The sequence below is a fragment of the Molossus molossus genome, unplaced genomic scaffold, assembly GCF_014108415.1.
Source record: "Molossus molossus isolate mMolMol1 unplaced genomic scaffold, mMolMol1.p scaffold_m16_p_3, whole genome shotgun sequence".
Taxonomy (NCBI): Eukaryota; Metazoa; Chordata; class Mammalia; order Chiroptera; family Molossidae; genus Molossus; species Molossus molossus.
The window spans coordinates 95465088-95609266 of NW_023425366.1; the positions used below are offsets into that span (position 1 = coordinate 95465088).

Sequence of the window (144179 nt, forward strand, 5' to 3'; positions counted from 1 at the left end):
GAAATGTTCATCAATAGGAAACATTTTAGATAAATTATGTTGACACAAGCTTAAAAAAATGAAAAAGGTCTTTATTATTGATGTGGAACATTTTCTAGGACATATTACGTGAGAAAAAGCAAGGTATCTAGTGTGCTTCCTTTTGTGTAAGAAAGAGGGAGAAGATAGGGAAAATATATGAATATTAATATTTGCAAATAAACACTTGAAGGCCATACAAAACAACAACAACAAACCTTTAGAAATGGGGTAGATTAGGGATGGGGCAGGTGGAGTGGGCAAAGGTAGGAGCAATAATTCTCTGTGTGTAACTTTTTGTGTGATTTTGACTCTTGAATCATGTAAATATACCTATTCAAAAATTCATATTAAATCTTAAAGGCTAAGTTGGGTAATATAAGTCCATAACTTATAAGTCCATAACTGTCCATATTAGTATTTTGAACACCTATAACCTTCATTTCTGTAGTTAATGCTAAAACAACTTTCACTTTGCCCTGCTCAAGATAGGCCAGATATAATTCTACCCATATTGTTAATAAAGAACCAGAGAGGTGAAGTATTTACTTCAACGCATAGCCTGACAGCCCAGGCAGGCAGATGTTTGGTAAAGTTTTAAAAATATTTTTAAGTAAACTCTGCTCTTTTCTATTTTCTCTCCATGGTAATGACAACCTCCCTTGCACTCTCAGCAGATGGCATCACTGAGAAAAGAGGACAAGAATGAACACCTTATACAACTCTCTAGAATAATTTAAAAATAATCTACTTCAGGAGTCAGCCAAAGGCAGCCCTTGTGTCAAAACCAGCCCAGGGATGAGAGACCATCGAGATGCCACGACCTCCGAGAGTCCTAGAGAGGAAACGGAAGGGGCCGGTTCCTTACGCACCTGTCTGACAGCGGCCGCGGCCCACTTCCTGTCCGCGGAGGGCACTGGGGAACCTGCCGCCGGTGCGGGGCTTTGGGTGAGAGCCGGGTTGGGGCCACGAGGCACGGGGGTGGTCAGGGCGCCGGGCCGGGCTGTGGGGCAGTTTTGGGCTTCGGCGGCAGCCGCGGCAGAGGGGCTGACGCTGCAGGAGGCGCGTCTCCTCGGAGCTGCCTGCCGCGGCTCTGAGGCCTGGCGGGCCTGGGGTGGGGGTGGGGATGGGGGCGGGGGTGGGGGCGCCCACTGCTGGCTCAGGTTGGAGCGATGCTGATCTTGCCCGGCCAGGGTTGGCCTAGCACAAGGTGGTTGTTCACGTATCCGAGACATTGACCAAAGCGAAACTATCGGAAACGTGAAAGTAGTTATTATAGAGCAACACGTAGGACACTCATTTAACGAATAGCTATGGGACGCCTTCTATATGTCAGGTGTCAGGAATAAAAGATGAGGGAGGACTTTTCTTGCCTTCAGGGAATCTGGTAGACAGAGACACATTGGTAAACATTTGCGCTACCGTGGGATAAATGGCAATAGCTACAAAGTCATGAGAGCAATCTCAATTGATGCAGGAAAAAAAAAATGAATAGACCAAAAATGTAAAATAGATTTAAGAAGAGTAGGTAAATATATAAACACCTAATAGAATATTAGGCAGAAACTTAGGATTTGGCCCCTGTCAGTTGCTCATTCTGTGCTCCATTCAGAGAGATCTTCCCTCCCCCTAAAAGCCAAGAGCCTTAACCTGCTTTAAGTCACCCCCTTTGCCGCCCCCCACCCCTCAGGGGAATTAAACAGTACTCATTCTCCAGTCTAGTACAAACTTCTTTTTTCTCATAAGTACTTGAACCTAAATTTACCTTTATCTTTTTGACTTCCCAGTGTTTCTATCCAAACCATATATTTTGGTATTGCTGACCTTGGCCGACCATCTCACCTCTTGCATCTTCAGTTTCTTCTTCTGAAAAGTAGGGGAAGTAGTACTTAGCATACAGAATTGTTGTAAGTATTAAATGAGTATGTGTTCACGTGCTTTCTAAATGGTAAAGCCTATACAAGTTAGCACTCTTTCAGTCAGTTATAATAATTATATATATGTTGCTCTGTTGTCTTTAGGTTGAGCACACACCCAAGCCACCAGTAAGTTTATTGGGTTTACCTCCCAAATATGTCTTGACTTTGCCTGCTTGTTTGCCACCATCCTGATCTGAGTCCTAGCATCTCCTGCTTGGACCACAGTAAGTGCTATTTCTCTCCTTTTCCCCTCTAATCTATTCTCAACATACTACAGGCAAAGTGACCTTTGTAAAACATGTAGCTCACTAATAAAACAAGAAAGAGTAAAGTCCATAATTCCTACTGTGGCCCAGGCCCTGGATAATTTGATTTCTGCCTACCTCTGCTTCTACTTCTTGTGTAGCTCTGTCCCTGACCCAGTCTGCTGAAGCCACACTACACTTTGGTTTGTGATCCAACATGTAGAGTAATTTCTAGCCTCAAAGCTTTTGCCTGGAATGCTCTTTGAATGACTGGCTCATGCTCATCCTTTAGGTCTCAGTCTTAGTGTCATCTCTTTTATTTATTTATTTATTTATTCATTCATTCATTCATTCATTCAATCCTCACCCGAGAACATTTTTGCATTTATCTTCAGATAGAGCTGGAGGGAGAGAGGGGGGAAGAGAGAGAGAGAGAAGCATCAATGTGAGAGAGACACATTGAGTGGCTGCCACCCACACAACCCCAACCAGGGCCAGGGACAAATTGCAACTGAGGAATGTGCCCTTAGCGGGAACTGAACCCAGGACTCTCTGGTCCACAGGCCGACTTCCTAATTGCTGAGCCAAACCAGCCAGGGCTCTTAGTGTCATCTCTTCAGAAAAACCCTCTTGAAGTTGTTTTTTCCCCATTAACAGACCCTACTTATTTCCTTTCTAGAACTTATCCTTACTTATAATTTTTTTTTCTTTTACAGTGATTCTTTTTTCTTTTATCTTTATTGTTGAATGTACTACAGATGTTCCTCATTTTTCCCCCATTGACTTCCTCCTCCCCACTCCTACCCCCCTCTTGCCTTTTCCCACATTGTTGTCTGTGTCCATTGGTTATGCATATATGCATGTAAATTCTTTGGTTTATTTCTTCCCACCCCCCAAACCGCCTTCCCTTTGAGGTTTGTCAGTCTAGCAACCCATTTATACTTCTTAATCCCTTCACCTTTTCACCCATTCCCCCAACCCCCTCCCATCTGGCAACCAACAAAATGTTCTCTGTATCTATGAGAATGTTTCTGTTCTGCCTGTTCATTTTGTTTGTAGATTTCATTGCCGATAGATGCCGATAGATACGTATTCATTGCCATTCTGTTTGTTCATATATTTTATCTTTTTCTTCAAAAAGACCCTTCAACATTTCATATAATAATGGTTTGGTGGTGATGAACTCCTTTAGCTTTTCCTTGTCTGGGAAACTCTTTCTATGGCTATTGATTCTAAATGACAGCTTTGCAGGATAGAGTAATCTTGGTTGTAGGTTCTTGCTTTTCATCACTCTGAATATTTCTTGCCACTCCCTTCTGGCCTGCAAAGTTTCTTTTGAGAAATCAGCTGACAGTAATGGGAACTCCCTTGTAGATAACTAACTGCTTTTCTCTTGCTGCTTTTAAGATTCTCTCTTTGTCTTGAACCTTTTGCATTTTGATGATGATGTGTCTCGGTGTGGGCCTCTTGGGGTTCATTTTGTTTGGGACTCTCTGTGCTTCCTGGACGTGTATGTCTCTTTCCTTCACCAAGTTAGGGAAGTTTCCTACCATTATTGTTTCAAATAGGTTTTCGATTTCTTGTTTTCTCTCTTCTCTTTCTGGCACCCCCAAGATGCGAATGTTGGCACGCTTGAAGTTGTCCCAGAGGCTCCTTACACTATCCTCATTTTTTTGAATTCTTTTTTCTTTTTCCTGTTCTGATTGGGTATTTTTTGCTTCCTTATATTCCAAATCGATGGTTTGCTTCTTGGCTTTACCTACTCTACTATTGAATCTGTGTAAATTATTCTTTATTTCAGTTAGTGCCTCCTTCATTTCTGACTGGCCCTTTTTTATGCTCTTGAGGCCCTCACCAAGTTCACTGAGGTTCTCACTAAGATCATTGAGCATCCTTATAAGCAGCATTTTGAACTCGGCATCTGTTAGGTTGCTTATCTCCATTTCACTTAGTTCTTTTCCTGGGGTTTTGTTCTGTTCTTTCATTTGGGACCTGTTTCTTTGTCTCCTCATTTTGGCTGCCTCCCTGTGTTTGTTTCTATGTATACTTAACGAGAAGTATGGGGCTAGCTGAGACCAGATGCTGCCTGTTTGAAAGAATTTACGAAAACCTGAAGCAAGATCCAAGACAGGCCAATCCTATGGTAAAGCAACTGGCAACAGCTTAAGTGGGCCTGAAAGTTGGGTGGGGCGGGGCCTCAGGGAATCACCAGGGCGGGGCTACCAGTGTGAGCCAGGTTGCTGGAGTCCCAGAAATGGAGGCTGTCTGCTGCCCCAGGGAAGGGCTCACCAAAGGAACAAAGGACCTCTGACAGTAGTCTGTCCTGGAGAAAGCCCCCTCTCCAGACCTCCCTCCAATGCCAAACAGCTCAGTTCTTCCCTGTATGTCTCTGGCACTCCTTGAGCTGCCTCCCCTCTGAGCTTAGAGGGAGTGTGTCCGAGTAAGTCCGTTCCGTGCGGGGGCCCTTTAAGAGGAGCTGCCTGGGGCTCCAGCTGCCTTAGCCTCCCTGAGCCTCAGTTCCCACTGGTTTTTCCAGCCAGAAGTTATGAGGACTTCTCTTCCTGGCACTGGAACCCTGAGCGGGCGCCTGGTGTGGGACAGGGACCCCTCACTCCTCAGGGAGGACCTTCCCAGCCGAGGTATCCTCCTGATTGTTATCTGCCACATGTGGGTGAGGTACCAGCCCGTCTGCTTCCGCCCCTCCTGCCAGTCTCGATGCTGCTTTAATTTCGTAGTTGTAGAACTTCCATTCAGCTTGATTTCAGGCGGTTTTGAATGATGATTGTTCTGTAGTTTAGTTGTAACTTTGATGTGGTTGTGGAAGGACGCTATACCACGTTTACCTACACTGCCATCTTGACCGGAAGTCCTTACTTATAATTTTAATTTATTTGCTTACAATTGTTTTTTTTTCTGTCTTCTGCACTAGTATATGAGTTTTAAAGGACAAGCACTTTGTCTTGTTCTCTACTGTATTTCTAGTTTCTGTGGGCGTGCCATATATATATTTATGTGTGTGTGTATGTATATATATAATGTTTATTTTATTTAGTTTTGGAAGAGTGGGCCCTCATTATTATCACCCTTCTTATATTATTCTCTGACTGTAGTGTTATCTTTCTAATGGCATCCTGAGATATTTGTGGGTATAAGCTAAACCTTATACATTTTATATTTACTCTCTGTTCATACTAGGTGGTTAGCAAATACTGAATTGAATTGACATGATTTTCAAGACATATGTTTAGTCTTTTGAAAATATCTCCTAGAAGGTAATTGCCATGTTCTCCAGCAGAATTCACTGATGTAGAGACAGTGGGGTGGACTAATCTGTTTCTCATTTATGATCATTGTCTGTTTGATCTTCCCAACAGACCCTGAGTTTCCTGGGTTGGAGTGTGAAAGATGCTTAAAGAGCGTCCAGGGATGGCAGAAGATCATCATCAGCAGATGGGTGTTCCTGTGGTAAAATTGGAGAAAGAGTTGCCATGGGGCAGGGGAAGGGAGGACCCTAGTCCTGAGACTTTTCGGCTACGGTTTCGGCAGTTCCGCTACCAGGAGGCAGCTGGTCCCCAGGAAGCCCTCAGGAAACTCCAGGAGCTCTGTCGCCAGTGGCTGAGGCCTGAGCTGCACACCAAGGAGCAGATCCTGGAGCTGCTGGTGCTGGAGCAGTTTCTGACCATCCTGCCCCGGGAGTTTTATGCTTGGATTCGGGAGCATGGCCCCGAGAGTGGCAAGGCTCTGGTAGCCATGGTGGAGGACTTCACAGAGAGAGCACTGGAGGCCAAGGCGGTGGGTGAGAAGGGGATCTCAGGTCTTATTTTGTTGGTGTGGTGAGGGGAGATTTGAAGAATTGAAAGATTAGAGGAAGTGTGGGAGTGGTTGAGGTGCAGAATCTTCCTCTGCTCCTATACTTCCAGAGGTACTTGGGGGTGGGGTGGGACAGTGGAATTTTCAGCAAGAAAAGCCATTCCCGGTGATTCTTTTCTGGTCATTAGGGCAGAAGTCTGACCATATGTCCTTATGAGCCTCAGGCTCAAAGAAGGCAGCTGTGGTGCATTTCAAGGTCCCTCCTAGATCCATTCCTCTTTGGGCAGAGTAGCGTGTGGAAATCCACTTGGTGAATATCCCACTGAGAAGAGTTGTCTGTAATGGTGCTGGTTCCACATCTGGGCTGTCAGCACAAATGGCTCACATAGCATTCTGTGGTGGTGTTCTGGTGACACCAAGTAATTGCACCACAGATGCTTCCTTGAGACTCTGGCAATATCTCTGTCACTCTTTGATACAGCCACCTGATTGTTGGTTGGGGAAGAACAAAGCGACGTTTTTTCACTAGCTAATTTATTGCAGAGTTTAGGTTCTGTGCTTTTTACTTTCATCATCTAAAACCGGGCAATTTTTTTTCTAGTAGCAAGACAATAGTTTGGCTCTCTGTGATGTTATTCATGGTAGAATTTGATCTCTATTGAGGCAGACAGAAGAGACCCTTGTAAAATGGCATGGATATTTAAAGTTGGTCAGAATTTGAGAAAGGGAGTTTAGCTTTCTTTTCACCTTCTCACTGATGTCCTGGTGAAGAGCTGAGCCAGCTTGTCCTTCCGTTCCCCTGCAGCTGGAATGATTCTTTTATTGGCTCTCTTTTAGGTTTTATTCAACTCCCTTCATAACCAGGCCTCATTCTAAATAGGTTTTGGGGCCTGTTCTTAGGTTCCATGCCACGTGCAGGGGGAGCAGGAGGAGACAGCAGTTTGCAGAGGCCCTTGGGAACCCGGCATCCACCTGGGACCAGTGGAGGTCAAGCCTGAGTGGGGGATGCCCCATGGGGAAGGCGTTCAAGGCCTAGACCAAGGCACTGAGGAGCAGCTCAATCAGGATTCTGGTGCTGGGACGCAGGCCTTCCAGGAGCAGGGTAAGATGCAAACAGTAAGGAAGTAAGGGAATAGGAAATAGTGGTTTGTGCCCTCTCCCTCCTCTTCCTTTACAAACCCAACAATTCATAAACTAAGTTACCTGCCAGGTGTAATTCTGATTTTTTCTGGCTACTTCCTTGACTCTGGTAGGAAACAGATGAAGTGAAATTGTTTCCTGTACCTTCACTCTGATTTTTGCAGGGGATATTTGGGATCATACTCTCTTGTCATTTGTCTCCTTTCCCTCACATCCCTTCTAAAAATTCTCAGGAAATAAGCAGCTGACATGTAGAGATATTTTTAAGTAGGCAGATCAACCATATCCCTAAAAGTAATGTGTGACTTTGTTGTGTCACTGAATCTCAAAGGCAGTTCTTTCCAGCATGCATAGTTCTGAAGGGACAGGGTGTATTGGGTTGGGACCATCTTTCCAACTGAGAACAGGGTGGGGTACACCCAGACCCCCATCTATCTGGAGTCTTCTTTTGGTTCCTGGGGTTCTTTATGTCAGTAGTGGACACCTTTGAACGAGCTAACTGTAAGATAGCACTAATCCTGCTTATGGTTTTTTCTCCCTGCTCAGCTCTGCCAGTTCTTCAGGCTGGTCCTGGCCTCCCCACAGTGAACACCAGAGACCAAGAGATGGCAGTTGGGTTCCTTATGGCTGGGTCCCAGGTGAGCTGAGTCTCTGCCCTTCCGGTGATCATGATGTTGCTTTGAGTGAGGTTCACTTTCCCCAGGAGTGAACCATGGAGCTCCACTCACAAAGTGGAATTAGTCTACCTTTCTTGTTCTGACAGGCATTGTTCTCTCCACTTCGCCATCCTCAATTGTTATTTTGAATTGAGTCTGTGCCTATGGTCCAGGCTCAATTCACTTGTTTGTACTACTTTTTGAGTTTTTTTTAGTTGACCTAGTATTACTCTTTTAATAGTGAGAGAGGAGGGCATTGTTGATAGAAACCTCATAGGCCTGATCTAGGATATTGGTGGTTGGCCAGGAGACAGTAAGCCTTTGTAGATAGCCTTTATGGATACTTATGCTGCCCTTCTTCCTCTGGACCTCCCCACCCTCCATGTGAGAGGAATGTAGCTGACTTAGGGTTGAGGGCTCTCAGGAGTGCTGAGCAGAGTGGTCTGTCTGGCCCCTACTCTGGCCACAACAGGAGTTTTGGTCTTGTTTGCATTTCTTAGCCTGCCATGAGTGGGGTAACTAGAGAAAAGATGGGGAACCTTGCCACAGTGTAAGTCTCTTCCATGACATTGCCAGGCAGGTTGGGGGATTTCTACTGTGGCACCTTTCTGAAAGGGACAAGTCTATTTTTTTTTTTTTAATCCTCACCGGAGGACATTTTTCCATTCAGATAGAGTGGGAGGGGTTGGGGGGGTGGCGGGAGAGAAACATTGACGTGAAAGGGACACATTGAGTGGTCGCCACCCGCACAACCCAGCCAGGGCCGGGGACAAACTGCAACCGAGGTACATGCCCTTAGTGGGAACCGAACCCGGGTCTCTCTGGACTACAGGACGCTCTAACTGCTGAGCCAGACCATCCAGGGTGAAAGGGACAAGTCTTAAAGTGAAGAGTTCGTTGTAGAAGGAAAAATGTCATTTGGCAGAAAAAAAGAAGTGAGTCAAGTCTCATGTAGCTAAAGCAGAATTGGGCAAAGTTTGATGCCTACATCATTTCCTATTCTTGTTTTCTATGGATGGGGTTTGGAGAAAATGCAGAACGACAACAACGTTTTAATTTGGTCAAACCCTCTTCATCTACCATAATAGTTCTTCATGGTATTGTGAATGACCTTGCATTAATTTTAACATGGCTTTGTTAAGACAGGGCTTGCCCAAATGTTTCCTTATCTCTGAGGGAAAATCAGTTTAAGACAAGGGGGTAAATAGGAGCTTTCAGGCTTGCTCAAGCTTAAGGATTGAGTGGAGGTGATTGGAAAGTGGAAATTGGATGCTGTATTTATTAGGTACAAGCTAAGCATCTGCAGTAGAGACTCAAAAGTAAAGTGGCTTAAACAAATCCATTATTCTTTGTCATTAAACTGTCAAGAGCCAGGCACTTCTGCTCCCAAGGCCAGCTAGGGACCTTAGTTCCTTCCATCTTCTTGCTCTGTTCTTCCCTAGAGTTTTGACCCCTGCGGTCTCTCTGGTTTTAGTTTGCTCCTACTTCGGGATTCTTTCTTTATCCATAGTAGTCTCCTGTTATTTCAGGGATTGGGACCATTTAAAGATATGGCTCTGGCCTTCCCAGAGGAAGAATGGAGGCATGTGACCCCAGCCCAGATAGACTGCTTTGGGGAATATGTGGAACCACAGGACTGTGGGGTCTCACCTCCAGGTAAGACTGTTTCCATCCCACAGGTAAGAAACTGAGGCATTTTGGAAGCCACAACCTTGCTCCAGATTTCAGAACTTGGTGCTACTGACAAAGGAAGGGGTTTTCATGGCTGATGAGTAAATGGGACTAGAGAAAGAACATGGATTAAGGGTGTGAGAACTGGCTAGGTGCATTTCTGTGTCAGGAGAGGAGCGGACAAGGGGCAAGAAAACATGAGGTAGTTATTCTGGCTATAACTAGACAGGTTGGTCATTGGGATTCCCCGAGCACCTAATCTTGTGTCCATGATTGAAGGGTACTAAGGGCTTGAGTGCAAGAGAAAAGCAGCAAAGGATGGATCCTCTGATCTTGGTCATTCAGGTTGTATTTACTGAGTGCCTCCTGTGGTCGGCCCCATATTAATAGCTTTGTGTTGAGGAGGACTATGTACATGAAACCTTCAGAGTGGGTCGAGTGTCTAGAGGAGAGTATGAGAATGCACACAGTAGGGTTTTAGAGACAGGAGGGGTCAGTGTGGGCCTGTGTCAGAGCTGGCAGAGCCTTAGTTTGGCCTCTCATTGGGTGGCTGGGTTTTACCTGAAGTGAGAGCTGGGAGGACTTAGCTGTCATGCACATGAAAAGAGTTCATAGGAGAAGGAGTAGCAGGAGAAAAGAGGAGGGAAGAGTTAGCAGGGTAAACGCCCTGTGGGGAAAGCCAGCAGAGGGCACTGCAGGGGCTTGGGGACTTCCAAGTGAAGAATAGTGTGGAAAATCTCTGGGCTCAGTGAGAAGCACAGTAGAGACAGGAAAAGAAATGTGGTTGATCCCTCCTTTGTTTTCTTTAATTGTCTTTTAATCCTTTTAATAACTTCTTTGTAAGTTGTAGACTGACTACTTACTTATATGTCCTGACCCCACCTGGCCATTTTTCATCTTGATATATGTTGAGGGATGAGCAAGAATATTACTGTACTTGCTTCAGGACATGAGAGAACCCATGCTGGCTCCACCACTTACTGTGACCATTGGCATCTCACTTGACCTTTTCACGTCTTAGTTTTCTTGGTTGTAAAATGGGGGTGTTCATAGAACACTGTCTCTTGGCATTAAGAGGAATTGAGATAATAAATCTAAACATTTGGCAAGCATGGTAGTGTTAGATATTTTTATTGGTTTTGTAAGTATTAGTAAGTGATTCCTTTGTGAGTCAGTCAGTATTTATTAATTTATTTGCCCAAAAATGTTTATTTGGCATTTACTATGTGGCTAACACTCAGGTAATCATGATAAAGTTAAAAATCAAAGTGCTTGCCTGGCCGGTGTGGCTCAGTGGATTGAGCATCGACCCATGGACTGAGAGGTCCCAGTTCAGTTCCTAGTCAGGGCACATGCTTGGATTGTGGGCTCGATCCCCAGTAGGGGGCATGTAGGAGGAAGCCGATCAATGTTTCTCTCTCACAATGTTTCTGTCTCTCTAAAAAATCAATAAAAACATTAAAAAAAATAAAAATAGAAGAAATAGAAGTAATTGTTCTGTCTGGTGTTTCCCAGTGGTTAGAGCATAGGCCCAAGCATTGAAGGGTAACGAGTTAGATTCCTGGACAAGGGCATGTAATTGGGTTGCACATTTGATCCTCGCCCCGGTTGGGGTTCATGTGGGAGGCAACCAATGGATGTGTCTCTCTCAACGATGATGTTGTTCTCCTCCTATCCCCCTCTCTAAAAAAAACAATCAATGGAAAAAATATCCTCAGATGAGTATTAACAACAACAGCAGAAAAGGTGCTTGCCTCTACGATCTTAACAGTCTGATGAAGACCCCAAGTACCTGTAATAATACTCATTTTGGAGTAGTGTAAGGGGCACTAGAGGAAGGGGCTCAGGAGACCTGGGTCAATACAAAGTTGTCACATTATGAGAAAGAGATGTAAGATTACTCAATGGCAGGGGATGTGTAAACCCTCAGAGATAACTACATAGTGCAGGGGCTCAGGCAGTGTGCCCAAATGGAGGTACCATCATTCTAGTGTCTTAATCCCTGTCAGGGATATAACTCTGCAAGCCATGTGACTGTGTAGAAGAATTTTTTAGAGAGAATGGAAGGGGGACAGAGAGAGGAGAGAGAGAAACTTCGATGTGGGAGAGACACATCAATTGGTTGCCTCCTCCATGCTCCCTAACCAGGACGGGATTGGACCTGCAACCCAGATGTATGCCCTTGACCGGGGATCGAACCTGTGACCCTTCAGTCTGTGCGCCAACACTCTTAATTGCTGAGCCAAACTGGCCAGGGCCCAAGAGGGTTTTTACAGGCCATTTCTAACTGTTCTAGAGACTGTGACTATGTTTGTTCTCTTATTCTCTCATTGTTTCAGAACAACCCAAACATTTTCCTAAGCATTTATGTTGAAGCTGGGTGAGGTGAAGTTCTGTTTCCCAGGCATACCCTCTGCTGGCTGTCTCAACCTTCAGATCTAGATTCATTCCCAAGTACTTACAGCTCTTGCATTGACAGCTGTGTAGGATTAAGCCTGTGAAAATAAATACAATGCCCTGTCTAGGTAGTTCAGTTCGTTAGTGTCTTCTCAATACACCAAGGTTGCAGATTCAATCCCTGCTCAGGGCATATAAACAATCAAACAGTGAATGCATAAATAAGTGGAACAACAAATACGATTTTTCTCTGTTTCAAAAAAAATAAATGAACATAACATAAATTTCATAATATGTAGCACATATTTACATTTCCTCAAGGTCTAGTTAAGGTTTATGTATTGCATTTAGTTTTAATTTTGCTATTTATGACACCTATAAACTGGAAACTACCCAAATGAACATCAGTGAAATTAATAAATAGGTTGGAATATGTTCTATATGTTCTTACACTGTGATACTATACACAAGTGAAAAAGAATGTAGTGTAACTACAGCTGCACACCTCGATATGGGTAAATCTCACAAGCATAATACTATTGAACAGAAGCCAGAAATAATGAGTGAATCAATTATGTAAAGTTCAAGAACAGGCAAAGGTACTTTATGGTGTTAAAAATCTGGATAGCATGTTAACCCTGAGGGCAGGATTTAATGGGGAGGAGGGGATGGGAGTGGAATTTCCGAGGGCTGGTAATGTTTCTTGAACTGGATGCTGTTTACAGGGTTGTGTTCATTATGAAAATTCCTTCATAATTCTGAGCTCTACATTTATGTTTTGTACACTTACTGTCATGAAAAGTTTATGAAACAAAAGAATACATCAGAAGTGATAGCTGTGTCTTTGATATTTTTATCAAATCAGGAAGCATGTAATTTCTGTATTTATCTTCTAATGATCTTGCCTGGACTTTTTTTTCCATTTAAGCACCACTTGCCATTTCTCTTTTGGCTTCTTTGCTTCCTATTACCTTTTCTCATCATTTTTCTCTCCCCTTTCCTCTTGTTCTTCTATAAACAATTGTTCTGTTAATTTAGGAAGAGTGTAAGAGGGGTCAGAGGAAGGACTTCTAGAAGGGGCAAGGCATTTCAGTAACATTCACAGACATTTTGGTCCTAATAAAATGCGATAGTAGAGACAGTCTGTCATAAGAATGTCAGTGACAAACTGGGTTTATTTGTTCATCCAACAGTCATTAAGCATCTTTCCTGAGTCAGTCCCTGTGCCAAGTTCCCAGGAGACCCAGACTAATAAACAAGGCTAGGCAGAGGGAGCAATGTGAGCAGGGAGGTGAGCTGAGCAGGTGAATGGAGGATATGGAGAACTGCAAGTAGCTCTCCATTGCTGGAGTAAGTTTATAATCACTGAGGGAGGCAAAATGTTTGGATGGATATAAAGTAGCATTTACAACAAGGTCATATATAAATAAGTGCAGAATATACAAAGTGCTAATTGAATACATATGTGCTGAAGAGACCCACAGTAAGAGAATAGTCAGGGTTTGTTTCTTAGAGCAAATCATTGAGTTAGATTTTGAAGGAAATAGAATAATCTGAATTAGAAAGTTAAATGGGAAGACATTAAAATTTGGTAGACTATCCTGTAAAAAGGCATGGAATTTGTCTTAGCTTGGGCTGCTACAACAGAATACTAAAGACTGGGTGATTTAAACAACAGACTATTTCTCACAGTTTTGGAGACTGGGAAGTCTAAGATCAAGGTGACAGCAGATTGGTGTCTGGTGAAGGCCCTCTTCTTGGTTTGCAGACTACCACCTTCTTGACTTGTCCTCATGGCAGAGATTGGGGTGGGGGGAAAATCTCTATCTCTTTCTCTTTTTTATAAGGACACTAATCCCATCATGAGGAATCTGGGCCACATGACCTCTTTGTTCAGAGAGAGCTCTGGTTTTTCTCTACCTCTTTAGAGCAACTTATTGGGGCTTAGGGCTTCAATCTATGAATTGGGCATGGGGGACACACAGACATTTAGTCCATGAGAGAGATGGAAAGAAGTAAAGAAAAGTCTGGCATTAGGGTCAAAGAAAGTAAAATGTATTGAGGTTGTTGGTCAAAGGAAAAAAGAAGGAATTAATTCTAACATATACTTTTAAAAAATGTTTTATTATTGACATTATTACAGATGTTCCCCATTTTCCCCGCTCTCCCTTTGTTCTCCTCCACTCACTAACCCTGTTGCCTTTACCACACTGTTGTCTGTGTCTGTAGGCTGTGCATATATGTTCTTTGGCCAATCTCTTCATCTTCTTTTATCCAGCCCCCCCCCCCCCACTACCCTCCCCTCTGACATTTGTCAGTCTGTTCCATGTATCTGTGTCTCTGATTCTGTCTTGTTTGTCAATTTATTTTGTTCATGTTAGTGAGATTCCACATATTAGTGAGATCATATGGTATTTTCTCTGACTGGCTTGTTTTGCTTAGCATAATAATCTCTGGGTCCATCCATGTTGTTGCAAAGGGTGAGAGTTCTTTCCTTTTTTTTTTATCCTCACCCGAGGACACTTTCCATTTTTTGTACAGATAGAGTGGGAGGGAGAGGAAGAGAGAGAGAGAAACATCGACGTGAAAGGGACACATTGAGTGGCTGCCACCCGCACGACCAACTAGGGCTGGGGACAAACTGCAACCGAGGTACGTGCCCTTAGCGGGAACCGAACCCGGGTCTCTCCGGACCGCAGGCCGATGCTCTAACCGCTGAGCCAAACTGGCCAGGGCTCCTTTTTTTTTTTTTTTACAGCTGTGTAGTATTTCACTGTGTAAATGTACCACAGCGTTTTTGTCCATTCATCTACCGATGGACATTTGGCTGTTTCCAGATCTTGGCTATTGTAAATCTCGCTGCTATGAACATAGGGGTGCATATATTCCTTCTGATTGGTGTTTTGGGATTCTTAGGATATATACCCAGAAGTGGGATTGCTGAGTCAAAAGGCAGTTTCATTTTTAATTTTTTGAGGAAACTTCATACTGTTTTTCCACAGTGGTTGCACCATTCTGTATGAACATAAATTTACTTTCATAGCTGTTACAGAATCAGTCTGTATCTCCTTTGTCCTATAGGCATTGGGAGCAAGGAAAAGGAGGCCAAAATCCAGCAGGCAGACCTCAAGGTGGCACTTGCTCAGGGGACGTCAGAGAGGTTTGGGGAAGCTGCTCTCCAGAGCCCTGAGCTTGGAAGAACCTGTGAGCAGGAGCCCGGTAACTCTGTGGGAAACATTCCAGGGCCGCCTCCTCCCCAGCATGGCATCCTACCTGTGCCTGATGACCTCAAGACCCACAGCTCCTTCTGGAAGCCTTTTCAGTGCCCTGAGTGTGGGAAAGGTTTCAGTCGAAGCTCAAATCTCGTCAGACACCAGCGAACACATGAAGAAGAAAAATCCTATGGCTGTGTTGAATGTGGGAAAGGGTTTACTCTTAGAGAGTACCTCATGAAGCACCAGCGAACCCACCTGGGAAAGAGACCCTATGTGTGCAGTGAGTGCTGGAAAACCTTCAGTCAGAGGCACCACCTTGAGGTCCACCAGCGGAGTCACACAGGGGAGAAGCCCTACAAGTGTGGGGACTGCTGGAAAAGCTTCAGCCGGAGACAGCATCTTCAGGTGCACCGGAGAACTCACACTGGGGAAAAGCCTTACACCTGTGAGTGCGGCAAGAGCTTCAGCAGGAACGCTAACCTGGCCGTGCACCGGCGAGCCCACACGGGGGAGAAGCCGTATGGGTGCCAGGTGTGTGGGAAACGGTTCAGTAAAGGGGAGCGTCTGGTCAGACACCAGAGGATCCACACTGGTGAGAAACCCTACCACTGCCCTGCCTGTGGGAGGAGCTTCAACCAGAGGTCCATTCTCAACCGGCACCAGAAAACTCAGCATCGTCAGGAGATCCCTGTGCAGTAAGGGTGCTCTGTGAAACTGCACCTTTTTTGCTAATGCAAGGTGCTGGTCAAGGTGCGACCTTCCAGGACCACCAAGTGGAGGGAGGCCTTACTGGAGGTTGTCATTCATCTTTACTCACTGAAGGGTTCTGGAAGGGGTGTTGAGGGGTTATTGGGTGCAAAAAGACACTTTGACCCATTTGCTTTCCATTTGTTCAGAAGGAAAAGGGCAAGGCCGGGTTCATTTTGAATTCCCAGAGAGCACAGCTTTTCCTGTCTCTTACCCAAGTGGTGCTGACACTTTTTCTTACCATCTTTGGGAAAATAATATCCTGAGTTTTAGTTCATGTTGAGCTTTTTCTCCTCCAGTGGATGTTTATATCCACCTCCTGAGCAAGTCTGGTAGTCAAGGCAAAATTTTGTCTGCTGTTGACAGCTTGAACCTCATTTTTCTGAGGTCTGTATCCTGCCTGCCAGGATACGGATTCTATGTACCATCCTTCCCCCGCTCTCTTTTCCATTTAACACATATTTATTGAACACCTACTATATGCCTGGCACTGGGAGTACAGTGGTGAAGGAGACAGATGAGACCTTGTTCTCCTGGAGCTTGTGATTTAGCACTGGAAGCACACACAAAACCATTGATTTTCATGTTCTAAGTCATGTTTGTGGTGAGTGCTGTGTGAGAAGATAGTCTTGTGCTCACTCATTTTGCCCTTCCTGCTTGGGTGCTGGAGCTTTCCCTCCGTTGGGATCACTCAGGCAGCGTCGTTTATTTACTTTATCTGTAGCTCCCTTTGTAATATTCTATCCTCATCTGTAAAGTTTCCCCATTCTATTCCTTGTATTATAACAACTGTCCACACATCTATTAGGAAATTAATATTTTGCTATTGATCACTGAATAAATATGAGAATATTTTTAAAAACATTCAGTTCTCTGTATAAAGATCTAATTAAATAAGCCTGAAAGGTGAACTAGTATTAATACTCTATATTTGATGGCACTCTACAGTATATAAAATGCTTCTCTCTGTGTTCTCACTTGATTAATTCCATACATATTTATTGAGGCCCAACTGTGTGCCGGGAACTTTTGTAGATGCTTGAGAGATATCAGTGAATAAAACAGGAAAATCCCTGACCTTGTAGAGTTTACATTTTAGTGAATGTATTTGATTTTCAGAGCCACCCAAGGTGGAACCTGTGGATGCTCCCATGAACCTTCTGGACCTGGGATCTGAGCCTGTGCCTTGGTCCTTTCAGCTTCTTGCCCTGAAATGCATTCACCACCTACCTCTTGTTAATGAATAATCTCTGTCCTCAGTGTATCTAGATCCTTGTCATCTGAGGTGCTTGGGGTCCTGAATGCCAACTGGAAATGATGAGATGGTAGCAGTCTATTTTGCATGAGTGCCAATTTAGGAAAAATAAAGATGTTGTAGGCATTTAACAGTGCATTTCTTTAAAAATGAGAGGATGCAGTATTGTATCTGTGTTTGAGCTTTCTTACGTTATTTTGCCATTACTAAAGGGTTTCCTTCTGTTTGAAATTCTGGCGACTGCATAATTTGCATGGACTGCACGGCTATGTTGTAATTCTGTGCCTCTGAATGCTGGCTGCTGAGTAAGTTAGTTTTTTGATTCTGTACTATAATTGCAAGATGTGATTTGTCTCATAATACCTCTTAATATTCTTTTACTGGGATTTTTTTTCCCATTTTCTACTGTAAATAAGATAAATGGTAATGACTTTAATAACAAAGAGTTGCATTCCTCAGTCCATTTTGAAACACATTACTTTATCCATGTATTGGCAGATAGTCATGGTGTTTAATTTTGATTTAGCAAACAACCTTCTGGCCCCTCAGTTGTCCCCACGAGGCTGCACTAACCAGACTGTATCTGAAACAACTACTATCTGAGACTGTAGGTTACTGCAACCTCTCAGCAACATTGAGGTTCAGATGCAGAATCAGCTTGTTTTTCCCCATTTCCCAGACAAGCCAGGCAGAGCTTACGGCCACCTGGCAGCCAAACCCAGTGGAAGGCTTTTCCTAAGCCTCTGCCTTCTGGTCTGTAGGACGTGAGGGTTGACCTGACCTGAGTTTGGTCTTTTCTAGGAGGTCCGTATTCCAAAGTTGGGTGGGAGCATGGGGCCACCTCGGGCAGGGAGTTGCTCACCAGTGGTCTTTCTGTTTACCTGAATTAAATTGTAGATTCTCTTTGATCATAAACTTAGCCAGACAGGTCTCTGGGTTTCAGCCAGTTGGAGTCTCTTGAGAGAAGCTTTGATAGAAGTCAGGCCTTGCTGTCTTTCCCATTTGGACTCCCCTGTCTGCTTAGAGACCAAAGCTTAAAGATGATGCCTCAAAAGAGAATTTTTACCATAGAATTATAGTAGCCTTATTTTTTATATCTATTCAAATGTTTTATTTTCTGTAATTTTCTATTTAGAGTTTTTTTAATGGAAAATTTCAAACATATATAAGTGAATCCTCATGTATTCATCATTCTGCTTTTAACTATTATAAACTCATAGCTAATTTTGCTTCATCTCTACCCCCTCCCCATCTTCCCGTCCACTGAAATACTTTGAAGCCAATCCCAAATATTGTGTTTTTTTTCCAATCCTGACCCGAGGACATTTTTTTTTTCTTTCTATTTATCTTCAGATAGAGTGGGAGGGAGGGGGAGAGAGAGAGAAACATCAATGTGAGAGGAACACATCTACTGGTTACCTCCTGCATGACCCTAACCGAGGCTGGGGACAAACCGCAACTGAGGTATGTGCCCTTGACAAGAATTGAACCAGCAACTTATTGGTGCCTGGGCTGACGCTCTAACCACTGAGCAAAACCGGCCAGGGCCCAAATATTGTTTATAAATATTTTAGTGTGTACCTCTAAAGGGTAAGGACTCTAAAATAATAACCACAATACTATCATACCTAAAAAATTAACAATTCCTTAATTTCTGATTAATGTTTTTAAAAACCCACATACTTTTTCTAGAATCTTTGCATTAAGATCCAAGATCCATAATTATATTTTCTTGCTTTGTCTTCTAAGTCTAATAATTTATAGCTCCTATTCTTTTTTTTCCCTTGAAATTTATTCCTGAAACAACTGGGTTCTTTATCCTGTAGAGTTTCTTACATTCTGAATTTTGTTGTTTGCATACCCATGGCATTTTATTTAATATAGTTCTCTACCCTCTGTATCAACTAAAAACATGTAGGTGTAGGGGTGTAACCAGATTCATATTTCACATTTTGTCAAGAACATCTAGATGGTGGACTCAGGGTGTTAAGGGCATTGATGGGGACACCACAGAAAGAACAGAGGAGAGTGTGGGAAAGAGCACAGCCTTTGCGACTAACTGAGAATCAGTCCCAGTCCCAAAGCCGGGTTCAGCAGAAGACTGGACTGGATTCTAGATAGTTTAAAATCTCTATTCAAGAAAAACTTCCCTTTTGTTCTCTTTTGAATGAGGTGTTTTTTCTCTTACTATACCGTAGCTTTTTAGTGAAATAGCTTAAGTTGTAATTCTTTTATGCTTGATAAAGAAAAGGAATGTCCTGATTTGTTGAAGGAAAGGGAAGGGTTTATGCTGCCAAGTCTGTAAGAGTGGCTGAGCTTCTGAACTTTTTACAGTTGCCCTATGTGCAGGATGAGGAAGAGAACATTTCTGTCCATTTGCTGGTCAGCAAGCAGCTTCTGGGCCAGGATCAGAGTCAGTCTGAAAGACGTTTGCCATAAGAGGATAATTTCTTTACCCTGTGCCCTTCCTTAGAAGAGGGTCTTTAGAGCCAGAAAGCCTCACAGCCCACCTATGAGCAAGGTCAGTTGAAGGTCTTTCATATTTATTTATTGCTGCTCCTCTTGTTCAATTTTTCTTTCTGACCCTGGAGCCCAACTATTGTATTATTCACCATTATAGCATATGCATATTAAAGTAAGATCTCTTCTCCATGTTTACGTCAACTTTTCTACACATCATTTTTACATGTTTGAGGTGAGATTTTGTTGCTTTTATTGTGGTTTTATTTCAGAGACACAGGGAAGCTGAAATTCTGCCCTGCCAATCATCCCAACTCCTGAGGGCTCCCAAGGAAACAATGTGCTTAAGGAACAAGAGCAAACTGTCAGAGTACCATTTTATTAGTATCTGAGTTATACCCAATATCCTCCATCATGGGATCACTGGTAACAAGTGAGCTGGAAAATAGTCTAGGCCTACCTTTCTTCCCTCTCTCAGCTCCAGATCTGAATTGAGGACCTGTGTGTGCAGGCATGGTGTGGAGAGGATGGTGTGACTGAACCCCAAGTGGGGACTCCAACCAGATATGAATAGAAGAGGACTAATCAGGGCCAGGCTGGAAGGACGGGAGTTTCTTTTCTGGATGCTGACCATTCAGGGCACAGTGCCTTTCATAATATATGAGCCAGTGGACTCCTGGGGCTTGGACTAACCAAATTGGTAACTCTTCTTCTGTGGAGGGGGATGGGGAGATATAAAACGTATTGGTTAAGGCACAGTCATGGGGAGAAAGGCCTTAAGTGTTCTTTCTCCAGTGTTTGCTATTAGTGTCATTGTTTTCATCATAACCTATAGCCACATACTCATTATTGAGTCATTATTTTAAAACAACCACTGTGATACATAGTCTTCTGAGGATGAGTTCATAAAGGTGAATAAGACCTTTTATAAAATTTAAAAAGGACTCAACAATCCTGTTTGGAGTGGAGTTGGGGTGCCCATGAATCATGCAAAGCAGAATATGAGAAGGGTTGTAATAGAATTTGAATTATATGGAATTCCAGAGGAGAGAGATTCTTTTGGCTAGGAAGACTCGAGGTGGCTTCATGAGGGGGCATCCTATTTTATCTGACCCAATTAGAATTTTGATAGAAATGGGCAAGATGGGGCTGCTGAACAGCATGAGAAGGAACTGAAAAACTATGGTATGTTTGGTAGACTGAATTTCAAATGGCCTGCAGTCAAATGGCTAGTAATTGGAGGGGCCAGGACTAGAAGCCAGTTGTATGTATCATGTTTTTTTCTAGCTCTACCACACTTCATGCAACTTGGATATTACTCTTGTACAGGAAGCCAAATATAACTTTTCTAGCCATAAACTCATTTTATGAGGTTTTTCCTCTTTGTCTCCTTCTCCAGGTCAGCTTGTGGAGAAACACATTCATAAGGATTATGATGGCCCATTCCCTTTATGTTCTTAATACCCAGAGAATCATCTCTAAGTCTAACTTCTTTTCTCTCATTACCACCATGTGGATGACAGAGCTTTCTTTCCTAAGAAAAAAAGAGAACACATAAGTGTGGCAGTTGTGGGGTCCACTTAGGTGCTCAGATGAAACAGTCACTACAGGCATTCCTGATAGAAAGTGTCTACAGCCATGGAACTCCATCTAGCAGGGTCCAAGGCCAAGAGTGGGAAAGATTTGGGGAAGATGATCAATCTGTGCCCAGAGCTTGGTTCAACCCAGAATGTGGGATGTTGGCTAAAGATGTAGAGGTGGAATGGAGGAGGTTGGAAATTGGGATGCCTAAAGACTAAGTATTTGAGGAATGTGGGGGCTTTCAGAGGGCATCCCTTTGGCAATGGCAACAGCACAGGCCACAGACTTCTGTGAGTTGACCTTTTCCATGTGGATGTATGGCCTTTTCAGCCCTCTCCAGAAGGTCTGTAGATAAAGCTGATTTATATCTGTTGATATAGCTCTGTCTTTAGGGAAGAATTTATCTCCCTCTTGGTAGTCTGGGCAATCTGTGCAGGTGACAAGAAATTTTGTTATTTAAATTAAAAAATTTTTTTTTCTTTATTAGTTTTAGAGAGAGAGGAAGGGAGAGGGAGAGAGAGATAGAAACATCGATGAGAGAGAACATTGACTGACCGCCTCCTGCATGTTCCCCACTGGGGATCAGGCCCACAGCGTGGGCATGTGCCCTGACTAGGAATTGAACCAGTGACCTTTTGGTGCACAGGTCTACGCTGAACCCGTGAGCCACACCGGCCGGGCTTTAATTAAATTTTTTTTTTTTATCCTCACCTGAGGACACTTTTGCATTCATCCTCAGATAGAGTGGGAAGGAGAGAGGGAGGAAGAGAGAGAAACATTGATGTGAGAGAGACACATCGAATGGTTGCCACCCATATGACCCTGACTGGGGCTGGGGACAAACTGCAACCATGGTATGTGCCCTTAGTGGAACAGAACCTGGGACTCTTCAGTCCCCAGGCTGACACTCTCACCACTCTAGCCAAATCAGCCAGGTCATTGTTATTTAAATTTTAAAAACATTTATTGATTTGAGAGAGAGGAGAGAAAGATAAATTCTTCTAGTTTTTAAAATTTTTTTAGAGAGGAAGAGAGAGAAACATTGATGTGAGAGTTAAACATCAATCAGCTGCCTCCTGCTTGCCCCATACCAGGGATTGAGCCTGCAACCCAGGCATGTGCCCTGACTAGGAATCAACTGGCAACATTTTGTTGTATGGGGCAATGCCTAACCAACTGAGCCATACCAGTTAGGGCTTGTTCTAGTTATTGGTGCACCCATTGGTTGATTATTCTATGTGCCCTGACTGAGGATCAAACCCACAACCTTGGTGTATCAGGATGACACTGAGCAACTGAGCTACCTGGCCAGGGCCCCAAGAAATTTTGTACTTGCAGATTACTTAGGGAGCCATAGCCATGTTGACCACCCAGGATAATGAGGTCTGTGTTCCTCCTGCCCTGTGTGTGTGTGACCTGTCCCTGGGGCTCATTCCCCTCTTCCTAGCACAAAGACCCTGAGGGGGAACTCTGCTGTCACAGCCTACAGGATAAAGCCTTCATACTGAACAGTTTCCTTAGAGCTCTCTTCATGTCCCTGTTTCTCAGGCAGTAGATGAAGGGGTTCAACATGGGGGTGACCACCATATACATCACTGAAGCCAGTGAATCCTTGTCAGCTGAATGGGAAGATGAGGGATTCAGGTAGACCCCGGTGATGGTCCCATAAAAGAGGATGACTACAGTGAGATGGGAACCACAGGTGGAAAAGGCCTTTTGTTTGCCCCTGGCAGATGGGATCTTGAGCACAGCAGACACAATGTGGATGTAGGAAACGAGAATGGCAAGGAAGGGGATGAGGACAATCAAGCCCCCCACCAGCAGAATCATGAGCTGGTTGAGTTGGGTGTTGGAACAGGAGAGCTGGAGCAGGGGAACGAGGTCACAAAAGAAGTAAGGGATGATGTTGCTGGCACAGAACTCCAGCCGAGCCATGAGAAGGGTGTGCAGCAGGGAGTGGAAGTTGGCGATGAGCCAGGAACTCCCCAGCATCAGGGCACAGATTTTCAGACTCATCATAGTGGAGTAGTGCAGGGGATGGCAGATGGCCACATAGCGGTCGTAAGCCATTGCTGTCAGGAGAAAGTTGTCCATGTTGGCAAGCAAAATGCAAAAGTAGATCTGGGCTAGGCAGCCACCATAGGAAATGAACTGAGTCTGCATTTGGATATTCATAAGCATCTTGGGGACTGTGGCAGAAATGAAGCAGAAATCCACCAGGGAGAGGTTACTAAGGAAGAAGTACATGGGTGTGTGGAGGTAGGAGTCTGAGCCAATGGCCAGGATGATGAGCAAGTTTCCTGCTGCCCCAATCAGGTACATGACTAGGAAGACCCCGAAAATCAGCTCTTGTCTCTCGGGCTGGCTGGAGAGCCCTAGGAGGATGAACTCAGAGGTGCTCGTGTGGTTTCCTTTCTCCATGGTCAACTAGTCCTGCTAGGAGATCCAGACCAGGCACAGGCTATAAAGAGAGTGGAGGTGCCCATGCCGCCCTCCTCCCCTCAAAGAGTCCCCCAACGCATAGCTGGCCACATCTCTGTGTTCATTTGGTACAAAGCCCAAAGAAGGCTCTCTAGCTATCAAAGGAATGTCCTATGGCTACAACAGACCCCAAAGTCAGAGTTTTAATTATTTCACCACCAACATGCTACTGATCCTGAACCCCACAAACCCCCATCTCTTATCCCTCCAAGTAGAATCCTTGTGACATGGCCAGGTACTCAGTGGTGGTGACAATGAGGAGGGTGCAGAGAGTGTTTTAGCCCCTTGAATTTCAATCATACTCATTCTTTGATGTGAGCAACTAATGTCTCATAAATAAAAAGATATGGAAATACAGTTTCTTCCTAATCTTGACAAGATGCTACTTACAGGCCATTTATCTATAGAGTTCTGGAACCACAGTGGCACATATATAGAGCCAGAGGGTATTTGTATATACCCTCCTTCCCCTCGAATATTTTGTCTTCCCACCTACAGAGAGCCCAGGGCTCAAGGTGCTCTGGCTGCCACTTGTTACTGACTCTGGGCCACCTTGGTCCTGGTGATGATGCTGTGGGATGGATGGAGAAGGTCAGGGCACACCTGGACAGAAGAACCTGCTGAGTGGGACAGCTCAGCCAGCCCTTCTGTCTGGGATTACTCTGGAGGGGTAACTCTCGAGGGTAAGAGTTGCCCCTGCAGACGACAAAGAAATCACAGCTATAACATTGCCTAAAGTAACAGTTGGCAGCAGGGCGACCTAGGGACCCCACTAAATTGGAGTTTAAAATAGTTCAGTGAAAGCTCAGGTAAAATTTTGTTAGAATTAATATAAATTATTTTTCACTGCTTCGCAAGACTTAGTTGGGATTTGGGTCCTATGAGAATATAAATCAGAAAGGAGGAAGGGAGAAGAACTGGAGTTAGCATGCTGACTGGGAATGGGGAACAGCTGATGGGGGAAATCAGCCTGGAAAAGCTATGGCAGTGGAGTGATGGCCTGTCTGGAAACTCTGCAGGGAGTAATAATGGGGGAACTGCCTTAGGAGGCTGACTTTGCCCACACTGCCATTTGGCTAAGGTAGAGTCTGCTTGGAGCAAAGGAACTTACCAGTGCAAATGGGGAGGATATTGGGGGAGATGGAGATTTCGGCTATGCAGCAGGTCCCAAGTGAGGTCTTCACCTGTGTTGAGAGCTATTCTTGAGCATGAAAGATAAACGGCTCATTTTGAATTAGTGCTTTACTGATTTGATTTTTTTTTTCTTTTTATCCCCCTCTTTTTAAAATTCTCACTCAAAGATACACTTTTGTTGATTTGAGAGAGAGAGATCATTTTGAGAAACATCAATTGCCACCTGTACATTCCCTGACCAGAGATTGAACTCGCAACCCAGGCATGTACCTTGACCAGGAATTGAACCCACAACCTTCTTGTGTATAGGACAACATCCAACCAACTGAGCCACTCAGATGGGGCAATTTAATTTTTTTAAAGGATTCAAGTATTTGGTGATACAGAGGCCAAACACTAGAAATGCAGGAGCCTAAGAGGAGGGAAATCTATTTGGTGAAAAGTAAAAATGAAGGGAAACATTTAATATGGTTGAGATCTTAATTTGACAGTTCTGTCTAAAAGAGTTCTTTATTGGGTGATATGAGAGAAAAGAAAACAATAAAGGGCATTGTTCTCATTCCTAAGAAGCTTCTATTCAAATGTAAAACTCACATAGGAAACATCCCTTGGACTAGGGAGCTGACATTTATTGAGCACCTACTGTGTGTCATAATATGGGGCTAGGCAAGTGCATGTAGTTTAATCCTAACAACAACCTGTATAAGATAGGCAGTATTATTCTCATTTTACAGATGAATAAACTGAGACTGGGAGGGTTTAAATAATTTCCCCAGAGACATCAGGATTTGATTCCAGGTCAGTCTGATTTCAAAACAGGGCTCCTTCTAACAGTGTGGTGATTGTGGGAGGTGGAGGGGGATGGGTAGAGTTGGAAGAGGGCATAGAGGGGATAAAAGGTGATGGAAAAAATGAAATAAAAAAATCACAGAAAAAAATGCTCCTTCAATTTCACTGCTTTGACCAAAGAAGTGAGACAGGGTAAACTTAAAATTGAAGTATCTGGGTAAACGGATCAGGGATTCCTAGAGCGGCCAATGTTGGGACAGAGAAAAGGAATGTAGAGCAGTGATGTGGTGGAAGAGGTCAACTGTCCTGAGGGGAGAGAACTTGCTTGTGTGGCTGCACGTAGATTCCGAGACTGACAAGAGCTTGTAACGGATCCGCAGTGTGTGGACTGCAAAAGCTCTGTCCCTTCCTTGATTATAGTCCTTTGAAACCAGGGTGACTCCACCTTCTCTTTTTTTCCCATCCTCCCACTTCCCCAGAGAAGAACATTTTCTTGTTATTATTTCCCACTTGTTAGGAAAATACTCTTCCCAAGTACTTCTATTTCAAGGAAACCAAACCCAAAAGACCCCCCACCGCCACCCCAGCTTCTGGATCATTCCTGTCAGCACGCATACATCTCCCGGTTTAAAATATCTTTCACCCACATTCCCCTCCAGCTGTTAGCTCATTTCTCTACACCTCCTTTCCACAAAAGTCCTCCAAATGTGGTCAGGACTCATTCTCCAGTTCCCCTCTTCCCATTTTCTCCTGAAGCCCACTTTTCAGGCTTCTCACCAAGCCATGAAGCTTCCCTTGTCAAGGCTGCCATTGCTAAGCCTGAGGTTAGTTCTCAGGCTCCATTTTACTGAAACCAACAAGCTAGAGTTGGTATATTAGGCACGTCCCCTGTCTCCCAACATGTTCTTCACTTGGTTTCAAAGCACAGTTTTGTATTGGCATCTCTCCTACCTTACTGGTTACTTGCTCTCGGTGTCCTTTGCTTATCCTCATTCTTCTGATCTCCAGCTGTTAAGATGCCCCATTGACTTCTTGATTTATACTCATTGCTTAAGTAATCTCATTACTTACAAAGTTTTAAATACCACTCAAATTTCTATCTCCAGTTTGGGATTTTCCCCTTGAATCTCAAACTTATGTATGTCTAACTGCCTACTCCCCTTAGCCACTTGGATGTCTAACAGGCACCTCAAACTTGTCCCAAACTGTCTCACTGATCTTCTTGTCTTCAAACCTGTTGCTTCCTCAGTAATCCCCATCTTATTCTAATTGCTCAGGCCAAAACCTTGGCACTATCCTTAACTCCTTTTTTAAAAAAACTGTCCTTATCCAGTATATTGGCAAATCCTGTCATCTCCACCTTTGAAATGTATCCAGAATAGGACCACTTTCTCTCTGTGTTGACTGCTACGTTCATTGCCCAATCATCATTTTGCCTCCAGATTATTGCAATAGTCTCTTAAGTGGGTTCCTTGTTTATATCTTCACCTTACCCCCAATAATATCTACTAGTATCTAAAGTGAACATTAAGAAATGTAAGTCAGACCACGTTAATTCTCTGTTCAAAACCCTCTAATGGCTTCTGATCTCAGAACAAAACTCAAATCCTTGCCAAATTCTACGGGGCAATGTGTGACTCAGACCTCTGCCCTCTTTCTGATCTCACATCCTTGTATTGTCTCCTCACTTTCTGTATATTGACCACAATGGCCTCCTCACTGTTTCTGGACACATCAAGCATGTTTCTACCACAGAGCTTTTTAAGTTGTTACCCATCTGCTTGGAATTATCTTCCCTTTACTTCATTCTGATTTCTGCTCAAATGTCATCTGTTAATGGTTTTCCTCTACCACCGATCTAAAATAGTTCTGTCTCTGCCCTCCTGCTTTATTTTGCTTTGTTTTTTATTCTAGTTATCTATCATCTATCTATCTATCTATCTATCTATCTATCTATCTATCTATCTATCTATCTACTATCATCTATCTATCTATCTATCTATCTATCTATCTATCTATCTATCTACTATCATCTATCATCTATCTATCTATCTATCTATCTATCTATCTATCTATCTACTATCATCTATCTATCTATCTATCATCTATCTATCTATCTATCTATCTACTATCATCTATCATCTATCTATCTATCTATCTATCTATCTATCTATCTATCTAATTTATCTATTATCTATCTATCTATCTATCTATCTATCTATCTATCTATCATCTATCTCATCTATCATCTATCTATATCTATCCTATCTATCATCTATCTATATCTAATCTATCATCTATCATCTATCTGTCTTCTATCTATCATCTATCTATCTAATCTATTCTTCTGTTTCTCTAGAATATAAGCTTGCCCGGCTGGTGTGGTTCAGTGGACCAAGTGTCATTCCCATGAACCAAAAAGTCACCAGTTCAATTCTCGGTCAGGGCTCATTGGAACAGAAACTTAATTTTTATGTATTACTATATTCCCAGTTTTTAGAACCATGCCCGGACTATAGGAAAAACTCACTGTTTTAATGCCATTGTTATTGAATGAACGGATAACTGTTCTTAATGTTCCCTTTTGTGACCTCATATTTTTGAGATTGGGAGAAACCTTTGGGGATATGTTATATATTTGTAAGTATCCAGAGGTGCAAAATGAATTAAAGAATGTGAATATAGTACTAAAAGTTAAAATAGTTTTAAAAGGGCATCTGACAACAATGAAATTCTTCTGACTTTCCAAGGACCAATATTAATTTAATAATAAAAAATTTAAAAATGAAGAAAATTATGACATATTGATAATCTATAAAATAGAGTAATAATATCTGTTTAACTGTATTGTTGTGAGGATTAAATGAGGAAATACCCATAATGTGCCTAGAACAGTGCATTGTACATAGTAAACACTCAGTTAACTTGGCTATTATTACTATTATTATTTTAAAATTCATTTTTAGAGGGAAATAGGATTTTAAACCCAAACTAAACAAAGACAATGAAAGGAATATTTTAAACCAATTTCATTTATAGACATAGATGCAAATGCCTCAAGTAAAATATCTGTAAACTAAAAAAATAACACATTAAAATAATTAGCTTTTAAACTCATTTAGTTTATCACAAACTAAATGTCTCTGTTATTCCTCCTTATTTAATATTTCACTAGAAATGCTGTTGATGGCTACCTGAAAAGAAAAACATAACAAAACATATCTTTATGCAAAGTGTCTTATAAGTAAGCTATTAAAAGAAATAAAGTCATTGCTAAAAATAAAGTTAGCTGAGCAAAGTTGCCGGCCATAATACCACATAAAAATCAGTAAATTGCTCACTGGCATATCAAAAATAAATAACCACCCCTCAAAAAAGGAATGAAAAAGGTGATTTCATTGCTCTTACTGGTGAAATTGAATATTTGGATTTTAAATAAACTTGGAAAATAAAAATATTTGTTAAAATATGTATAGATAAAGGAATATGTAAAATATAAATAGATTCTAATTGAAAGATTTAAATATGTTCAGATGATCATGTTTTCCAAGTAAGGGTATAGATATATTTTTATTAATAATAAATAAATAAATATACACTCTATAGCAGGCACTGTACTAAGTATTTAAGTATTAGCTTTTAAATTCTACCCCAAACTCTGTAGGTAGGAAGTATTATCTAATTTACAGAGCTTTACAGGGATTAAGTAAATGTAGATAAATGTAGGAATTTTACATTCAGAACCTTAGATCAGGAAACAAATCACATGGAAAAAGAAGGTAATTTGCCCTGGCCGGTTTGGCTCAGCGGTTAGAGCGTCGGCCTGCGGTCCTGAGAGACTGGGGTTCGGTTCCCGCTAAGGGCACGTACCTCGGTTGCAGTTTGTCCCCGGCCCTGGTCGGTTGTGCGGGTGGCAGCCACTCGATGTGTTCCTTTCGCATTGATGTTTCTCTCTCTCTGTTCCTCTCTCTCCCTCCCACTCTACCTGAACAAAAAATGGAAAAAATGTCCTCGGGTGAGGATAAAAAAAAAAGAAAAAGAAGGTAATTTGTTTCAAGATGTTTGTGGAAACATTGTTCCTAAATTTAAAAAAGGTGTAAAACAACCAAAGGTTCAAAATAATAGAAGAATAGCTTTGCAACTATGATGCATCAATGCAGTATAATACTATACAGGTATTAAAATTGAAAGGATGTATTAATTTCTGGATGTTTGTGACAGACTTTAAAAGCAGAATATAAGATAATGTGTACATACAGATGGCATCTATGCCAGAATGTTTGTACATTTGCCAACAAAAATGTTAATTTGGAAGGTAATGAGAACAATTTGAGGTTTAATTTTGCTAGTTATTTTTCCTGCTAAATTGCTTACATTCAACAAAAGGTAGGCCACTGTAGGCAGTCACCTGCTGTGCTTCTGAGCCTGTCTTACTGCCAGCAAACTTTTTCAGATTCTTTACCAAGCATTAGAAAAGGTTGGAATACTGGATAGGCCTCCATAGGTCAGGAAGGAGGGCAGGGGCTGAGAGAGGTTGTCCAGGAATCTAATCCTGTGTGATTTTAGTAGGTCTGTACTCGGTTTTCTTGTCTGTAAAGTGAAGGGGTTGGATCCCTGCATGATTTCCAAGGTTTCCTATAGTCTGTGTTTCTGCTTGTCTTTGAGAAGTGGGGGAGAAGGAGATGTTTTTAGGCTTACACATTTTGGGGCATTGAGAGAGGAGTGTGTCCTCCTGCAGCCACATTGGCACTGACCTGTCCAGTTGGTCTGATTTCTGCTGACTGTGCACAAGGAAACCTCCTCCTGAATTGCTTCTTCCAGCTAAAGAAAGGCAGACGGCTCACAACCATGGGCCCCATGGAGAGCAAGATGAGGAGCAAGAGTGTGGGTGGAAGACAGGGTGAACAAGGAGGCTAAGAGAGCAGGGCTCCATTCCCTGATTCCTGGGCCAAGAAGAGGTGTGTGGGCCTCACACTTAGATTATTTGCAGGGCTCTTCTGGGTCTGTGGGGGAGCAATACTTAAAGGACATTGTTAAAAATAAATGTGCAGTAATTGCCTTGGGTATGGCTGGGCCCAATTCTCCTGGGCTCCAGACACATCATCTCCTTAGGGTTTTTCTACTGGAAAGTTATTGCTTTCAGTGCGTGGTTTAATTTGTTACTTTTGTCTACAGGGAAAATCTTAATATTTTCTTACTTTTAATTTTCATTCCAGGGAATTTATCTTGTTTATTCAATCAGATCAGAACTTCAATGTTCATGTTGATGGACATTTTAAAAAATAGTGATAAAATGCACATAGCATCAAATTACCATATTAATCATTTTAAAGTATACAGTTTAGTAGTGTCAAGTACATTCATTCTAATCTCCAGAATGCTTTTCATCTTTTCAAATTGAAACCCTGTACCTATTAAATAACTCTTCATTCTTCACTCCCCAGCCCCTGACAACCACCATTCTATGTCTCTATGAATCTGACTACTCTAGGTATCTCATATAAGTAGAATTATACAGTATTTGTCTTTTGTAACTGGATTATTTTCTTAGCATAATATCTTCAAGGCCATCAATATTGCAGTATATTCCAGGATTTCCTTCCTTTTTAAGGCTGAATAATATTCCATTGTATAGATATAACAATTTTTGTTTATCTGTTCATTGGTTGATGGACATTTTGGTTGCTCCCACTGTTTGGCTACTATGAATAATGCTGCTATGAACATGGATGTACAAATACCCATTCAAGTTCCTGCTTTCAAGTCTTTTGGGTATAAACCCAGAAGTGAAATTTCTATAACATTTGGTGGTTCTATTTTTAATTTTTTGAGAACCTGCCATACTGTTTTCTGTAGCAGATGTACCATTTTGCATTCTCATCAACAGTGCCCAGGGTTCCAATTTCTTCACATACCAACACTTAATATTTTATGCTTTTTTTCTTGTTAAAGTTTATTAGGCACAAAGAAGTGAATTTGCAGAGGGAACATCAATAAATATAAAAACATGAGAAACATTGGGAGAGTCACAGATCATATTGTCAGAGAGAATATGTGAGGATGGTAGGGGCACTATGATTTGAATGCCTCTACATATGAATTTATGGTGAAAGAGCTAAACCTTTGTCCTACTAGAGGAAACAGTACACCAGCACAAGTTCAAAGGGTGTGAATTCAGTGGTAGGTCTCCAGGAAAGATGTGATGCCAAATTCCTGGAATTTCTCCTTATTTGTGATTTTTTTTTTTGGTTTCTGCACATTACTTCCCTCTGTGAATAATTTTATTTTTTATATCTATCACAGCGGTATAGAACATGAATGCTGAACACCTCATCAGAACAGGCAGTGTATTCTCAAGATAGAATTGCCTTTGTTTAAGGCCTTCTAAGTCATGATAATTAAAACTTTTGTAATTATTTGATGCAACTGGGAGGGAGATGGAGAGGACACACACACACACACACACACACACACACACACACACACATCATCCTAATGGATGGGAGGTAGTATCTCAAGGTGGTTTTGATTTGCATTTCCCTAATGATTAGTCCTATTGAGCATTTTTACATGTGCCTTTTGGCCATTTGTATATATCTATGGAGAAATGTCTATTTAAGTCCTTTGCCAGTTTTATTTTTCAATTACAGTTGACATTCAGTATTGTTTTAGTTTCAGTTGTACAGCATAGTGATTAGATGTTTATAAAACTTATGAAATAATTACCCCCAATAAGTCTAGTACCCACCTGGCACCATACATAGTTAAATATATTATTGACTATATTTTCTATGCTGCACTTTGCATCCCCATCACTATTTTGTAACTGCCAATTTGTACTTGTTAATCACTTCACCTTTTTCACCTAGCCACCTCCAACTTCCCTCCCATCTGGCAAGCATCAGTTTGTTCTCTGTATCTATGAATCTGTTTCTGTTTTGCTTGTTTCTATATTTTGTTTTTTTAAATTCCATATGTAAGTGAAATCATATGACATTTCTTTTTCTCTGTCTTATTTCACTTAGCATAATACCCTCTAGGTCCATCCATGTTGTTGCAAATGGGAAGATTTCATTCTTTTTTATGGCTGGGTGACATTCCATTGTATGTATGTATGTACCACTACTTTTTTTTTTATTCCTCACCCAAGGATACTTTTCCATTTATTATAAGATAAAGTGGGAGGGAGGGAGACAGAGAGAAACATAGATGTGATAGAGCCACATCGACTGGTTGCCTCCTGCATGACCCGACCAAAGCCAGGGACGAACTGCAAGTGAAGCACGTGCCCTTGACTGGAATCGAACCCACAACTCATTGGTCTGTGGGGTGATGTTCCAACTGCTGAGCCAAACTGGCCAGGGCCACTTTCTTTTTACTTAAATCCTCACCTGAGGATATTTTTCTATTTATCTTCAGATAGAGTAGGAGGGAGGGTGGGGGGGTGGGAGGGAGGGAAGAGAGAGAGAGAGAGAGAGAAACATTAATGTGAGAGAGACACATTGATTGACTGCTTCCCACATGACCCCAACCAGGACTGGGGACTGAACTGCAACGGAGGTTTGTGCCCTTGACCGAACCCACAACTCTCTGGTCCATGGGCTGATGCTCTAAGAGCTGAGCCAAACTGGCCAGTGCTACCACCACTTTCTTACTCACTCATCTACTAATGGGTACTTGGGTTGCTTTTATATCTTGACTATTGTAAATAATGCTGCAGTAAACATAGGGGTGCATATATCTTTCAAATGAATGTTTTGGATTTCTTAGGATGAATACCCAGATGTGGAATTGCTGGGTCATAATGTAATTCTTTTTTTTTCATCCTTACCCGAGGACATTTTTTCATTTTTTGTTCAGATAGAGTGGAAGGGAGAGAGGGAGAGAGAGAGAGAAACATCAGATGTGAAAGGGACACATCGAGTAGCTGCCATCCGCAGGACCCAACCAGGGCCGGGGACAAACTGCAACCGAGGTACATGCCCTTAGTGGGAACCAAACCCCGGTCTCTCCAGACTGCAGGCCAACGCTCTAACCGCTGAGCGAAACCAGCCAGGGCTGTAATTCTATTTTTAATTTTGAGAAACCTCCATGTTGTTTTCCGTTGTGGCTGCACCAATTTGCAATCCCACCAATGCATGAAGGTTACCTTTTCTTCTCACACTCACCAACACTTGTTTGTTGATTTACTGATGATAGCTATTCTGTCTTGTGTGAGGTGACATCTCATTGTGATTTTAATTGGCATTTTTCTGATGATGAGTGATGTTGAGCATCTTCTATATATGACCATCTGTATGTCCTCGTTGGAGAAATGTCTATTCAGGTCCTCTGCCTATTTTTCAATTTTTTTTTATTAATTTATTTTTGTTACAGATGTTTCTCCTTTTTTTCCCCATTGACACCCTCCCGGCCATCCCCCCCTCCCTGTCCCCAGCTTTGTTGTCTGTGTCCATTGGTTATGCGTACATACATATAGTTCTGTGCTTTATCTCTTCCCTCCCCTGCCCCCTCTTTTGAGGGTTGTCAGTCTGTTACCCTACTTCCACATATATGGGTCTACCCTGTTCCTCAGACTATTGTGTTCATTATATTCCACAAATAAGTGAGATCATGTGATATTTGTCTTTCTCTGCTTGGCTTGTTTTGCTTAGGATAATACTCTCCAGGTCCCTCCATGTTGTCTCAAAGGATAAGAGATCTTTCTTTCTTACAGCTGCATAGTACTCCATTGTGTATGTGTACCACAGCTTTTTTATCCATTTGTCTACTGATGGACACTTGGGCTGTTTCCAGATCTTAGTGATTGTAAATAGTGTTGCTATGAACATAGGACTTTCTTTCTGATTGGGTTTCAGGCTTCTTCTCATCTCTACCTATTCTTAAATGTCATTCTTATTGCCATTCTGACAGGTGTGAAGTGAGACCTCGTTGTTTTAATTTGTATCTCTCTGATGGTTAGTGATGTTGAGCATAACTTCATATGTGCCTTGGCCATTTGTATGTCCTGTTTGGAGCGGTGTCTATTTAGCTCCTCTGTCCATTTTGTAATTGGGTTCTTTGTCTTCCTTTTGTTGAGTTGTATGAGTACTCTATATATTTTGGAAATTAACTCCTTATCTGATGTATCATTGGCAATGATGATCTCCCATACAGTAAAATGCCTTTCCATTTTGATGGTTGTTTCTTTTTCTGTGCAGAAGCTTTTTAGTTTGATGTAGTCCCATTTATTAATTTTTTCCTTTGTTTCTCTTGCCTTCAGTGTTGTATCAGTGAAAATTCTGTTGCGTGTGATGTCCAAAATTTTGTTGCCTACATTTTCCTCTAGGATTTTTATGGATTCATGAGTCTCATTTAAGTCTTTTATCCATTTTGAGTTTATTCTTATGTATGGTGTAAGTTGGTGGTCTAGTTTTCATGTAGCTGTCCAGTTTTCCCAATACCATTTATTACAGAGGCTGTCTTTACTCAATTGTATGCTCTTGCCACCTTTGTCAAATATTAATTGAGCATAATATCTTGGGTCACTTTCTGGGTTCTCTGTTCTGTTCCATTGATCTATATGCCTTTTTCCAGTGCCAGTACCAGGCTGTTTTGATTACACTGGCTTTGTAGTATAACCTGATATCTGGTATTGTGATCCCTCCTACTTTGTTCTTCTTTTTCAAGATTGCCGGGGTAATCAGGTCTTTTTTGGTTCCATATAAACTTTTGGAGTGTCTGTTCTAGTTCTGTGAAATATGTCATTGGTATTTTGATGGAGATTGCATTAAGATTGCTTTGGGTAGTATGGACATTTTAATGATGTTAATTCTTCCAATCCATGAACAAGATATGTGCTTCCACTTTTTTATATCTTCCTCTGTTTTTTTTTTTTTTTTCAATGATCTGTAGTTTTCTGTGAATAGGTTCTTTATTTCTTTGGTTAAGTTTATTCCTTGGTATCTTCATTTATTTGCTGTGATGGTAAATGGGATTTTTTTTTTAGTTTCTCTTTCTGTGATTTCATCATTGGTGTATAAGAATGCCGTCGATTTCTTGATGTTAATTTTGTATCCTGCTACATTCCCAAATTCATTTATGAAGTCTAGTAAATTTTTGATGGAGTGTTTGGGGTTTTTTTTATCTATAGTATCATGTCATCTGCAAATAATGACAGTTTCACTTCCTCCTTTCCAATTTGGATCCCTTTTATTTTTTCTTCCTGTCTGATTGCTGTGGCTAAGACTTATAGTACTATGTTAAATAACAGTGGCAAAAGTGGGCATCCTTGTCTTGTTCTTCTTCTTAAGGGAAATGCATTCAGTTTTTGCCCACTGAGCATGATGTTGGCTGTAGGTCTTTCATATATGGCTTTTATTATGTTGAGATATGATCCCTCTATTCCCGGATTGCTGAGTGTTTTTATCAGAAATGGGTGCTGGATTTTGTCGAATGCTTTTTCAGCATCTATTGATATGATCATATGATTTTAATCTTTCACTTTGTTTATGTGGTATATCACATTTATTGATTTGCAAATATTGTACCATCCTTGCATCTGTAGGATGAATCCCACGTGGTCATGGTGAATAATTTTTTTGATGTATTGCTGGATTCCATTTGCTAGTATTATATTCAGGATTTTGCCATCTATGTTCATCAGGGATATTGCCATGTAGTTTTCTTTCTTTGTAGTATCTTTTCCTGGTTTTGGAATTAGAATTATGCTGGCCTCATAAAACGAGTTTGGATGTTGTCCTTCTTCTTGAATTTTTGGAAATAGTTTGAGGAGAATAGGTATTAGTTCTTTTTTGAATGTTTGGTTAAATTTTCCCGTGAAGCTGTCCGGGCCTGGGCTCTTGTTTGCTGGGAGAGCCTTGATTACATCTTCAATTTTTTTGTTGTTATTGGTCTGTTCAAATTTTCTATCTCTTCCCAGTTCAGTTGTGGGAGACTATGTGTTTCTAGAAATTTGTCCCTTTCGCTTAGATTGTCGAATTTGTTGCCGTATAATTGTTCATAATATTTGTTAATGATCCTTTGTATTTCTGTGTTGTCAGTTATTATTTCTCCTCTTTCATTTCTGATTTTGTGTATTTGGGTTCTGTCTCTTTGTTTCTTGGTGAGTCTAGCTAAGAGTCCATCAATCTTGGTTATATTTCCAAAGAACCAGCTCTTTGTTTCATTGATTCTTTGAATTTTTTTTTTTGTCTCCATGTCATTTATTTCTGCTCTGATTTTTACTATTTCCATCCTTCTACTTGCTCTGGGTTTTTCTTTTTGTTTGCTTTCTAGTTCTTTAAGTTGTGAGGTTAGATAGTCTATTAAAACTTTTTCTTGTTTCTTGAGGTAGTCCTATAGTGCTATGAACTTCCCTCTCAGAACAGCTTTCGCTGCGTCCCATAGATTTTGTGTTGTTGTGTGTTCATTTTCATTGGTTTCCAGGAAGTTTTTAATTTCTTCTTTGATCACCATGGTAACCCATTCAATGTTTAAAACATTTTATGTAGCTTCCATGTTTTCAAATGTCTTTACATGTTCTTGTTGCAATTGATTTCTAATTTTATGCCATTGTGATTGGAGAAGATGCTTGATATAATTTCAGTCTTTTTGAATTTATAGACTTTGTATTCTAAATGTCGGTGCTCCTATATTGGGTGCATATATGTTTATCAAGGTTATATCTTCCTGTTGGATAGATCCTTTCAATATTATGTAGTGGCCTTCTTTGTCTCTAGTTATGGTCTTCATTTTGAAATCTACTTTATCAGATATGAGTATTGATACCCCAGCTTTTTTTCCTCTTTTTGTTTGCTTGAAAGATTTATTTATTTATTTATTTTATCCTCACCCGAGGACATTTTTCCATTTTTTGTTCAGGTAGAGTGGGAGGGAGAGAGAGGAACAGAGAGAGAGAGAGAGAAACATCGATGTGAAAGGAACATATCGAGTGGCTGCCACCCACACAACCAACCAGGGCCGGGGACAAACTGCAACTGAGGTATGCGCCCTTAGCGGGAACCGAACCCGGGTCTCTCAGGACTGCAGGCTGACGCTCTAACCGCTGAACCAAACCGGCCAGGGCAAAAGATTTTTTTTTCATTTCTTCACTTTCAACATATGTAAGTCTTTTGTTGTGAGATGGGTCTCCTGTAAACAACATATATGTGAGTCATGCTTTCTTATCCAGTCAGCTACTCTGTGTTTTTTTTATCAGAGCATTCAAACCATTCACATTTAAGGTGATAATTGATATGAACTTATTTATTGCCATTTTTGTTTAGTTTGGTTATATTTTTCTTTCTGTTCCTTCTACTAGTTACAGCAGTCCTTTTAACATTTCTTGTAGTGCTGGTTTTGTGGTAATGTATTCCCTTAGCCTTTTTTTTTTTTGGGAAGCTCTTTATTTGACCTTCTATTTTGAATGATAGCCTTGCTGGATAGAGTAGTCTTGGATTCAGACCATTGTTTTTCATGACCTTGATTACTTCATGCCACTCCCTTCTGGCCTGTAGTGTTTCTGTTGAGAAGTCAGCTGAGAGCCTTATGGGATTTCCTTTGTAGGTAACCAGCTGCTTATCTCTTGCTGCCTTTAGGATTCTCTCTTTGTCTTTAATTTGTGGCATTTTAATTACTATGTGTCTTGGTGTGGGCCTGTTTCGGTTCTTCTTACTTGGGGCTCTCTGTGCTTCTTGAACTTGAATGCCTTCTTCCTTTACCAAGTTAGGAAAGTTTTCTCTCACTATTTCTTCAAATATATTCTCAAAACCTTGCCCATTTTCTTCTTCTTTGGGGACTCCTATGATGAGGATGTTATTACGTTTCCAGTTGTTCCACAGTTCTCTTAAGCTATCATCCTGTTTTTAAATTGTTTTTTTCCTTTTGGTATTCTGATTGGTTGATTTTTTCTACCCTGTCTTCTAATTCACTGATCCAGTCCTCAGCTTCCTCTACTCTGCTGGTTAGTCCTTCCAATGTGTTCTTTATTTCTGCTTTGTCATTCTTCATTTCAACTTGGTTGGTTTTCAGTGTTTCTATATCTTACTCATGGTTCTGATGTCCTTAGTCATGCTGTTGAGCTTCCTCAAGATCATGGCTCTGAACTCTACCTCTGATCATTTACTTTATCTCATCTTTGATAGACTTCTCTTGTTCTTTTATTTGAGATTTGTTTTTTTGTTTCACCATTTTGGCTATCTCAGTGGGTTTTAGAGCCTGTCAAATTTTCCCTGTGGGTGTTGGTGTTCTGCTGTTTGTGGCTCCCTATACTGGGTTTGGATGGGCCTGGGTGGGCCCATGTTAAACATCACTGTCAAATCTTACTTTCCTGGGTAGATTTGCAAGCCCAGGCAAGGTTCAGCTATCCTTTAGCTTTTTCCTGGAGGCTAGTAGTCTCAGTTACTCAGTGCCTTTGAATGTAGCCCTGGTGTTTTGCATAAGAGGATTTCCAGAGGGTGGGATAGATGCTGGTTGTTAATGAGCCTCCATTTGCATTACTTCACCTAACCTGGGAGAGGCTGAATCTCTGAGGTGGGGGCTGCTGTTTTTCCCCACAGCTCTGGGAAGGAGCACACTGTCCACCATCCTTTGTGTCCACAACTCAGCAAAAATTCTCAGTGCCCTCCCAATCCCAGGGTCCCCACAGAGTTCTAGCCCAGTCTGCCCTCCCTCTGCCATAGCCCGCAGGTGAGTGGCTGTGGCTATTTTAGCATTCTGTCCAGGCTCTCTGCGCTGTGGAGTGCGCTTGGTCTTTATTCCTTAAGAGCACTGCTCACAGCTAAGACTGCTGCTGTGCCTGGGCTTCCAGCCCGCCACCCTCTCATACCTCTGCAGATCCTACCAGTGTTCCTGGTTATGTCCTGTCCTGCTGCTCTTCTGTTGCTTTTTTCCAAGGATTTGTCTTTATTTTAGTTGTAATTCCCATTTGGTCCTGGGAGATCGTCTGTGTAGCTTCTATTTACTCTGCCTCCATTTTCACATTCTCGATGCCTATCTTGTGCGCAGCTGGGTCCCACAGGCCTCTCTTGTGCCCCTACACTCTGCAGGTCCTGTGGGTAACTGGATCACACAGTTCCTTTGGGGACCCGGCTCTATGCCTATGTTATAGGCTGCTGGGTCCCACAGGCCTCTCCGGTGGTTCAGTACCCCACAAGTCCTGGGAGTAATTAGATCGTGCAGTCCCTGCTGGGTTGCATAGGCCTCTCTGGTATTTCAGCACCCAGCAGGTCCCGTGAGTAACCGTATCGCACATTCTCTGCTGGGTCGCACAGGCCTCTCAGTACCCCACAGTTCCTGTGAGTAACTGGATGGCACAGTCCTCTCTGGTGCCCCTGAACCTTGCAGGTCCCGTGGATGGGCAGGTGGATTGCACCAGTCTCTCTTGGCCTCTGGCTTCCCACTGCACTTGTGAGCTGCTGGACCACACAGACCTCTGTGGAGCCCCAGGTCCGGCTGCTGGCTGCTGGGAGTGCTGCTACCCCGTTGGGCTCAACTGCTGCTCAGCTTTTGCTGTAGTTTTTGGGGATGGGTCTCAGCTGCTGGTCTGTGCTTCTATTGCCTGGGGATGGATGTCTGCTCCCCAGCCTCTGTTGCTGGGGGTATATCTCAACTCTGATCAGGCTGCTGCTATGGGGGATGGTGCTAGGCTCCCTCCTGTTCGTGGCTTCTGTGACTGGCACATTGGGAGCTCCACTACTGTGCACCCATCTGTGTCGACACAGAGTGTCCACTGGTTTGATGGTGCCAGGTGCACTGGTGGGCTCAGGTTGCTGGGTCCTAGCTGTTTCCACTGCCTCCTCCCAGGGAAGACCCGGGATCTTCCAAAATGGTGGGACCTCCCCGTGGCCCAAGGAGAGGGGTACCCCGAAGAGCTGCTTACCTCAGAAGCTGGCTGCTCCTGGGCACAGCGCAGGAACCTTCTGCTCCACGTCTCTGCACTGCACGAGTTTGGTCATCCACCTTCACGTCCACTCACACTCTCTCACACACTAGCTCACACTCTCACACACTCACCCTTCCTCAGGTCCTGCCTGCTGCCATTTTCGATTTCCCGCTTCCCTTCTTTTTATCTTCCTCTATTTGTTTTTTCAGTGACCTGTAGTTTTCTGTGAACAGGTCCTTTACTCCTTTGGTTAAGTTCATTCTTAGGTATCTTAGTTTTTTTGTCAGGATGATAAATGGGACTTTTTTTTAGTTTCTCTTTCTCTGTGCTCATTATAAAATGTCAGTGATTTTGGATATTGATTTTGTATCCTGCTACTTTGCTGAATTCATTTATTAAATCTAGAAGTTTTTAGATGGAGTCTTTAGGGTTTTCCATGTACGATATCATGTCATCTGCGAAAAATGACAGTTTCACTTCTTCCTTTTCAATTTGGATTTCTTTTATTTTTTTCTTCTTGTTTGATTGCTGTGGCTAAGTCTTCTAGTACTGGTGAAAGTGGACATCCCTGTCTTGTTCCTGTTCTTAAGGGAAATGCTTTTAGTTTTTGCTCATTGATTATGATGTCATAAATGGCCTTTATTACATTGAGATATGAGCCTTCTATTCCCACTTTGCTGAGAGATTTTATCAAAAATGGATGCTGGATTTTGTCAAATGCATTTTCAGTGTCTATTGATAAGATCACATGGTTTTAATCTTTTATTTTGTTTATGTGGTATATCACATTTATTGATTTATGAATATTGTACCAGCCTTGCATCCCTGGGATAAATCCCATTTGGTTATGGTGTATAATTTTTTTTGTTGTTGTTATGTGCCCTCAGTGGGAACTGAACCCGGAACTCCCTGGTCTGCAGGCTGACACTCTAACCACTGAGACAAACCGGCCAGGGCTAGTGTATACTTTTAAAAAATATATTGCTGGATTTGATTTGCTAAGATTTTGTTCAGTATTTTGGCATCTATGTTCATCAGGGATGTTGACCTATAATTTCTTTCTTTGTGGTGACTTTATCTGGTTTTGGGATTAGTATTATTCTGGTCTTGTAAAAAGAGCTTGGAAGTTTTCCTTCCTCTTGAATTTTTGGAATAGTTTGAGGAGAATAGGTGATAGTTCTTCTCTGAATGTTTTGTAAAACTCCCCTTGTAGCCGTCTGAACCAGGGCTTTTATTTGATGAGATTATATTTCTTACTTCTTCTGTTTCCTTAATTGTTATTTGTCTATTTAGCTTTTCTGACTCTTCCCAGTTGAGTTTTGGAGTAGTATATGATTCTAAGAATTTGTCCATTTCACCGAGGTTGTCTAATTTATTGGTATATGACTGTTCATAATATGTTCTTACAATCCTTTGTATTTCTGTGGTGTCTGTTGTTACTTCCCCTCTTTCACTTCTGATTTTATTAATTTGGGTTCTCTCTCTCTCTCTCTCTCTCTCTCTCTCTCTTTTGTGAGTCTGGCTAAAGGTTGATAAATTTTGTTTATTATTTCAAAGAACCAGATCTTAGTTTCATTGATCTTTTGTATTGTTTTTTTTTTTAGCCTCTATATAATTTTTTTTATTGATTAATTTTTGTTACAGATGTTTCTCCTTTTTTTCCCCACTGATTCCCCCCTCCCCCTCCCTCCCTGCCCCTTCCCCAGATTGTTGTCCATGTCCACTATTCATGCATACATGCATATAAGTTCTGTGGTTCATCCCTCCCCCACCTCCCCCCTCTTTAGGGGATTGTCAGTCTGTACCCCACTTCCGCGTCTCTAGGACTACCTCATTCCTCAAACTGTTATGTTCATTATATTCCACAAATAAGTGAGATCATATGAAACTTGTCTTTCTCTGTTTGGCTTGTTTCACTTAGGATGATACTTTCAAGGTCCCTCCATGTAGTCTCAAAGGATAAGAGATCTTTCTTTCTTACCGCTGTGTAGTACTCCATTGTGTATATGTACCACAGCTTTTTGATCCATTTGTCTACTGATGGACACTTGGGCTGTTTCCAGATCTTAGTGATTGTAAATAGTGCTGCTACAAACATGGGGGTACATATATTCTTTCTGATTGGTGTTTTATGCTTCTTAGGGTATATTACTAGAAGTGGGATCACTGGGTCAAATGGAAGATTAATTTTTAGTTTTTTGAGGTGACACCATATTGTTTTCCATAGTGGCTGCACCAGTCTGCATTCCCACCAGCAGTGCACTAGAGTCCCCTTTTCTCCACACCCTTGCCAACACTTGTTGTTTGATGATTTGTTGATGGCGGCCATTCTGACAGGTGTGAGGTGATACCTCATTGTTGTTTTGATTTGCATCTCTCTGATGATTAGTGATGATGAGCATTTCTTCACATGTTTCTTAGCCATTTGTATGTCCTGTTTGGAGAGGTGTCTATTTAGTTCCTCTGCCCATTTTTTAATTGGATTCTTTGTCTTCCTTTTGTGGAGTTGTATGAGCACTCTATATGTATTGGAAATTAACCCCTTATCTGATATATCATTGGCAATTATGCTCTTCCATACAGTGGGTAGCCTTTCCGTTTTGATGATTGTATCTTTCGCTGTGCAGAAGCTTTTGAATTTGATGTAGTCCCATGTGTTCATTTTCTCCTTTGTTTCTATTGCCTTAGGTGATGTGTCAGTAAAAATTCTGCTGCGTATGATGTCTGAAATTTTGTTGCCCACAGTCTCTTCTAGGATTTTTATAGATTCATGAGTTACATTTAAGTCTTTTATCCATTTTGAGTTTATTCTGGTGTAGGGTGTAAGTTGATGGTCTAGTTTCATTTTTCTGCAAGTAGCTGTCCAATTTCCCCAGCACCATTTATTAAAGATAGTCTCTATATAATTTATTCTGCTCTGATTTTATAATCTTTTTCCTTCTACTAACTCTGAGTTTTTCTTTTTGTTCTCTTTCTAAATCTTTAAGTTGTTGAGTTAGATAATTTATTAGAAATGTTTCTTCTTTCTTGAGATAGGCCTGTATTGCTATGAAATTCCCTCTCAGGGCTGCTTTTGCTGTGTCCCATTGATTTTGTATTGTTGTGTGTTCATTTTCATTAGTTTCCAGGAAGTTTTTAATTTCTTTCTTAATCTCATTTGTAACCCATTTATTGTTTAATAACATGCTATTTAGCCTCCATGTGTTTGAATGCTTTTGAGTGTTTTTATTGTAATTGATTTCTAGCTTCATGCTATTGTGATCTGAGAAAATACTTGATGTAATTTCAATCTTGAATTTGTAGAGTTACTTTGTATCCTAACATGTGGTCTTTCTTCCAGAATGTCCGGTGTGCACTTGAGAAGAATATATATTCTGCAGCTTTGGGGTGAAATGTTTTGTAAATATCAATTATGTCCAATTGATCTAGTTTGTCACTTAAGGACTCTGTTTCCCTGTTAATTTTTTGTCTAGAAGATCTATCCAGTGGTGTCAGTGGGGAATTAAAGTCACCCAGTATGATTGTATTGCTATTGATCTCTCCATTGAAGTCCTCCATATATTTATTAATACATTTTGGTGCTCCTATATTTGGTGCATATATGTTTACCGGGGTTATATCCTCTTGTTGGATTGATCATTTTAATATTGTATAGTGACCTTCTTTATCTCTTATTATGGTCCTCACATATGAGTATTTCTACACCAGCTTTTTCTTTTTTTAATTTCTATTTGCCTGGAAAAATTTTTTCCATCCCTTGACTTTTATCCTGTGTGAGTCTTTTGTTGTGAGGTGGGTCTCTTGTAGACAGCATATATATGGGTCTTGTTTTCTTATCCAGTCAGCTACCCTGTGTCTTTTGATTGGAGCATTTAAGCCATTTACATTTAAAATTCTTGCCCTGGCCGGTTTGGCTCAGCGGGTGAAGCATCCGCCTGCGGTCCAGAGAGACCCGGGTTCGGTTCCCGCTAAGGGCATGTACCTTGGTTGCAATTTGTCCCCGGCCCTGGTTGGTCGTGTGGGTGGCAGCCACTCGATGTGTCCCTTTCACATCGATGTTTCCCTCTCTCTCTCTCCCTCCCACTCTATCTGTGCAAAAAATGGAAAAATGTCCTCGGGTGAGGATTAAAAAAAAAAAAAAAAAAAAAAATTCTTATTGATAGATATGTATTAGTTGCCATTTTTATTTTATTCCTGTGTTCTTGTTCTCTCTCTCTCTCTCTCTCTCTCTCTCTCTCTCTCTCTCTCTTTCTCTCTCTCTCTCTCTCTCTCTCATATTTCTTCTTCATCTTACAATGGTCCCTTTAGCATTTCTTGCAGTGCTGGTTTGGTGGTAGTAAATTCCTTTAGCTTTTTTTTGGTCTGTGAAGCTCTTTATTTCACCTTCAATTTTGAATGATAGCCTTGCTTAATAGAGGAGTTTTGGATTCATCCCCTCACCTTTCATTACTTTGTATACTTCATGCCACTCAGAATCATTGATTCGGTCTTTGGCTTCTTCTAGCCTGCTATTGAATCCTTCTAAGGTATTTTTCATATTAGCTATGTCATTCTTTATTTCCACTTGATTTTTATTCATAGCTTCTACCTCTTTTTTTTTATGCTGGTGTAGTTCCCACTAAGCTCTTTATAATTCTCATTAAGTTGCTTGAAGTTGTCACTATATTTTTTGAGCACCTTAAAATCATTGCTTTGAATTTTTTATCTGACAAACTGCTTGCTTCCATTTTATGTAATTCCTTTTTGGGTGATTCCTCCTTTTCTTTCATTTGGGTATTGTTTCTTTGTCTCACCATTTTAGCAGACTGGTAGTTCCAGGCTCGGTGAGGGATTTTGGGATGTGTAGGCAGCTCAATGTGTATCAAATAAGGTGCTGTGCCTCCAAGAATGTTTTGGTGCATGATGCCTCTTGCCTGCTGTGGGTCCTGGAGGATTGACAACTGGGGGTTAGTACTGGTCTGTCGTGGTAGGCACTGCTGGTGTGTGCAGGTCCAGCTGGTCCAGCTGCCTGGTAGGGCTCAGCTCCTGATCAGTAGCTGCTGATGCTGCTGGGGGTGAGTGACCGCTCCTGGTTTGTGCTGCTACTTCTGCTGCTATTGCCAGGGAGGGCTCTCAGCTCCCAATCCTCTGCTGCTGTTGGGGGCTTGGGATGCTCAGCTTCCCAGACTTTGCTGCTGCTGGGGGAGGGGCTCACTCCAAATCCACTGCTGCAGTTGTCAGGGGTGGGTTTTGGCTGCCTAAGCCTTGTTGCTGCTATGGATGGGGCACAGCTCCTGATCAGCCTCTGTTGATGCTGCTGGTGATGGGTCTCAGCTGCTGATCTGCACTGCTGCTGCCTGGGGACGGATGTCTGCTCCTGAGCCTCTGCTGCTGGTGTTGTGTCTTGGCTCCTGATCGTCAGATGCTTTTGGGGCTGGGGCTCCACTCTCATCCAGTCACTGCTGCTGTGGGGGATGGTGTTCAGCTCCTGGCTGATTCCTGCTTCCTCGAGCAGGCACTCTCACAGCACTGCTACTGTGCGCTGGTCCACATTAACACAGCAGGGTCTACTGGTTCGATGGTGCGAGGCCCACTGGTGGAATCAGGTGGCTCGACTCTAACCACTCCCCACTGCCTCCTCCCAGAGAAGACCAGCAGATCTTCCAAAACAGCAGAGCCTTCTGGCCACACAGGGAGAAGCACTCTGACAAGCCTCTTACTGTGGTAGCTAGCTGCTTCCCCATCCACAGCACAGGAACCCTCTGCACAACATTTCTGCACTCCTCCGAGGTTGCTCGTCCACCCTCATGTCCACTCACACTCTTTCACACTTGCTCACATTCTTACACACTCACCTTCACTCTTGTCCTGCCTGCCACCATCTTTTTTCTCTCATCTCTGTTTCTTAATTGTATTATGGTATCAATTGTAAAAATAAGAGATATAGCACTTTTGAAAATGCACACAGATGCTCAAAGCAAATGTAGCTTTTTAACTTTTCATAAATGAGAACATCATCCCCATGAAGCCCTACCTGGAGTAAAATTGGTGTGGAAGAATTTTTTTTCCTTAAAAAAAACCTTTTGGTTTCATTTGGGTAATGGATTTCTCTAAGTTTGGCCTTGCTGACCCCCTTTTTCCCTGCTCTTCCCAGGATGAGATTGGGATCTTTGGGAATATGATCTATGGAAATGGTACAGTGGGCGTCAGACCATCAGCCCACCCTGCACCTTGTAGGTGATGTCTTCTTCCTGCTCTGGCTCTGCAGAGGGTCTTCAAAGACTCACTGTTGCATTCATGGTTCTATCAAGCCTGAGTCTCCCTTGCTAAACTGGAGCCTTCTAACTGGTATTAAGGGCCCAGCTCTGCCCTCCAGGCAGCCTTGATGAGAGTGCATGTTCACTGCTCTCTGTGTGGGAGTTTCCCTTCTTCCTCCTGTGACATCCGTGTGCAGGCCCCAGGCTCCCCTCTGGTCCTGTTATAGGCTGCATTTTGTTCCCCACACCCAAAATTCACATGTGGAAATCCTAATCTCCAGTACCTCAAAATGTGACAGTAGTTGGAGACAGGGCTTTCAATGTGCTAATTAACTTTAAATGAGAACATATGGGTGGGTCCCAATTTAATATGACTGGTATCCTTATGAGAAAAGGAGATTCAGACACATATAGATACAGAGGAAGACCATGTGCAAACACAGAGAGAAAATAGCCATCGAGGAGAGAGGCCTCAGAAAGAACTAGCCGTTTGATCTTGGACTTCCAGCCTCCATAACTGTGAGAAAATTTCTGCTGTTTAAGCCACCAGTATATTGTACTTCACTATGGGAGGCCTAGCAGACTAATAGGATCTAGTCTCCTTTCCTAATGGGCCATAAAAAGGATGTCTGTGGGCTCAATGACTGTACAATAATTATGTTTCTGTCTCTCCAATTAAATTATGAAATCCCTCTGGGTAGGAACCATGATTTATTTACTTCTATATTCCTGGGGCCTAAGAGTTCTATACCTAGCATGAAGGTTTTGAGTGAATATATGAATGAAGGCATCATCTCCACTTTGCACAACCACCCTGAAATTTAATAAGATGGAGAGTGCAGAGGTCACATCACTCTGTAAATAGTCCAATTAATAAATCATTAGTACCAGTTCTTATGGCATACCATGAAGGGTCATGGGCACAATGATGTAAGCCACTTGCAAGTCACTGAAATAGGGAAGGCCGAGTTGTCAGTAAATGTGGCCAGGGTTGAGGGACCATTGAAACCTGGAGCAGCTGGCTGGAAACCCAGTGCCTGCTTCAGGCACATCACCTAAAGTCAATTCAAGATAAGTCAATTCACCAAAACCATGAGACATTAAGTCTAGAATATTTTGTCACTGCCATAAGTCCATGAAAATAGAGAAAATAGTAAAAATTTGTTTCAGGAATAGTTCACCAATACAACAATGTGCCCATAGAATGGGGGCAGCAGGGCAGGCCAAAGAAAGGGACAATGCAGGTAATAGGGCAGAGGTCAGGAAGGCCATAAATCCAGAAAAAAAAAAAATTGTAAAATGTATTTACAGAAAACCCACTTCTTTACATCATAGGGCAGCTGAGGTGGGGAAGAAACTAAACATCAGAAAGTATCTTCTGGAGTCCAGTGACTGAGTCATTCAACAAATTGGCTCTTCCACAACTTGATCTGTGGCAAATTGGGCTGCTTCTGTGACCTCTGCAGCTCAGAGAAAACTGTTCTAAAAAGTATGAATCTAAACAACAGTGGCCAGCACATGGTTCACCATGTGCTTGGAATGATTCTCAGAGTCTCATCTGTATTAACTTCCATAGTCCTCGTAATTACCCCATGAGGAAGGTACTATTATCATCCCTGCTTCATGGATGAGGAATCTGAGATTTTTCAAGATTAAAAAACTAGGTCACCCAGCTTGTGAGTGACAGATCTAGTTACTGAATTCAGGAAGAGCCTTCCATCTCAACCACCATATGCTATTGATAGTGGAAATCTTTTCTTTTTTCTTTTTAATCCTTAGCCGAGGACATTTTTACATTTATCTTCAGAAAGAGTGGGAGGGAGGGAGGGGAGGAGAGAGAGAGAGAGAAGGAGAGAAACATCAATGTGAGAGAGACACATTGATTGGTTGCCAACTGCAAGACCCCAACCGGGGCCAGGGATGAACCGCAACCGAGGTACATACCCTTGACTGGAATCGAACCTATGACTCTTTGGTACTCAGGCTGACACTCTAACCACTGAACCAAACCAGCCAGGGCAATAGTGAAATCTTTACCCTCCAATCAGAACAGCTGTTGGGACCCTACCCTTTAACATGGATACATGTATGTACACACAGTCATACACACACACACACACCTAGCTATCATTTACTTATATAGAAGAGCATGAACTTACACAATACATTCAGTTCCAATCTCTGAGCCCACATGGTTCATTCTGGTTTTCTCTCTTTCTGAATCTGTGACATCTTTCTCAGATAGTGAGAAGCCGGGATTTCATTACCCATAATAAATTTACTTATTTGATCAATCCTCCTTTTTGTAGCCAAACCTTGGGTCATCCTTTTCATTCACTTATCTTAATATATCAAATTGGAGTTCTGAAAAAGGACCCACCCAACCAGCAACTGTGATGGTTAAAAACATTTAGTCACTGCTCCCATTGATTTGGTTCTATAAATTCCCCCAACTGCGCATGAAAGCATTAGATAATACTATTGTGAAGAGATGTTTATTGAGTTGCTCAATATAATATACAATTTAGAATATTCAAAATAAAATGTGAGCCCTGGCCGGTTTGGCTCAGCGGTTAGAGCGTCGGCCTGCGGTACAGAGAGACACGGGTTCGGTTCCCGCTAAGGGCATGTACCTCGGTTACAGTTTGTCCCCGGCCCTGGTTGGTCGTGCGGGTGGCAGCCACTCGATGTGTCCCTTCACATCGATGTTTCTCTCTCTCTCTCTTCCTCTCTCTCCCTCCCGCTCTATCTGAACAAAAAATGGAAAAATGTCCTCGGGTGAGGATATATATATGTATATATATATATATATATATATATATATATATAGTGATATAAATGTCACTATGGCTATTACCACAATAATTCTTGCATCCGTTAAAATTTGTTGACAAAATCATAGAGGAATTTGTATTCTTGACTATTGTTTTTTTTTTTTTTTTATTTTTTTATTTATTTATTTTTTTTTTGTACAGATAGAGTGGGAGGGAGAGAGAGGAAGGGAGAGAGAGTGAGAAACATCGACGTGAAGGGACACATCGAGTGGCTGCCACCCGCACGACCAACCAGGGCCGGGGACAAACTGCAACCGAAGTACGTGCCCTTAGCGGGAACCGAACCCGCGTCTCTCCAGACCGCAGGCCGACGCTCTAACCGCTGAGCCAAACCGGCCAGGGCTATTCTTGACTATTGTTAAAGAACAGTGGACAGTACCAGGTGGGGATGGATGGAGATAGTATTATAAGGACCCAATAAGCTGGGTCTACATATCTGGCACTTATCTAGTCACTTCCCTTATATTACACAAGATAGAATATACTGTATAGACATTGAGAAAGCTAAAAGAATGTACAGACTCCATAGTCATTCATCAAGTGCAATAGGTTAAGTTCATCTTTATTTCAGGGACTTATTCACAAAGCACATTGAGATCTCTGGTGTTGGAGGATGCAGCTTCCTTGAAGAACAAAGTAAATTCTTAGGGAAAGTCAGGCTCTAGTTACAGTCCCATCTCTCAACTCAGCCATTAGAACAATGGGTTTTTCTGGTTCAATAAATCCTTGAGACATTAATTTCACAGGGATCTGCAAAGGTTAAACAGCATATGAGAACCAATTAATGAAGCACTGGCAACAAAAGAAGCAAAGTAGATGAGATACATTGAGGACAATAATGCTTTTAAAACATATAAAAATTAATTTTAGCATAATGTATTTTTGTTTCTTTATGCCTATTTAGTAAGCTGTCTCAAGACTGTCAGTTAAAGCATTCATTAATACATTCATTCAAGAAAATATCAACACAGCACCTATTCTGTACCAGGCCGGAGACAAAAGCATGTTGGCTGGTTTGTTTTGGTTTAAATTTTAAGTAAAAAGGATGAGTTTTTAAAATTTAAACCAGATTTTCAGGCATTATGGAAAACTATTTGGAAAAGCCACATAGAGTTAATTTTGTGCATGCTGAAAACTGCAAAGTAAATCTGAGTACATGTTTTAATTGTATGGACTATCCTAGACTTCTAGAGCCCAGCCACCTCTCCCAGTGGAAACCTTCCAGTTTCATGATGAGAAAAGGTTTTTATGAAGCATTGTACCTGTTTTCAATATCTCCTGGCTCCCAAGTATAGTGTAAATAGTGAACTTCTGAAGACCTATATATTGTTTGACTAATTTTTTAGCTCAATTCTCACCCTGCCACTTCTTCAGTGTTGGGGGAGCTACCAACACAGTAACTTTCTGATCTCAGTCGACTGAAGAGTAAGAAAATTGTCATGGAAGGTGAGAAGCACCAGCCATAGATGACTGGGAGCTTTTAGGGAGTGTCTACCCCACCCCAGGTGTGCCAGAAACCCACTTCCTCTGTGGGCTGAGTTCCCCGTTTGTACACACTCACAGGACTGCTACACAGTTGCCTAAAGCCTCAAATAAGATGGAAACTATCTTCATCCTCCTCCTCTTCCCTGGAAAAGCCTACTTAAAGAAAGGAACTGCATGATAAATGCACAAGTCCTAGAAATAAACCTTATAATAGGGCCTTGTTTAGCATGAATCAATGGCAACTACTTTGCATGTTCTTCAGAGGAGAGATTCCACATCCTTCTATTAATGTAAAACCTTTTATATTTTATAATTTCACCCCATGGCGTGTGTGTGTATATAAGTATATATTTCAGAGGAATATACACAAAGTGCACAATGCAAATGTTAAATTTATCAAATTAAATTGACTAAAATGTGTACCTAAGAGCTCTAAATCAACTGCAAATCACTCTTTAAGCATTTCTTGAATGACTGAAAGGCACCATTGGGAATTTATGGGCTCCCAGAAGGAGGGGTCAAGTATCCAGGATGGCCCTGGACTGTGGGAGTTCTTACATCAGGTAGATATGCTGTAATCAGTGATTCTCAACCTTGACTGCTCATGAGAATCAAAGAGGGAGCTTTTAAAGTCACAAAAGAGGAATTATTTTAGTGTCTCAGATGACTCAGGCATCAGGATTTTTTATAACTCTCCAGTGATTTTGTTGTACAGCCAATGTTTGAGAACCACTATCACAAGAGCTTCTGTAACTTCTGGTGGAAAAGAGCAGCATTCAAAAGTCATGACCCAGTTTTATCACTGTCCTTCAGGACTGTGCACAGAACTTCCCTTCCTTCCAGTGGAGTTGAAACTAAGTCCTTCTCAAAGGACTCTGCATCATCATGTCATGCCAACTACACTGACCCTAGATGGCCTTTATAGTTGGGTATTTATAAGCCTGAGGGCTTAGCATTCTAGACAAATGGGGTCATAAAGGTCACAGATGAATCCAAAATCTGGCTTAGAGAATAAATCATTAAACAACAAATGAGCACATTCATGTATATGTGTGTGTGTGGAGAGAGAGAGAGAGAGAGAGAGAGAGAGAGAGAGAGAGAGAATCAATTTGTTTCAATTTCCCAGTAAAGTACTATTTATGAAGAGTGGTAATGTGTTAAGTGTCTGACCTGTGTTTCTTTGCAAGGCTTGAAGGAGAAGTTCTGCAGAATTCTGATAACAGCAACTTTCATGTTCATGAGGGCAAACCTCATTCCAATGCAGTTTCGGGGTCCACTTCCAAAGGGCAGGTATATGTAAGGATTCATGCTGTCCTTGTTCTTACTGAACCTGGTTCCACAACAGTAGATGGAAACAATTAATGAAACATAAACACCACAAGAGCTACATGTTTAGGGTTCTTACTTAGACTCCTCAACCAGTAGTATACAGGATACTTCTGTGGGTTAGTTAGTGAGATCCTGCTATGGTTATTTTGCTGTGAGAATTGTAAGCTATAGATCCTTTTCATTCTCCATACGCTATAGGCACTTTCAGTCTCATTGAAGAGATGGCATAAATGCTGTGTAAAGGAACATTTATTTTCAAACACTAAATTACATTCAGGGTGTTGAGATGTTCACACTCTGAAAGACAAAAAGAAAATGAATAAAGAAAAAGTAGGTTTCTGCCTCCATTAAATTCATGCTGGGCACATGCTCATGGAGGAAGGAAGCAGGAATAATACTTCCCATTAGTTACGTTGATATTTTTCCCCCTTCCCTTTCCTTCTCTTTTTCCCCCTCCTCTCCTTTGACCTCTTCCCTTCTGCCCCTCTCTCTCTCATTGAATAGCTTAAATCATATTACTTTGATAGGCATTTGATGCTCCTCTACTCTAGTATGATCACTGGTTTCCTTGTCTGTCTGTTCCACTAGGCTATAAATTCCTTGAAGGTAAATCTATGCTTTATTCAAATTTGATTTCTCAATATTTGATTATATCAAGGAAAAATGTGTATTGGGGGAAAGTGATCATGGCATTGTGGTTATATATATATATATATATATATATATATATATAACAGTTCTTATATTTTAGAGAACATTTTAAATATTAACAGATGGTGTGCTTTAAGATAATATGGAAATTAGGAGAAGGGTATCAGTGGCATGTGGATAGGGCAGTAGACGGGGTTGATGGCTATAAAGCTGGTGATAAGCACACAAAGATGCATTGAAAGTATTTCATAGACATGTGTTTAGGAAATGCTTCTATATATGTCAAATATACATATACTTTTGTATATGTCAAAAATTCTCCATAATAGACTTTTATTTAAACATATGGATTTCTCGCTGCCTGGCCCACTTCCTGACACATGGTAAGCACTTACTCTTTTTTTTTTTGTATTTTATTTTATTTTTAAAATTAATTAATTTATTTTTGTTACAGATATTTCTCCTTTATCCCCCACTGATTCCCTCCCTTCCTCTCCCTGCCCGCCCTGTCCCCAGCTTTGTTGTCTATGTCAATTGTTCATGCATAAATGCATATAAGTTCTGTGGTTTATCTCTCCCCCACCACCCCCTCTTCTGGGAATTGTCAGTCTGTACCCCACTTCCATGTCTGGGACTACCCCATTCCTCAGACTGTTATGTTTATTATATTCCACAAATAAGTGAGATCATATAATAATTGTCTTTCTCTGTTTGGCTTGTTTCGCTTAGGATAATACTCTCCAGGTCCCTTCATGTCATCTCAAAGGATAAGAGATCTTTCTTTCTTACGGCTGCATAGTGTTCCATTGTGTATATGTACCACAGCTTTTTTATCCATTTGTCTATTGATAGGCATTTGGGCTGTTTCCAGATCGCACTTACTCTTTGGTGACTGAATGAAGCAAAGAGAAGTATAAGATAGCCAACAGATATGTGAAAAAATGCACACTACCACTAACTATAAGGGACATGTAAATCAAAACTACAGTGAGATACCATCTCACTCCCATTAGAAAGCTACTATCAATAGGACAAGAAATAAATATTGGAGAGGGTGTGGAGAAAGAAAACCCTTGTACACTGCTGGTGCAAATATAAATTGGTACAGCTACTATGAAAAACAGTATGGAAGTTCCTCAAAAAATTAAGAACTAAAATATGACCCAGCAATCTCTTCTGGATATACACCTGAAAAATTTGAACATGCTTATTCATAAAGATATATGTACCCCTATGTTCATTGCAATATTATTTATAATAGTCAAGAATGAAAACAGAACAAGTGCCCTGCAACAGATAATTGGCTAAAGAAGATATGGTACACATATACAATGGAATAGTACTCAGCCATACAAAGATGAAGTATTGCCAATTGTGACAACATCGATAGATCTTGGTTGTATTATTTTAAGTGAAATAAGCAAATGGAAAAGGACAAGAACCATATGATTTCAGTCATACATGGGATATAAAACAAAAAGCAACAAACAAAAATAAAATAGATACAGACAACAGAATGGTGGTTACCAGAGGGGAAAAGAAGGGTGTGGGGAGGACAAGGAGAGTACAGGGGATCAAATACAAGGTGATGGGAGAAGACTAGACTTTGATGATGAGCACATAATAAAGTGTACAGATGTATTATAAAATTGTACAACTGGAGAGACCATGGCTACGATTGGTCCCTCCACGAAGTCATACTCAAGTTCTGACAACAGAGAAGAAAGTGAAAAGCAAAAAGATTATTTAAAAAAAAAAAGTGCCTTCTCCAAGATGGCAGCGGGTGGCCGAAGACCTGGTCCTGTAGCTGGAAAGGAGCCTGGACACAGTGACACATTCTCAAAGGCCCTGCAGGATCGCCATGGTGCCCTGCATGATGTTGCCCTGCATGATGATGCCATGAAGAAAGAAGATTGCTTTGATGGTGATCACAGCTTTGAGAACATAGGACTAGCAGCTGGCCGAAGCCAACGAGAAAAGAAACGTTCTTACAAAGATTTTTCAAGGGAAGAGGAAGAAATCGCTGCTCAGGTCAGGAATTCTTCCAAGAAGAAGTTAAAGGATAGTGAACTTTACTTCTTGGGGACGGACATGCACAAGAAGAAGAGGAAGCACTCCTCTGACCATTACTACTATGGAAGACAGTGGTTCTTGTTCTGAGTGCCGATAAACCAGGGTGAAGGAGGAGGATAGGTGGAGGGCTGGTATTTTGGAGGATTCGGCATAGAAGAAGTCTTCATTTGTGATACACCAGATATTTCGTCTTTGGAATCGTCACAGAAGAAAAGAAAAGGTCCAGCCCACAAGCTGCTGATACAACTATGGACCTGTTGAAAGCTATCACTTCCCCACTGGCAACAGGCTCCAAGCCCTCCAAAAAGACAAGAGAAAAGTCCTCTAGTTCTTCAAGCCATTCAGAGAGTAGAAAGGAACACCACAGGAAGAAAATAAGTGGAAGCAGTGGGGAACTATCCCTGGAGGACAGTGTTTCCCACAAATCCAAAAATATGAAACCGCTCTATGTGACACTGAGACACTGATCGTTCATGAGCCAGATGGTTTAAAGATGAAACTTATTCTCTCACCAAAGAAAAAGGGAAACTGCTCAGTTGATGAGGAGTCTTTTCAGTACCCATCTCAGCAAGCAACTGCAAAAAAGTCCTCTAAGAAATCAGCTCGGGATGAGCAAAGTGCTTTACTCCTAGGACACCAGTTACAGAGCTTTCTGAAAACAGCCCAGAAGAAGCACAAGTCATCCTTAGACCCACATTCATCTCCTGGCCCTGAAGGCTGTGTGTCAGATGCCTCCCAGTTCCCAGAATCCCCCAGTGCTAACCCGGATCTTTCAGTGCTAGAACCTATCCTAGAAGAATCAGACTCATCCTCTGGAGGGGAGCTAGAGGCTGGCGAGTTGGTGATAGATGATTCTTACCAGGAAATCAAAAAGGAAAAGAAGTCAAAGAAGAGCAAAAAGAAGGACAAGGAGAAGCATAAAGAGAAACGCCACTCCAAGTCCAAGAGAAGTTCAGGACTTTCTGCTGCAGCGGTGGGAGAGATCACAATGACACCTGGCCCTCCCTCCCAGCATCCCCTACCCCAGAGCAGCTGCCACTCCCCCACCACTTCCTGGCCTCCACACAGATGGGCATAGTGAGAAAAGAAAATAAAAAAGAGAAGGATAAAGAGAAAGAGGAGAAAAGCCAAAAAAGAACATGTTGGCCTATCAGGTGTTCTGTAAAGAGTACTGTGTGACCATTGTGGCCCACCACCCAGGCATAGATCTTGGGGAACTTAGTAAAAAGCTGGTTGAGGTGTGGAAGCAATTGCCAGAAAAGGGCAAATTGATTTCAGTATCTGCAACACAAACAGAACAAAGCAGAAGCTGCAACTGCGAAAAGAAAAGCATCCAGCTCAGAAGGCTCCATGAAAGTAAAAGCTTCCTCTGTAGGAGTACTGTCACCCCAAAAGAAGTCCCCGCCCACCACCATGTTATTACCTGCCTCAGGGGCTTTGTTGCTGCTCATCTACAGCTGTTGGGAGAGTCCCTCAGACTCATCGGACCCTGCCTACAGGAAACAGAGGGCATGGTGGCTGTGGCCGGCAGCTTGTCAGTGCTTCTGGATTCCATCATCTGTGTGCTCGGGCCCTTGGCATGTCTGACTACACAACTACCTGAACTGAATGGCTGTCCCAAACAGGTCTTGTCAAACACACTAGACAACATTACTTACATCATGCCTGGACTGTGACAGCAGAGAATCCTGGGACAGAAACCTTATCCTACCCCATTGCTGGTTTGTGTATATATGATCGTTCCAGATCCCTTCACTGGCCACTGGATGAAGGTTTTAAATTTTTATATACATATACATAAAGATACACACACACACACACACACACACACATATACACACACACACACACACACACACATATATATATAATGTACAATATATAGATAGGGCTGTAACTACTTCACTTTTAATAATTTTATGAAATGGCAAAGGTTTAGCCAAGAGGAAACCTTCGCATGAATATGGGCTTGGGATTTTTTTTTCTCCTGTGGTGGACAAATCTGCCTTAAGAATCGATGTAACTTGGGGGCTGGGGGCTTCTTCTGGGTGCCAAGTGCATCTCTTTATGGACAGCTAAAATGTGATTTTTTTCCCCAAGCACAGTTGTACCTCCAGATCCATCACGGACCATTTGCCTTACCTGTCTCACAGTCTGAAATGTAACAGAAAAGATTATGGGAAGATGCCAGTTGACTGAAAGTGCAAAAAGCCTTTCAACTTGAAGTGTCTTAGGTGGGAGGTGATCAAATCGTTCCCATCTGAGAGTTACTGCGATGGCAAAGGTGAGCTAGTAGGGAGTTCAGTCCAGTTCCTGCTATACAGGTGTCCTCGTCTCAAAGTGCGTCGTAATCATTGGCAGCCTCAGTAAGGGCCAAGGAGTTTTGTGAGTCCTGGCAGCATAAACACTTTGAAAAGGCTAGAGCTGTCAGTGCCACCGGTCGAACTGCATACATGGTGAGCTGATCCAGAATCTCTGGCCTGCAGAACGAAGAGTGGTGTCTTCCACTGGCAGCTTTCGCTCAGCCCCAAGTCCTCACAGGTTCTGCTTAGTTGCTTGGTGGCAATGGAAGATGAACTTTGCCCAATGGGATTTTGGGGTTCATCTTATTGGCTCCCCTGGTGGGCAAATACGGTGTTCTGCCTTCCACACATAAGTGAATTGCAAAAAAAAAGTAGTTGATTCTCATGTAGGTTTATTTATGTGTGCTTGTGAATGTGTTTTAATTATGTGTACTTAACTCTGTAAAATCTCTTAGATTTTAATTTATCCTGTAAATTTCTGTATATATAACTTAATAACAAAAGCCTCCACCAGCAACAGCATGTGGAAGTTACAGACTTGTTATTTATTCCTCCCTTCCTTCCTCTGACCTCTGAAAACTCTAAATCATCTGCATTTTAAGGTATTGTGCCTCAAAAAGGAATCATTTGATGTCAGGATTCTAATTCTTTATAGTTCAATAATGTCAAGAAAGTAAATAGAAAGGAATGTTTTCATTTCCAGCTGCCCTTATTTCCAAAGAACCAGACTTTTGCTTCCTGGTTCCAAAGAAGACAGTTGAGCACATCAGGGTTGTTTTTAAATGTGTGTGATTCCCTGCCAAACACCAGCTCTGAGGTACCTGCTTTCTTCCCAGGCGAGATGGAGCTCTCTCTCTGGCGTCCAAATAGAGGTCCGAGGACAGTGCAGCCAGCCCGAGTCCTGCTTAATGCCTCCCTTCTCCTCACCAGTGTGGTCTATTTCTTAAAAGGTATTCTGGCTGCCGAATGCCTTTCTCAGCTCAGAGCAGTTTTGAGATTTAATTGGGAAAACAGAAGCAAACGGGAATATTTGGGATCCAAAATCAAGAACAGAAATCTTGTTTTGATTTCGTGTGTTAGAACCTGTACCATGCCTCATCTGTACCCATGGAAGTTTCCTGTTTGACACAGGGTATCAAGGAGGGGCCTTGAAGACATAGCTTAGTACCAAAAGAAGTCAGTCCTACCCTTGTCATGTGTACACATTAATGAAATCCTGATGAGGACCTGCTTTTTGTTTGTTTTCCTTTCAAATCAAATCCTGTTGTATTTAAAATTTGTACACATTTGTATAATAACCTGTACCTGTGGTATTTGGTACTATCAGAGGGAAAACTTTGGATTCAGATCTTCTTGCAGTTTTTATATCTTTTAAAAAATAAATCCTAGTGGTTTAACCCAAATTCTATTATAGTTGTATAAAGAAATAACATTTTGCACTTATATGATTAAAAAAAAAGCCCCTTATTTTCAGTCCAAGCTACTTATACCTCCCCCTCTGCCACCCTCAGCAGAAAGAGTGGTTATTCCTTCAACAAATACACCCCTTAGCAGAAGCTGGCTAAGATCATCCTGGTATTCAAATTTCCAAGTATTAAAGATGCAGTAAAACTTTGGACAAATAGAGGATGGTTGACATACAACTGGTGCCAGAACGGCAAAACCCAGAGTTTAGAAGTATTGAAAGACACCATCTTTTCTGCCATTGAGAAATTCACAGTCTAAAACAGCAGTTTTGCATTTCAGAAAGTAAATTAAGCAAGCTCCAGGAAGCACTGAAAAGCATCTCAGAAAATTCTACCTGTCCAAGCTGTGGTCAAAACTGTTACATGAGTGGTAAACTTACAAATGTGCCTACCTGTGCTTTGACCACACCTGGAGAATCCCAAGCTGTAGTTCCTGCCACATTGCCACAGCCAGCAGGCCAACTTCCTCTTCCACCTCCTCCACCTCCACCTGCCCCTCCACCTCCCACAGCACCTGTGCTGTTCACAAAACTCAATCACACTAAAGCACTTCAGGCTGAACCATTTAAAAAAGATGGACCCATGCAGATAACACCTAAAGATCTAATGACTGTGAAATAAAAGGAAACAGTTTCGATGAAAAGAAGAAGCTTGTTCCTTCACCAAAGGCACAGATTCCACTAGTTATGGTCTCTGACCTGCAATGTGTTGCCCTGAAGCCCAACTCCAAAGTGTTATCAACTCAAGTTACAGATGTCTTAATTACTCCTGGTAAATGCCAGATACATTTGTGGAAACCACTTAGAAAAGTCCATGGAGAAAGAAGCCAAGTGGGACCCCTCTTACCAATAAAGAAAATATGGAAACAGAAACTGTATTGACTCCAGCAATGACCCAAGCCTTAAGGAGAAAGTTTCAGCTGGCTCACCATAGAAGCCCAACTCAAACGCTGCCACTTTCTACAAGCAGCTTTGATGAACAAAACTGATGCCAACTCTGCCTGTATCCATGTGATCATCCATAAAATACCCATAAGGTCACCCCACTCCTTTTAAAAAAAATGTAGTATGTATAAATAATTATTCTAATTTATAATTCTATTAAAAGAATTACAATATATATGGAGCCCATTTATACTGTGGTATAAAGTGGGTATTTGGATATTTTCTAGTTTGCATGATCAATAAGAGAACAGAATAGAAAATACAATCCCCAGAGCAATTTGTATCCTGGAATTACCCAATTTAGGGTGGAGAGGCTCAAATTGAACTAGATAACTAATTTGTACTCTGTAGGTGCAGTTATAACCTTAAGAAAATAACCTAGTTCCCATTCATCTTGGGTATTCTCAGGTAATTGAAAAGTATTTCAGCCTATAAAACTCATACATTCATTAAGTGCTACAAACTTGATCAATAAAAAAGACCCTTTAGATTTTATTTCTGTTCATTATAAACAGTTAAGAGGTAAGAGCATCCTCCATCCAAATTCAACTATTTTCCAAAAGGTTTGGAGGCAAAAGACCTAATGTGACCTTACAAATTAGAATGTAACATTTCTAACATCTTGGGTATGTAGTTCTATCTGGCTCACTGAAGTCTGAGATATTTGTTATTTTGATGTGTGCTGTCCACATTCATACAGCTACATATAAGTTTCATGAAGACTTCAACATGAACCTGTGTTTTCCTCAGTGCCCTGTGAAGGATTCTTTGAGGTCTGTAGCAGGTTCACTAGATACTCTGTCTTCAGTAGCCTGCTGATTCAGTAACAGTAATAATGCACACCTAACTGGATTTTTGTTCTTCCCTGCCAGTCCAGGGTTGCCAGAGTTAGTAAATATAAATATGTGACACCAATCAAATTTGCATTTCAGATAAACAACGAATAACTTTTAAACATAAATATGTCCCATTAAACAATGAATATTTTTTTAGTATAATTATGTCCCAAATATTGCGTGGGATATATGTATACAAAAAAAATTTACCATTTACCTGAAATTCAAATTTAACTGGGCATTGTATATTTATTTGGTGACCCTATCAGTCAGTCAGCCCCCTACAAAGTTGCCAGGTATTTCTGGGAACCTCCCCCCATTTGTCAGAAACATCTACTTAACAGTGGACACTATTATAGCTTCATCAAGGATCCCTATCACTAACGTTCTAAGTATCATGGAGGAAGGGAAACTCTCATTAGCGTGAGTGTGACTGAATATGCAGGATTAGCTTTAATGCTGTAACTGCCACTGCAGTTCCAGAAATAAGGAGAGCAGTTGTTCATGGATAGGAACCAAGGGGTTTCATATCTTCACTGCACTTATTTAGCCTGAGAAGTAACTACATAGATGATATCCTTGAAATATCCCCTGGTTAATTTAGGATAAAAAGATATTTTAGCAATTTTCCAGAAATGCCTATATTTCTACAGATAAATATTGCTTGTAAAAGTCACAGGACTGGAAAGCAGACCTGGGGACACTGTTTTGTTTTTATGACATCCACATTTATGTTCACAGCACATTTATAGATGAAAATTCAACAGATAATAGTTAAACATTTGTGCTTCTAGTAGAAGTTTATATGTAACCTGCTATCAACATTTATATTATGTGTGAATAGAGGGAATGATCACTGAGAATAAAGCAGTTGAGCATTTGTACAGTATATTTTAAGAGGCACTCATAATGCTTCTAATATTAATAAACCACTGTGTATTATATAAATTTAATTTAAATGATTTGATAATTCTTGTGGAATAAAGGTTCATAAAAAATGTTATAGAAATCCTATAGTTAAATATTTGTAGAGCCGCTATTGCCCTTATACCAGTACTAAAATATAGTCTACCTTGCATCATTATAATTTTTATGAGAGATTTTATATTGTACTCATTTGAAAACCCTAAAAATGCTATGGCTTAATTAAACTGTTGCTGATCAAAAATAAATAAATAAATAAATAAATAAATAAATAAATAGTTATATAACTGAAATTTATATGATATCATTAATCAATGTTACCCCAATAAATTTAATTTAAAAAGAAATACTGTAAAAGATTTCTGATTTCATGTTCATGAAGCTATTGGGGAGGGGCGGGGGTACGGGCAGGCTACTAAGCTTCGAGGAACCAAAAAGTTCCCCTGGTGCAGAAAACAAAATTTTGGTCAACTAACTTTCTTTCAACAAGTACTATGTGTAGACAATAAGCTAGAACTAAGGACACCATGGTAAATGAGACAAGGTCCCTGCCATTAGGAATCTTACAGTTGTGCTAGTAAAAGTATAGATCACAGTTAGAGCCCTAAATAGTTCTTTCCAATTTACTCACCAATACTCTAAATGGGAAGCATCAACTCTTTCCAGAGTTCAAGCCGGAATTTGGTTCTGAATTCCCAGAGAACATGCTAAAGACCCCTAAGGAGGAGTGTCTTAGAAGGTCTAGAGAGCAGATCACTTCCCTTTGGAAGTCACCAAATACTGAGAGTAGGAGAAAGCTGGCACAGAACTGCAGTCAAAGACAGCACAGGGAGATCTCTATTCACCTCTGTCCTCAAGGGGCTGCTTAAACCATCAGGGATGAGGACCTCTCAGGCTGTCAGCCTGCACTCTCCCAATAATGCTAAAGGAACAGCAGCCAACGTTTTTAAAAAATACATTATAGGAACACTGGTGGTAAATTCAGAGAGTGAAAGAGAATAGCACAGAAAAACTTAAAAAAAAAAAAAGCCTGTATTTCTAAAATCAGAGTGATTAAGTAAATTATGGCATGTGAATGTAATCACAGACTGATAAAAAAATATATATGCCTCCTATATATGATGGTGTTTTATACATAGCATATAGTTTATAGTTTACTATTAAATAAAGTAAGTAGTGTAAAATATGTCATTCTACACCAATCAGAATATATGCACCCCTACGTTCATACCAGCACTATTTACAATAGCTAAGGTCTAAAAATAACCCAAGTGTCCATCAGTATAGATGAATGGATAAAAAAGCCATGGTACATTTATACAATGGGATACTATGTAGCTGTAAGAAAGAAAGATCTTTTATCCTTTGAGACGACATGAAGGGACCCGGAGAGTATTATGCTAAGCGAAATAAGCCAGTCAGAGAAAGACAAGTATCACACGATCTCACTTATTTGTGGAATCTAATGAACAAAACAAACTGATGAACAAAACAGATTCAGAGACATGGAAGTAGAAAACAGACTGACAAACCTCAGAGGGAAGGAGGGTAGGAGGTGAGAAGAGATAAACCAAAGAACTTATATGCATATATAATGGACAACTAACTAATGGACACAGACAACAGTGTGGTGAAGGTGGGAGGGGGGTGGGAGAGAAGAGGAGAGTGTCAATGGGGGACAAAAAGGAGGGACATCTGTATTACTTTCAACAATAAAGATAAGTTTTTAAAAAATAAATGATGGAAAAATACAGGATGTCATTCTAAATTATAAAATTTATATATTCATAGCAAAATGTCAGTATGATATATATCACATTATTAATGAGGCCTATCTTAAGGTATTTGGACTATACACAAATACAACTTTCTATTCTTTAGTCCCGAGATTGTAAAATAATAATCAGTCTTGTAATAAGAAAACAAACCTCTAAAAATAAAAAAGTATACAAATAAATATTTGCACAACCACACATTTATTATCTATACTAACAGACATCAGAATATGCCCAGCCAGCCTGGATCAGAGTGGGTTCTCTTTCCCAAGAACCCAGTACCTTTCAGGACGGAACTCCTCAGGCTCTGACCAGTGCACTGGGTCTCGGTGAATAACAAAGCTTGGCACCATCACCACTGTCCCTTTGGGAATGAACACTCCATTGATTTCCACATCCTTCTTACAGACCCTCTCAATTCTACCAGCAACTGGGAATAATCTGAGAGATTCACTCAACACCATGTCAAGATACTCCATCTGCACCACGGCATTATAGGTGGGAGGTGCCTAGGAAGAAAGAAACAGATTTTGATAAATTGAGATTTGAGACCAACTTTCAACCCAGTCTATGTAGTTCTATAGAAATGTTAGGAGCTCCAAAGAATAACTTATTTTGGTAAAGGGATTAATAGACATTTTAATATCTATCATGTCCTTTGACCTGCTTAATGGCTCATTGAGATGTGTGTAGTAGTTATGACTATGGGAGACCTTGGGCACAATTCTCTAAACAGGACCCCAAATCCCTCACATTACCATGTAGTAATTTCATGGGAACAAATGTGACTGATAGACTATGACCCTTAACTTAGTCTTAACTAAAATATGCCAAAGTCACTATTTCCTTTCAAAACAGAAGCCACACTTCTGTACCAAGGAAAGAGAATATGTAAAAGATCAAAATCCTTATTTGACATAAAATTTACAGTTGAAAAATCCTGCTTTCTAACTCTTTAGATTGTATATATAATTTGAGAGAAACAATATATAAATAGAAACTACATAAATAACTGGAGAGAAACAAGTTCCTTTCTAAACCAAATATGGCAAAAGAAGGGTATAACTGGATGATAGCTACCAGGGCACACAATTTCATTCTAGTGAAAGTTAGAAAGAAGTGGAACCCTACTCAGCCCCACACTGCATTAGCTGTTGCCTCAGGGTTTGACTGTAAGATGTGAAGATCTCAAATGGCCTCTCCAGCCCCAGACCAGTCCTTTCACACCACAAAGAGGTCCAGTTTTGTCAGATACCTGAAATCAGTGTGGGCAATATATGGTTATTCCTTGGTGTTATACTGAAGAAGCAATATAGTAGAGGTTAAGGGTTTGGCTAGTGGCTTCTTCACCACTAGCTATATGACTAGTGTATGAAAGTTATTTCATTGTTTAGTAGCTCACTTTTCTGATACGTTACACAGGGTTGTGTGGCAGAGAAATTCACTGCTCACCCAATATCCATGTAGTCTCCACATCTCCCAACCTACTTGAGATTAGGGAAAACCTGCTTTGAGAATGAGTTGTGAGCTAAAGTGACATATGCAAGTTCAGAGCCAAAATATATGAAAATCCAGTGAGCAACACTCTAGTTCTTTATACCCAACCAACATGAAGACTTTGTGTTCTAGAAAGTGCAGCTACAAGAAAGTGAGGACTTTTTACCTTATGTTTCCAAGTAACTAAGAGACTTCCATTCTCATCCTCCTCTAACAATCCATGTTGGACATATAAACATCATAAGTAAAATTTTGCTATGTAAAGCCACTGAGATTTGAGGACCAATCTGTTACCAAGGCATAACCTAGCCTATCCTGGCTAATACAGAATTTTTTAAAGAGTAAATTTATTTACAAATGCAAGACATTTAGAATAGACATATACAGTAAGAAACAAATGCTAGCTATTAGTGTTGTAATGATTAGTATAGAAAAGCAGAGCACAATCCTTTAGCTAGTCTGTTTCTCTTAGTGACCTTTCCATCTTATTGCTATCAATGGAATGCCAATATGGACTTTCCTTGAGAAGAAAGATAATCTCTAATTAGGTAGGTTCTAAAATTTTTACCTTATATCTGAAAAACCTATGACTCAGAAATGTCATATGACCTGTCCAAAACCATAGTTTAGACTCAAACCTGTCTTGTATTTTCTATCCTATGCTTTTCCCTGTATATCAGGCTTCTCCTAGTCTGCAATGTTTACCCAGGGTGGCAGATTGCACTATCTGTGCCAGTTCTCCACTTTTGCCTGTGTCCATGCCTTGAGTCATCTAATTTTGTGGTGCCCTCCCATTATGATGCTGGGGTTGGCCATGTAGCATACTTTGAGTCAATGGAATGTTGGCTAAGTGTTAAGCAAGCAGAGTTCTGAAAGTCACCAATATGATTGGGCTTATTGCTCTTTCCCTCTGCCATTGCCTGAGAAGAACACACCAAAGCTAGTTGTCTGGAGTGTGGGAGATGGGTGGAGCAAGTGTGGAGCTGAGTCACCCAGCCAGCTTAGCCAGAGTCAGGCTAGATCAGCCAAGAGCCAGACCAAAGCAAGTCCAGTCAGTATCAACACAGATAATTATCCAGACTCTTGAGCAATAGATTCCTATTGTTAATTATCACTGAGTTGTTTTTTTTCACTTGACACTATTGTAATAACAGATGACTGATATGCCAGGAAAGCACTTTGTTCAAAGATCTTATAATCTGCAAAAAGCACACATTGCCTATATTTCTTTGTTTGCTTTTGTCTCTTTACATCTCTCCTAAATAGCACAGATGAAAGAATTGATGCTTATGCTCTTTGCAAAGATTCTCCTAGGAAGTGGTGAGGAGGCATTCATGCTAAGGCTTTATGTTCTCCCTCCCTCTGCAGGTATCACCCACTCACCTTATTGGGAAATGTTGCATCAATCTCCTCTTGCAGTTTCTGTTGCACATCAGGGTGAGTGGCCAGCAAATACATAAGGAAGGAGAGAGAAGTACTAGTGGTCTCGTAGCCAGCAAAAATAAAGATAATAGACTGGGCAATGAGCTCCAGATCAGACAGAGCTAAAAGGAGAAGAAAGACATTTTAGGTAAAGCAGGTCAATGTACATCACCACAGTTTAGACTATGAGAAATCTAAATGAAACCTCAAACTTCTGGAAGAAAAAAAAAAAAAGGAAATTAATTCAGATCAAACTAGGAGGGGTTTTCACTCTGATGTGTATACTACAGATTCAGAAAAGTGCAAAAAAAAAAGATTTTCCAAATATCTACATTATTCTTGGCCATTGGCTCCTGGTTATATCACTCTCACCACTAACTCAGCTGTATAATCCCAGAGATAGCATTTTTGTGTAACATACATAGTACGTTATTTGAGAATCCTAAAAGTAGTTTAGCTACAAGTAATATGAAGTAGCATTCTCTCCCAGAAAAATTTTAAATTATTCTATGTGAAATATACCTGGATTTTTTTTAGACAATTTGCAATACTAAGGTTTATGTAGAGAAAAATTAAAGGATCTTTCTTCTAAACATGTTTTTAGGAACTTAAGAGAACAATAATGAGCTACAGATAAACTCTTCTACTGAAGGTATTGTCCATGGACCAGCAGCATCAGCAGTATCTGGGAGCTTATTAGAAATGCGAAATCTCAAACCACACACTAGAACTATTGAATCACAATATGAACTTTCAAGTTATGTGATGATTTGTGTGCACAACCTAGGTTGAGAAGGTCAGATTATACCTTGAAGAGGCAGCAGAGGTAATAGAAAACCTGGGATTCATATCTTCAAAATGAATGATCTCAGATGTGTATAGAAACTACTGAGATAGGAAAAAAAAAAAGAAAGAAAGAAAAGTAGAGATTGATTCTAGACTAATCAGTGGCATTAAAATAGCTGAAGAATAAGTTTGTCAATAGAAGGGTATTGGGCAGCATAAAATAGAAAAATAGGGTGTAGGGAGTGGAATTAGCAAAATTTATTAATCATGACCTGAATGTCATCTTTCTCAGCACATGCCCCCCAAACAGGTCTTGTGAGCAAACTGGCCTCCTTTTTTATTTTCTCCTGAGAGAATAATTGTGGTTAACCTCTAATCAATTTGCTTGGGACTAGATTAGGACCTTTAGACACTTAGAGCGGTGACATAAACATGGTACTCCCCACAACCTTGCAATTCACAACTAAAAACAAGAAAGGTCTACAGAGTTCTGATTTTCCAAAGATGATCTTTATGATGCTGTTTGGGGTAAATTCAACTATCAAATTCCTTCCCCCAGTTAGGATCTACCTCGTGATATTCAAAGTTTGAGCTGTGCTGTCCAATATGGTAACCACTGGTGACATGTGTCTATTTAGATTCTAATTCATTAAAATTACATATAATTTAAGATTCAGTTTTCAGTTGCACTGCACACATATCAAGTGTGCAATAGCCACATGTGCCTAGTGGTAACTCTGTTGAACAATGCAGACATAGAATATGTTCTCCTTCATCACAGAAGGTTGTACTGGACTAGATAGATACATAGATAGATAAGGAAAGAAAGAAAGAGAGAGAGGGAGAGAGAGAGAAAGTGTGAGAGAGAGAGAGAAGGAGAGTAAGAAAGATAGATACATAGGTATAGATATATTTATAGTGTTGTGCTGGAATCATCTTGTTCCTGTTCTGTAGAACCAACTATTAATATTCAGAATTTTTGTGAAATGGTTGTCAAGCCATTAATTGTTTGAAATTAACCATGATGAAAGTATTTATACCATAGGAATAAACAATAAAGAATGGATTTTTCTTTTTTTGTTGTTGTTATCCTCACCCATGGACATTTTTGTATTTTTTATCTTCAGGCAGAGTAGGAAGGAGACAGGGAGGAAGAGAGAAAGAGAAACATTAATGTGAGAGAGACACATCGAGTAGTTGCCACCCACTCAGGGACAAACTGCAACCAAGGTACACGCCCTTAGTGGGAACCGAACCCAGGCCTCTCTGGTCCACAGGCTGATGATCTAACTGCTGAGCTGAACCGGCCAGGGCAGATTTATCTTTTTTGAAGGAGGGAAGATATGGTTATATATAGAAATATGTTTATCCAACCAGTGTAAATATAGTTGATATTCTAAGCTTTGTCCACTGAGACAATCTAGAAGTAAGAAAACCTTAGAACAATGAGCACTCCTAGATCTGATTTTGGTTTCTAAATACCATTTCTCACTAAAATAAACCAGAACTGCTTGGTGAAATGGCTAATTCCAGGGTTGATCAGGGGAAATATAGGGAAACCTAGAATGCCTTGCACCAGAACTCAAAGAAGTAATCAGAAAATGATAGGTGAAAAATATACAGAACACTCTGTATACTATAATGATGGACATATGTTATTATCAATTTATTAAAACCCATAAAATGTACAACACCAAGTGTGAACCCTATTTTAAAGTATGCACTTTGGGTGATAATCATGTGTCAATGTGGGTTCACTGACTGTAAAAAATGATACATTCCTGTGAGGGATTTTGATAGTCAAGGAGGCTGAGTATAGGTGAGGGGAAGAGGTTATGGGAAATCTCTGTCCCCTTCACACAATTTTGCTGTGAACTTAAAATAGCTCTAAAAAATAAATTCTATTGAAAAAATTACAAAGAAAGAGAAAAGGACCCCCAAACCTACTTGAAAGGACTTCAGTGAACAAACCTGAGAATTTGACCATCAAAAAATAAAAAAAGAATGATGTGCCTTCACAGGGTAGTTCAGTTGGTTAGAGTGCCATCCTGATACATCAAGGCTGCACATACCAGAATCAATCAATGGCCTGGCTGGTGTGTCTCAGTAGTTGAGCATCAACTCATGTACTAAGAGATTGCCAGTTGGATTCCTGGTCAGGGCATATACCCAGGTTGTGGGCTTGATCCCTAGTGGGAGGCATGCAGGAGGTGGCCAATCGATGTCTCTTTCATCAGTGTTTCTATCTCTCTCTCCTCTCTCTTCCCCTCTCTCTCTAAAAGCAATAAAGGAAAAAAAAAAAAAAAAAAAGAATCAACCAATGAATAAGTAGAACAACAAATCAATGTTTCTCTCTCTCTCTTCCTGCCCCCTTTCTTCTCTTTCTAATATCAATTTAAAAAAAATATGCTCTGGCTGGTTTGGTTCAGCAATTAGAGCGTTGGCCCACAGACCAATGAGTCGCATGTTCGATTTGATTCATGGGTATGTAACTTGCTTGTGGTTCAACCCCGGCCCTGGTCTGGTCATGTGGGAGGCAACCTGTCGATGTGGCTCTATCACATTGATGTTTCTTTTTGTCTCTCTCTCTCTCCTTCCCTCCCACTATATCTGATGATAAGTAGAAAAGTGTACTCAGGTGAGGAAAAAAACCCAAAACATGACATATAAAAAAAAAAAAAAATGATGATGTAAAGAGAGTAAATTTCTAAAATCAGGTGGGGCAAAAGTAGGTTTACATTTGTTCATATAGAAAATAATACAATAATAAATAAATAAATAATAATAAAGAATATACTCTTGTGTTTCATGTACTCACAACAGTAAATCTACTTTTGCCACACCCTGTATATGAGATAATACTGATATAAATAAACAAATAAATAAGGGAAAATGAAAATCTCTCCCCTATAGTGGAACATCAACTTGTAAATGCAGAAGAAATGATGAAATTAGAAAGTCATTATTTTGCAGCGATGATAGTAATAATGATCAGTCAAAAACCATCCATGGATGATAAAACTTGTAGGTGAAAGTTTGAAGAGGAGCTGAATGTTTACTTAGTCTCAGAGGCTTCCCCACAAGTTACTTATTAGTTACAAATGAAAAATAAAACTTTACTATAGATTAAGGTAGTGAACACAGTTTTAACCAGCTGTTCCAAGTTAAGGTCACCAACACTGGGGCAATGTGTTTCCTGATGTGATGAAAGGTCGTAATGCAAATTTCCAGGCAGCTGGATGAGACCAGAGAATAGACACTGCAAACAAGCTCCCCAGAGGTGCTGGTGTAGGTGATCCACAGACCACTGACTGAATTCTGGGTGTAAAATTCGTGTTTATGGTGCCCTTTAAGCTTTGAACAAAGGTGTACTTGCATGTCTTTAGAAAGTGACTCTGGCCACCATTTATATCTAAGCATGTATCTTCACTTTGCCAGAAATTCTTATCTGCATGGAAACCTTCCTGTACATTTTCAGAACCACCTCTACCTGTGAGCCTCCCCATCACTGGCCCTCTGAAGCAGGCCTTGTTTACCTTTATGGGAACCCGCTTCTTTGGAATTCTGGGAGTTAATCATCAGTTGAAAAAAATCCACTCGGTGCTGGAAACCAATGGAGACATTTCAATGTTAGAATTAAATTAAGAGTGCAGTACTAAATTTCTTTCCTGATAATATGGCCCCTTTATTTCTTTTTTTAATTTTATTTTTCTATTATAGTTTACATTCAATATGGTTTTGTATTAATTTCAAGCATACAGCATAATGGTTAACAATCATATACTGTGCAAGGTGTTCCCCCTAATATTTCCAGTACCCACCTGGCACCATACATAGTTATTACAATATTATTGGGTATCTTCAATATGCTGTATAATATGTCACCTTCATTTATTTATTTTTAAAATCCTCACCAAAGGATATTTTTCCATTTATCTTCAGATAGAGAGGAAGGGAGGGAGGGAGAGAGAGAGAGAGAGGCAAACATGGATGTGATGGAGACACATCAATTGGTTGCCACCCACATGACCCCGACTAGTGCCAGAGACTGAACTGCAACTGAGGTACATGCCATTAACCTGAATCAAACCATGGGCTGATGCTCTAACCACTGAGACAAACCAGCTTAGGCAATATGGCCCGTGTAAGTCCAGAAATCTCACTAGTGCTGCCCGAGTCATCAGTGAATAAAAACGTGCAGCTACAAATCTTGGAGACAAGATGTTTCCCTGAGAGAAATCCAGCCATTGTGTCCAACTGCTTTTTGGTCCTCATTCTCTCCAATCTTTGGCTTCTCTCACTTTTTTTTTTTAATTAAAAAAATTTTTTTTGTTACAGATGTTTCTCCTTTTTTACCCCATTGGCACCCCCCTCCCAATACCCTCTGCCCGGTCTCCGGCTTTGTTGTCCATGTCCATTGGTTATGCATACATGCATATAAGTTCTGTGGTTTATCTCTTTCTATTCCCCCCCCCTCTTCTGAGGGATGTCAATCTGTGCCCTACTTCCATGTTTCTGGGTCTACCATATTCCTCAGACTGTTATGTTCATTATAGTCCATATATAAGTGAGATCATGTGGTATTTGTCTTTTTCTGCTTGGCTTATTTCACTTAGGATAATACTTTCCAGGTCTCTCCATGTTGTCTCAAAGGATAAGAGATCTTTCTTTCTTACAGCTGCATAGTACTCCATTGTGTATATGTACCACTGCTTTGTTATCCATTCGTCTACTGATGGTCACTTGGGCTGTTTCCAGATCTTAGTGCTGCTACAAACATGGGGGTACATATATTCTTCCTGATTGGTGTTTCAGGCTTCTTAGAGTATATTCCTAGAAGCAGGATCACTGGGTCAAATGGAAGTTTAATTTTTAATTTTTTGAGGTAACACCATATTGTTTTCCATAGTGGCTGCACCAGGCTGCATTCCCACCAGCAGTGTACTAGAGTCCCCTTTTCTCCACATCCTCGCCAACACTTGTTGTTTGATGATTTGTTGATGGTGGCCATTCTGACAGGTGTGAGGTGATACCTCATTGTTGTTTTAATTTGCATCTCTCTGATGATTAGTGATATTGAGCATTTCTTCATATGTCTCTTAGCCATTTGTATGTCCTGTTTGGAGAGGTGTTATTCAGCTCCTCTGCCCATTTTTTAATTGGGTTTTTTGTTTTCCTTTTGTTGAGCTGTATGAGCACTCTCTATATATTGGAAACTAACCTCTTACCTGATGTATCATTGGCAATGATGTTCTCCCATTCAGTGGGTTGCCTTTCCATTTTGATAATTGTTTCTTTTGCGGTGCAGAAGCTTTTTAGTTTGATGTAGTTCCATGTGTTCATTTTTTTTGTTGTTTCTGTTGCCTTAGGTGATATATCAGTGAAAACTCTGCTGCATATGATGTCCGAAATTTTGATGCCTACATTTTTTTCTAGAATTTTTATGGATTCACGGGTCACATTTAAGTCTTTTATCCATTTTGAGTTTATTTTTGTGTTGGTGTAAGTTGATGGTCTAGTTTCATTTTTTTGCATGTAGCTGTCCAATTTTCCCAACACCATTTATTAAAGAGGCTGTCCTTACTCCACTGTATGCTCTTGCCACCTTTGTCAAATATTAATTGAGCATATTGCCTTGGGTCCATTTCTGGGTTCTCAGTTCTGTTCCACTGGTCTATATGCCTGTTCTTGTGCCAGTACCAGGCTGTTTTGATTACAGTCACTTTGTAGTATTTTGATCCCACCTACTTTGTCCTTCTTTTTCAAAATTGCTGTGGCTATTTGGGGACTTTTTTGGTTCCATATGAACTTTTGAAGTATTTGTTCTAGTAGTGAGAAATATGTCATTGGTATTTTGATGGGGATTGCATTGAATCTATAGATTGCTTTGGGTAGTATGGACATTTTAATGATGTTAATTCTTCTAATCCATAAACATAGTATGTGCTTCCACTTTTTTATATCTTCCTATATATTTTTTCAATGTCCTGTTGTTTTCTGCAAATAGGTCCTTTATTTCTTTAGTTAAGTTTATTCCTAGGTATCTTAATTTTTTGCCACAATGGTAAATGGGATTTTTTTTTTAGTTTCTCTTTCTGTGAGTTAATCATTCGTGTACACGAATGCCGTCGATATCTTGACGTTAATTTTGTATCCTGCTTCTTTGCCAAATGGCTTTTCTCACCTTTGAACACAGCTTCCTGGCCAAAAACGTGTCTGCTGCCTCTCTCGTCATATCTGCTGGCTCTTAAAAAAGTCCCTGATTTTTTTTGTCCAGTCTTCTTTTTTTTTTTTTTTTTTCCAAATCTTTATTGTTGGATGTAAAATGTATTACAGATGTTCCACATTTTTCCCCCATTGACCCCCTCCTCCCCACTCCCGCCCCCCTCCCACCTTTTCCCACACTATTGTCTGTGTCCATTGGTTATGCATATAAGTTCTTTGGTTTATTTCTTCCCACCCCCCCAACCCCTTTCCCTTTGAGGTTTGTCAGTCTAGCAATGAGTTTGTGCTTCTTAATCCCTTCACCTTTTTCACCCATTCCCCCAACCCCCTTCCCAACTGGCAACCAATAAAATGTTCTCTGTATCTATGAGAATGTTTCTGTTCTTCCTGTTCATTTTGTTTGTAGATTCCATTGTTGATAGATATGTATTCATTGCCATTTTGTTTGTTCATACATTTTATCTTTTTCTTCAAAAAGACCCTTCATCATTTCATATAATAACGGTTTGGTGGTGATGAACTCCTTTAACTTTTTCTTGTCTGGGAAAGTTTTTGTATGTCCATCGATTCTAAATGACAGCTTTGCAGGATAGAGTAATTTTGGTTGTAGGTTCTTGGTTTTCATCACTCTGAATATTTCTTGCCACTCCCTTCTGGCCTGCAAAGTTTCTTTTGAGAAATCAGCTGACAGCCTAATGGGTACTCCCTTGTAGGTAACTAGCTGCCTTTCTCTTGCTGCTTTTAATATTCTCTCTTTGTCTTGAACCTTTTGCATTTTGATGATGATGTGTCTTGGTGTGGGCCTCTTGGGGTTCATCTTGTTTGGGACTCTCTGTGCTTCCTGGACTTGTATGTCTGTTTCCTTCACCAAGTTAGGAAAGTTTTCTGCCATTATTGTTTCAAACAGGTTTTCAATTTCTTGTTCTCTCTCTTCTCCTTCGGGCACCCCCAAGATGCGAATGTTGGCACGCTTGAAGTTATCCCAGAGGCTCCTTACTCTATCCTCATTTTTTTGGATTCTTTTTTCTTTTTGCTCTTCTGATTGGGGATTTTTTGCTTCCTTATATTCCAAATCGATGGTTTGCTCCTTGGATCTACATACTCTATTATTGAAGCTGTGTAAATTATTCTTTATTTCAGTTAATGCCTCCTTTAATTCTAACTGTGTATCCATGATTTCTAACTGGTCCTTTTTTATGCTCTTGATGCCCTCCCTAAGTTCACTGAGGTTCTCACTAAGTTCATTGAGCATCCTTATAAGCAGTATTTTGAACTCAGTATCTGTTAGGTTGCTTATCTCCCTTTCGCTTAGTTCTTTTATTGGGGTTTTGTTCTGTTCTTTCATTTGGGACCTGTTTCTTTGTATCCTCATTTTGGCTGCCTCCCTGTGTTTGTTTCTGTGTATTACTTAATGAGAGGTATGGGGCTCGCTGAGACCCGGTGCTGCTCGTTTGAAAGAATTTAGGAAAAACCTGAAGCAGGATCCAAGACCGGCCAATCCTATGGTTAAGCAAGTGGCAACAGCTTGTTGAAGTTGTGTGGGGCGGGGCGGGGCCTCAGGGAGTCACCAGGGCGGGGCTACGAGTGTGAGCCAGGTTGCTGGAGTCCCAGATATGGCTTCTGTCTGCCGCCCCCGGGAAGGGCTCACCAAAGGAACAAAGGCCTCTGACAGCACGTTTGTCCCCGAGGAAGCCCCCTCTCCAGCTCTCGCTCCAGTGCCAAACAGCTCAGTTCTTCCCTGTGTGTCTCTGGTGCCCCTCGAGCTGCCTCCCCTCCGAGCTTAGAGGGAGAGAGTCCGATAAGTCCGTGCGCCGGCCCTTTAGGGAGCTGCCTGGGGCTCCAGCCGCTTCAGCTTCCCTGAGCCTCAGTTCCCGCTGGTTTTTCCAGCCAGAAGTTATGGGGACTTCTCTTCCTGGCACTGGAACCCTGAGCGGGGCACCTGGTGTGGGACGGGGACCCCTCAGTCCTCAGGAAGGACCTTCCCAGCCGCGGGATCCTCCTGATTTTTATCCACCACGCTTGGGTGTGGGACCAGCCTGTCTCGCCGCTGCGCGCTCCACCGCCTCCGCGCCGCCGCCCCCCCCTCGCGCCGCCGCCCCTCCTACCGGTCTGGATGTAGCTGCTTTTTTTTTTTTCCTTAGTTCCGTAGTTGTACGACTTCCATTCAGCTTGATTTCAGGCGGTTTTGAATGATGGTTGTTCTGTAGTTTAGTTGTAACTTTGATGTGGTTGTGGGAGGACGCGATACCGCGTTTACCTACGCCACCATCTTGACCGGAAGTCCCAGTCTTAATTCTTTATAAAAGGCTACATAACTGAATCCCCTGACACCTGCAGAGTTTGTTGGCAGTTTTTCTGTGAGCAGCTTCAAATGCCCCACCATCCCTGAACTCTCCACAATGTTCAGTGAAATCCTGGGATATCTAGTCCTATCACCATGACATGCAGACGTTCTTGTGCTGGCCTCCAAGTATATGAAGGCAAATCTGGGTTAGCCAGCTTGTCACCTCAATGCCCAGAGAAGACTACTACCTTCTCCAGTGTCACAGCAGGTGTCAATATAACACAGAGCACACTCCAGCAGGTTCCTGATGGGAACTTCCATTGCAGAATGTGTAAAATAACAGGCTTGGAATTGATGTGATTTTTTGCTAATTTAAAAGTGTGGGGAATGTAGGAGTCAGGTGGGAGCAGGGAGGAGGGAGTCAATGGGGAAAAAAGAGGGGAACAACTGTAATACTTTGAACAATAAAGATAATAGAAAACTATAACCTCAAAAAAATGAAAAATCATTATGCCAAACTGCACCTTCTATTTTTTTTTTTTTATCCTCACCCAAGGACATTTTTTCCATTTTTTGTTCAGGTAGAGTGGGAGGGAGAGAGGAAGAGAGAGAAAGAGAGAAACATCGATGTGAAAGGGACACATCAAGTGGCTGCCACCTGCACGACCAACCAGGGCCGGGGACAAACTGCAACCGAGGTACGTGCCCTTAGCGGGGACCAAACCCGGGTCTCTCTGGACTGCAGGCCGACGCTCTAACCACTGAGCCAAACCGGCCAGGGCGGCACCTTCTATTTTTAAAATAAATGCCCACATTTTTATTATGAGGGCCTATTATAAAAATAAACAACATTTTCCCCCCTTTCCTACTAGGATAATAATTTTGTTTGTGCTGGGTCATTTATAGAATGGTTTACCTCAGGTCTCTCATTTCATAGAGGTTCTTTGTTTTGAGACCGTGCCACAAGAGACTTAAATTCATGTTGCATTTTCACAGCTATTAACATAAATTGATTTTTTAAATGAGGGAGAAGAGAACCTGAACTAGACTACTTAACTTAAGTAACTCCATTCTGACCAGCAGTTGCTGCACGTACACACCCTGGCGGTTTCTAAACACCAGGGACCGAAATCCCAAGGAACCATAAAGATAAAGAGATTAATGACTGCCCTGGTCTGTGTAACAGCTCATCTCGTCCCCTATTGTATCAGTTCCCCATAATGGCACCAAGGCAGCATCAAGAGGATGTGATTTTAGTCTTTATAAGCTGCCTGCAAGAATGCTCAGGGCTGTTGATTTGGGAGACTTATACCCCGGCAGCCCGCCGGTGAATAAAGTGCTCCTCTCATTTACAATTCTGTTGTGCATCTCTGATTGTCTTGCTGGTTCATCATAACAAACCCAACAGATTAATAAAAACTGCGGAGGCTATATGGCCATGGGATATTACATATACAGATATTTGATTTATGACATGGAAATGTCTTTATAATTATGGACACCAAAGTCTGACAAAGGCTTTTTTAAAACCTATGAATTGTTTTTTGTGAAGAAGTCTTACAAAGATGTAGAAGTTTAAATCACATTTAATTAAACATTTAATCAACTTTATTAAAAAGAATAGCAAATGAATATAATAAATGAAAATAAATATAATGTAGGAAAGTGAGTAGCTTAATGCCTGGCACATAAAACAAGTATTATTTCAGAAAACTCAAGAACAAAGTCACAATAAGAACACTGGAAAAGTATTAAACTAAGGATTCCTCTATCTGCTACTAATCTGAAATATGAACTTGGCAAAATAATTAATTAAGCATTCTTTGCCTCACTTTCTTTGTAAAAAAGATAAAAATATCTGCTCTGACTTTTTATAAAATTGCTATTTCTCTCAAAGCAAAATCCATGTGTAACAGTTAATTCTAGGGGACAGAGATGTGTGGTGCATGATCAGTGAGGGGAGTGCAGGGAAATTTGAGGGGGCTGATGCCTTCCAATTTTTTGACCTGGTTGATAGTTGAATGAGTGTTTACTTTATAATTAATTCGTTAAATCTTAACTTATCTTGTGTATTTTCTGTATAAAAAATTAAAATAAAATAAAATCTGGGGAATTATGATAACAGAAAAATAATATTTAAACAGTAATTTTTATACCTTGACAGTTTATTGAAGGGAAGTGGTAAACTTTTTATCTCAATGATATTCATGCAGTGATATACTGATCTTTGTGCCTATCATTACACTTTAAACAATGTCTCTCTAACTCATTTTTTAATTTCTTTTTCTAATTTCTACCTTCTTTATTCTCCACAAAATGTTCTAACTTTCCTCCTGTAAACCCAGAGTTCTCTACAGAACAGACTGAGGGAAGAAAAGGGGGGCAGGTCTGGAAGAGATTAACCAAAGAATTTGTATGAATATATGCATAGCTCAAGGATACAGTCAATAGTGTGGTAAAGGCCTGAGGTGGGATGCGGTTGGAGGCTGGGAGGAGGAGGGAAGTGAGAGGAAAATAGGGAACATCTGTAATAATGAAAACAATAAAAAACGAACTTAAAAAAAAAAGAAAAAAGTGAAGAAAATCATACATACACAGCTCAATAAATGATTAAAAAGTGAACTCATGAAACCACCATCAACCAGATCTTACCTTTTGTTGATCTTGGAGGCGACTTTTTTTCATCCTTTCTACAGATTTTTTTAAAAAATCAGTAGCACTTTTTGGAAATAACGTAATATTAAATACTTCAAAAACAGGGCCAAGGAATGGAAAGAGTGCTGCGAGAAGAAAAGAAAGCACAATGAAAATACAAAATGTACCTGGAGCGATTATAATTTTCTCAACCAATCAGAAGAGTAAAAGACACCAGCCTTCTCAACCAGGAGCCAGTCCCTCTCTGACCTTGGCCCAGACTTCCCAGCCCATGGCTGAGCAGGGGCAAGTCCACACATATGGGCCATCACTATAGCAGTGAGATCAGTGACCACTTCCTCATTTTTTAGGTGACTAGGGAACAGGAATGCATTCCTGAACAGCTTTGCCTTTTATCTATTAAACTGGACTGTCTCTGAATAAACTAGGCCAGAGTCTGATATTTTATTAATTGCACTGTTCAAGAAATAGTAGTCCAATGCACATGCATTGACACAGTAGAACACTAGACACCAAAATGTGAACAATTATTGTATCTGAGAGTTTAATTATAGGGAGTCTTATTTCCTCTTTACCTTTTAAAACAATTCTTAAAATTTTATAAGAAATGTGTTTTGTATAATGTAAATATTAACCAAAATGTGTTTTTTTTAAAAGAATTTTATAGTCAAGATAGAAATAATACAGTGTATATCTTTGAACTATATTGGAATGAAATGAAAAATTAATAACAAAGAAAAATGGGAAACTCACTAATATGTAGAAATTAAAAAATACTCCCCTAAATAAGAAATGGGTCCTATAAGAAATCAAAAGGGCAAGTAGAAATTACTTTGAGATAAATAAAAATCAAGAGACAGCATACCAAAATTTATGGATGTGGCAAAAGCAGTGCTCAGAGAAAAATTTATGGCTATAAATGTCTACATATAAAAGGATAAAAGATTTCAATCAATAACCAAAATTTCCCCCTTAACACACTGAAAAAAAAAAAAAAAAAAAAAAAAAGAGCAAACAAAACCAAATTCAAGCAGGAGGAAGCAAATGATACAGATGAGAATTAAATCAAGAATAAAAAACAATAGAGAAGATCAATGAAATCAAAAGATGATTCTTTGAACATATTTAGATAAACTGACCAAGAATAAGAATAGAAGAAGAAGAAGAAGAAGAAGAAGAAGAAGAAGAAGAAGAAGAATCATCATCAAACTACTAGCATCCAAAATAAAAAATGGAAGATTATTACTGACATTAAAAAATAAAAAATACTGCCCAGCCAGTGGACTGAGCATCGTCCCATAGCCTGAGAGGTTCAGGTTCAATTCGCAGTCAGGGCATATACCCAAGTTGTTGGCTTGATCCTGGGTACAAGGCATGCAGGAGGCAGCCAATTGATGTTTCTCTCACATTGATGTTTCTCTCTCTCTCTCTCTCCTCTCTCTCTCTCTCTCTCTCTCTCTCTCTCTCTCTCTCTCTCCCTCCCTTCCTCTCACTCTATCTGATGATAAATAGAAAAATATCCCTGAGTGAGGATTTAAAAAATAAGTAAAATTTAAAAATACTATAAAGGAATATTATGAACAACAGTATGCCAATAAATTGGATAATTTAGATGAAATGGACAAATTTCTAGAAAGATACAACTATAGAAACTGACTAAAAAAAAATAGACAATCTCAGAAAAAAAATATTGCAGAGGGCAGGGCCAAAGTGTGGGTGAGTATGTGAGACTGTGAGCAAGTGTGAGAGAGAGTGTGAGTGGATGCAAGTGTAGATAAGCAACCTCGAGCAGTGCAGAAACTTGGTGCAAAGGTTTCCTGTGCTGTGGACTACAGAGTACCCGGCTACCACGGTAAGTGGCTTGTCAGGGCATTTCTTCCTGCACAGAAGGCCCTGCCATTTTGAAAAGATCCACTGGTACCCTGGCCAGTTTGGCTCAGTGGTTGGAGCATCAGCCTGTGGACCAGAGAGTCCTGGGTTCAGTTCCCGCTAGGGGCATGTACAAAAAACAAAAAATCCACTGGTCTTCTCTGAGGAGGCAGCAGGGAGTGATTAGGGCCCAGTAAACTGAGCACCTTGCTCTATGGGGCCAGTAGACCTCGCTGTGTCAATGCAGACCAGCACATAGTAGCAGCTCTGTCAAGGTACATGCTTGAGAAAGCAGCAACCAGCCAGGAGCCGAGCACCACCCCACAGCAGCAGCAGTAGCACCAGCTCAGGAGCCCAGCACCTTCCCTTGCTCAGGATCAGACATCCATCCTCAGGCAGCAGCAGTGCTGATCGGCAGCTGAGACTCATCCCCAGAAGCATCAGCAGAGGTTGATTAGGAGTGGTGCCCAAGGCCAAGCAGCAGAAAAACTTGGGCAGCTTAGAGTCACCCTTGACAACTGCAGCAGTGGATTTGGAGTGGAGCCCCTCCCCCAGCAGCAACAAAGGCCAGGAGCTGAGCATGCTCAGCCCCAACAGCAGCAGAGAATTGGGAGCTGAGAGTATCTCCTGGCAACAGCAGCAGCACTAGCAGCACAAACTGGGAGCTGACACTGGCCCCCAGCAACATCAGTAGTCACTGATCAGGAGCTTAGCCCGACCAAGCAGCAGCATACCCAGCAGTACACCAGCTGGACCCATGCACCCCAGCAGCACCTACCATGACAGACCAATACAAGCTGCCAGTTATAAATTCTCCAGGACCCACAGCAGGCAAGAGGTGCCATGCACCAAAACAGTCTGGGAGGCAAAGCAGCTTTATTTTATACACATCAACTTGCTCAACATCCCTTACTGAGCCTGGAACTATCAGACTGCTAAAATGGTGATACAAAGAAACAAACCCAAATGAAAGAAAAGGAGGAATCACCCAAAAAGCAATTACATGAAATAGAAGCAAGCAATTTGTCTGATAAATAATTCAAAGCAATGATTTTGAGGGTGCTCAAACAAGTTAGTGATAACTACAAGAAACTTAATGAGAATAATAAAGAACTCAGAGGGAACTACATTAGCATAAAAAAGAGGTAGAAGCTATGAATAAAAATCAAGTGGAAATAAAGAATAACATAGCTGATATAAAAAAATACCTTAGAAAGATTCAATAGTAGATTAGAAGAAGCTGAAGAGTGAATCAGTGAGTTAGAAGAGAACATAGAAATAAACACCCAAATAGAGCAGCAAATGGGGAAAAAATTAAAAAGCAGGAGGAGAGTTTAAGGGAGCTTAATGTACACAGAGTGTACATTCATAAGGGTGCCTGAAGGAGAAGAACTGGAAAAAGGAATAGAGAACCTGTTAGAAGAAATCATGACAGAAAACTTCCCTAATTTGGTGAAGAAAAAAGTCACACAAATTTAGGAAACACAGAGTCCCAAGCAAGATGAACCCCAAAAGACCCACAGCTAGACCCATCATAATTAAAATGGCAAACATTAAAGGCAAAGAAAGAATCTTTTTTTCTTTTCTTTACTGATTGTAGACTAAGAGGAAGGGAGAGAGAGAAAGAGATAGAACCATCAATGAGAGAGAACATCGACTGGCTACTTCCTGCATGCCTCCCAGTGGGGATTTGGCCCACAACCTGGGCATGTGCCCTGACTGGGAATTGAACCAGTGACCTCTTGGTGCATGGGCCAACACTCAACTACTGATCCACACTGGCCGAGCACAAAGAAAGAATCTTAACAGAAGCAAGAGACAGACAAAAAGTCACCTACAAGGAAACTTGCATCAGAAGTGTCAACTGATTTCTCAATAGAACCTCTGCAGGCCAGAAGGGAGTGGCATGAAGTATACAAAATAATAAAAGTCAAGGGTCTGAATCCAAGACTACTCTATCCAGCAAGGTGATCATTCAAAATTGAAGGTGAAATACAGAGCTTCACAGACAAAAAAAGCTAAGGCAGTTTACTACCACCAAACCAGCACTGCAAGATATGTTAAATAAACCATTGTAAGATGAAGAAGAAATATATATATAGAGAAGAACACAGGCATAAAATAAAAATGGCAATGAATAAGTATGCATTAATAATAACTTTAAATGAAAATGGCTTAAATGCTACAATCAAAAGACATAGGGTAGCTGATTGGATAAAAAGAACACGACCCATATATATGATGTCTAAAAGAGACCCACCTCTAAACAAAAGACTCACACAGGATGAAAGTGAAGGAATGGAAAAATTTTTTCCAGGCAAATGGAAATGGAAAAAAATCTTGTGTAGCAATACTCATTACTGAGGGCCATAATAAGAGACAAACAATGTCACAACATAATACTAAATGAATTAATCCAACAAGAGGATAGAACCCTGGTAAACATATATGCACCAAATATAGGGGCACCAAAATATATTTTAAAAACCTCTGGAGGACTTCACGGGAGAGATCAATAGCAATACAATCATATTGGTAACTTTAACACTCCATTAAAACCACTGGATAAATCTTCTACACAAAAAGTTAGAAAGGAAACAGAGTCTTTAAATGACAAACTAGATCAGTTGCACTTACTTGATATTTACTAAACATTTCACCCCAAAGCTGCAGAATATACATTCTTATCAAGTGCATAAGGGACATTCTCAAAGATAGACCACATGGTAGGACACAAACTAAATGCATACAAGTTCAAGAAGATTGAAATCATATCAAGCATCTTCTCAGATCACAATGGCAAGAAAATAGAAACCAAGTACAGCAAAAACATTCAAACACATGGAGGCTAGATAGCATGTTATAAAACAATGAATGAGTTACTAAGGGGAACAAGGAAGAACTTAAAAACACCCTGGAAAACAATGAAAACAAACACACAACAACACAAAATCTATAGGATGCAGGCAAAGCAGTCTTGAGAGGGAAGTTCATAGCACTACAGGCCTACCTCAAAAAAGCAAGAATAATTGATTTTCTAACCTTACAACTTAAAGAATTAGAAAGTAAACAAAAAGAAACACCCAGATCAAGTAGAAGGAAAAAAATAGTAAAGATAAAAGCAGAAATAAATGACAAAGAGACCAACAACAACAACAACAACAACAACAACAACAACAATTCAAAGGATTAATGAAACAAAGAGCTGGTTTTTCGAAAAGATAAACAAGATTGATGGACCGTTAGCTAGACTCACCAAGAAACAAAGAGAGAGAACCCAAACACACAAAATCAGAAATGAAGGAGGAGAGGTAACAATTGACACCACAGAAATACAAAGAATCATTAAAACATACTATGGACAATTATACACCAACAAATTGGACAATCTATGTGAAATGGACAAATTTCTAGAAACATACAGTCCCCCAAAACTACACTGGGAACAGACAGAAAACTTGAACAGACAAATAACAACTAAGGAAACTAAAGATCTAATAAACTCCCTGCAAATAAAAGCCCAGGCCCAGAAGGTTTCAAGGGGGAGTTTTACCAAACATTCTGTAAAAATTTAATACCCATTCTCCTGAAACTATTCCAAATAATTCGAGAAGACTGAAGACTTCCACTCATTTTATGAGGCCAGTGTAATCCTAATTCCAAAATCAGATAAAGACACAACAAAGAAAGAAAACTATAGGCCAATATTCCTGATGAACACTGATGCGAAAATCCTTAACAAAATACCAGCAAATTGGATACAGCAATACATCAAACAAATTCATCATGACCAAGGGGGATTCATCCCAGGGATGCAAGGCTGGTACAATATTTGCAAATCAATAAATGTGATACACCACATAAACAAACTGAAAGATAAAAACCATATGATCATATCAATAGATGCTAAAAAAGCATTCGACAAAATCCAGCACCCATTTCTGATCAAAACACTTAGCAATCTGAGAATAGAGGGACCATATCTCACCATGATAAAGGCCATATATGAAAGACCTATAGCCAACATCATACTCAACGGGAAAAACTAAAAGCATTTTTCTTAAGAACAGGAACAAGGCAAGGATGCCCATTTTCAACACTCTTATTTAACATAGTACTGGAAGTCTTAGCCACAGCAATCAAACAGGAAGAAAAAATAAAAGCAATCCAAATTGGAAAGGAAAAAGTGAAACTGTCATTATTTGCAGATGACATGATATTATACATAGAAAACCCTAAAGACTCCATCAAAAATCTTCTAGACTTAATAAATAAATCTGACAAAGTAGCAGGATACAAAATTAATGTCAAGAAATCGATGGCATTCTTACACACCAATAATGAAGTCATAGAAAGAGAAACTAAAAAAACAATCCCATTTACCATTGTGGCAAAAAAATTAAGATAACTAGGAATAAACTTAACCAAAGAAATAAAGAACCTATTTGTGGAAAACAACAGGATATTAAAAAAAGAATTAAAGGAAGATATAAATAAGTGGACACACATACCTCTTTCATGGATTGGAAGAATTAACATCAATAAAATGTTCATATTACCCAAAACAATCTATAGATTCAATGCAATCCCCATCAAAATATCAACAACATATTTCACAGAACAAGAACGAATACTTCAAAAGTTCACATGGAACCAAAAAGACCCCAAATAGCCACAGCAATCTTGAAAAAAAAAAAAATGGATAGAGAAGGTGGGATCACAATACTGGACATCAGGTTACACTGCAAAGCTACTGTAATCAAAACAGCCTGGTACTGGCACAAGAACAGGCATATAGACCAGTGAAACAGAACCCAGAACCCAGAAATGGACCCAAGATATGCTCAATTACTATTTGACAAAGGAGGCAAGAGCATACAACGGAGTAAGGACAGCCTCTTTAATAAATGATGTGGAAAAAATTGGACAGCTACATGCAAAAAAATTAAAGTAGACCATCAATTTACACCATACACAAAAATAAACTCAAAATGGATAAAAGACCTAAATGTGCCAGTGACCCGAGGGACCTGTGGGATGCTGAAGCATCAGACAGGCCTGTGTGACCCAGCAGGGACTGTGCAGTCTAGTTACCCATGGTACCTGCAGGGTGCTGAAGCACCAAAAAGGCCTGTGTGACCCAGCAGGGACTGTGCCGTCCAGTTACCCATGGGACCTGCAGGGTGCTGAAGCACCAGAGAGGCCTGTGCAAACCATCAGTCCATAACATAGGCATAGAGATGGGTCCCCAAAGGTACTGTGTGATCCAGCTACCTGCGGGACCTGCAGAGACCTGCAGGCACTGGGAAGACCTGTACGACCCAGTTGTGCACAAGATAGGCATAGAGGATGTGAAAATGGAGGCAGAGTGAATGGAAGCTACACAGAAGATCTTCCAGCACCAAACAGGAATTACAACTAAAATAAAGACAAATCCTCGGAAAAAAGCAACAGAGAAGCAGCAGGACAGGACCATATAACCAGGAACAATGGTAGGATTTGCAGAGGTGTAAGAGGGTGGTGGTCTGGGATCTCATGGACAGCAGCAGTCTTAGCTGTGAGCAGCGCCCTTGGGGAATAAAGACCATGTCCACTCCACAGCTCAAAGAGCCAGAACTGAGCACTAAAATAGCCACAGCCACTCACCTGGGAGCTATGGCAGAAAAAGGGCAGACTGGGCTGGAACTCTGTGGGGACAACCAAGATTTGGAGAGCACTAAGAGTTTTTGCTGAGTTGCAGCCACAAAGGACGGTGGCCAGTGTGCTCCTTCTAACAGCTGTGTGAAAAAAACAACAGGCCCACCCCCCAAACCTTGGAGATTCAGCCTTTCCCATGTGAGACAAAGAAATGCAAATTGAGGCTCATTAACAAACAGCATTTACCCCACACTCTGGAAATCCTCCTATGCAGAACACCAGGGCTACATCACAAGGCACTGAGTAACTGAGATTACTAGCCTCCAGGAAAAAGTTAGAGGATAACTGAACCTTTCCTGGGCTTGCAAATCTACCCAGGAAAGTAAGACTTGACATTAGTGTTTAACATGGGCCCGCCCAGGCCCATCCAAACCCAGTAGAGGGAGCCACAAACAGCAGGACATCAACACCCACAGGGAAAATTTGGCAGGCTCCAAAACCAACTGAGATATACAAAATGGTGAAACAAAGAAACAAATCCCAAATGAAAGAACAAAAGAACTCTATGGAAGATGAGATAAATGAAATGCAGCTAAGCAAATGATCAGAGGTAGAGTTCAGAGCCATGATTTTGAGGAAGCTCAACAGCATGAGTAAGAACATCAGCACCATGATTAAAGATATAGAAACATTGAAAAACCAACCAAGTGGAAATGAAGAATGACATAGCAGAAATTAAGAACATATTGGAAGGACTAACCAGCAGAATAGAGGAAGCTGAGGACAGGATCAGTGAATTAGAAGACAGGGTAGAAAAAAATCAAGCAAGCAGAAAACCAAAAGGAAAAAAAAAGAATTGAAAAACAAAAAAAATAGCTTCAGAAAATTGTAGGACAACAGGAAACATAATAACATTCGCATCATAGGAGTCCCTGAAGAGGAAGAAAACAGGCAAGGGTTAGAGAATATATTTGAAGAAATAGTGACAGAAAACTTTCCTAACTTGGTGAAGGAGGAAGGCATTCAAGTTCAAGAAGCACAGAGAGCCCCAAGTAAGAAGAACCCAAACAGGCCCACACCAAGATACATAGTAATTAAAATGCTAAAAATTAAAGACAAAGAGAATCCTAAAAGCAGCAAGAGATAAGCAACAGGTTACCTACAAAGGAACCCCATAAGGCTCTCAGCAAACTTCTCACAAGAAAAACTACAGGCAAGAAGGAAGTGGCATGAAATAATCAAGGTCATGAAAAACAAGGATCTGAATCCAAGACTACTCTACCCAGCAAGGCTATCATTCAAAAAAGAAGGTCAAATAAAGAGCTTCCCACACAAAAGAAGGCTAAGGAAATACATTAGCACCAAACCAGCACTGTAAGAAGTTAAAAGGACTGCTGTAATTAGTAGAATAGGAAAAAAAAAACACCAAACTAAACAAAAATGGCAAGAAATAAGTACATATCAATAATCACCTTAAATGTAAACGGACTGAATGCTCCCATAAAAAGACACAGAGTAGCTGACTGGATAAGAAAGCATAACTCATCTATATGTTGTTTACAGAGACCCACCTCACAACAAAAAACTCACATAGGTTGAAAGTGAAGGGATGGAAAAAAATTGTCCAAGTGAACGGAAAGCAAAAATAAGCTGGGGTAGCTTATATTAGATAAAGTAGATTTCAAAATGAACACCATAACTCGAGACAAAGAAGGCTACTACATAATATTGAAAGGATCTATATAACAGGAAGATATAACCTTGATAAACATATCTGCATCCAATATAGAAGCACCAAAATATATTTAAAATCTTCTTGAGGACTTCAAATGAGAAATCGACAGCAATACAATCATAGCAGGGGATGTCAACACCCCGTTGAAACCACTGGATAGATCCTCTAGACAAAAAATTAGCAAGGAAACAGAGACTCTAAATGAAGAACTAGACCAAATGGATTTAACAGATATGTACAAGAATTACACCCCAAAACTACAGAATTCTTCTCAAGTGCACATGGAACATTCTCAAAGATAGACCAAATGACAGGACACAAACTAAATCCATACAAGTTCAAGAAAATTGAAATCATATCAAGCATCTTCTCAGATCACAATGGCATGAAACTAGAAATTAATTGCAACAAAAACATGTAAAGACATTTGAACACATGGAGGCTAAATAGCATGTTATTAAACAATGAATGGGTTACCGAGGAGATCAAGGAAAAAATTAAAAACTTCCTGGAAACCAAGGAAAATGAACACAAAAACAACACAAAATTTATGAACCGAAGTGAAAGCAGTTCCGAGAGGGAAGTTCATAGCTCTACAGGCCTGCCTCAAGAAACAAGAAAAATTTCTAATTGACCGTCTAACCTCACAACTTAAAGAATTAGAAAGGAAACAAAGAGAAAGCCCTAGAGCAAGTAGAAGGAAGGAAATAGTAACGATCAGAGTAGATATAAATGACATAGAGACCAAAAAAACAATTCAAAGGATCAATAAAAAAAAAAAGATCTGGTTTTTCAAAAAGATAAACAAGACTGATGGTCCCTTAGCTAGACTCACCAAGAAACAAAGAGAGAGAACTCCAATGCACAAAATCAGAAATGAAAGAGAAGTAACAAGTGACAGCACAGCAATACATAATATTGTTAACAGCTACTATGAACAATTATATGGCAACAAATACGACAATTTAAGCAAAATGGACACATTTCTAGAAAGACACAGTTTTTCAAAACTGGACCTGGAAGAGATAGAAAACTTGAACAGATCAATAACAACTAAGAAAATTGAAGAGGTAATCAAGACTCTCCCAGCAAACAAAAGCCCAGGCCCAGATGGCTTCACCAGGGAGTTTTACTGAACATTCAAAAAAAAAAACTAACACCCATTCTCCTCAAACTATTTCAAAAAATTCAAGAAGGAAGACTTTCAAACTCGTTTTATAAGACCAGCATCATTCTAATTAAAAAACCAGAAAAAGACACTACAAAGAAAGAAAACTACATGCCATCAGGGAAAGAAAACAATATCCCTGATGAACATAGATGCGAAAATCCTGAACAAAGTACTAGCAAATCAAACCAGGAATAAATAAAAAATATTATTCACCATGACCAAGTGGGTTTCATTCCAGGGATGCAAGGCTGGTACAATATTTGCAAATTAGTATATGTGATACACCACATAAATGAAATAAAAGATAAAAACTATATCCTCATATCAGTAGACACTGAAGGAGCATTTGACAAAATCCAGCACCCATTTCTGATAAAAACGCTCAGCAACCTGGGAATAGAGGTATCATATCTCAACATAATAAAGGCCATATATGAAAGACCTACAGCAAACATCATACTCAATGGGCAAAAACTAAACGCATTTCCCTTAAGAACAGAAACAAGACAAGGATGCCCACTTTTGCCACTCTTATCTAGCATAGTACCGGAAGTCTTCACCACAGCAATCAGACAGGAAGAAAAAATAAAAGAGATCTAAATTAGAAAGGAAGAAGTGAAACTGTCATTATTCACAGATGACATAATATTACACATAGAAAACCCCAACGACTCCATAAAAAGCCAACTAGATTTAATAAATAAATTTGGAAAAGCAGCAGGATACAAAATTAACATCAAGAAATTGATGGCATTCTTATACACCAATGATGAAGTCATAGAAAGAGAAACTGAAAAAACAATCCCATTTATCATCACGCAAAAAAATCAAGATACCTAAGAATGAACTTAACCAAAGAAATAAAAGACCTATTCGCAGAAAACTACAGGTCATTGAAAAAAGAAATAGAGGAAGATATAAAAAAGTGGAAGCACATACCTTGTTCATGGATTGGAAGAATCAACATCATTAAAATGTCCATACTACCCAAAGCAATCTATACATTCAATGCAATTCCCATCAAAATACCAACGACATACTTCACAGAACTAGAACAAATACTTCAAAAGTTCAAATGGAAAAAAAAAGACTCCGAATAGTTACTCCAATCTTGAAAAGGAAGGACAAAGTTGGAGGGATCACATTACTAGATTTCAGGTTATACTACAAAGCCACTGTAATCAAATCAGCCCAGTATTGGCACAAAAACAGGCAGATAGATCAATGGAACAGAATAGAGAATCTAGAACTGGACCCAAGACAAGATACTCAATTAATATTTGACAAAGAAGGCAAGAGCATACAGTGGAGTAAAGACAGCCTCTTTAATAAATGGTGTTGGGAAAATTGGACAGGCACATGCGATAAAATGAAAGTAGACCACCAACTTACACCATACACAAGAATAAACTCAAAATGGATAAAAGAGTTAAATGTGACTCATGAATCCATAAAAATCCTACAAGAAATTTTAGGCAACAAAATTTCAGACATTGTACGCAGTAGAATTTTCACGCATACATCACCTAAGGCATCAGAAACAAAGAAGAAAATGAACACATGGGACTACATCAAACTAAAAAGCTTCTGCACAGACAAACAAACAAACAACAACAACAACAACAAAAAACAACACAAAATAACAACCATCAAAATGGAAAGGGAACCCACTGTATGGGAGAGCATAACTGCCAATAATACATGAGATAAGGGGTTAATTTCCAAAATATACAGAGTACTCATAGAACTCAACATAAGGAAGACAAAGGTCCCAGTTACAAAATGGGCAGAGGAACTAAATAGACGCCTTTTCAAACAGGACATACAAATGGCCAAGAGACATATGAAGAAATGCTCAACATCACTAATCAGAGAGATGCAAAGTAAAACAACAATGAGGTATCACCTCCCATGTGTCAGAATGGCTGCCATCAACAAATCATCAAACAACAAGTGTTGGCGAGGATGTGGAGAAAAGGGGACTCTAGTACATTGCTGGTGGGAATGCAGACTGGTGCAGCCACAATGGAAAACACTATGATGGTACCTTAAAAAGTTAAAAATTGAACTGCCATTTGACCCAGTGATCCCACTTCTAGGAATATACCCTAAGAAGCCTGAAACACCAATCAGAAAGAATACATATACCCCCATGTTCATAGCAGCACTATTTACAATAGCTAAGATCTGGAAACAGCCCAAGTGTCCATCAGTAGATGAATGGATAAAAAAGCAGTGGTACATATACACAATGGAGTACTATGCAGCTGTAAGAAAGAAGATCTCTTATCCTTTGAGATGACATGGAGGGACCTGGAAAGTATTATCTTAAGTGAAATAAGCCAAGCAGAGAAAGACAAATATCACATGATCTCACTTATTTGTGGAATATAATGAACATAACAGTCTGAGGAACAGGGTAGACCTCGAGATGTGGAGATAGAGTACAGATTGACAACCCTCAGAAGAGGGGTTGGGGTGGGGGGAGGAAGGAGATAAACCACAGAACTTATATGCATGTATGCATAACCAGTGGACATGGACAAGAAAGCTGGGGATGGGAGGGTGGATGGGAAGGAGGGTGTCAATGGGGAAAAAAATGGAGAAAAATCTTTAACAAAGCAAATTAATATAAAATTAAAAAAAAAAAAGACTCTGAACAGAAGGATATAAAGTCCACACTAGGGGTACACCTCGAGGGCCCAGCTGTGTTATCAGGGAGGGTGTGCCACTGGACGCTACATGATACCTACTACCACAGGCCACCCTAGGAAACCTAGGAGATATAGCAACTCTGCCTAACACATAGAAACAAACACAGGGATGCAGCCAAAATAAGGAGACAAAGAAACATGTCCCAAATGAAAGAACAGAACAGACTTCAGGAAAAGAACTAAACAAAATGGGGATAAGCAGTCTAACAGATGCAGAGTTTTAAACACTGCTTATAAGAATGCTCAATGAACTTAGTGAGAATTTCAGGGAACTTTGTGAGGACCTCAAGAGCATAACAAAAGACCAGTCATAAATGAAGGGTGCACTAACTGAAATAAAGAATAATTTTTAGGGAATCAATAGTAGAGTAGGTAAAACCAAGAAGCAAAAAACACCCAATCAGAACAGCAAAAAGAAAAAAGAATCCAAAACAACATTATAATGATTATAATATAATGATTATAATATAAGGAGACTGTGGGCCAACTTCAAGCATACCAACAGTCACATCATGGGAGTACCAGAAGAAGAGAGAGAACAAGAAATTGAAAACCTATTTGAAACAATAATGACAGAAAACTTCCCTAACTTGGTGACAGAAACAGACATACAAGTCCAGATAGCACAGAGAGTCCCAAACAAGATTAATCCAAAGAGGGACACATCAAGACACATCATCATCAAAATGCAAAAAGTTAAGGACAAAGAGAGAATCTTAAAAGCAGCAAGAGAAAAGAGCTACAGTGGAGCTCCCATAAGACGGTCAGCCAATTTCTCAAAAGAAACATTGCAGGCCAGAAGGCAGTGGCAAAAAATATTTAAAGTGATGAAAAGCAAGGACCTAAAATCAAGATTACTCTATCCTGCAAAGCTATCATTTAGAATTGATGGACATATCAAGAGTTTCCCAGACAAGAAAAAGCTAAAGGAGTTCATCAGCACCAAACCAGTATTATATGAAATGTTGATGGATCTTCTTGAAGAAGATAAAAAGATATAAACAATAAAATGGCAATAAATATATATCTATCAACAATTGAATCTACAAACAAAATGAGCAAGCAGAACAGAAACAGACTCATAGATACAGAGAACTTTTTGTTGCTTGCCAAATGGGAGGGGAGTTAGGAGAAAAAAGATGAAGGGATTAGGAAGTACAAATTGGTTGCTAGACTGATGAACCTCAAAAGGAAGGGGGAAGGTTGGGCAGGAAGAGAGAAACCAAAAACTTATATGCATAAATGCATAATGAATAGACACAGACAATAGTGTGGAGAAAGCAGGAGGGGGACAGAATTGGGGAGGAGGAGGTCAAGGGGGGAAAAGGAGGAACATCTGTAATACATTCAACAATAAAGATAAGTTAAAAAAAAAGAACCATAAACTTAAGGAGAATGTAATATGTAATATGATACTTTGACAATATTTATTATTCAGGGTTATTTTTCTTGAGTAGTTCCTAATAAAAAAGCATTCTAGAAGTGAAAACACACATACACACAAAAGTACTGTAGCCTTGCCCTGGCCAATTTGCCTCAGCAGTTAGAGCATCAGCCTGTGGACCAATGAGTCTCAGGTTCAATTCCAGCCAAGGGCACATACCTTGGTTGCAGTTCGTCCCCGGCCCTGGTTGGGGTTGCCAAGGCTGGTGTGGCTCAGTGGATTGAGCATTGTCCCATGGACTGAGAGGTCTTGGTTCAATTCTTGGTCAGGACTCAATCCCAGTAGGGGGTGTGCAGGAGGCAGCAGATCACTGCTTCTCTCTCACGTCAATGTTTCTATTTCTCTTTCCCTTCCTCTCTCTCTAAAAAATCAATAAAAACATATTTTTAAAAATAATTAGCCCTGGCCAGTTTGGCCCAGCGGTTAGAGCGTCAGCCTGCGGTCTGGAGAGACCCGGGTTCGGTTCCCGCTAAGGGCACGTACTTCGGTTGCAGTTTGTCCCCGGCCCTGGTTGGTCGTGCGGGTGGCAGCCACTTGATGTGTCCCTTCACGTCGATGTTTCTGTCTGTCTCTCCCTTCCTCTCTCTCCCTCCCACTCTATCTGTACAAAAAATGGAAAAATATCCTCGGGTGAGGATAAAATAATAATAATAATAATAATAATTAAATAAAAGTACTATAGCCTGGCTAAAGAGGCTCAGTTGGTTGCATAGCGTCCTGTGCACTGAATTATTGCCATTTGATTCCCTGTCAGGGCACATGGCTCAGTTGTAAGTTTGATCCCCCATCAGAGCACTTACAGAAGGCAACTGATGGATGTTTCTCTCACACCAATGTTTCTCTCTGTCTCTAAGCCTGTCCTTGGGTGTGGATTTTAAAAAGTACCATATATTTAAGTTAACAAAAATGTCCTAATAATTAATATAATGATAGCTGCACACATCTCTGAATTACATACATATATCGCAAAATAATTCCGTAATAAGTTTAGTTAACATAAATCACCTCACATCATTAAAGTTTTTTCCATGTACTGAGAACTTTAAAAATCTACACTTGGTTATCTTGTAACTGAACATTTGTACCTTTTGAGCACCTTCATTAATTCTCCCACCCTCAAACCCTGCCTCTGATAACCACAAATCACTTCTTGTTTTCCTATGAGTTTGGGTATTTTTTCAGATTTCATATATAAGTGAAATCAAACAGTATTTGTCTTTCTCTGTCTGACTTATTTCACTTAGAATAATGCCCTTAGGTCCATCCATGTGTTACAAATACCAGGATTTCTTTCCTTTTTAGCTGAATAGTACCCATTCTGTCTATTGAGCTATGCCACATTGTTTATCCATTTAGTGGTTGACAGACACTAGCTTGTAAAAATGATAGAGTTGTACATTTTAAATAAATAAAGCATATAGTAATTGGATTATATCTCAAATGAGCTTTTCTAGAATGAGAGGGGCAAGAGAGAGAGAGAGAGAGAAGACGTGAGGAAAGGAGGAAGAAAAAAAAAAAGAAATATTTTTTAGTTCACATACTTATGCAGAGAGTGAATGGCGCCAAGAAATTAAATTCTGTGAGCTTCTTGATATTTTCCACAAAGGGATCTTGTGGGTTGTTGAGGGAATCGATGTTCACTCCAAATGATGTACTAGTAATCACATCCATGCTGTAGGCCCCAAAGATGCTGAGTAGAGAAAGACATAGGACATTAAAATCATCACCTCTTTACTATCCTCATCAAACACATACAACAAGAAGGGCATGTAAATTCAAATATCAGGAAAAGAGCCACACAACTGTCAAAACCATCTGCTGAAGCATCTAAAGAATCTTGTTCCTGTCACACTCAATCATGAGGTGTTTATTAGGTGCCAGTGATGCAGCTGGCCCTGTGCCTGGTTATGGGGACACTAAGGCAAGTTAGACCCACCTGTGAGCACAGGGAGAGCAGTCAGAGGGATAGAGACCCATAATCAGAAAATTACAGTAGTGTTTTGAGTCTGGACAGTAGTGGCTGCACTGTACTCAAGCAGGACAAAGGGTAGATACTGAACTCTTCCTAGTGGAATCAAGAACGGTGACATTGACTGGGTCTTGCCTCCCACAGTATCTATACTCAGAGCTGATTCTGTTTCAGCACATTACAGAACAGCAGCACCCTGGTGTGAGTTGCCAGGAATGCCATCCCTCCTTCTCTGCACTCCTGCTAAAGCTCCTGAAAGACCCACTCTCCTCAACTCCAGTGATCTAAAGTTGCCTCAAGGGCAGACTCATTTCTGTAAAATGTAAGAACTAAGAACATTCCTGGTTTAAAAAGTAATAATAATAAATCACTCCAAAATCGATTTAGGGGAATTCCATAGATACGTGATCATATGTCTCCTGTTTTTCCAGATCAGTACCACTTTACTAATGTTCCTGCATAATTAAAAAAAATCTTACTTTAGACAGTAAATGGTATGCTCACTCTACCCATTGTCTGTACAGGACCTTCTTTATTTGAGACTAAAGAAAGGAGAAGTGGTGGTAAGATTTAATATTTAGTATTTTGCTGGTATCCTCACCAAAATCATGAAGGGGTTTAAGTTGTTCCAAGTTCCACACTGAAACTTCTCTGTCCCACCCACTGCCCACCAGTGTGTACCTGTGCCTTCCCTGCCACCATTTCACACTCTTTACAATGAAAACATTGGTAAATCATGTTTCTTATTTCTAAACTATATATTTTTGTCTTCCAGAATATCCTAGGTGACAATTAAGCAGACAAATTAATCCTGGTTCATGTACATAGAAGATCTTGCTCTTCTGGCTGCCCTGCCTTTTTGGGTGAGACACATCTTCTTGGGTAGCTCATTGGAGTTCTAACACCACACACCTACATCTGTTTGGTCACTAGAGTATCTAAACAGTGGGAATTTCAGCTCTGGCAGGCAACAGGAGGGTCTTGGGTCAGAGCTCAGAATCCCAGAAGCTGGACTCTTACTTACTCTTTCAAGTTGATGGGTTTGCCTCTCTCTGCTTCCTTTCTCAGGTTCCTCACCAGCACATCTCCATACTGGCCAATGATGGGGAACATCTAGACACAAAAGACAACACCTCCTGACATTAAATGTGAAGACTCATGTCCTAGAAGGCCTAGCTTTCTCAATCATGGAGCAGTAAGTGATATTTATAATGAATCTTATAATGTTACTTCTAGGACACAAAGATAGAAAAGAGGAAGCTCAAATTCAGCAGGCCACCCTTGAAAAGAAATTATCTTATTTCCCACTTGTCCCCAGATGCATTCTTGAAGTTTGAAGTTAAATATCCTCTTACATTCTTACCTCCTTCAGCTTTCCACTGGTGAAGGTTGGAGATAGCAATGTTCGTATTCTCTTCCAAGTGTCATCCTCAGCCAGAGATATGGCATTTTTCATAAATCCCGCTGCATTAAGCATCTAGAGGTGAAAGCAAAAGACATTTTGCTCTACATAAGTTTTGGAGGTCTCACAAATTGTTAATTGGGCATCAATTATTCAACAAATATTTAGTGACTGTCTAGTTAGTAGCAGACCTTATGCTAGATACTGACTAAATACTTATCCCAAATATCTAGCATCTCATGAAGGTGCAGGAAACATCCAGCCACCTGATGTGGTTTCTAGCCTTTATATTCCAATCTCTTTATCAAGGCAAATGAACATGTGTCAGGGAAACTGGTCTTCCAGGAGAATAGATAGGAATAAGACCTAGGACACCCTCCCAGGCTGTGCAGGATAGAAAGGGATTCTTGACAGATAGCCAGATAGCTCTGGTGAACTGTATGCTGCCTCTGACCAGTTCTATCTTTACTTACATCTACAGCATAAGCAACTTGAAAAGGGCATGTGGTTTTTTAATAAAATAAAATAGTGGTTAATACTTAAAAGATAAGAATCAATTTGCTATTCTGAAACAATGATACAATTACATGGAAATCCCTTTCACTTACATTTTTCACCAGAAATAGAAGATAAAAGAAAGAGGTTAATTCTATTTCTCAGGTTGGGACTGACCTACCAAGCCAACCTACTTGAGACTTTTCTCCCATTTTCCAACACTATATTTTGTTTTAAGATGGACATCTCCAATACACATTCATGATAAAAAACAACAACAACAAAAAACTCCCCTATCTACCTACAGGTAACACCTACCTACAGGTAACATCACATTTAGTGAGATAAACCTGGAGTAATATCACCTAGTGGAGTAGGAGACTCCTGTCTCCATTGCCCCTCGCCAAAAAAATCCTCAACAATTACCCAGCTATCAACACACAAAAATAGGTTTAGGAGAGCTAAGGAGTTCACTCAAGAAAATCAGTAAAAGAGTGGAGCAAAAAAACCTGAGAATAACTGTACAGAGTGGATAGGAATAATAGTTTCATTTTGTCTGCATCATCTCATCCTCCAGGTTGGCACTGCTCATTGCCAAGAAGAAATTCCACAACCTGGAAGACTTGCTGAGAAAAGAACAACAGAGTGAGTGACAATTTCCCACAGCCTTTCAGGACATTGCACAAATTACCTGCTTTGGTTTCACTACACCCACTATACTGGCGTAGATGAGAAGTCTAGAGATAGTTAAGAACAAAGAAGAGCAGGAACTACCAGTATTGGCCATGTAGCATGAGTGGCTCTGCTGAAGACCCCAGCAGCTTTTGAGGCTGAGGAAACCAACAGGGCACAGAGGCTGTGAACCCTCTGCCCATTGTACTGCTAACAGCCCCACTAGTTTTCATATTCACAAATTCCAGGAGCTTGAGTCCTGCCCAACCACACTCCACCCCCACAACAGCTGCCCCAACTTATACCACTATCAACGCCCTTAGCCTCAGGATCTGTACCAGCAGCCAGTCCTGGCCTCTGTGGCTGGGCATGCATGTAACACCAGCTCAGTCTTCTGCAGATTCTCAGATGCCTAGAGCCAGCTTTGACTCCTGATAGTGGACTATACTGCCACTAGGCCCATAGCTAAGCCCTATAGACGTACATCTGCACACTTTTAGCCTGAACTCCATTCACCAGCCCCCACTGCCATGCATGTACTGGTAGGTAGCTGCTATAAATACATGAGTATATACTGACAGGCCAGGCATGCTAAGCTACTTGTGTGCCCACAGTTGGCCCAAACCCCTGCCACTGGAATTGGATCTCACCACTGGACATGTGTGCCTGAAGTTAGCCCCCAAAATTTGCATACCACCAAATTTGGCCACCACTGTGCCTGCCCTAGTCCCGCATCACTAGACATCTTAAAAAAAAAATTTTTTTTATTGATTTTAGAGAGAGAGAGAAACATCGATGAGAGAGAACATCTATTGGCAGCCTCCTGCATGCCCTCTACTGGGGATCTGGCCCACAACCTGGGCATGTGCCATGACTGGGAATCGAACCAGAGGTCTCTTGGTACATGGATCGATGCTCAACCACTGAGCCACACTGGCCTGGCACCACTGGACCTCTTGATGCTGTTGAAGATCCCAATAGCCCTTGCAGCCACCATGGAACAAACACAGCTCTTGCTGTCAAGGATCATATAGTTGGTTATGTTGTGAACCCCTGCTACCTGGCCAACATTGCCACCAGACCTGGAGCCACTACACACCCCCACACCACTAGACCGAGAGTCACAGCACACTCCAGTGTGCCCCAACCCACAAGTAAAGGTCTTCCCTTACTAAAGTCTACAAGAGGTGAATGCATAGACACCACTGCAAAACTACAGTAATCAAAAGAATCAGGGAGCCCTGGCCAGTGGTTAGAGCACTGACCCACAGACTGAAGGGTCACAGGTTCGATTCCTGATCAAGGGCACATATGTGGATTGCAGGTTTGAACCTTGGTCAGGATCCTGTGGGAGGCAACCAACCGATGTGTCTCTCTCACATCAATGTCTCTCTTTCTCTCTCTCTCTCTCTCTCTCTCTCTCTCCTCCCCCTCCACCCCTCTCTCTCCCCCTCCTGCCCTTCCACCCCATCTAAAAATCAATTGAAAAATACCCTCAGGTGAAGACTAACAAAAAGAAAAAATATATATCAGGAAAACATGATTCCACAAAAGGAACACAATAAACTTCTAGTAATAGACCCCAAAGAAATGGAGATTACAAATTGCCCTGACAAGGTATTCAGAATAAGTGTCTTACCAAGTTCAGAGAGCTGAAGAAAGACACACATACAAAAATTAACAAGATCATCTGGTATCATATTTGCTGATTCTTCATGATCCTTATAGTCTTGCAGTGGTGTCTGTACATTGTCATTAACTAATTTTACCTCAATAAATTTAATTTATGTATAATTTAACAAAATAAAAAAATTACAAAAAAAAAGAAGAGAAATTGAACAAAAAGATATAAAGCATAAAAGAAAAATTAAAGTTTGAGGCTGAAGAGTATAATGACTGAACTAAAAAAATGCAACAGAGAACTACAGGATTAGAAGCAATCAAATGGAAGAAAAGTAAGTGAACTCATCATCAGATCATTTAAATTATCTAGTCATATCCCACACCCACATGTGGTGGATAAAAATCAGGTGGGACACCCTGGACAGTTTGGCTCAGTGGTTGGAGCGTTGGCCCCATGGACCAAAGAGTCACGAGTTCGGTTCTGGTCAAGGAACCTCAGTTGCAGTTTGTGGCCCTGGTCAGTCAGCGTCATGCAAGAAACAGCCAATTGATGTGTCTCTCTCACATTGATGTTTCTCTCTCTCTCTCTCTCTCTCTCTCTCTCTCTCTCTCTCCTCTTTCCTTTTCCTCCCTTCCCCCTTCCCACTCTATCTGAACATAAATGGAAAAATATCCTCAGGTGAGGATTAAAAAAAAATCAGGAGGGATATCTTGGTTGTGGAGGTCCCCCTGAAGAGGAGGGGGAGATCCCAAACCCCCACCAGGCCCCCCAGCCCAGGGTTCCAGTGTCAGGAAGAGAATTCCTTATAACTTCTGGCTGTAATACTAATGGGGATTGAGGCTGAGAGAGATGGAGGCTTCTGGAATCCCAGGTAGTGCCTTTTAAAGGGTCTGCACACAGACTTACTCAGACTCACTCCATCTGAGCTCCAGTATAGTGGCAGCAGCTTAAAAGGCACCAGAGACATATGGGGAGGAACTGAATTGTCCAGCATCAGAGCAAGAGCTGGGTGGTGGTGGGGGGGAGCTTTCTCCCAGACAGAAGTGCTAGCAGAGGCCATTGTTCCTTTGATGAGCCCTCCCCTACAGAGCTGAAATGTGGGCACCATATCTGAGACTTAATCAACCTGGCTTACACTATTTGCTCCACCCTGGTGATTCTCTAAAACCCTACCCCACCCAACTTTTGGGAATAGCCAAACTGCTTCCAGTGGCTTTTCCATATGAATGGTCTGTCTTGGCTCACGCTTCAGATTTTCCCAAAGTCCTCAAAAAAGTAGCATCTGGCCTCAGTGAGCTGTGTATCTCTCACTAAGTAGCTCCAGCAGGCCTGGCACTAGCAACAGCCATCCTTGGTTCATATCTTGGCCTCACCTGGGCACCTCTAAGCCCAGCATAAGTATCAGCCATCTGCAAATCACTTTGTAGCTCATGCCAGGAGGTGGGGGTGGGGAGGCGGGCATGCACAGATGATGGCTGACCTTGGGTAGACCACCCAGTAGGTCCCAGAGCCAGTGCACATAATGGACAGCTTAAGACCACATTGAAGCACCACCACCCAACCACCTCCACAAGCAACGCACTCAAGGGGTGGCCTCAGCAAGCACCAGAGCCCAGCTGATCCTCCATGGTGATTGGAGGTCAGTGGTCAAGTGGTTGCAGCCAATATTTGCAGTTGATCAGCCTGGAGGTAAATGCTTCTTATTGATATGCCAAGAGCAATCAATGCTCAACTACAAGAGGAGGATGTACACAGCCACATGGGGAGTGTGCACCTGGTGCCTAGATTGGGTGACCAGGGAGGCTGTGCCAATGGACCTTATCGAACACCTACTACATTAGGCCACTCTACCAAACCCAGGAGACATAGCCACTCTACCTAATACATAGAAACAAACATAGGGAGACTGCTAAAATGAGGAGACAAAGAAACATGTCCCAAATAAAAGAACAGAATAAAAATCCAGAAAAATAACTAAACAAAATGGAGACAAACAATCTACTAGATGCAGAGTTCAAAACACTGGTTATAAGGATGCTCAATGAACTTAATGAGAATCTCAACAGCATAAAAAAGGAATACTCAGAAATGAAGGATACACTAACTGAAATGAAGAATAATTTACAGGAAATGAACAATAGAGTAGATGAAGCCGAGAATCAAATCACTGATTTGGAATATAAGGAAGCAAAAAACACCAATCAGAACAGCAAAAAGAAAAAAGAATCCAAAAAAATTAGGATACTGTGAAGAGCCTCTGGGACAACTTCAAACATACCCACATTTGTATCATAAGGGTGCCAGAAGGAGAAGAGAGAGAGCAAGAAATTGAAAACCTATTTGACAAAATGGTAGAAAACTTTCCTAGCTTGGTGAAGGAAATAGACAAACAAGTCCAGGAAGCACAGAGAGTCCCAGACAAGATGAACCCAAAGAAGCCCTCACCAAGACACATCATATTCGAATGCTAAAGCTTAAAGACAAAGAAAGAATATTAAAAGCAGCAAGAGAAAATCAGTTAGTTACCTGCAAGGGAGATCACATAAGACTGTCAGCTGATTTCTCAATAGAAACTTTGTAGGCCAGAAGGAAGAGCAATAAATATTCAAAGTGATGAAAAGCAGGGACATACAACCAAGATTACCCAATAAAGCTATCATTTAGAATCAAAGGACAGATAAAGAGTTTCCCAGATAAGAAAAAGCTAAAGGAGTTCATCACCACCAATCAGTATTACAAGAAATGTTAAAGGGATGGCAATAATGAAGAAGAAGGAGGAGGAGGACGAGGATAAGGAAAGGAAGAGGAAGGGTTGGGGGGAGGAGGGAAGGATAAAGAAAAGGGGGAAGAAAAAACAGAACCAAAATATGAATAATAAAATGGCAATAACTACATATCTATCAACAATTACTTTAAATGTAAATGGATTAAATGCTCTAATCAAAGACATACGGTGGCTGAATGGATAACAAAACAAGACCCTTACATATGTTGTCTACAAGAGATACATATCTGATTGAAAGACACACAATGGAAATGGAAAAGATAGTTTATAAAAATGGGAACAAAAAATATTGCTGGGTTAGCAATACTTATACTAAACAAACTAGATTTAAAAAAAAAGGCTATAACAAAAGACAAAGAAGGACCCAGTAGTTTCACTTCTGGGTATTTATCCAAAGAAACTCAAAACAAATTTGAAAAGGCATCTGTATCCATAAGTTCATTGCAGCATTATTTACAATGGCCAAGATATAAAAGCAACCTAAGTGTCTATCAGTAGATGAATGAATAAAGAAGAAGAGGTGCATATATAAAATGGAATGTGATTCAGCTATATATATAAAAAAATGAAATATTGCTATCTGCAACAACATGAATGGACCTAGAGAGTGTTGTGCTTAGTAAAATAGCTCATACAGAAAAAGAAAAATGCCATGTGATTTCACTTACATGTGGAATCTGAAAATGCAAAATAAAATATAAACAAACTCATAAATATGAAAACATTTATCTTTTTATCCTTACTCGAGGACATTTTTCCATTTTTTTTGTTCAGATAGAGTGGGAGGGAGAGAGAGAGACAGAAACATTGATGTGAAAGGGATGCATTGAGTGACCACCTCCCGCACGACCAAACCAGGGCCAAGGACAAACTGCATCTAAGGCACGCACCCTCAGCAGGAACTGAATCCGGGTCTCTCTGGACCACAGGCTGATGCTCTAACTGCTGAGCCAAATTGGCCAAAGTGATATGAAAACATTTTGACAGTTTCCAGATGGGAGTAGGGTTAGAGGGATGGGTGAAAAGGGATGGGTGAAAAAGTAAAAGGATTAAAAAATGCAAATTGGTAGTTACACAAAAGTCTTGGGTATGTAAAGTATAACATAGGGAATACAGTAAACAATATTGTAATAACTATGTATGGTGTCAGATGGGTACTAGATTTATCAGGTGATCACTTTGATAGTCTAATCAGTGTTGTACACCTGAAACTAATATAATATATGTCAAAAGTAATTGAAAAATTAAAAAAAAAACTTATTTAAAAAATAAAAGTTTTTACTCCACTGTATGCTCTTGCCTCCTTTGTCAAATATTAATTGAGCATATTGCCTAGGGTCCATTTCTGGGTTCTCTGTTCTGTTCCACTGGTCTACCTACCTGTTCTTGTGCCAGTACCAGGCTGTTTTGATTATGGTGGCTTTGTAGTATAACCTGAAATCTGGTAATGTGATCTCTCCTACTTTGTTCTTCTTTTTCAAGATTGCTGTGGCTATTTGAGGTCTTTTTTGGTTCCATATGAACTTTTTTTTTTTTTACAACAGATGATATTTTGAAGTATTTGTTGAAGTTCTGTGAAGTATGTCATTGGTATTTTGATGGGGATTGCATTGAATCTATAGATTATTTGGGTAATATGGACATTTTAATGATGTTAATTCTTCCAATCCATGAACAACGTATGTGCTTCCACTTTTTTTTATATTTTCCTCTATTTCTTTTTTCAATGTCCTGTAGTTTTCTGTGAATAGGTACTTTATTTTTTTGGTTAAGTTTATTCCTAGGTATCTTAATTTTTTTGCTGAAATGGTAAATGGAATTTTTTTTTAGTTTCTCTGTGAGTTCATAATTGGTGTATAATAAGTATGCCGTTGATTTCTTGACGTTAATTTTGTATCCTGCTACTTTGCCAAATTCATTTATTAACTCTAGTAGATTTTTGATGGAGTCTTTGGGGTTTTCTACGTATAGTATCATGTCATCTGCGAATAATGACAGTTTCACTTCCTCCTTTCCCATTTGGATCACTTTTATTTTTTCTTCCTGTCTGATTGCTGTGGCTAAGACTTCCAGTACTATGTTAAATAAGAGTGGTAATAGTGGGCATCCTTGTCTTGTTCCTGTTCATAAGGGAAATGCTTTTAATTTTTGCCCATTGGGTATGATGTTGGCTATAGGTCTTTCATATATGGCCTTTATTATGTCAAGATATAATCCCTTTATTCCCATATTGCTGAGCATTTTTATCAGAAATGGGTGCTGGATTTTGTCGAATACTTTTTCAGCATCTGTTGACATGATCATATGATTTTTATCTTTTATTTTAGGAATATACCCTAAGAAGCCTGATACACCAATCAGAAAGAATAAATGTACCCCCATGTTTGTAGTAGCACTATTTACAATAGCTAAGATCTGGAAAAGCCCAAATGTCCATCAGTAGACGAATGGATATAAAATCTGTGGTACATATACACAATGGAGTACTACGCAGCTATAACAAAGAAAGATCTCTTATTCTTTGAGATGACATGGAGGGACCTGGAAAGTATTATCTTAAGCAAAACAAGCCAAAGAGAGAAAGACAAGTATTATATGATCTCACTTTTTTGTGGAATATAATGAACATAACAGTCTGAGGAATGGGGTAGTCCCAGACACGTGGAAGTGGGGTACAGACTGATCATCTGCAGAAGAGGGGGTGGGGGGGAGAGATAAACCTCAGAACTTACAAGCATATATGCATGAACAATGGACATGGGCAGCAAAGCTGGGGACAGGGTGGGGAGGGAGAAGAAAAGGGGAATCAGTGTGGGAAAAAGGAGAACTATCTGTAACAAAAGTAAATTAATTAATAAAAATAAATAAAAGTTAAAAAATAAAAAAATAACTATAGCTAACTTGTTAATGGATCAACAATATAAGAATATGCAAATAATAGCATCAAAAACATAAAACGGGGACAGAAAAAGTACTTAATTTTAAATATGAGCAAAGTTAAGTTATCATCTTAAAATAGATGGTTATATCTAGACAACATTTCATTTAAGCCTCATGGTAACTACAAAACAAAAACTTATGGTAGATATAGAAAAGAGAAAGAAAGGAATCAAAGCACACTACTACAGAAAATCATCAAATCTTCCCCCCACCCCCAAAAGTGGAAGAGGAGAGGAAGAAGGAACAAAGGACCTGTGACATACCTGGATTAACAAAATGGCAATATTAAATCCTTATCTAGCAATAATTGCTTTCTGTGTAACTGGGCAGATGACTGGATAAAGAAAATGTAATATATATATATATATATATATATATATATATATATATATATAATGGAATTTTATTCAGCCTTTCAAAAGGAGGAAATCCTGCCATTTGTGACAACATGCATAAATTTGGAGGACAACATGCTAAGTGAATTAAGTCAGACACAGAAAAACAAATATCATATGATCTCACTTATATGTGAAATCTAAAAATAAAATAAAATAAAATAAACTCAGAGTAACACAGAATAGAATATTAGTTATCAGAGCCTGGGAAGGAGGAAAGGAAGATAATAATCAAAGGTTACAAACTTTTAGTTATAAGATGTATAAGTTCTGAAGATGTAATGTACAGCATGGTGACTGTATTGCAGTTAATAATACTGTATTGTGTACTTAAAGTTTGCTAAGACAGTGTGAGTAGATCTTAAGTGTTCTTACTGCACACCAAGAAAAAGTAACTATGAGAGGTGATGAATGTATTTCAATTCCCTTATAGGAATCATTTTACAATGCATGTATATATTAAAATGTCACATTACACACTGAAATACATACATTTTATTTTTCCAAAATAAATATAAAAAATTTTAAATGGTGAAAACTGAATGCTTCCTCCTAAACTCAGGAACAAGGTAAAAATCTCTACTCACAACTCTCTCTCTCTTTTTTTAAATTCTCACCCGAAGATATTTTTCCATTTATCTTCAGATAGAATGGGAGGGAGGGAGAGAAACATCAGCGTGAGAGAGACACATTGGTTGCCTCCCACACAACCCCGACCAGGGCTGGGGACTGAATCACAACTGAGGTACGTGCCCTTGACCAGAATTGAACCCGCTACTCTTTGGTACATGGGCCGACGCTCTAACCACTGAGCAAAACCAACTAGGGCACACCACTCTTATATAACATCATACTGGAAGACCTAGCTAGAAAGAAGACAAAAAAAAAAAACAAAAGAAGAAATAAAAGGCATACATACTGGAAAGAAAATAAAAATAGAAGTGTCTCTATTTTTAGGTGACAATTGTCAATGCAGAAAATCTCAAGGAATATAAAAAGAAAATCTCTAGATTTAATAAATGAGCTCAGCAGGTTGTAGAATACAAGATCAACATAAAAATCAACTATATTTTTATAAAATAACTATAAATATTTGAAAACACAATACCATTTACAATCACTCCAAAGAAAATGAAATATTTTAGGTGAAAATTTATCAAAACATGTATAGGATTTCCATGCTGAGAACTGTGAAATATTGGTGAAAGGACTTAAAGAAAAACTAAATAAATGGAGAGACATATTGTGTTCATGGATTGAAAGACTTAACCTAGTAACAATATAGACTTTCTCCAAATTAATTATAACATTAACTTAAATTCTTATCAAAATTCTAGGAATTTATTTGTAAATATAGATAAGTTTATTCTAAACTCATATGAACAGGCAAACGACATACAATAGCTAAAACAATTCTGAAAAAAAGTGGGAGGAATCATTCTACATGCTAAGACTTACAATATAGCTATAGTCATCAAGACTGTGTGATACTGATGGAGAATAGATATATAAATCAATGAACAAAACAGAGAATGAAAAACAGATCCACACAAATAGGCCCAACTATTTTTGACAAAGGAGGAAGGATAGCCTCTTCACAAATGGTACTGCAGCAATCAGACATTCAGAGAGGGGAGAAAAAGAACCTTGACCTACACTTCCCACCTTATACAAATATTAACACAAAATGAATCATGGGCTTAAATGTAAAACATAAAAATATATAATGTGTAGAAAAATAAGGGAAAATTTTTTATACCTAGGGCTAAGTGAAGAGTTTTCAGAATTGGCACCAAAGGGACAACCTATACAAAAATTGATAAATTAGCTTCATCAATATTAAAAATATATTTGCTCTGCTAAAGACTCTGATAAAAGACAACCTACACACTGTGACTATAAAAGTATAGTAAGAGGGAGCCTTATGGTAATGAGACAGTTCTGTGTCTTCGTTTTGGTGGTAACAAAATGATAAATTTTTATAAGAAACACACATCAAATGAGTACACATAAAAATTATGAAATCTGCCTGGCTGGTATGGTTCAGTGGAGTATCGTCTCATGGACTGAGAAGTCCTGGTTCAATTCTGGTCAGAGCACATACCAGGGTTGGGGGGCTCGATCCCCGGAGGGGGGTGGGGGTGGGGTAGGCTGCAGGAGGCAGCCGATCAATGTTTCTCTCATGATGTTTCTCTCTCTCTTAAAAAATCAATAAAAATATTTTTTAAATTATGAAATCTGAATAACCTCTGTAGATACAGTACCAATGTCAATTTCTTGCTTAGATATTGTACTATAGTTATATAAGATATTACTATTGGAGAAAACAGAATGAAAGGGGGATATTCCTGAATTGTTTTGGGTAACTTCCTTTTAATCTATTATTATTTCAATATTAAAAATAACAAATAAATATCTATTTAATTTGTAAAAGAATAGATGCCTACCCGCCGATTTGTGAAGACAGTATAACATTCTTTCACCAGGACTGCTTTGATCATGTCTGGATCGGTGATCGCCAACATAGGCTGCTGACCATCATAGAACCTGTGTGGGAAAACGGAGCTGGTTAAATTGAACAAGACAGTTTCTGCAGCTGAGTCACTCCTGGGAGTCCAGACTTCCATTCTGATGCTACATAATCTATATTTATAGAGATTGTTGCTAGAAATAACATTATAACATGTAAATCCAGGTGCTGTGTACGTGGAAATTTCCTATACCATTCTTTATAATTTTTTGTATGTTTAAAATATTTTATTATCAAAAAGAAAGTTAAGTTAACAAGTAGATAAAGGCAAGTAAATTATCTGAGAACAGATGAAAAATAAGAAGAGTCCACTCATTCACGTACTTAAAAATATAGTTTTGAAGATACATAAAAAACATTAAAAAATGCATATAACATATTAGATGAAAAGTATAAACATACTGAACACAAATATGGAAAAATGTGTCTGCAAACAAAAAAGACTTGGAATGTTAAAAAATAGATAGTAAGAATATGAATGATTTCTTTGCCCTATTTTCTAAAATTTGTTTGCTAGTTTACAATTGCTTAAAGGAAGTATTTGAACTGTTAAAGAGAAATCCTTAGTAGAATCAAGTTTAGAAACATTTAAAACAGAGGACAAAAAATAAAAGATTCAAAGGAGCATGTACAATTTATTTTTAAAATATATATTTTTTCATTACTTATATTTTTGTATACGTGGGTCCTATGTGGGCCTTGGGCTCCATGTCGGTGACATCAGCCAGCAGCAGGGCAAGCCCACTTTTGACACACATACCACACAAAGCCAACCATTTCTGATACCTCCCAATTTGGCCTATCTCCTGACTGCTTTACTATAAGTTGAATTCCATGAGGTTTACTGTAAGTTTAGTAACACTGTACTCTGGAATTTTATTTTTCACTAAAAAGCATTGGCATTAACTAGAACAAAATGGAAGATTTTCGACAAGTTTTATCTATTTCTTTTTATTTCTCAAAGGAATTTCAAACAGTCTTGTGATCACACATATATTTGGATGAGAACCACTGCACTTAATGCTGCCTATTTCCAAAAAATCTTCTGAAACTCAGGTTTAAGTGGGTGACGAGTACATTTAGTGTTGAAGCAGTGACATAAGTAACTGGAGTGGCACTTAGGTTGTTCAATTGATCATTTCTTGGATGATTCCCTTCTCCCCATTGTGGTTTACAAAAACACCTGGGTGGCCCTGGCCAGTTTGGCTCAGCTGTTAGAGCATGGCTCGCGGACCAATGAATCACGGGTTCAATTCTGGTCAAGGGCACATACCTTGATTGCAGTTCATCTCTGGCCCTGGTCGGTGTCGTGCAGGAGGCAACTAGTCCATGTGTCCCTCCCACGTCAATGTTTCTCTCTCTATTCCTCTCTCTCCCTCCCTCCCACTCTATCTGAAGATAAATGGACAAATATCCTCAGGTGAGGATTAAAATACACACACACACACACGCAAAAACAAAACAAAACAAAGCAAACAAACAAACAACAACAAAAAAACACCTGGGTGGAGAGAAACAAGGTTTTGGGTAACCCTTCACATTTATGATCTCACACCAGCCTTAGAGTTTGTTACACTACCAGGCAACATTCAGATTCATGAGTCCCAGTCCAGATTACCCAGATTTGGTGTTGCTGGAGGGTAGGCCCCAAGAATCTATATACTTAACAAGCTCTCTAAGGGGGTTCTTATACACACCCAAGCATGAGAACCATTTTGTAAAGAAAGAAAGTGACTCCATCCAGAGCTCACAGGTAGTCAGTGTTGGAAGGGCAGTGGGACCTGGGTGAGTGGGGACCTGCTGCTATGTGTTCTTTCTTCTCTATCACATAGCCTTTCTGGACCATGCCAACTCAGTAGAACTTATGGTTTCTGAGGATTTCAAAGAGGATGAAAAAGTACTGAGAAGTAAAGCCTTCTTCCACTTGGCTCTAGGACACAAGCACTACCTTACACCTCTCCTGCTGCTCTTACCACACCTCAAGCAGCTCCGAAGGGGATCAGCTGCTGCAGCTGGCTGAGACCACTTGACAAAATCCTCAAGTCCATCAGCCCACCAGGAAACAGTGTGATTTAGAAATATCCTACATCTCTTCTAAGTCAATAGAATAGGGTAGATAAAACAATACTTGTATAAACTAAACCTCTATTGAGAAGTCTTGGCTTAAAAAAAATGTTTTTAATCCAGACTCCATACTTGTGGAGGAAGTAAAAACAAACCTGAGCGATGTGGTTTCCCATTCTGTTTATCTATACCCACAGTGCTTTTTCAAAAGGATATAACAAATCCAGATTTAAAATTAAACATTTTAGCTTTTAATTAATGGTCAATTATGTAGGAAATGGGTTATAATAGGCATATGTTAGAAGGGTCTGGAATAATGCATTTCATCCCATTAAATGAGACCTAAGGGAGCAAAATGGAGAGAAGGGGAATAATGAGACACTGGACAGAAAGTGATGTCAGGAGTCCCTAGGCCATCAAAGTCTGGAGAGTATGATAACCTGCAAGTCCCCAGCTTGATTCAGAATGCAGACCTGGACACCTGATGAAATCTGGGGTCCTGGTAGGACACGCCTTCAGAAGCTTTACAGTAGGGGGCTTCATCCCAAGAGGTTCTGAGCTGAGCTTGTCCTCAGCACCATGGGGCCTCATCAAAATAGGAAGTCTATCCAATGGGAGTTTCCTGAATACTCACCCCCACATATTTCCATACTTTTTAAAACAGTCCATGTCAAAATTTCCAAAACCCTGCAAGGAGAAACAAAATTAGATGATTAATCTAAATGTACTAAACTCTACCTCTAAAATCGCATAACCCCTGAAATTATGACCTCCATAGACACTCCAAAAGTGTAGCTGAGGGAGAGGAAGAGTGACCTGTGCATTCTTTGATCTCATGGTCAAGCATCGTTTTCATTTATTTCATTAGCCTCTCTAGAATCCTAGCAGAATTAGGAAGTTTAAGACACCAGTGACCTCTTTTAGTCTAGCAGATTTAAATAAGTCTAAGGTATGTTGGTTAAATGAAGTGACTCGCTTTCCCATTTTCCAGCTCATCATAGAAAAGATGGGGAGATGCCAACACTCCAGAAGGACAGAGCAAATTGAAACACTTTCTCTGTATTTTCATTTCTGTAAATAAAAAACATATCTTTCTGTTGCTAAGTTTCAGCTGTGATATTTGATGTTTAACTATGTACAGGAAGGTCCTAGAAATGTGGGTTTGGGGGAGAACCTATAAAGAGTTGATCTGGGAAAGGGGAAAGGAAATTATAGCCTATTCGAAAGTTTAAAAAAAAGAATATGGGATTTCTTGAACAAACCGAGGCACTGAAGATCTCAGCTTGGAAAATTAGAATCTGAGTACAAGCATGAGGTCTGCAGGAATAGAATCTGAGAGTGCAGTCTGCCCGCAAGGCCCTCCCTGCTGGCCCAGGGACGTGAGCTCATAACACTCTGTGCAGGGGTCAGGGCTGGATCAACTACAAAGACTTTGCCAAAACTCACAGTCCATTTGTTACAGAGTTCATTCCATTCAGATAAAATAAATGTTTAATGATTCTGTCAAATCATCTCCTATCTAGTGATTTTGCGTAAGTAATTATCTGAAGTCCATAGACAAATACCATCTGTTTCAGTTACACCCACTCCCTCTCACACTCAGCCATAGGGTGCCTCCTTTGGGGGCAGAGAAGTCAAGCACACAGCTCATGTTCCATCTCTCAAACTGGCAAAAAGGTCATGGGGAGCAAAGGGTGAGTTAGAGCCATGAAAATAACCGTGGGGATTTAGTCATTCTTGAGAGAATTCAAACACATTGTGCACATTACTCAATAGTGAATACTTGTGCTGCCTAATACAATGGAGTTTCAAAGCTACCCTGGAGGAATCAAGAAAGGCTATTCACCCTGGCTGGTGTGGCTCAGTGGTTGAGTGTCCACTCATGCACCAAGAGGTCACCAGTTCGATTCTCGGTCAGGGCACATGCCCAGATTGTGGACTAAGTCCCCAGGGGTAGGGGCATGCAGGAGGTGGCCAATCAATATTCTCTCTCATCAATGTTTCTATCTCTCTCTCCGTCTTCCTTCCACTCTCTCTAAAATCAATAAAGAAAAAAAGAAGAAGAAGAAGAAGAAAGGCTACCCAGAGTATATCGTGTGAACAGGAAAGCATGATGCTATCCTATACAACTTCATGAGGCACTACCAGGCACCCCATTCATGCCTTTCTCTTAATCCTAAGTATGATTATATCTTCCTCACAAGTTGGAACAAGTCATGAGCTGAGTCAGCCAGAGAGCTCTGCCACCTCACTGAGGCAAACTTGAGGCTCCTAACAGCTGACATAGAGCCCTGGGGTAAACTTGGCCCTTGCTGGGTGCCTGTGCTGCCATTTCTGGAAAGTGTGAAACCTCGGAACTTCCCCTGGAGCAGGGCCCTTTCACTGTGGAACTAAGCTGTGACCTGTAACCATGAGAATCAAAAGGAGAAGCTCAAACAACACTCACCTTACGGTAGTGCAGAAGAGTTCCAAAAAAAGGCAGGGGTGTCGGCCCAGGAATTCCCAGCTTCTTAAAAAGTCCATGTGTATAGGTTCCATATCTTTAAAGTGGAAGAGAAAGCCAGGTTATGAGACTTATGGAATAGGTGCTGGGGCTGGCCACTCACTGAGTCAAAACTGGTATAGTCAAGCTAGGGAATGAACATGTAGGTGATAAATAATAACAGCCACTCCAACAGCAATAGTTACATTCACTCATCACCTCTTTTCCCACTTCCACTGTGAGACCCACAAAAAGTAATGATTAAATAGAAGCAGCTGAAGTCTTCATGGACCCAATTACACAGTGAATACTTGATAAATGTTTCCAAATGGGGAGTGCTCTTGAGAGGTTCTGGCAGGAATATTTCCAGAAAATTGAGTCATGTTTTTCAGGAAGTTGACTCTTTCATGACTTTGGAGAGTCTAATTCTGTAAACACACATACAATGAAGTCTGCTCCAGTGATGAGATGTTGCTTAACTTTGTGCCCTCAGCAACAGAGAGTTACTGTGAGCATACTGAGACATTGTCCTTAGTTTGCTCAGTGATTTTAAGCTTTTCCTTCCCTCTATGTCCTGACCCTGGTACAGGTTCTGGTTCTTCTTAAACATCTCATCATAAAGAGGCCTTGGAATAGCCTCAGTGTACTTATTTCTACAGAATTAAAACTGTGTGCAGGGCTTTCATTGGCATCACAGAAATGTGAGTGCCTTTCGGCTACACCCAGGTCTGCCTTATCAGGCAATTTGGTTACCTTGAGCTCTATAGAAGAGTGATCAACCCACATGTTTCTTGAATAAAACTGTACAAAGGAACCACTAAATAAAGAATCCATTTCCAGATCATTCTTCCCCTCATGGCATCTGGTTCTCCAACCTGTGATGCTCACAGTGCCAGGCTCACTCATTTTCTAAGCTGTCACTCACAAAACAGTTTACTGCCTCTGCATGTTAACTATCTCAAAACCCCATTAATGCCAGTACTGCCTTCCTATGGTAGGTCTGCCTGTAGTTGATCTTTCAGGTGTCATGTGTGGAGTTTTTCAACTGTGGATTCTGGATCCTTGCAAACCTTCCCACTCTAGTGTTACTGAGGGATGAAGAGTGGAGGACGAAGAGAGGCTGAGGAAACAGGCTACTGGCACCATTTTAAGGAGTAAGTTACTAGGCCAACTAGGCTCACCCCATAGAGGCAAATTAGAAAAGTATGGCTGAAAAGTAGGCTCTGTATAATGGTTCAACACCCTACAAGCACTTTCAGCTAAAATGGGGCCTTTCAAACTCAGTGCCTTCCTGTTGGTAGGAAAAGATGTGCTCGGCAACATAAAATGAGCATCCATGAAATGTTCCAGAAAGTTGAATTACCCATGTCTCCTCTTCTTTGGAGGTTAACCTTAAAGAAAGTACTGGTTCCAATTATTTTGTACAACCCCAGCAAATCTTATATGTGAAAAATAAATCCAGAAGATGAATGAAAGGACTTGTGCTGAAGGACAGTGGAGACATCTGGGCCAGGCCCACATGGGTATTTGTATCCTTCCTCTAGACATTTGGTTCAGTTGTGTGCACTATCAAAACTTGAGGTACCCTTGGTTAGTCTCACCCCAATTCCTTCTTTGCCATGGCAACCATGGAAAATCAGTTAAACCCATTTCTGCTTTTAAACTTTCAGCATGTTACATGAACCCTCAAGTTAGGCCAAGCAATTGATCACACTGAGTGATCTGTTCTAGTGCCTAAACTCACATACTTCCATAAACTTACAAGGCAGAGAGTGGGCTAAATGAATTTTTCTTTCCAGCTTTCTCTTTTGGGTAGAGAAATGCTGCTTTGGGTGCAAATGTACGGGCTAACATTAAAGCCAATCATTTTTATTGCATTTGCACTGTGTTGCCATACAGAGCATTGTCTAGTCTATAGCTACTGACTCCTGGCTGTACCAGTGTTCTCTAAGGCTAGTATTGTTTTTCTAGTGGTGACAATATCTAGTAACTAATTAACTGGCATACAGACTACACAGTGCGACTTAGATGGCGTCCCTATCCCCAGGCTTCAAGCAGATGAGATGTCTACCCTGCTGCCTGTGAGTGACCTCCTATGGGCACAGGACCAGGATATCTGAGAAATATTCTCTGACTCCATCCAGAATTCCTTTCTTATCATAAAAGACACAAAATCTTGGGCTTCTGGTCAAGATGGCTGCATAGGTAAACGCGATATCGCCTCCTCCCCCAACCACATCAAAATTACAACTAGACTTCCGGTCAAGATGGTGGCGTAGGTAAACGCGGTATCGCGTCCTCCCACAACCACATCAAAGTTACAACTAAACTACAGAACAACCATCATTCAAAACCGCCTGAAATCAAGCTGAATGGAAGTCGTACAACTACGGAACTAAGGAAAAAAAAAAGCAGCTACATCCAGACCGGTAGGAGGGGCGGCGGCGCGAGGGGGGGCGGCGGCGCAGCGGCAGCAGAGCGCGCAGCGGCGAGACGGGCTGGTCCCACACCCAAGCGTGGTGGATAAAAATCAGGAGGATCCTGCGGCTGGGAAGGTCCTTCCTGAGGACTGAGGGGTCCCCGTCCCACACCAGGTGTCCCGTTCAGGGTTCCAGTGCCAGGAAGAGAATCCCCATCACTTCTGGTTGGAAAAACCAGCGGGAACTGAGGCTCAGGGAAGCTGAAGCGGCTGGAGCCCCAGGAAGCTCCTTAAAGGGCCCGCGCACGGACTTACTGGACTCTCTCCCTCTAAGCTCGGAGGGGAGGCAGCTCGAGGGGCACCAGAGACACACAGGGAAGAACTGAGCTGTTTGGCACTGGAGCGAGAGCTGGAGAGGGGGCTTCCTCGGGGACAAACGTGCTGTCAGAGGCCTTTGTTCCTTTGGTGAGCCCTTGCTTGGGGCAGCAGAGAGCTGCCATATCTGGGACTCCTGCAACCTAGTTTACACTGTTTGACTCATCCTGTGATTCCCTGAGGCCCTGCCTCATCAAACTTTCGGGTCCACCCAAGCTGTTTCCAAAGGCTTTACCATAGGATTGGCCTGTCTTGGATCCTGTTTCAGGGTTTCCTAAAGTCTCTCAAACAAGCAGCATCTGCTCTCAGCGAGCCTCATACCTCTCATTAAGTGGTACCAGGCATGTCACTAGAAACAGTGAGCCTTGATTCACAACTTGGCTTTTCCTGGGCACCTCAAAGCCCAGCACAAGAAGCAGCTATCTGCAGATCACTTTGTAGTTTATGCCTGGTGGTCCCAGATAGAACATAGGCAGTGACTGAACTTATGCCAGAGCCAGCACACCGAGTGGACAGTTTCAGACCACCACCCAACCACCTTCACAAGTGACACACTCAATGAGCGAACTCAGTGGGTACCAGAGCCCTGATGAAGTAACTCTTGCTCTGTGTGGTTGGCCCCTACACAGCTGATCCTCCAAGGTAGACAGAGGCCAGTGGTCAGTGGGCGCAGCCAGTCCTTGCAGCTGATCAGCTTGAGTAAATCCCTCCCATTGACCTGCCAACAGCAATCAAGACTCGATTACAACAGAAAGGTGTACAGTCCACACTAGGGGTGCACCTTGAAGGCCAAGCTGGGTGATCAGATAGGCTGTGTCACTGGATCCTACAGGAAACCTAGAACAATAGGCCACCCCATGAAGCCTAGGAGACATAGCAACTCTATCTAATACATAGAAGCAATCACAGTGAAGCAACCAAAATGAGGAGACAAAGAAATGTATCCCAAATGAAAGAAAAGAACAAAACTACAGGAAAAGAATTAAACAAAATGAAGATAAGCAATCAATTAGATATAGAGTTCAAAACACTGGTTATAAGGTTGCTCAAGGAACTTAGTGAGACATTCAAGGAACTTAGTGAGGCCTTCAAGAAACTTAAGGAGAGCTCCAAAGAACTTAGTGAGAACATCAACAACATCAAAAAGGACTAGTCAGAAATGAAGGATGCATTAACTGAAATAAAGAATAATTTACAGGCAATCAATAGTAGAGTAGGTAAATCCAAGAAGCAAACCCACAATTTGAAATATAAGGAAGCAAAAAACACCTGATCAGAACAGCAAAAAGAAAAAAAAAAAGAGTACAAAAATATGAGGTTAGTGTAAGGAACCTTTAGGACAATTTCAAGCGTACCAACATTTGCATCCAGAAGAAGGAGAGAGAGAACAAGAAATTGAAAACCTATTTGAAATAGTAATGACAGAAAACTTGCCTAACTTTGTGAAGGAAACAGACATACAAGTCCAGGAAGCACAGATAGTCCCAAACGAGATGAACCCAAAGAGCTCCACACCAAGACACATCATCATCAAAATGCCAAAGGTTAAATACAAAGAGAGAATCTTAAAAGCAGCAAGAGAAAAGAAGTTCATTACCTACAAAGGAATTCCCATAAGACTGTCACCTAATTTCTCAAAAGAAACTTTGCAGGCCAGAAAGGAGTAGCAAGCGATATTCAAAGTGATGAAAAGCAACGACCTACAACCAAGACCACTAAGATTTCTGCTAGGTTTCTTCTGCTCTAAAGTTTTCTCATTTAGGGGTAATAGTTCTATTACAGAGTGTGGGAACTGAGTCTTAGTAGGAGAGTATTAGGGAAGAGATGCAAAATAGATGGAAGAGCTAGTGGAAAGAGAAGGGGGAGCAGTCTCCAGCCATCATGAAGTCTGGGGTGCACTGTGATGCATGGTGTCAATTATGCTGGCAGGGGGGAGGGAGCAGAACAGAAACAAACCTAGTAACATGGAGGCCAATCTTTTCATACATTTCTTGAAGCAGACACAGAACTCAGAAGGGATGGTAATGAGACAAAACTCCAGGCTACTTCTGCCTCCAGGATCCCCAAGCTGGGAAAAGGGTAAGGACCTCACTGCACAGAAGCCAGTTGTTTTTAAACTGCCTCTGCTGAATTATGGCTAATTTGTCTAGGTCAACCCACACTTTCAGTACATCAGAAAGCCACCCTCAGGAGCAAGTAATGTCACCAAACCCTCTGAACTACAAAAATTGGGAGTTGGGAACAGATAGGGCATTACTCTTTCAACAGATCGGGGTAAAATCAATAACCCCTTTGGTGTTTGTAGCCCCCAACCCTTAAGCAACTTCCCCTTCATTAACTGTGGAATCTTTTAAACAGATATGGCCCACCCTGGCTAGTGTGGCTCAGTGGATTGAGCATCCTTCCAGGGACTGAGAGGTCCCAGTTCAATCCCCTGTCAGGGCACATGCACGAGTTGTGGGCTCTATCTCCAGTAGGGGACATGCAGGAGGCAGCTGATTGATGTTCCTCTCTCACATCTATGTTTCTAAAAAATCAATTAAAAAAACATTTTAAAACAAACAAAAAAGTAGATAAGACCCAAAATTACAGAGGTCATGAGCCTGGACAGTAACTCACAGATAGAGAAGCACCAGGCTGGTAGCCAGGAGGACCCAGGTTTCTGTGGAAAAACTTGGAATCAGGTTCATGGCCACTTTTCTTCCAAGATTCTCTCCTCTCTGTTTTCCTTTCAGCAGTGCGTGTTAGCTTTGCCAGCCAGTCTGTGCCTGTGAAACTTCCTTATCCACCCAGCTGTGAGTCAGCTAGACTGGAATATTTATGTGCTGAGAAAGAGGGAGGGGACAGAGCAGCAAGCAGTTAAAGGGGCCTTTGTACTCCAGCTGCAGGTGTGCTCTCCACCTTGATAGTTGGCAAACCATCATGGAAACTCCCACTCTGACCACCCTTGAGTTCATATTCTCTGGGAAATCAACAAATTCCCAGTTCATCAGTAAGCCCAAAGGTTACAGAAACTCAAGTAAAGCCACTGCTCTTAAGACTTCCAACTTGCCTTGACTCCATGGCTGCCTGCACTAAAAAATATTTGAAATCCTTCAAACAAGCTAGGTTTATAGATCTTTACCCATGCAGTTTTCTTCCCTTGTGTCCCCTACCAGGCTCCCACTCATCCTTCAAACACTAGCTCAGCCCTGGCCAGTGTGGCTCAGTGGTTGAGAGTCAGCCCATGCACCAAAGGGTTGCGGGTTTTATTCCTGGTCAAGGGCACATGCCAGGGTTCCAGGGTTCCAGGTTTGATTCCTGGCCCCAGGTGGGGAATGTGTGGGAAGCAACCAATTGAAAAATATATGTATGTCTCCCACATTGATGTTCTCTCTCTCTCTCCTCTCTCTCTCTCTCTCCTTTCCTTTCCTTCCCTCCTTCTTTTCCACTCTCTCTGAAGATCAATGGAAAAAATATCCTCAGGTGAGGATTAACACATACACACACAAAGAAGTGGCCATTTTGAAAGATCCCTGGTCTTCTCTGGGAGGAGGCAGCAGGGGGTGGCTAGGGCTGAGTGACCTGAATCCACCAGAGTGCCTTGCACCATTGGACCAGTGGACTCCAATATGTCAACACGAACCAGCACACAGTAGCAGCATTATTGAGATGCCTGCTGCAGTGGCCACAACTGGCCAGGAGCCAAGCACCATCCCTCACAGCAGAAGCCTGATCAGAGCTCAGAACCTTCCCCCACAGCAGCAGTGACTGGGTGGGAGTGGAGCCCCAGCCCCAACAGCAGCTGAGGCTTGGGAGCAGACATCCATCACCAGGCAGCAGCAGCAGCAGCACAGATCAGCAGCTGAGACCCATCTCCAGTGGCATCAGCAGAGATCAGGAGCGGTGCCCCAGCCCAAGCAGCAGCAGGACTCGGGTGGCCAAGACCTGCCCCTGATAACTGCAGCAGTGGATTTAAAGTTTAGCCCCTCCCTCACAAGCAGCAAAGTCCCAGGAGCAGAGCATCCTCAGCACCCAACAACACCAGAGAATTGGGAGCTGAGAGCACACTCTGGCAAGAGCAGCAGCAATAGCAGCACAAACCAGGAGCTGACACTTACCCTCAGCAGCGACTGATCAAGAGCTGAGCCCCACCAGGCAGTTGCAACCCCAGAGACACACCAGCAGGACCCACGCACCACAGGCAGCAGCAGCGCAGATTGTCAGCTGAGACCCATCCCCAGCAGCATCAGCAAAGGCTGATCAGAATCAGTGCCCAAACCCAAGCAGCAGCAAGACATGAGCAGCCGAGACCTGCATGACAGACCAATATGAGTGGCCAGTTGTCAGTCCAATAGGACCCACAGCAGACAAAAGGCATCATACACCAAAATAGTCTGGGAGGCACAGCACCCTCATTTGATACACACCAACCTGCCTACACATTCCAACACCCCTCACTGGGCCTAGAATTACCAGATTGCTAAAATGGTGAGACAAAGAAACAACACCCAAATGAAAGAAAAGAAGGAATCACCAGAAAAGGAACTACAAAAAATGGAAAAAAGCAATTTGTCAGATAAAGAATTCAAAGCCATGATTTTAAGGGTGCTCAAACAATTTAGTGACAACTACAAGCAACTTAATAAGAATTATGAAGAGAATTTCAAAATGATGGCAGAAGGAATGGAAGCTACACAAATCATCTCCTAGGACCAAACTGGAATTACAACTAAAATAAAAACAAATCATTGGGAAAAAGCAACAGAAAAGCAGCTGGAGAGGACCTATATATCCAGGGACAAAAAAAAAAAAGACACTGAATTGAGCCTGGTAGATCTGCAGACGCATAAGAGGGCAGGCTGGGAGACCATGAACCGCAGCAGTTTTAGCAGTGAGCAGCTCCCTCGGGGTTCAATTCCCAAGCTGATTCTACAATGCAGAAGGCCAGGACAGGGGACTAAATTAACTACAGCCACTCACCTTGGGTTCTGGCAGAGGAAGGGTGCTGAAAGTTTTTGCTGAGTCACAGGAGCACGGGACAGTGGCCATTGCTCAGGAGGCCCTTCCAGGAGGAGCCCAGGAGAGAAGCAGCAGTCCCTCCCTCAGAGATTTAACCTCACCCAGTTGGGCCAGAGAAATGAAAATTGAGGATCATTAACAACCAGCATCAGTCCCTCACACTGGAAATTTTCTTACGCAGAACACCTGAGGGAGTTTTTTATTCAGCTGAGGGCTACAACCCAAGGGTCATCAAGTAACTGAGACTAATAGCCTCCAGGCAAAAAGCTGGAGGATAACTGAACCTCTCCTGGACTTGGAAATCTACCCAGGAAAGTAAGACTTGACAGTTGTGTTTAACATGGGCCCGCCCAGGCTCATCCAAACCCAGTAGAGGGAGTCACAAACAGCAGAACACTAACACCCACAGGGAAAATTTGGCAGGCTCTAAAACCCACTGAGATAGCCATAATGGTGAAACGAAGAAACAAATCCCAAATGAAAGAACAAGAGAACTCTCTGGAAGATAAGATAAATGAAATGCAGTTTAGCAAATTATCAGAGGTAGAGTTCAGAGCCATGATTTTGAGGAAGCTCAACAGCATGAGTGAGGAATCAGCACCATGAGTAAAAATATAGAAACATTGAAAACCAACCAAGTGGAAATGAAGAATGACAGCAGAAATTAAGAACACATTGGAAGGACTAACCAGTACAGTAGAGGAAGCTAAGGACTGGATCAGTGATTTAGAAGACAGGATAAAAAAAGAAATCAACTAATCAGAAAACCGGAAAGAAAAAAGCAATTAAAAAACAAGAATGCTTAAGAGAACTGTGGGACAATTATAAATGAAACAACATTCATATCATAGAAGTTCAAGAGGAAGAAGAAAATGAGCAAGAGTTACAGAATATATTTGAAGAAATAGTGACAAAAAACTTCCCTAACTTGGTGAAGAAAGAAGGCATTTAGGTCCAAAAAGCACTGAGAGCCACAAGTAAGAAGAACCCAAACAGGCCCACACCAAGACACATAATAATAAAAATGCCATCTCAGAAGGAAGATGGCAGCAGGCAGGACCGAAGGGAGGGTGAGTGTGTGAGAGAGTGAGTGAGTGTGTGAGAGAGTGTGAGTGGACGTGAAGGTGCACGACCAACCAGAGCAGTGCAGAGAATCAGAGCAGAATGTTCCTGTGGTGTGGACTGGAGCAGCCAGCTACCTCTGTAAGAGGCCCTTCAGAGTGCTTCCTCCTGCGCTGTGGGGCGGTCCCACCATTTTGGAAGATCACCAGTTTTCCCTGGGAGGAGGCAGTGGAAACAGCTAGGGCCCAGCAACCTGAGCCCACCAGTGCACCTGGCACCATTGAGCCAGTACACACTCTGTGTCAACACAGACCAGTGCACAGTAGTGGAGCTCCCAAGGTGCTGGTCACAGAAGCCACTAACAGACCAGAGCCCAGCACCATCCCTCATAGTAGTAGCTTAATCAGAGTCTAGATATACCCCCAGCAACAGAGGCTGGGGAGCAGACATCCATCCCCAGGACACAAAAGTACAGACCAGCAGCTGAGACCCATCCCACAAAACTACAACAAAAGCTGAGCATGAGCTGAGCCCCATGAGGCAGCAGCACTTCCCAGCCACCAGAAGCTGGACCTAGGGCTCACAAAAGCAGTGGGAAGCTGAAGCTCTAAAGAAACTGGTGCAATCCAGCTGCCTGCCTGTGGGACCAGCAGGGTGTGGGGGCACCAGAGAGGCCTGTGCAACCCAGCAGGGACTGTGTGATCTAGCTACCCTTGGGATCTGCAGGGTGCCGAAGCACCAGAGAGGCCTGTGTGACCGAGCAGGGACTATGTGATCTAGTTACCCATGCTGGGTGTTGCAGCACCAAAGAGGCCTGTGCGACCCAGAAGGTACTGCATGATCTAGTTAGCCATGGTGCCTGTGGGATGCTGAAGCACCAGAGAGGCCTGCATGACCCAGCAGGGACTGTGCCATCCAGTTACCCATGGGACCTGTGGGGTGCTGAAGCACTAGAAAGGCCTGTGTGACCCAGCACCCCATAACATAGGCATAGAGCCGGGTCCCCAAAGGGACAGTTTGATCCAGTTACCCATGAAACCTGCAAGGAGCTGGGGCACCAGGAAGACCTGTGAGACCCAGCTGTCCACCAGACAGGCACAGAGGATGTGAAAAACGGGGGCAGACTGAATAGAAGCTCCCCAGATGATCTCCCAGGACCAAACAGGAATTACAACTAAAATAAAGAAAATCCTCAGAAAAAAAGTAACAGAAAAGCAGCAGGATAAAACCATATAACCAGGGACAGTGGTAGCATCTGCGGAAGTGTGAGAGGGTGGCAAGCTGGGAGCCCACAGACAGAAGCAGTCTTAGCTGTGAGCAGCGCACGTGGAGAATAGACTAAGCCTGCATAAAGTGCAGAGAGCCAGGACAGAGTGCTAAAATAGCCACAGCCACTCACCAGGGGGCTACGGCAGACGGAGGGCAGACAGGGCTGGAATTCAGTGGGGACACCCGAGATATGGAGGGCACACAGAATTTTTGCTGAGTTGTGGCCACAAAGGACGGTGGCCAGTGTGCTCCTTCCCAAAGCTGTGGGGGAAAGCAGCAGTCCCCCCTCCCAATATTCAGCCTTTCCCAGGTGAGGCAAAGAAATGCAAATTGAGGCTCATTAATAACCAGCATCTATCTGACCCTCTGGAAATCCTCTTATGTAGAACACCAGGGTTACATTCCAAGGCACTGAGTGACTGAGACGACTAGCCACCAGGAAGAAGCTAGAGGATAACAGAAACCTTCTTGGGCTTGCAAACCTACCCAGGAAAGTAAGACTTGACAGTAGTGTTTAACGTGGGCCCACCCAGGCTCATCCAAACACAGAAGAGAGAGCCACAAACAGCAGAACACCAACACCCACAGGGAAAATTTGGCAGGCTCCAAAACCCACTGAGAATAGCCATAATGGGGAAACAAGGAAACAAATCACAAATAAAAGAACAAGAGAACTCTATTGAAAATGAGATCAGCCCTGGCTGGTTTGGCTCAGCAGTTGGAGCATCTACCTGCGGTCCTGAGAGACCTGGGTTCGGTTCCCGCTAAGGACACGTGCCTCGGTTGCAGTTTGTCCCCGGCCCTGGTCGGTCGTGCGGGTGGCAGAGCCAATCGATGTGTCCCTTTCACGTCGATGTTTCTCTCTCTCTCTGTTCCTCTCCCTCCCTCCCACTCTACCTGAACAAAAAAAATGGGAAAATGTCCTCGGGTGAGGATTAAAAAAAAAAGAAAGAAAGAAAGAAAATGAGATCAGTGAAATGCAGCTAAGCAAATTATCAGAGGTAGATTTCAGAGCCATGATTTTGAGGAAGCTCAACAGCATGAGTTAGGACATCAGCACCATGAGTAAAGATATAGAAACATTGAAAACCAACCAAGTGGAAATGAAGAATGACATAGCAGAAATAGAGAACACATTAGAATGACTAACCAGCAGAGTAGAGGAAGCTGAGGACTGGACCAGTGAATTAAAAGATGGTAGAAAAAGCAACCAATCAGAATACCAAAAGGAAAAAACAATTAAAAAACAGGAAGACAGCTTAAGAGAACTGTGGGATGACTGGAAACATAATAACATTTGCATCATAGGAGTTCTCGAAGAGGAAAAAATGGACAAGGGTTAGAGAATATATTTAGAGAAATAGTAACAGAAAATTTTCCTAGCTTAATGAAGGAAGAAGGCATTCAAGTTCAAGAAGCATAGAGAGTCCCAAGTAAGAAGAACCCAAACAGACCCACAAGAAGACACATGGTAATTAAAATGCCAAAAATTAAAGACAAAGAGAGGATCCTAAAAACAGCATGAGATAAGCAACAGGTTACCTATAGAGAAAACCCCATAAGGCTCTCAGCTGACTTCTCAACAGAAACACTACAGGCCAGAAGGGAGTGGCATGAAGTAATCAAGGTCATGAAAAACAAAAATCTGAATCCAAGACTACTCTATCCAGCAAGGTTATCATTCAAAATAAGTCAAATATAGTCCCAGAGATGTGGAAGTGGGGTACAGACTGACAATCCTCAGAAGAGGGGGGTGGGGGAGAGATAAACCACAGAACTTATATGCATGTATACATGAACAGTGGGCATGGACAACAAACTGGGGACAGGGCAGGGAGGGAGGAGGAGGGGGAAATCAGTGGGGGAAAAAGTAGAAACATCTGTAACAAAAATTAATTAATAAAAAATAAATTAATACAAAAACATAAAATAAAGGCATCTGTTTATTATGCAGCATGGTCTGTGGCCTCAGAAGGTTTGCTTTATCCTTCCTGGTGGGGATGTGCACCACGTCTCTCTCGGTCAGAAAAAACTACCGGTATTCCCCAATCCTTTCCTAATTCTCAAGTCAATGATTTGTTTAGGGAGCGTGAAAGAAAATTCAGTTCAAAGCAATTCAGGATATACTTTTCACCTGTGAATGTTCTATTTGTGGACACACGGACCAAATCCCGTCTGCTCGGTGGTTGCACAATGAGCTGGTCTCTTGTCTGCCTGTGGCTTTTATTTCTGAGAACCAGCTAAGCGTATTTTCTGAATTAAGATTCTCCAGGCACCTGCTTTCTCTCGCTGTCTGTGTCAGCTGCAGTTTTTATTTATTTATTTATAAATTTTATTTTTGTTACAGATGTTTCTCTTTTTTTACTCCATTGACACCCTCCTCCCTGTCCCCACCGCCCCATCCCCGGATTTGTTGTCCATGTCCATTGGTTATGCGTACATGCATATAAGTTCTGTGGTTTATGTTTTCCAACCCCTCTACCCCCTCTTCTGAGAGTGGTCAGTCTGTACCCTACTTCCATGTTTCTGGGTCTACCCTATTCCGCAGACTGTTATGTTCATTATATTCCATATATAAGTGAGATCACGTGGTATTTGTCTTTTTCTGCTTGGCTTGTTTCACTTAGGATAATACTTTCCAGGTCTCTCCATGTAGTCTCAAAGGATAAGAGATCTTTCTTTCTTACAGCTGCATAGTACTCCAATGTGTATATGTACCACTGCTTTGTTATCTTTTCTTCTACTGATGGACACTTGGGCTGTTTCCAGATCTTAGCTATTGTAAGTAGTGCTGCTATGAACATGGGGGTACATATATTATTTCTGATTGGTGTTTCAGGCTTCTTAGGGTATATTCCTAGCAGTGGGATCCCTGGGTCAAATGGAAGTTCAATTTTTAATTTTTGGACATAACACCATATTGTTTTCCATAGTGGCTGCACCAGTCTGCATTCCCAACAGCAGTGTATTAGAGTCCCCTTTTCTCCACACCCTCGCCAACACTTGTTGTTTGATGATTTGTTGATGGCGGCCATTCTGACAGGTGTGAGGTGAGACCTCATTGTTGTTTTAATTTGCATCTCTCTGATGATTAGTGATGTTGAGTATTTCTTCATGTGTCTCTTGGCCATTGGTATGTCCTGTTTGGAGAGGTGTCTATTCAGCTCCTCTGCCCATTTTTTTATTGGGTTCTTTGTCTTCCTTTTATTGAGTTGTATGAGTACTCTATATACTTTGGAAATTAACCCCTTATCTGATGTATTATTGTCAATGATGTTCTCCCACACAGTGGGTTGCCTTTCTATTTTGATGGTTGTTTCTTTTGCTGTGCAGAGCTTTTGAGTTTGATGTAGTCCCATGTGTTCATTTTTTCCTTTGTTTCTGTTGCCTTAGGTGATGTATCAGTGAAAATTCTGCTCTGTATGATGTCCTAAATTTTGTTGCCTACATTTTCTTCTAGGATTTTTATGGATTCACGGAGCACATTTAAGTCTTTTATCTATTTTGAGTATATTTTTGTGTATGGTGTAAGTTGATGGTCTAGTTTCATTGTTTTGCATGTAGCTGTCCAATTTTTCCAACACCATTTATTAAAGAGACTGTCTTTACTCTACTGTAGGCTCTTGCCACCTTTGTCAAATATTAATTGAGCATATTGCCTTGGGTCAATTTCTGGGTTCTCTGTTCTGTTTCACTGGTTTATATGCCTGTTCTTGTGCTAGTACCAGGCTGTTTTGATTACAGTTGCTTTGTAGTATAACCTGTTATCTGGTAATGTGATGCCACCTACTTTGTCTTTATTTTTCAAAATTGCTGTTGCTATTCGGGGTCTTTTTTGGTTCCATATGAATTTTTGAAGTATTTTTTCTAGTTCTGTGAAATTTATTGTTGGTATTTTGATGGGGATTGCATTGAATCTACAGATTGCTTTGGGTAGTATGGACAAATTAATGATGTTAATTATTCCAATCCATGAACAACGTATGTGCTTCCACTTTTTTATATCTTCTTTTATTTCTTTTTTCAATATCCTGTAGTTTTCTGCAAATAGGTCCTTTACTTCTGTGGTTAAGTTTATTCCTAGGTATCTCAATTTTTTTGCTGCAATGGTAAATGGGATTGTTCTTTTAGTTTCTCTTTCTGTGAGTTCATCATTGTTGTATAAGAATGCCATCGATTTCTTGTTATTTTTTTGTTTTTTTTTATCCTCACCCGAGGACATTTTTCCATTTTTTTTTTTTTTTTTATACAGACAGAGTGGGAGGGAGAGAGAGGAAGAGAGAGAGTGAGAAACATCGATGTGAAAGGGACACATCGAATGGCTGCCACCCACACGACCAACCAGGGCCGGGGACAAACTGCAACCAAGGTACATGCCCTTAGCGGGAACCGAACCCGGGTCTCTCCGGACTGCAGGTGGGCGCTCTAACCGCTGAGCCAAACCGGCCAGGGCTGCCATCGATTTCTTGATGTTTATTTTGTATCCTGCTACTTTGCCAAATTCATTTATTAAGTCTAGTAGATTTTTGATGGAGTCTTTAGGGTTTTCTATGTATAATATCATGCCATGCGCAAATAATGACAGTTTCACTTCCTCCTTTCCAATTTGGATCCCTTTTATTTTTTCTTCCTGTCTGATTGCTGTGGCTAAGAGTTCCAGTACTATGTTAAATAAGAGTGGTGAAAGTGGACATCCTTGTCTTGTTCCTTTTCTTAAGGGAAATGCTTTTATTTTCTGCCCACTGAGTATGATGTTGGCTGTAGGTCTTTCATATATGACCTTTATTATGTTGAGGTATGATCGCTCTATTCCCACATTGCTGAGCGTTTTTATCAGAAATCAATGCTGGATTTTGTCGGATGCTTTTTCAGTGTCTATTGATATGATCATGTGGTTTTTATTCTTCATTTTATTTATGTGGTGTATCACATTTTTGATTTGTGAATATTGTACCATCCTTGCATCCCTGGGATGAATCCCACTTGGTCATGGTGAATAATTTTTTTGATGTATTGCTGGATCCAATTTGCTAGTATTTTGTTCAGGATTTTGGCATCTATGTTCATCATAGATATTGGCGTGTAGTTTTCTTTCATTGTAGTGTCTATTTCTGGTTTTTGAATTAGAATTATTTGTTTAATAACATGCTATTTCGCCTCCATGTGTTCAAATGTCTTTGCATGTTTTTGTTGCAATTGATTTCTAGTTCATGCCATTGTGATTTGAGAAGATGCTTGATATGATTTCAATCTTCTTAAACTTGTATAGATTTAGTTTGTGTCCTGTCATGTGGTCTATCTTTGAGAATGTTCTATGTGCACTTGAGAAGAATGTGAATTCTGCAGGTTTGGGGTGTGATTGTTGTAGATATCTATTAAATCCATTTGGTCTAGTGCTTCATTTAGAGTCTCTGTTTCCTTGCTAATTTTTTGTCTAGAGGATCTATCCAGTGGTGTCAACGGGGTGTTGAAGTCCCCTTCTATGATTGTATTGCTGTCCATTTCTCCTTGGAAGTCCTCCAGAAGATTTTTAATATATTTTGGTGCTCCTATATTGGGTGAAGATATGTTTATCAAGGTTATATCTTCCTGTTGGATAGATCCTTTCGATAGTATGTTGTGGCCTTCTTTGTCTCGAGTTATGGTCTTCATTTTGAAATTTACTATATCAGATATGAGTATTACTACCCCAGCTTTTTTTCCCTTTCAGTTTGCTTGGAAACTTTTTTTCCCATCCTTTCACTTTCAACCTATGTGAGTCTTTTGTTGTGAGGTGGGTCTCCTGTATACAACATATAGATGAGTCATGATTTTTTATCCAATCAGCTACTCTTTGTCTTTTTATCAGAACATTCAGTCCATTCACATTTAGGGTGATTATTGATATGTACTTATTTATTGCCATTTTTGTTTAGTTTTGTTATATTTGTCTTTCTATTTCTTCTACTAATTACAGCAGTCTTTTTAACATTTCTTGCAGTGCTGGTTTGGTGCTAATATATTCCCTTAGCCTTTTTTTTTTTTTTTTAATCTGGGAAGCTTTTTATTTGACCTTCTATTTTGAATGTCAGCCTTGCTAGGTAGAGTAGTCTTGGATTCAGATCCTTGTTTTTCATGACCGTGATAACTTCAAGCCCCTTCCTTCTGGCCTGTAGTGTTTCTTGTGAGAATTGAGCTGAGAGCCTTATAGAGTTTCCTTTGTAGGTAACTTGTTGCTTATCTTTTGCTGCGTTTAGGATTCTCTTTGTCTTTAATTTTTGGCAGTTTGATTACTATGTGTCTTGGTGTGGGCCTGTTTGGGTTCTTCTTACTTGGGGCTCTCTGTACTTCTTGAACTTGAATGCCTTCTTCCTTCACCAAATAAGGAAAGTTATCTGTATCTATTTCTTTGAATATATTCTCTAACCCTTGCTCATTTTCTTCTCCTTCGGGGACTCCTATGATGTGAATATTATTATGCTTCCAGTTGTCCCACAGTTCTCTTAAGCTGTCTTCCTGTTTTTTAATCATTTTTTCCTTTTGGTTTTCTGATTGGTTGATTTTTTTCTACCCTATCTTCTAATTCACTGATCCGGTCCTTAGCTTCCTCTACTCTGCTGTTTAGACCTTCCCATGTGTTCTTTATTTTTGATATGTCATTCTTGATCTCTTCTTGGTGGTTTTTAATTTTTAATGAGTTGATTTTCAGCACCTCTATGTCCTTACTCATGCTGTTGAGCTTCCTCAAGGTCATGGTTCTGAATTCTACCTCCGTTAACTTCCTTAACTGCTCCACATTGATCTCATCTTCAGTGGAGGTCTCTTGTTCTTTCATTTGGCTTTAGTTTCTGTGTTTCACCATTTTGGCTATCACAGTGGTCTTTGGAGACTGCCAAATTTTCCCTTTGGGTGTTGGTATTCTGCTGTTTGTGGCTCCCTATCTTGCATTTGGATGAGCCAGGGTGAACCCACATTAAACACTACTGTCAAGTCTTGCTTTCCTGGTTTCCTTGTTCAATCCACCACCATTTCAGAATCCCCTTTCTTGCTGCTTTGATGATTGTTTTTTTATCCTTAACTTTTATCATTTTCATTATAATGTGTTTCGGTTTGTTTCTCCTGGATTCTTTCCATTTGGAACTCTCCAGGCTTTCTTGTCCTGGTTATTTGTTTCCTTCCCTAGTTAGGGAAGTTTTCTGCAATTATTTCTTCAAATAATTTTCCAGGCCCTTTCTCTCTTCTCATTGTTTGGAACCTCTATGAGAATGTTATTCTGTTTGATGTTTTCCCAGCGGTTCTTTAAGGTATCTGTGCTTCTTTTAATTCTTTTTTCATTTTGCTATTCCGTCGGTATATTTTCCATTGCTTTGTCTTCTAGCTCACTGATTTATGCTTCTATTTCATCCATTCTGCTGTTGAACCCCATTAGTATATATTCCTGTTTAGTTATAACTTTTGTTTGGTATCTTCTTATACTTTTTTCTTTGTTGAAGTTTTCATTGTGCTCATCCATTCTTTTCCCAAGAGTAGATTCTCCTGAGCATCTTTAAGATCAATAATTTGAACTCTTTATTGGGTAGGTTGCATATCTTCGTTTCATTAGGTCTATTTCTGGGGATTTTTTTTTTTTTCTTTTCTTTGGAACAAATTCCGTTGTGTTTTCATTTGGCCTGTCTCTCCATGTTTTACTATATGTATTAGGTAAAATGTCTACCTCCCTTAGTCTTGAAGGAGTAATTTTATGCAGGTTCTTTTCTGTGTAGCCTAGAAACACAATCTCCCCTGCCTACCAGAGCCAGACACACTATGGGCTTTTATTATGTGTGCTGCATGTGCCCTCTGGCTATGGTGGGGTTGTAGCTGCTGCATGGGGAGGGCAGGGCTCTAGGTTTTCACCTAGCAGGTTGAGGCTAGGCTATTGTATGATGAGGGCAAGGCTTAGGGTGCTTACTCAGCCCAGTTGAAGCTTGGCTTTTGCCTGTGATTGACAAGTCTTAGGGGGTTCATCTGGCCTAGTTGCAGTTCCACTGCTGTGTGTAAGGGACACTTGTTCATCCCTGCTGTGGCTCGGTCTTTGTGGGCAAGTTTCAGGGCTCTACCCTGATCAATTACAGATTGACTGCTGCAAGGGAGAGGGGCAGGGCTCAGGGTGCTTCCCCAGTTGTGGCCTGGGGGCTTCACAAGAAGTACAAGGCTTGCAGTACTCACCTGGACAGATTTGACTAGGGTGCTGTATGGGATGAGTGGGGTATAGGGTGCTGTCCAGCACTATTACCCCAGAATGGATTGAGAACACTCTCTGGGTTAAAGAGAGGGCTCCAAGAACTGTGCCTGTCATTTCTGTCATCAGCAGGTTAAAATAAAATTACAAAAATGCTGCCTTCCAGCACTTTTGTCTCCGGCTAAAGTCCTTGCAGGTTCCTGCCTCTCCAGCAGCCTCTTTAAAGTTAGTAAGTAGAGCTCCCTTACTTATGGTCTAGGAGCTTTGCAAACTGTTGTTTTTGTGTGGAATCTCAGCGGGTGTGGGTTTGTGTGTAAGCTCTTTAAAAGCAATTTCTTGGTTCCCTACAGTTCTATTTCTCCTGGTCTTAATCCTCATTGTTTTTCTTTTCTTCCTCTTTTATTTAATGTTGAATTTCTTATTTAAAAAAATATTTTTATTAATTTGTTTTTGTTACAGATGTTTCTCCTTTTTTCCCCATTGACACCCTCCTTCCCATCCCCCCGCCCCATCCCCAGCTTTGTTGTCTATGTCCATTGGTTATGCATACATGCATATGAGTTCTGTGGTTCATCCCTTCCCCCCAACAACCCCTCTTCTGAGGTTTGTTAGTCTGTACCCTACCTCTATGTCTCTGGGTTAGTTTTTTTCATCAGTTTGTTTAGTTCATTATATTCCACAAATAAGTGAGATCATGTGATATCCTCATTGTTTTTCAAAACCATATGTTTGGGGACTCATTCCTTTGGGGTATCTGATGTGTGGCCTTATCCCTTCAGTCCTCAAGAGAGAATTCCGTGTTTGGAAGGAAGGGATCTCTCCCACTTGTGAGTTAGTATCTGGGGTGGTGTCCCAGGCAAGGCTATATCTTTGCCCCACCTGTGATTCTCAATGCATCTCTTTTGTCTTTTATTGTGCGAAGGCACTATTCCTCTAGTTTAGAGGAAAATTTTCCACATGTAGCTATAAATTTGTTGTGTCCTTGGAAGGAGGTAAGTTCAAGGTCTTTTTATACTATCATCTTGAACCCCCATCCTCTCAGATATTTTATTTTACAGTGGACAAACATTATAATAGTTTCAGGTGTACAACTCTCAGATATTTTTGATCATTCTCATTGTGATGATGAGATGCTTTATTAAAACATGAGGATCCGAAGATATAATTGCCTGAATTGATCACTATATTTCTACTGTGGAGAATATAACAGTCCAGAGTCACTGATTTTTTGTTCATATCTTCATTAATATGCTTAATATAGTTCTGTCCCTAGAGTGACTTTTTTTTTTTTTTTACTACTTTTACACTGTAGTTTACTTAAACTTAGATTCTTTGAACATAGGTGGATTCCAGTGTGACATCTGAGTCTTGAAAAGACAGATGGAGGTAAGTTTCTTTAGAAGTAAATGCTGTAATTGAACCCATGCAGTGTTTGCATTAAATTAAGTTCTTTCAGTCATTGTATACATATAGCAGCTTTGCAATAAGGGAACAAATATAATGAGAAGAGTGGCTCTTGAATTAGTGACCTTCTCAAACTGAGTTCTATGCTTTTGCCTTTTAAATCCTATACTAGATCTAAAAATAAAGATAGAAGACAGGGGAGTGGTCAGTGGTCAGATGGAACATTTTGCAACTCAAATCAACTCACCAATGACAGTACTATCTGATATTTTCCTAGGGTACTGCCTCACCAACATAATCCTTGTTAAATATTAAACAATGACCTCAACTTTGCACATGAACCTTAGGAAATTAATATTATAATCAGGCTAGTTCAGGCAGGTTGAGAGTATAAACTCAGCTCACCCAAGGAACACACTATCATGAGACAACTGTAGTGCCTGCCACTAAAAGTCAAAATTTCTTTGGCAATTTCTATTCTCTCAGAATATATACATGAAGTTGAACCTAAAAGGTTGTTACTTACATGCCCAAAAAATTATTCACCAAAGAAATGGCCCTATGATAGTGGAGTGAAACATAACAAGTTCATATCCATTACATTATCTGAGGGACTTTAATCAATAAAAACCAATGCTTGTGAAATTATGGTCATGACAGAAGCCAGAATTTTTCAAATATCTCTCAGGAAGAAGGCAAGGACTGTGTAACATTCCCTTAGTACTGTAATAGGATGCTAGAAATCGATTCTTTTTTCTTTTTTCCCCTATACCATAACTCAAAATCATCCAAAGCATATAGTTCTCTAGTAAATGTAAATATATGAACACATATAAAACCCTATATTATTATAATTTTGGTTTGTAACTCCACTTTTTATTCTATTAATGTGCCAATTCCTCTATAACCTTATGTCTGGTCTGATCTGCCATTTCCTTCTCTCCATTCCCTGCTTTCAATGCATAGGAGGTTCCTAGGTCACTGTGATTCAGAGACTCTCCATGGCCATTGACCACATTCTTAGAAGGAATGCTTAGCCTCAATCTACAAAGCTGTTCTGGGTGAACCTGATGGAAGGCCTTGGCCTTGTCCACTTGGCATTGTAATATTCTGACATCAGTTTTCCACCTCTGAAGGCGGCCCTGCTTGAAAAGAGCCGATCCAGAAGGTTAAACTTGACCCTTTGGCATATCTTGGGGTGCTGACTCAAGCTGCTGCCCTGTTCCTTATTGCTATCTTTCATCCTCTTCATGTCTTCTGTTCCAACCTAGCAGTTCTGAGTGTTATCACCATGCAAGGACTTGGACATCCAGAGCTGTGCTGGACACCATAAAGAGAGCTTTGGGCCCTTGGAAGTGGCTTGAAGAAGGCGCTGGAACAGGAGGTGAGGGTAGCATCAGCATTTGGCAGGCCACAATGCACACACTGAACATAAAAGACCCTCGCTATCATTTAATTGGATAAACATGTCTTCCTAAGCTGTCTTGCTCTTGCCAGGCATGGTGCTTGATGTAGAAATAAAAAACAGCCCTGACCAGTGTGGCTCAGTTGGTTGGAGCATCATCCTATATACTGAAAGGTTTCAGGTTTAATTCCTGGTCAGGGCACATACCCAGGTTGTGGGTTTGATTCCCATTTGGGGCCCTTACAGGAGGCAACCGATCAATGTCTCTCTCTCTCTCTCTCAATCTCTCTCACTTTCCCTCTCTTCTTCCCTCCCTCTCTCCCTTCCTCTCTCTAAAATCAATTTAAAAACATACCCTTGGGTGAAGATTAAAAAAAATTATTTCTATTAATATTTCCAGCCCAATTATGTTCATTTAATTCTTCTGAGAAATTTAGTGGTATGTGCTCCAGGCAATAAGGAAAAAAGAGTAGGAAAACTAACATTCAGTTATGAGTGTATTGGAATAGACGCTTTTAATACCTTACACATATCCCTGCAGACAGTTTCCATGCTGAGAGATACTGTGCTTTAGGGAGAGGATGCTCTCTGCCCATTACCATGTGCTTGGCTCTCTGAGGGACAAGTGGAGGTACTAGTAGTTAATGTCCAAATAAAAGGCGGAAAAATGTCCCAGCTTTCCTTTTTTTCAAGACAATTCTGAGGCACATTCTGCACGGTTGTTCAGATGGTCTGCTGTGGGCTGGAATTCCAGTTTCCTACAGCATTGACCTGCTCCTGATCATACACTGTGTTTGCATTTCTACGTTTCTGGAGTCACTTCTCCATCCTCTCAAAATGCTTCGTGGGAAAAACCCTAAATTAACTATTTACATCCAAATATTTGTCTCAGGGTCTGCTTTTGGGAGAAATTCAAACTAAGAGCTCTATTATGTACCAGGCCTTTTTTTTTTTTAATCCTCACCTTAGGATATTTTTTCATTTTTTCTGTTCAGATAAGGTGGGAGGGAAAGAGAGGGAGAGAGAGAAAGAGAAACATCAATGTGAAAGCTACACATCAAGTGGCTGCCACCTGCATGACCAACCAGGGTCAGGGACAAACTGCAACTGAGGTACATGCCCTTAGCGAGAACCGAACCTGAGTCTCTCTGGACCTTAGGCCGATGCTCTAGCTGCTGTACCAGTGGTTTTATATGCATTATCCCATTTACTTTTCACTCAAGTCATGACATGCATTACATTCTTTTTAGAGATGAGGGTATTGATGTTTAGAGAGGTTAAACATTTTACTTATGATCCTTAGCTGATAATGTAACCAGGATTTGAAACTATGTCTGTGTGACTCCTACCCAACCTGTCCCATTTCTACCATTTCAAGCAGCTTCAGGGGAAAACTTCTGGCTGTGGATCAGGAGACCTAAGTTCTAGGCTTAGTTCTTCCTCCACATCAGTGTGTGACTTTTGGTAGACCCTTTGGTTATTCTTGCTCTAAATCTCATTTACATTCTCACCTCAGGGATTTGCACAAGCTATTCTCTTTGCATGGGATGTTCTTCCCCCAGTTTCTCTCTGTGTCAGATGTTCTGAAGATCACACTCAGGTTCAGTGATTTGCTAGGACCCATTGAATTCAATAAAGCTTTTGATTTATTACAGCAAAGAGATACAGATTCAAGTCAGCAAAGGTAAAAGGCACGTAGAACCAAAACTTCCAGTTTTCTCCTCTCCATGGAGTGCTATAGACAGCCCTAATCTCTCAGCAATGATGTATAACAAACAGTATGTGTGATGATTTGCCAAGCAGGGAAGCTCACTTGAGCCTTGCTGTCCAGGGTTTTTGAGTGCCCATGTGTCTGATCTTAGTTATTCAGTCTCTGGCCCCCAAAGGTCACATCATTGGCATAAACTATCTGGTATCTCCCATTGCCCCCAGGTATTCAAAGAAGTTCTTATTGAGCAAAATATTCCAAAGACGTGAAAGTTATCTCTCTGGAGCTGGTCAGGATCAGTTCTTTCTTTGGAATGTTCAGGGTTTGGACAACTCAGGTCTATTGAGTTAACACTTGACTGCACATTCTCATAGCACTTTCTTGTTATTCAAGACTTAGCCCAAATGTGACCTCCTCAGAGAGGCTTTTGCTGATCAACCATCCTGAGTTACTCTCCCTTGCTCCTTATCATTTGCCTTGGTTTATTTTCATCACTGCTCTTCTGAATGCCATACATTTTCTTGTTTGTTTATCGTCTACCTCTTCCTTCTAGAATGCAAATTCTTTGAGCATACAGACTTTGTTGATCATGTTGTATCTCAGATGCCAAGAGCAGCTTATGGTAAAAAGAGGCACCTAAACATTTTTTTTTTTTTCTGAATGAAGGAATCTGGATAACAATGTACAGATTTATATCTTTTCTAGTTTTAAATTTCCATTAATCAAATTAATTGATTTATATTTTTTGAACTAGATTTTGAGTTCATATAAGGAAAAACTTTAAATGATTATTCTACTTGAAAGTAGACAAGCATGTCTCTCACTTAAGTGCTGTGGTTCTCTGATGACTTAACTCTAGGAGGAATTTCAGAAGATGCCCACTAGAAATGCTTCTTATTTGAGCCACCTCCCCTATGCCCACTTTTTTCTTTTGCCACAGGAGATTTGAATGACACTTATATTAGTGCCCTAGGGTTGCCATAAGAACTTACCACAAGCTGGGTGGCTTAAAACAACAAATTTCATTTTAGTGACAAGGTCAGAAGGGGATAGATCATCACTGGTCAAAGCCAAATGTTCCCATCATCCCCTTTGCCAGTAATTTGTCCAGGAGTAGACATGTGACCCAGTTCTAGCCAATGAGACAAAAAGGTAAATCTGAGGGGTTTCTGTGAAACCCATGGTAAGAAGTGTGTGAGAGAACTCGTATTCCCACCTCCCCTTCCTGTGGTTCTCCATTTCCTTATGGAGATGTGATGCTCAGAGCTGCAGCAGTCATCTTACAGCCACATGGGGAGATACTCTGAGGATGAAACAGTTGAAAAATTAAAAGAGTTTTGTTTTTGATTATATCATTGTACCAATCCTGGCACTATCTACCTCCGGAATCTTTATTTTGGGAGATAATTACATATCTTTGTTGCTATTTAATTCATCATTTATCTATTATTTGAACCAGAGGCATCTTTTCCAATATAATTAATAATCTATGTCTCTTCACATTTCCATGTATCCTTGAAATAAGCTTCTATTGCTGAAGGTCACCTAAGGTCACCCAAGTGTGTATCTGTTCTTTGCTTTGCAACTGGAAAGAAACTAACTACCTTGAAAGAAACTAACGACATATCTTTTTCTCTGTGTGGTGTGAGGGGTATGCATGCAGGCTATTCAAGATAGTTCAGAGGATTGAAGTTAAGCTCAAGGTGTCAGAAGTTTGATTCCTTCTGAGGCCTTTCTGATTGGCATGCAGATGGCTGTCTTCTCCCTGTGTCATCACATGGTCTTCCTTCTGTATCTGTGTCCTAATTTTCTCTTCTTATAAGGACACCAGTTCTATTGTATTAGCAACCACCCATATGACCTCATTTAACCCTAATTCCTGCTTTAAAGGCTCTGTTTCCAACTACAGTCATATTCTGAGGTACTAGGGATTGGGACTTCAATATATGGATTTTGGAGTGGGGGACACAATTCAGCCTATAACAGGATCTGAGGAGAGAGCCTACAGACCTGCACGTGGCTGTCACAGAAGGACTATGGCCTCTTCATAGCAGTGAGCATGTACTCTCAACAAGGCTGGGTAGAGGGTGGGAATGGGGCCTGGGTGCCAGTGAAAAAGGCCCAGGTCAGCAGGGGAGACTGCCAGGCCTGATAGAACCATGAAAGCAGCAGCAGACTATTCAGGATTATTTTTTTTTTTTTTTTTTTTTGAGATATTGTTTCTTTATTATTATTATTATTTTATGTATTTTTATTTATTTTTTTGTACAAATATTTTACCTTTTTACCCCACTGGCACTCCCCACCCCACCCCACCTCCGCCCTGTCCCTGGCTTAGTTGTCCATGTCCATTGGTCATGCATACATGCATATAAGTTCTGTGGTTTATCTCTTCCCACCCCCCCACCCTCCCATCCCCTCTTCTGAGGGATGTCAGTCTGTGCCCTACTTCCGTGTGTCTGGGTCTACTGTATTCCTCAGACTGTTATGTTCATTATATTCCGTATATAAGTGAGATCATGTGGTATTTGTCTTTTTCTGCTTGGCTTCTTTCACTTAGGATAATACTTTCCAGGTCCCTCCATGTCGTCTCAAAGGATAAGAGATCTTTCTTTCTTACAGCTGCATAGTACTCCATTGTGTATATGTACCACAGCTTTTTTATCCATTTGTTTACTGGTGGACACTTGGGCTGTTTCCAGATCTTAGCTATTGTAAATAGTGCTGCTATGAACATGGGGGTACATATATTCTTCCTGATTGGTGTTTCAGGCTTCTTAGGGTATATTCCCAGCAGTGGGATCACTGGGTCAAATGGAAGTTCAATTTTTAATTTTTTGAGGTAGCACCATAGTGTTTTCCATAGCGGCTGCACCAGTCTGCATTCCCACCAGCAGTGTATTAGAGTCCCCTTTTCTCCACACCCTCGCCAACACTTGTTGTTTGATGATTTGTTGATGGCGGCCATTCTGACAGGTGTGAGGTGATACCTCATTGTTGTTTTAATTTGCATCTCTCTGATGATTAGTGATGTTGAGCATTTCTTCATATGTCTTTTGGCCATTTGTATGTCCTGTTTGGAGAGGTGTCTATTCAGCACCTCTGCCCATTTTTTAATTGGGTTCTTTGTCTTCCTTTTGTGGAGTTGTATGAGCACTCTATATATATTGGAAATTAACCCCTTATCTGATACATCATTGGCAATGATGTTCTCCCATACAGTGGGTTGCCTTTCCATTTTGATGATTGTTTCTTTTGCTGTGCAGAAGCTTTTTAGTTTGATGTAGTCCCATGTGTTCATTTTCTCCTTTATTTCTGTTGCCTTAGGTGATGTATCAGTGAAAATTCTGCTCCGTATAATGTCCGAAATTTTGTTGCCTACATTTTCTTCTAGAATTTTTATGGATTCACGGGTCACATTTAAGTCTTTTATCCATTTCCAGTTTATTTTTGTGTATGGTGTAAGTTGATGGTCTAGTTTCATTTTTTTGCATGTAGCTGTCCAATTTTCCCAACACCATTTATTAAAGAGGCCGTCTTTACTCCATTGTATGCTCTTGCCACCTTTGTCAAATATTAATTGAGTGTATTGCCTTGGGTCCATTTCTGGGTTTTCAGTTCTGTTCCACTGGTCTATATGCCTGTTTTTGTGCCAGTACCAGGCTGTTTTGGTTACAGTCGCTTTGTAGTATAACCTGATATCTGGTATTGTGATCCCACCTACTTTGTTCTTCTTTTTCAAGATTGCTGTGGCTATTCGGGGTCTTTTTTGGTTCCATATGAACTTTTGAAGTATTTGTTCTAGTTCTATGAAATATGTCGTTGGTATTTTGATGGGGATTGCATTGAATCTATAGATTGCTTTGGGTAGTACGGACATTTTAATGATGTTAATTCTTCCAATCCATGAACAGGGTATGTGCTTCCACTTTTTTATATCTTCCTCTATTTCTTTTTTCAATGACCTGTAGTTTTCTGCAAATAGGTCCTTTACTTTTTTGGTTAAGTTTATTTCTAGGTATCGTAATTTTTTTGGCACGATGGTAAATGGGATTGTTTTTTCAGTTTCTCTTTCTGTGAGTTCATCATTGGTGTACAAGAATGCCGTCGATTTCTTGACGTTAATTTTGTATCCTGCTACTTTGCCAAATTCATTTATTAAGTCTAATAGATTTTTGATGGAGTCTTTAGGGTTTTCTATGTACAATATCATGTCATCTGCAAATAATGACAGTATCACTTCCTCCTTTCCAATTTGGATCCCTTTTATTTTTTCTTCCTGTCTGATTGCTGTGGCTAAGACTTCCAGTACAATGTTAAATAAGAGTGGCGAAAGTGGACATCCCTCTCTTGTTCCTGTTCTTAATAAAAATGTCTTTAGTTTCTGTCCATTGAGTATTATGTTGGCTGTAGGTCTTTCATATATGGCCTTTATTATGTCGAGATATGATCCCTCTATTCCTACATTGCTGAGCATTTTTATCAGAAATGGATGCTGGATTTTGTCGAATGCTTTTTCAGCATCTATTGATATGATCATGTGGTTTTTATTCTTCATTTTTTTTATGTGGTGTATCACGTTTATTGATTTGTGAATATTGTACCAGCCTTGCATCCCTGGAATGAATCCCACTTGGTCATGGTGAATAATTTTTTTGATGTATTTCTGGATCCGATTTGCTAATATTTTGTTCAGGATTTTGGCGTCTATGTTCATCAGGGATATTGGCCTGTAGTTTTCTTTCCTCGTAGTGTCTTTTTCTGGTTTTGGAATTAGAATTATGCTGGCCTCATAGAACGTGTTTGGAAGTCTTCCTTCTTCTTGAATTTTTTGAAATAGTTTGAGGAGAATGGGTGTTAGTTCTTTTTTGAATGTTCGGTAAAACTCCCCCGTGAAGCCATCTGGGCCTGGGCTTTTGTTTGCTGGGAGAGTCTTGATTACCTCTTCAATTTCCTTAGTTGTTATTGGTCTGTTCAAGTTTTCTATCTCTTCCGGGAATAGTTTTGGGAGACTGTGTGTTTCTAGAAATTTGTCCATTTCGCTTAGATTGTCGAATTTGTTGCCATATAGTTGTTCATAGTAGTTGTTAACGATCTTTTGTATTTCTGTGGTGTTGGTTGTTACTTCTCTTTCATTTCTGATTTTGTGTATTTGGGTTCTCTCTCTTTGTTTCTTGGTGAGTCTAGCCAAGGGTCCATCAATCTTGTTTATTTTTTCAAAAAACCAGCTCTTTGTTTCATTGATCCTTTCAATTGTTTTTTTGGTCTCTATGTCATTTATTTCTGCTCTGATCTTTACTATTTCCTTCCTTCTACTTGCTCTGGGGTTTTCTTTTTGTTTGCTTTCTAATTCTTTAAGTTGTGAGGTTAGACAGTCAATTAGAAATGTTTCTTGTTTTTTGAGGTAGGCCTGTAGTGCTATGAACTTCCCTCTCAGAACTGCTTTCGCTGCATCCCATAGATTTTGTGTTGTTGTGTGTTCATTTTCATTGGTTTCCTGGAAGTTTTTAATTTCTTCCTTGATCTCCTCGGTGACCCATTCATTGTTTAATAACATGCTATTTAGCCTCCATGTGTTGAAATGTCTTTGCATGTTCTTGTTGCAATTGATTTCTAGTTTCATGCCGTTGTGATCTGAGAAGATGCTTGATATGATTTCAATCTTCTTGAACTTGTAGAGATTTAGTTTGTGTCCTATCATGGGGTCTATCTTTGAGAATGTCCCATGTGCGCTTGAGAAGAATGTGTATTCTGTAGTTTTGGGGTGTAATTCTCTGTAGATATCTCTAAATCCATTTGGTCTAGTGCTGCATTTAGAGTCTCTGTTTCCTTGCTTATTTTTTGCCTAGAGGATCTATCCAGTGCTGTCAACGGGGTGGTGAAGTCTCCTGCTATGATTGTATTGTTGTCGATTTCTCCTTGGAAGTCCTCCAGAAGATTTTTAATATATTTTGGTGCTCCTATATTGGGTGCATATATGTTTATCAAGGTTATATCTTCCTGTTGGAGAGATCCTTTCAATATTATGTAGTGGCCGTCTTTCTCTCTAGTTATGGTCTTCATTTTGAAATCTATTTTATCAGATATGAGAATTGCTACCCCAGCTTTTTTTTCCTTTCCATTTGCTTGGAAAATTTTTTTCCATCCCTTCACTGTCAACCTATGTGAGTCTTTTGTTGAGAGGTGGGTCTCTTGTCAACAACATATAGATGAGTCATGCTTTCTTATCCAATCAGCTACTCTGTGTCTTTTTATGGGAGCATTCAATCCATTTACGTTTAAGGTGATTATTGATATGTACTTATTTATTGCCATTTTTGTTTAGTGTGGTTCTATTTTTCTTCCCATTTCTACTGCTAATTACAGCAGTCCTTTTAACATTTCTTGCAGTGCTGGTTTGGTGCTAATGTATTCCCTTAGCCTTTTTTTGTCTGGGAAGCTCTTTATTTGATCTTCTATTTTGAATGATAGCCTTGCTGGGTAGAGTAGTCTTGGATTCAGATCCTTGTTTTTCATGACTTTGATTATTTCATGCCATTCCCTTCTGGCCTGTAGTGTTTCTTGTGAGAAGTCAGCTGAGAGCCTTATGGGGTTCCCTTTGTAGGTAACCTGTTGCTTATCTCTTGCTGCTTTTAGGACTCTCTCTGTCTTTAATTTGTGGCATTTTAATTACTATGTGTCTTGGTGTGGCCTGTTTGGGTTCTTCTTACTTGGGACTCTCTGTGCTTCTTGAACTTGAATGCCTTCTTCCTTCACCAAATTAGGGAAATTTTCTCTCACTATTTTTTTGAATATATTCTCTATCCCTTGCTCCTTTTCTTCTTCTTCGGGGACTCCTATGATGCGAATATTATTACGTTTCCAGTTGTCCCATAGTTCTCTTAAGCTGTCTTCCTGTTTTTTAATCGTTTTTTCCTTTTGTTTTTCTGATTGGTTGATTTTTTCTACCCTGTCTTCTAATTCACTGATCCGGTCCTCAGCTTCCTCTACTCTGCTTTTTAAACCTTCCAATGTGTTTTTCATTTCTGATATGTCATTTTTTATCTCTTCTTGATGGTTTTTAATTTCCAATTGGCTTATTTTCAGTGTCTCTATGTCCTTACTCATGCTGTTCAGCTTCCTCAAGATTATGGCTCTGAATTCTAGCTCTGTTAACATGCCTAATTGCTCCACATTGATCTTATCTTCGGTGGAGGTCTCTTGCTCTTTCATTTGGCTTCTGTTTCTGTGTTTCACCATTTTGGCTATCACTGTGGGCTTTGAAGCCTGTCAAGTTCTCCCTGTGGGTGTTGGTGTTCTGCTGTTTGTGGCTCCCTCTCCTGTGTTTAGATGAGCGAGGGAGGACCCACGTTGAACACCACTGTCAAGTGTTACTTTCCTGGTTAAAGTTGCCAGCCCAGGAAAGTTACTGTTATCCTCTAGCTTTTTGCCTGGAGGCTAGCAGTCTAGGTTACTTGATGAGTTTTGGGTTGTCAGTTGATTGAACAACTCCCTCTGGTGCTCAGCCAAGGGGCTTTCACGAGGGTGGGGCAGATGCTGGTTGTTAGTTAGCCTCAATTAGCACTTCAATGGCCCACAGGATGGGGTTTGATCTCCGAGGGAGGGGCTGCTGCCTCTCTCAGAGCCCTGGGAAGGAGCAATGTGGCCACCGTCCTGAGTGGCTGCACTCATCCAAAGCTCTGAGCGCCCTCCAAACCCCGAGTGTCCCGACACAGTTCCAGTCCAATCCGCCCTCCCTCTGCTGGAGCCCAAGGTGAGTGGCTGTGGCTGTTTCAGCCTCTGTCCCGGCTCTGCGCTGTGGAGCCGCCTGGGAGTTTAACCCGAGGGCGCTGCTCCCAGCTAAGGCTGCTGCCAAGCTGCGGACCGTGGGCTCCCAGCCCCCGTCTAGCGCCTTCGCAAGCCTACCGGGATGGAGTCAGTGTCCCTGGTTATATGGTCCTTGCAAGCTGCTTTTCTTTTGGTTTTTCCCGTCGATTTGTCTGTTTTATAGTTGTAATTCCAGTTTGGTTCTGGGAGACGGTCTGTGTAGCTCCGTTCACCCTGCCGCCATTTTTCAGTTCTCTCCTATTCAGGATTCTCTGCAGAACAGGGAGGGGAGCAGTTGTTACCTGCATGGTCCAGGATGAGGTGAGGGTCTGAGGCCCACTTTTCAATTCCTATAGGTCATTCTGCCAAACAATTGGGGATTTTCTAACACCTGCTATTAGGAGGTTCATTTGAACCTCAAACACATGGCTAGTCAAGGCCAGCAGAGAGGTTTTTGTCTAGGCTTCTGTTTAAATTCACAAACATTTCTGGACACAACTCTGTGTCAGAGATGAGATATTCCCAGTTTAGTGGGTAGAACAGACTGATTAAATATGGTGGGAGGTGTAAGGAATCGGGGGGGCGCCACCAAATAAAACAGAGAAGAGACTGGAGAGCCAATCAGCTGAATAAACAGGGATCAGGCTTTATTGGGTGCACTCTGGGCGGGTTCACAGACTCCGGGGGTCGAGTCCTAGAAGCCACGCTCAATGTAGGGGCTTGTGTCTTTTATATCTGCCTGTTGTAGCTGGAATTTGTCCCTTAGGGTTTGGCCCTGCGGGCTATGCATAGAGCCTCTGGAATGTGAATCGATAAGAGCAAGATGGGAGTTAATCTACAAGTTCGTGGCAGGCCGTTCAGGGTGGGAGGCAAGGCTGAGCAAGTGAGACAATGGTCAAGCACTTTGCCTGGCGCCAGTCCCCAGGCCATTGGACATTCCCGACTCTGTGATAATGACAAAGGGGCGCAGGTGTCTTTCTGGCTACTTCGAGCTGGACAGGGGCGGCGTTAGGGGAGGGGGCCCATGTCGGCATGATCCGAGCCTGATGATCTGGCGAGAGGTTGATAATGGCTTAGCATCATGATCTCGTGCACCGTCTGGCTGGTGAGGGCCTTCAGTCGGTTTTGTAGTAGGGAGGAGAGTAGTCACAGGAGACGGGGTCCAAAGGCTAGGGCTAGAAAAAGGAGAGTTAGGGGACCCATAAGCGGCAAATCCAGGGTGCCCAGTTGGAATTGAACCAGGTGCTCCAAGATTGATCTCACCTTTCCCAAATGCATTGTGCTCTTTCTTTTAAGTTATTGGCAGCACTTCGGACGAGGCCTGACTGGTTAAGATAGAAGCAACATTGTTCTTCTAGGTGCCAGTCCCCAGTGAGGAGATCTAGGCCCCTTCGATTTTGAAGGGTGACTGCTGCTAAGGAGTCTAGTTGACCTTGGATGCTGAGAAGAGTGGAGGCTATTTCTTCTAAAGAATTTTGTAGGTCTTCAGATAGGAT

At 40.9% G+C, this 144179-nt stretch overlaps 3 protein-coding genes, 1 long non-coding RNA gene and 2 pseudogenes across 7 annotated transcripts; 4 read left to right on the forward strand and 2 right to left on the reverse strand.

Moving 5' to 3' along the window:
• The first annotated feature begins 786 nt into the window (after nucleotides 1–786).
• Nucleotides 787–16660, forward strand: ZSCAN25 (zinc finger and SCAN domain containing 25). Of its 3 annotated transcripts, XM_036280828.1 has the most exons (9): nucleotides 787–966; nucleotides 1806–1925; nucleotides 2040–2161; nucleotides 5378–5454; nucleotides 5557–5974; nucleotides 6893–7094; nucleotides 7679–7770; nucleotides 9318–9444; nucleotides 14938–16660. In XM_036280828.1, exons 5-9 carry the CDS (start codon nucleotides 5588–5590, stop codon nucleotides 15768–15770), a joined length of 1641 nt encoding a protein of 546 aa, XP_036136721.1. In that variant the 5' UTR covers nucleotides 787–966; nucleotides 1806–1925; nucleotides 2040–2161; nucleotides 5378–5454; nucleotides 5557–5587; the 3' UTR covers nucleotides 15771–16660. The 3 variants fall into 3 exon arrangements, with proteins under 3 accessions (XP_036136721.1, XP_036136722.1, XP_036136723.1); XM_036280829.1 differs by lacking the exon at nucleotides 5378–5454; XM_036280830.1 differs by lacking the exons at nucleotides 1806–1925; nucleotides 2040–2161; nucleotides 5378–5454.
• A 5930-nt stretch (nucleotides 16661–22590) lies between these two features.
• On the reverse strand, nucleotides 22591–23535 carry LOC118642405 (olfactory receptor 1F12-like). Its single transcript, XM_036280154.1, has one exon. The coding sequence runs from the start codon at nucleotides 23533–23535 to the stop codon at nucleotides 22591–22593; it is 945 nt and encodes a 314-aa protein (XP_036136047.1).
• A 26470-nt stretch (nucleotides 23536–50005) lies between these two features.
• LOC118642420 (cytochrome P450 3A12-like) lies at nucleotides 50006–117603 on the reverse strand. Of its 2 annotated transcripts, none has more exons than XM_036280175.1 (13): nucleotides 117448–117603; nucleotides 111999–112092; nucleotides 110187–110239; nucleotides 107406–107505; nucleotides 96009–96122; nucleotides 95670–95758; nucleotides 94218–94366; nucleotides 78104–78231; nucleotides 70479–70545; nucleotides 66118–66278; nucleotides 63520–63746; nucleotides 52107–52266; nucleotides 50006–50201 (listed from the first exon to the last, which is right to left on the reverse strand). In XM_036280175.1, the coding sequence occupies exons 1-13, from the start codon at nucleotides 117516–117518 to the stop codon at nucleotides 50106–50108; spliced, it is 1509 nt and encodes a 502-aa protein (XP_036136068.1). In that variant the 5' UTR covers nucleotides 117519–117603; the 3' UTR covers nucleotides 50006–50105. The 2 variants fall into 2 exon arrangements, with proteins under 2 accessions (XP_036136068.1, XP_036136069.1); XM_036280176.1 differs by lacking the exon at nucleotides 117448–117603 and adding an exon at nucleotides 112254–112329.
• LOC118641493 lies at nucleotides 54274–59746 on the forward strand (annotated as a pseudogene).
• On the forward strand, nucleotides 54810–56672 carry LOC118642421 (annotated as a pseudogene).
• LOC118642422 lies at nucleotides 95421–97187 on the forward strand. Its single transcript, XR_004961714.1, has 3 exons — nucleotides 95421–95508; nucleotides 95714–95840; nucleotides 97120–97187. It is a non-coding gene; the product is annotated as an uncharacterized LOC118642422 (long non-coding RNA).
• Nucleotides 117604–144179: the final 26576 nt, after the last annotated feature.

Coding starts and splice junctions, on each gene's coding strand:
- LOC118642405 (XM_036280154.1), bottom strand. CDS start 23,535: ATGGAGAAAGGAAACCACACGAGCACCTCTGAGTTCATCCTCCTAGGG.
- LOC118642420 (XM_036280175.1), bottom strand. CDS start 117,518: ATGAACCTGATTCCAAGTTTTTCCACAGAAACCTGGGTCCTCCTGGCT. Junction 110,240..111,998: donor CTCTTCTGCACTACCGTAAG/GTGAGTGTTGTT, acceptor TTCTCCTTGCAG/GGTTTTGGAAATTTTGACAT. Junction 66,279..70,478: donor AGAAGCGGGTTCCCATAAAG/GTAAACAAGGCC, acceptor TTCTCCTTTTAG/CTCTGTCTGATCTGGAGCTC.
- ZSCAN25 (XM_036280828.1), top strand. CDS start 5,588: ATGCTTAAAGAGCGTCCAGGGATGGCAGAAGATCATCATCAGCAGATG. Junction 7,095..7,678: donor GCAGGCCTTCCAGGAGCAGG/GTAAGATGCAAA, acceptor CTCCCTGCTCAG/CTCTGCCAGTTCTTCAGGCT. Junction 7,771..9,317: donor TCCTTATGGCTGGGTCCCAG/GTGAGCTGAGTC, acceptor CTGTTATTTCAG/GGATTGGGACCATTTAAAGA.